At 47.7% G+C, this 106,882-nt stretch overlaps 1 protein-coding gene and 1 long non-coding RNA gene across 2 annotated transcripts; one reads left to right on the top strand and one right to left on the bottom strand.

Moving 5' to 3' along the window:
* Positions 1-19,336: 19,336 nt before the first annotated feature.
* LOC146181656 (uncharacterized) lies at positions 19,337-46,926 on the bottom strand. The gene is made up of 10 exons (XM_084576653.1): positions 46,747-46,926; positions 41,293-41,504; positions 40,242-40,340; positions 38,765-38,915; positions 37,292-37,514; positions 35,414-35,468; positions 33,794-33,900; positions 33,128-33,545; positions 30,877-31,111; positions 19,337-22,558 (listed from the first exon to the last, which is right to left on the bottom strand). The coding sequence occupies exons 1-10, from the start codon at positions 46,754-46,756 to the stop codon at positions 21,843-21,845; spliced, it is 2,226 nt and encodes a 741-aa protein (XP_084432779.1). The 5' UTR covers positions 46,757-46,926; the 3' UTR covers positions 19,337-21,842.
* On the top strand, positions 45,384-103,566 carry LOC146181655 (uncharacterized). Its single transcript, XR_014700250.1, has 3 exons — positions 45,384-45,613; positions 84,106-84,242; positions 103,451-103,566. It is a non-coding gene; the product is annotated as an uncharacterized LOC146181655 (long non-coding RNA).
* Positions 103,567-106,882: the final 3,316 nt, after the last annotated feature.

The raw sequence follows: 106,882 nt of genomic DNA, 5'->3' as shown, positions 1-106,882 counted from the left end.
CGACCTACGTGGTCTGAAGCGTTTCAAGCTACAGCGGTGAATAATTAAGTGCCTAAAGTGTGGCTCCATCGAAGGGGGGTCTCTACTAATTCGAGCACAGGTGGAAAGGGAGTTGAATATGGAGAGAGAGAAAGTGACTGGAGACCTGCTTCGCACATCGTTTTGTGCAAAGGGGACAAATTAAATTTATTCGCCCATGGGTTTTAGAAAATATATTAATTGTTATTTATACTCACTGCTATGTTCTGACAACCACTGACGAGGATAAAAGATGGCAGCCTGCTCTGTAATCATGAAATCCTTCAACATTCTTAAATACTGGCGGGGGTTTGAGACCCCCCGAGACCGGTTAGACTTTAGGCCCTGGTGCCGATATATAACCACACTCGATGAGCCTGCGACCTAACGGCGATTTTCACAGGTCGACTGGAACTGGCTGGCAGAACCGCAATAGGCAACCTGCAATGGAGTTTGTTGAGACATGTGGTGACACCTGGCGGCCGACGGGAGCTAATACTGAGGCGGCGCAGAAGCTGACGCCATGTATGTTGTGGCCGCTGTGTTCCTTCTGCGTTCGCGTTTTGTTATCCCAGTGAGTATGATTTACTCATTTAGTGACTTCAGGGGTCTCGTGCGGTGCGAGACTTCGACTGCTACGGATGTGAACAAGAATAAAAATAAGCGCAGGGGCGGCGAGAAAGACTGCCACAATCGCGAAGGAAACCCAAGCGTACCGCTTGCTGGGAGAACCTGGAGAGAATGATGAGAGAAGGGGATTGTGGCTGTGAGACAGTAATGTAACTGAAATTCGAAATGGCGTACAGACGCCAAGCAGCTAAAATAAGACGATTGTCCTTTGAGCGAAAGAAACGCTATAAACTTCTGACTTGGGAGTCGCACGCTGGTTGGGGCACTCTCCTCAGTACGCGCTCCGCGCTGTAAAATCTGTCGTGTACTAGTATATGCTGTGCAGGATCGAGTGGCATGGTCATTTTAAAGGACGTAACGTCCAGAAAAGCAACAAAGTCGTGCAGCTGCAGCATCGAATTCCAGCCGCGTTTCATCGGAGGCGGAATTAAAAAAAAAAAAATGCTCGTGAATCTGCGAACCGGATTTCTAATGCGGTGTCTATTAGGAACCTCAAAGCCAAAATATGTTCAAAACTTCCAATTACAGATTTGGATAAGCATATTTATCTGTAAAATAGTTCTTAAGGTGCTGAAAAAGTCGAAGTGGCGGAGTGTGGAGGCCCGTTATACTGTGTACGCGGAGCATGGAACTTCATTCTATCGTTCCGCGCCAAGCATTTCTTGCACCGACTGCTCAAGCTGCTGAAGAGTTTCTTGTCCCAGACGATAGACCGTTCCATCGATCATTAGAAGCAACAGTAAAAAATCCTAACTCTAACGACCTCACTTACGGAAGCTTTGCCGTTGAGTACCAGCATTTCCCGCCGGCTTTCCCCAAGGTTGTGGTACGGAGGTATAAAATGCATGCCAGTTCTAGTTGTTGTTAAGAACTTTATTTTTCCACTGAAGTAAGAGGCCCCCTACTCCCCGCCCCCGACACGCAGGCCTATGGGACGGAGGCCGGGACCTCCGTGACCAAATGCCAGTTTTCGTTGATGACGCACGCTACAACCGCACAGTGCTTGCAATCGCCACGACATCCGTAGCGAGTACAGGCCCCAATATAGTCCGACGTAACGAACGCGCGCGCGCACGTCGGCCTCCGCGACGTTACGTCAGCGAAAAAGCGAAAAACCGAGATCTATAGTCCAACGTCACGGCGTATGGACGTAGCGAGCGCGAGTCGACGCGGCGCAACGTCGCCGACGCGCAAATAGAATCTCGCCTATTTCTCGCCGACCGCGTCAGCAGCGTCGACCACGCATTCCAGCATTCCTCACGCGCAGTGAAGATGGCGGCTTGCAGTAGACAGCGACCGCGCGCGCGTGTTTCTGGCACTGTTGCGGAAAAGCTGCTAGAAGGCATTCGAGGGCAGCCCTGCGTCTATGATGCCTAGCGGATTAACTACAGAGACGTTCAGAGGAAAGAAAAATGCCTGGGATGCAAACTGTCAGTAGTGCGGCTGTGCACAGCTGTGAGTTGTTCGTTGCGGCGCGTGTGCCATACACGTTTTAATGCATTGCTCTAGGAGGTGTAACGATGGCGTTGTTTCACTTATCTGCAGTACATTCAGTTCAAGAATACCAAAATCTGCGGAAGCGGCTTCGCATAGATATGGTGGCTAGAAGGAGAGGTGTCAGCATCGGTGCGCCGGAGAGGGAGCGAGAATTCATCCCGATGCGGCGGCGCTGCCGTCGGCTCCGAGACGCCCGCCGCGCGCGCGCGCGCGCGCGTAGCTGCCGTAGCAGCCGCTTTCCGTGGCAGCTATTTCACGATACCGTGCGGATTACAACAAAGGCTAGTTGGCACACTTTTCTCACGGCTCGCAGCAAAGCATGTACTGGCACTGAAAACTATGTTTGAACTTGCTTTCCTGCATGTTAGCTACGTGCGCCGCTGGCACCCCGAAGCGCTGGAAGATGGTGAATCAAATGAAATGACTTGCCGTGAGCTTGTCACCAAAACAACGTCCGTGCAGTTTTTGCTTTGATGCCGCAGTGTTCTCCATGACGTCTCAATTCAGGTAAAAGCATCAGCAACCATACCTGAATGTTTTGTTTTAATGACTTGCACATCAAAAAGCTAGGTTTATATCGTACAAGCTTTAATATGAAAGACATTTTTTTTATTTGACGCACTCTTACAACTGAACATCAAAAACACCATCAAAAGAAAATGAACAGAAAATATGCATCAATGTAGGGTAGAACTGCAAGTTATACAAAAACTGTGCTCAAGGAAGTAAATAAGGCAAGTAAAAAGAAGTTAATATGCAATGCTAAAATGGGCATACACACATGACATTGAGGTTTGATTGGCAAACACAGATGCATTCATAAACCAATTTACGAAACACAGCCAGATAATGGGACCTTTGTAACAATGTGAAGAAGACATTACAAAAAATTCACAAGAGACGACACGATGTGGGTAGTGCACAATAACATGAAAAAAAAAACAAAAACAACTTGTTGGCTGTGTTAACATTATGAATTTAAGTGGTACGTCTCAACTTCAAGAACTTCATCTTTTCTCTCTTTTTTTGATTGGATGCATTTTCTCCAGGAAATGCATCTTTGTCAGTGTGAAGGTGGTGGTGGTGGTGACAAACGTTTATTGAATCAAAAAGGGGTAGATGTATGCATCGGCCGGATCTATGAACATCCAGCCCTTACAGATACTGGGCGGGGTCCCTAGCAGGCTATGTTTCGGCCCGCAAACAAGGGAAGAAGGCGTCTCTCTTGTCTCTCTTACCTATTGGTTCAGTTTCAATAAGTTGAAAACGGATAGCTTCATGGACCTCATCTCTTTCCTGTCTGTGAAAAGATTAAATATGGTCGGCTGTGAGCAGCACAAAGTGGAAGTGAAATCAAATCATTCGCTTCTTGTAAGAAGCGAATGATTTGATTTCACTTCCACTTTGTGCTGCTCACAGCCGACCATATTTAAGAAGCGAATGATTTGATTTCACTTCCACTTTGTGCTGCTCACAGCCGACCATATTTAATCTTTTCACAGACAAGCAAGAGATGGGGTCCATGATGCTATCCGTTTTCAACTTATTGAAACTGAACCAATAGGTAAGAGAGCCAAGAGTGACGCCTTCTTCCCTTGTTTGCGGGCCGAAACATAGCCTGCTTTGCATCCAGGTGCAAAACAGTGTCTTTGCTATTTAGACATCACTGTGGCATGGCCACGTCGGTACGTAGCGATCCCAAATTTAAGCCAGCACGCCGCAGACGTTACGGAAATACGTGCCAGTACCTGTCTGTAGGGGGCGGTCGGCGGGTGCTCTCGACGGATCTGGATGGATGGATGGATGGATGGATGGATGGATGGATGGATGGATGGATGGATGGATGGATGGATGGATGGATGGATGGATGGATGGATGGATGGATGGATGGATGGATGGATGGATGGATGGATGGATGGATGGATGGATGGATGGATGGATGGATGGATGGATGGATGGATGGATGGATGGATGGATGGATGGATGGATGGATGGATGGATGGATGGATGGATGGATGGATGGATGGATGGATGGATGGATGGATGGATGGATGGATGGATGGATGGATGGATGGATGGATGGATGGATGGATGGATGGATGGATGGATGGATGGATGGATGGATGGATGGATGGATGGATGGATGGATGGATGGATGGATGGATGGATGGATGGATGGATGGATGGATGGATGGATGGATGGATGGATGGATGGATGGATGGATGGATGGATGGATGGATGGATGGATGGATGGATGGATGGATGGATGGATGGATGGATGGATGGATGGATGGATGGATGGATGGATGGATGGATGGATGGATGGATGGATGGATGGATGGATGGATGGATGGATGGATGGATGGATGGATGGATGGATGGATGGATGGATGGATGGATGGATGGATGGATGGATGGATGGATGGATGGATGGATGGATGGATGGATGGATGGATGGATGGATGGATGGATGGATGGATGGAATATAGGAGCGTCCCCTTTGAAACGGGGTGGTAGCAGTAGCTATCATGCTCATTTTTCTCCATATATCCTAATTATTGATTTAGAATGGTTAACTAAACCATCATTCTATTTATTAAATTTTGCTCCTACATTACGAACATTATGTAACTTCTCTGCTTTTAAGCCACCAATCTTCCAGCCGTTTTTTGCTAGTTTCCACCGCCGGTTTATTCACCTGGCCACTGTTATCTCTAAACCCCAGAGCTTCAGGAACAGTGATTGCGCCTGCATCAACTTCCGGATGGATACCATTGCATTCGTGTATAATATGGTCAATTGTTTCACTGGAGTTTCCACATACAGCACATGCGTCATCTCCATTGTTAAACTTCTTTTTGTAGCTGCCTGTTCTAAGGCACCCTGATCTAGCTTCAAAAAGTAGGGCACTGCCTCTTGAGTTATCAAAGAAATCTTCCTTCCTGATCTGCATTTTCCACTTTCGGTATAGATCCACACTTTGTTTTTTTTTTCCATAAAATTTATCCAATTTTTACCTTCTGTGTTTTTCACCTGTTGCTTAATGCTCTTTATTTCTCCGTCCTTGTTACTAGCATACTTACTAGTTAGTTTCCTAGTTCTTTTCCTCCATTGTGAGTCAACGCTTTTTAGGTACAGGTATTTAAATACCTCAGCTGCCCATCTGTTACTGTCCAATTTCCTCAGGCGTTCCTCATATAATATTTTACTCTGAGCTTCCCGTACTTCGAAAGATGCCCAGCCCATATCTCCCTGTACCGCCTCATTTGTAGTTTTGCCGTGGGCACCTAGTGCTAATCGTCCAACGGATCTCTGATTTGTTTCTAATGTCGACTGTACCTCTGATTTTAGGCACAAAACCGCATTTCCGAAAGTAAGTCCGGGCACCATAATTCCTTTCCAAATACCCCTCAATACCTCATACCTATTGTATCCCCACAATGCCTTATGCTTCATTATCCCGGCATTCCTTCGCCCTTTGGCCTTAAGTGATTGCTCATGCTTTCCAATGTATGCCAATCCTTCGTTTACCCATACCCCCAAATATTTATATTCTGCTACTCTAGGTATTTCAAGGCCTTGTATTTTAAGACCCTGATCAGTTGAGCCGTTGAAAATCATCAGACCCGACTTAACTGCGCTGAAACTGAAGCCTAGAGCATCCCCTTCGTCTCCGCAATACTTAACTAGAGTTTGCAATTCTTCCAGACTCTCAGCTAGCAGCACAATATCGTCTGCATACATCAAACCGGGGAGGCGCTGCTCTACCGCCTTTCCACCTAATCTATATGACAGGTTAAAACCTAGGTTACTGTCTTGTATCCTCCGTTCCAGGTTTATCATATAAAGCATGAACAGCACCGGTGATAGAGGACAGCCTTGCCTCAATCCTTTGCATACTTTGACATCCTCCGTACTTCTTATCCCTTCCCACGTAATTTCTACTTTGTTATCCCGGTATATTTCCTGTAGGAACTCTATTATCTCATAACCGATACCTTCTTCTTTTAATATGTTCCACAGGAGTTCCCTGCTTACGTTGTCGTACGCCCCGTTTATGTCCAGGAAGGCCAAATGCAAAGGTCTATTTTCCACTCTAGATATTTCGATGCATTGGGTAAGCACGAACAGGCTATCATCTAAGCGCCTACCATTCCTATAGCCGTTCTGAAGTTCTCCGAGTATCTTGTCACTTTCAACCCATGCTTGCACCTTTAATTCACCGCCTGCATGGCTAACCTGTACATTACAGTTGTTATGGTAATCGGCCTGTAGGATTTTATGTGCATCCTTTCTCCTTTCCCTTTATAAATCAAATTCATTTTAGCGACGTGCGCGCCGCCCCGCGGCGCCATGAAACACCAGCACGCTTCCGAACACGGCGCGCCCGCGACGATGCTCACACCTCCCCTTCTAGCCACCATAGCATAGAGTTGTGACCTGTACACGCCGGAATCGAAGGCCGTACTCGATTTGGCCACACGAAACGTCAGCGGCTCAACAACCAGGGAATTCGCGGAATTTATGGAATTCTACAGGAACTGCGGCCGGCCGAGAAAGTGATCCTCATTACTGTGTAATCGATAACTCATCTGTAATCGTGCAGATACTTAAATTATGATTAGTTTTCAGTAAAACACGCACGTACACAATCATCGTTCCGTCTGTAGCCGTCGTCGACGCGGGCTCAGACCGTTGCTGGGCTGGACGTCTCCACGGCTGGCTGTACATGCTTTGTGCCATTTGAACATTCGCAGTAAACACATAGCATCATTGCCTTGATCACAACAGTAATTAGCGCCTTGATAGGCAGCCAGTTCCTCCCTGCAGGTGCCCTGTCGTCTGCTCGAAAATGCACACCAAAAACGTACCAGACCTCGAGACATGCGCGCCGCGGCGCCCTGCACGCCAGCCGCACCGGACTGTAGAAGCGGCAGTTTTTTGACGCGCCCGTCGTAACCGACGTACCGTAGCCGACGTCGCCGGCTCTGCCAGTCGCGTCAAAAACGTCGGACTATATTGGGGCCTAGCACCATGCCTCCTGTAACCTCCGCGGCACTGTCTAAAGGTGCACCACGAACAAACGTGTTCATCATGGTATTAAACTGTAAAGCGCAACCGCGAGAAAATTATGCTGCTGTAATCAAACATCAAGAACAAAAAAAAAGTAAAGAAAAAGACGAAACGGCGATCAATCTCTTCTCAGGTTCTCTCTGCACTTTCAAGGTTTTCATTCATTTATTCATTTCTTAATTCATCATCACATATCCGACTGAACCCTTAAGGCAATGAATTTTATTACAAAAACAAAAAAAAAATATATCTCCGTCTACTCACGCGAAATTCAAAGTTGTGCACGCGGGTGTTCCGTCGCGAGCGGCGCACACTTCGCGGTGACGTCGACACAATTCACGTTCTAAACAGGACCATTCTCGAACAGGCGGTGTCATTTTGCCAGTAGTGGTTTTCGGAAGTAGCTCTGAAGGCATTCGATTGCCTTAAAACCGCAGAAAATGAGAGCCGAGATGCTTCCCGCCGTACAAACGGCGAACGCAACCCGACCGCGCCGGCCGCCTCAGATTAGTCAGCGCCGCCGTTGGCGGCGCTGAACGCTGCATTCCATTCCACTAGCTCCGCCTGGCCACTGCAGGTTGCCTATAGCGCAATCTAGAAGAAAAGAGAGCGATTAATTCAATTAAGAAAAGGAGGTCGGCCGGTGGTAGACTGCTGCTCCACTCTGGAGAAGGGGAAAAGCGGAAATAAAGGAAAGTTAGGGAGCGAATTGAGGGTGATGATGTCATCGCATTAGCCCCGCCGTCATAGTACAGTGGTTACAATTGCGCTCGACTACTGTGTCCAAGGATGCGCGAGATGGAATCCCGGCCGCGGCGGCCGCATTTCGACGGAGGCGAAAAGCAAGGAGCCAGTGTGCTGTGGGATGTCTACACGTAAAATAACCTCAGATGGTCGAAATATCTGGAGCCCTCCACCACAGTGTCTCCCATAGCTTGAGTCGCTTCGTGACTATAAACCAAACCAAACCATGTCATAGCATAATGAAATTATATTTAATGGTTCAAATGAGTGAGGAGACCTCATACACTCTTGGCGACACTCGTCTTGCTCACACAACTATATGCTGCAAATGTCTTGCGTGCACTTGGCGTCTTCTTTCTTTGTGACTGTTTTTGACAACGTTTATATGGTTCTTGACAATGTTTATAGATCGTTCTTGAAGTAGGAGGGGGAGTGCACTGGCCGGTTGACTACCAACGGAGTCTACACCGCCACTGCCAACGTGCATATACTAGGAGTAGGCGGAGGGGAGGAAAGATTAGAGAAAGGATCGCATGCGCTACGCCGCGGCCGTTGTCAAGGTATAAATACGGGCACATTTGCAAAAAGTCCTTTGCGCCTTCGCTGTAGGCACAAACGTGTACGCCAAGTCTTTTGGTCCCAGTTGATGGTGAAATGGGACGAACTGGTCCTATTTAGCTCCCAGTTAGCTCCGAGCTGGGAGTTAGCTGTTCGAACATGTGAAGTGAATTTTGAGCTTGTTCTGGTGCGTTTACGACTTCGTGTCTGCCGGTAGGTGTACAGTGATGACTCGTGTGTGCGGACGGTATGGGCTGCATATGCGTTCAGCTTTTTCTGGCGCAGCTTTTACGACTTTGTGTCTGCCGGTAGGTGTACAGTGATGACTCGTGTGTGCGGACGGTATGGGCTGCATATGCGTTCAGCTTTTTCTGGCGCAGCTTTTACGACTTTGTGTCTGCCGGTAGGTGTACAGTGATGACTCGTGTGTGCGGACGGTATGGGCTGCATATGCGTTCAGCTTTTTCTGGCGCAGGTATGGGCTGCATATGCGTTCAGCTTTTTCTGGCGCAGCTGCGCCAGAAAAAGCTGAACGCATATGCAGCCCATACCTGCGCCAGAAAAAGCTGAACGCATATGCAGCTGCGCCAGAAAAAGCTGAACGCATATGCAGCCCATACCTGCGCCAGAAAAAGCTGAACGCATATGCAGCCCATACCGTCCGCACACACGAGTCATCACTGTACACCTACCGGTGCGCCAGAAAAAGCTGAACGCATATGCAGCCCATACCTGCGCCAGAAAAAGCTGAACGCATATGCAGCCCATACCGTCCGCACACACGAGTCATCACTGTACACCTACCGGCAGACACAAAGTCGTAAACGCACCAGAACAAGCTCAAAATTCACTTCACATGTTCGAACAGCTAACTCCCAGCTCGGAGCTAACTGGGAGCTAAATAGGACTAGTTCGTCCCATTTCACCACCAACTGGGACCAAAAGACTTCCAGCTGGAAGCCAAATGGAACCAGCTAAGGCCAGTTGCTTACCAGCTGGTACCATTTAAAACCATCTGAAACGAACTAAAACCAGCTAAAACCAACTCGATTTTTTTCCATGCGGGATAGCTATCTTCGTTCTCTCGGTCTACCATCCATACTTGACGTATATATAGTTATCCAATGATACACCTGCGTTGCAACTATTCTCGACGTAAGTTACACAAATGTATAAAAATTATGTTTCTAAAGCTTGACTCGAATTTTCTATAGCCATAACTGCAGGCGACGCTCACGAACAAAGCTCAAATTTGGGAAAATTTGAAATAAACTACGTTTTCGTGAAACAGTCAAAGGAGGCTGTTTGCTAAAAAGCAATGTGCAAAATCAACCCGGAAACAAGTGCAGCGCCGAGGGCGTGTTTGTCTCTTTTCTGCCCTCGCATCCATTACGCTATAATTATGATATTAATTTAATTTTTCAAGACTTTTGCTTGTTAAGCTTTAAGGTCGCCACATCTTATTTAGTTCAAGAATCAGCATTGAAATGCACGGCAGTGGCTTTTTTAGAAGTATAGCAACCGCCCCCTCTCAGCAAAAAGAAAAAAAATAACGTTGGAAAACTACGAAAACCATTAAATAAGTACTAATTTCATTCTGGAACAAACCAATAAACTCACTCATAAATCCGCTCCTGATTCGCAAATATGAGGGATGTATACCACACGAGTACATAGGACACCAGCGCACCTCAACGCCGCAGCCCGAGCGCTTCTACCCCGGGCACCTTAACACACGGACGAGCACAACTACTTAAACATGCTGACTATCTACTCGGAATTCCTACTACCCTGTTGGCTAGGCAGAGGGGAATACGCGTCACCTGAGAAACACCAGACAAATAAAGAACAAGAAATAACAAGGACAAGAATTCAAGCAAACACCTACTCAAGCCCAAAAAGACTTCACGCAATCTATGCCCACACAACGAGCTACAATGTGCACACTGTGCATCCCACATGGTATGGACCTGTCAGTACAACACCGGATTATAAAAGATAAAAGGCCCGACGATTGAGCTATGGGAGGAAATGCTGTCCAGCTCGGACCCAAACGTTCAGCACCACCTCACTGTGAGGGCAAGAGCGACAGCAAAATCCAACGGAATCCTGAAATAGGGCGGCCGATACCAAACTTTTATTTCAATAAAGAATGTTTTCATCGTCGTTATCATTATCGGCGGCAGTGGCTCTACTGGCAGAGGCTGCATTAAAATAATGTACGGTAGTGCTATTTTGTCGAGACGGCTGTCAATGTACTCATACGCGTGCACTTAGAGTGCGGTAGAAACAACCCGACGCAGGGGTGACTGGTCTGGTGTGCGCAAAGCACTCGACTATAGTGAACTAGATATTCTGGTTCACTATACACTCGACTGAGGGCGTGGAGCGGCAAATACGACTTGCACTGGGGCGGCAAAAAAGGCGGTAGAGAAACGTGCGCCGAGATCTACAGGAATACCGAGAAAATTTCTAGCTCATATCAAGCTATTAGAGGTACTGGTGGGCGCCCTCATTTCACGCATTTCGACATGAAGTGCACGTTCACGCCATTGCAGGTGTACTGCGACCTTGTATTCAGTGGGGGACACTGAGTACAAGGTCGCAGTACACCTGCACCTTTACACCCGACTCAGCATATACGTCGTCGAGCCTTGCTGCCTATACAAGTAAATACTCGCGGTCTGGAAGGTGACAGCGATGGTTTACAGGGCTCATTTTAGCCCATGCTAATTACTTTTGGAGCACAACTGGTAGGCATCGATTTTGAATGACGCACATTGTGATCAAGCCCTGACTAATGTATTTTTCAGCAGTGATCCCTTGATAATCGGAGTAATTTCGCCTTTATTACGAGAATAGTAGCAACTTCCTGGGTACCCCAAAGGCTCGGCTACTACCGCCAGAAAAAAAATCAATGGGTCCAATTACAATTTTCCAACTGATATGAACTGGTCAAGACCATTTGTGTTTTCGCCTCCCATTAGGCCCGAATATTTGATATGGGTGTTTCCAGTTGGAAATAATTCGTCACCTTTCAATTGGTTCACCAATTAAACTCAAATAGCATACCCATCGAACCCGAATGGTTTGAACTCACATAGCTGAAAAAAAGAACGAAAATTCATTGCCGATCTTTTCTGGGAGATGCAAAAGTGCTAACCTTTATACAAGTGGATTGAATTAACAAGTTTTTACAGAAATCATGACAAGCTTGCTTCAAACACACGGAACCAACACAGGTTCAATATGTATACCCACCCGACACTTTGCAGCGAATTGTACTATACTCCATTGGTTGGACAGTCCTGCTGGGGTCAGTAACACGTCTCCATTTTCAGAGTTAACTTACATAATTATGCCTGCACCAACGGTGGAAACGATAAAATCAATAAAAAAAAATTATGCGGCAAATACATATATAAGACCTTAATATATATATATATATATATATATATATATATATATATATATATATATATATATATATATATATATATATATATATATATATATATATATCAGTCAAGGATATCACTGATTTATGCTTGGACTTTCTCAATTGGGAATGCTCTTTTTGGACCGGTTAGAACCAGTGGGAAGTCCAGTGAAACCCAATTGGTTTCATCGCTCCCAATTGGGAGTGAAGAAGCAGCTAGGATAGACAGGATTCATTTGACAAACCATTTGGGATTGGCAGAACCAATTCGTCTGACTGGTCACTCCAATTGGATCCACTCATCGTTTTTGACTGGGCTGGCTGCGGATGTCTCCCCAAGTCGCCGTAAAACTAAAAGAAAAGTTAGGCAAAGGTTTAACCCTGCTAAACTTAAGTAACCAAAGAAAAAGCGGTGGTACGTTTTGCTCGGCCCGCCTCTCTTCGTCTCTGTGCGTCAGCCTCTCGGCGAGCTACGTCCACTAAATGATCGGATTCAGCCTGTCGTCCTCACAACCTCTGGAACAAGGTATATCTGGAACACAGACTATTCACGAGGTGTCGCTCATGGATCATCTAAGACGACTTCTGTTGTTAAATTGTCCAGAGCTGTTGCGATCCGTTGGCAGGGGCTAAGAGGCAGAGGAGGCTATCGAGACAACGAGCGCCATGGCCCCAGTGTTGATTCACGTCATGTTGGTCACGGGAATATAGCAGCGGTGAGCGCGCGGTTACTTCGATTTCGGCGGCTGAGTGACGTTATAGCAGCAACGTGGTTTCTCCTCGGTTCAAAGACAAACACGCGACCACGCCGTACACGGCGAAGAAGCTACGGAGGAGTGTATAGCAAAAGCTTTCGTTTTTAAAACATATACTACTAATTTATTGCGCATGCGTTGACACAGACTACAAGCATTGCAACCAAGGAATCGAGCGGGAAACATCCATTTGATTTCTTACAAAGTATATGTAAGGACTTGGAAGCAGCTCTTGCCGACAAAAAAAAAAGAAAAAAGATGCCCTTAAGCGTAGCTCAGAATTTACGTTAGTCAAGGTCACTGCTCCCTGGAGACGCACCATATAAAGAAATGGAGCCGAAATTCGTATACTAAAGCCGTCACAGCCTCCAAAGTTTTTCGATGCTAACCTTAATTACGCATGGAATCTAAAGCTGCATAGGTTAACAGTGACTATTAAAGGAATAAAAAAAAAACAGCGTTACCTATATGGTTTACTTTTTATCCTTCGTGGCCGTTATTTGCACGCTATACTTTAAATGTTCAGTATGTCTACAACAAACTTGCGCGTTGCTGCTTTTCCGATTTTTCTTTTTAACTTTTTTCGGCTTGTGTCGTTGGGCGCCGCCAGGTGCGCACAGCCGATGATACTTCGACAAACCACTCAGTGACGCTGATTAAACTCGGTCTACAAACGAGCTCTCTCTCATTCGGCGTCAGCGAAAGTACTAGAAGTGATTAATCCACTAACCACTGGACCAAATTTAGCGGTTGGATTACTTCATTTCGTAAGAAAACCATACGTAGCTAGCCCTAGCCCGGACTGGGCCCGCCACTTCAAGTCCGGGCCCGGACTAGGCCCGCAACGTTAAGGCCGAGGCCGGGCCAGGCCCGTGCAGTGTTCTGAGAGCATCACCGACTGGGACTTGCGGCAAAATTCCAGTCTAGTCTCATCGAAATCGTGTTAGAGCGCCTCGACTTGCTCCAAACGACCAGCAGAATACGCGCAACAATCTTGGTAGACCAATGGAATCCCAAATCATCATCCTGGAGCAAGAAAGTCTGCTCAGGAGCAACGAGTGGAGATCACCACACGTTGTCTTTAAGAAGGCCTCGATACTGCACAAAACTTTATCGAGGCGATCAATATGCGTGTGACACAAGGAAAAACGGAGTACTCCGTCATCTCTTAGCATCTGCGTCCCAAAATGACATACCACTGAACCGGTATCCTAGACGCCGTTTTCCAAGCCAACACTAGAAATACGAAATGCGGCCCATGTCTTCACAAGAGATATCCTCAGGCCCACGCATACCATCTCAGGGGATAATATTCTGGCCATTACTACAGTCCTTGTCCCACTCAAAATCACTACTGCGTTCCCCAACTGCTTATCACTACCCAACATTCTTTAACGCCTTGGATATTTGGCCGAGGACTGATCACAGGCGTTCCCTTTTTTACTCAAATCCGAACAGTATGTGAATTGTACTTGCTCTCTGAATTATACCCATGCTGGTTGAGCAACACGACCAAATTCTCGAAAAAGACAGGGACAAGGAGTTAGTGCCCCTAGTCAAGGGATCCTCTGAGAGCAGCTGATGTGCGGACTAGCTGGATGATTCAGGCTTGCCAAAATCTAAAAATGTTGAGACTTGCTGGTGAAAGTAATCAAGGCATCAATCTTCCTTCGCTTGGCATGATATTCTAGAATGTATTGAACTGCATATCCCAATGTAATCATTGTGGCATTCCCACTGCCACCATATTAGGCCCCTGTACACGATCGCTCATGCCCTAAACGCATGCCCATCGCCGTTCAGCCATCGCTACAGGTAACCTCGCCGCCCTGGCCTCACCGAGACAGGATGACTCAGTGTATTACGCAGACGCACTGATCAACGACATTGAGGATAAACTTTATTGTTGTCGGCAAAAGTACTGTACATGTGGTGGTTATAGCCCTAACAAGTGGCAATGAGCCCTTGGAACTCGGTGACTTCGAAGGCATATATTCCTTGTCCCAGCCTGGACCTATGTGTCCGGGTCGGAGCTGAGCAGTGCGACCTGCTACTGGTTTGGATTGGACAGTTGAAACCGTTGTTTGAGGGCAAGCCCAGAGTATGTGGAATAGAGGGGCACATTGGCCACATTATTTACAGGAAGTGGAGTAGTCCCAAGAGTATATGCGAGCACATATCAGGGGGTTGGAGAGGTGTTAATTTAGAGTTGCCTCCACGCAACCTCTTGGGATTTGGTGAAGAAAATAGGTGCGAAGGGACAAAGAAGTCGACCTAGGCGATAGTACATGGTGATGTAATGAAATATAACATACGATCCGTCGCCATCCGCGGAACAGTGACACTACAGCCCGGTCCACGAATCCTCAGGCATGCAAGTTTGTAGGTCGCCTCGTTCACTGCATAGGATAAGTTTGCAGGAACTCATAACAATAGAATTTGGCAAAATGGGAGACCGGTAGAATGCAGGCGGGATAGGGTGGCAAGGGAGACCCGGCCGGAGTTTGGCGAAATTATGAATCGCAGATTTAAAGTGGTTCAAATAGTTTTTGCAGACATGGAGACCATCACGAATGATATGGCTGGTTCCTGGGCCTCTTCAGGCGATCTGTGAAGAGAATAGAGTATGTAAGCTATGCATATTAAAAGTGGTTTAGAACCGCGAGCGAAAGTCATCGCGATCGGGGTACTCGGCGGCGTCAACTTAGACCGCTGTCCGATCCGTCAAATACATTTTGTGCAGGCATTAACACTGACGTCCTTGTGGTCAGCGACATATTATACGGTTATTGGATATGGGACAGAAGTGGGGCTTGTCGGTGAGGGTCGGTTCGATGCTTATTCGGAGTCTGTTGAATACACGATGTTCATACGGACGTGGGCGTGATGCTCGTACTGAGAGGTTAGATGCGCTTCCATGGACTCCGTTATAATGTAGACCCCTAATGCGAGGAATCTATTGGTGGGTGTAGGTGGGAGCCCGGCGGTGGAGGTGAAAGAAATGCTTTTCATGCCTGCCTGATAAGGCATGCAGTCAACGCGCTGATGTTCCTGGCAGCTATGGCAGATATAAGGGAGGGTATAGGTGAGGCGACCGTTAAAAACGTTTAGACCTGACGTCAGAAGTCAGCCTTCTGCATATGCTCGTCAGAATTGAGTACAGCGGAAATTTGGGCGAGTTGGGACATATTCATTTCACTCACAGCGCGCTAAGACAGGACTAAATGGACATAACAGACAGGACTCGTCAGCAATGCGCCGAATATGTGAATGGTCTGCGATAGAGACACTGTAAATTTTGCCACAGTTTTTCCGATTGCTCTGGATGGGAAGTCGCACTACCCCAATGGTATACTCTCTAACTGCGTTGGTCACTAGCAGTAATACAGGTGGGACAATGTCCGCGGAAGCCGGAGCGGCCTCACATGAGGATCATCTCGGACTTCTGAGGGGAGCATCAGAGCTCTGGCCGCGTGGCGTTCGTGAAACCTCTCTTGTTTAAGTGCGGATTCAGAGTTGGCATCATTGCCTAAGAGTGATGTCCGCTTATAGGATGTGGGTTCAATGAACGTGCTGCGAATGCTTTTCACTCTCAACTCCTCGGACACGAAAGCATGTCTTCTGGCGCAGAGGCCCCACTGCGGTGACGATCTATGGTTAGGTTGCTCGACCACTGAACCCGAAGCTGCGGGATCAAATCCCGGCCGCGACATTCCCGGCCACGGCTGCCAGGATTTGGCAGCAAGGTGCGAGGACGTATTTGACCTGACACACATGGACGGTGGGCGGGGAGTGCAATAGGTTCTAGCAAGCATGCTCTTTAAGCTAACTACATTGTGATTCTGGCTGGCTCAGAGTTAGACCTCCAAAATGTGCTAAATTTTTGCGCAGCGCATGCAGACCTGAGCAGTTGGGCCTACGTTTATGCGCGAGGAAGAGGGTAGTACTACGCTGGTCCCATGTCAGACCACCTTGGAACCGAAACTACTGCTAGAATGGCATGAAATCCATTAACCTACAGATATCTCGAGATAGACCTCACAGCCCTGCGTAGCTACCTGGCAGTTTATGCGACCTCCGTGAGAAGGCAATGCGTAACCGCAGTGTCCTCAGAGCCAAGACGCTGTGGTCATTTAATAGGATGGAGATACTGCGTGTCAAGTGGAAGGCCATGATGGTGCCTGGACTGACAGGCGCAAACGCACTGGTATGCACCTTGTAAGGGACACGAGAATTTATGGAACTAAGATAGAGATGGGGCGACTATCGCTGGGAGCCCAGCGTTCGTCTACCAACGAAAAAGTATAAGGGGACGTCGGGTGGTCCTGCTTCGAGGCACGGGAGGCAGTGGCTAAGATTATAGTTTCGAGATAAGGTCGTCGACTTCTAGAGGAGAACATTGGCTATATCGAGTGCAACGTTATCTTTTCCTGATGTGGTGCTGCGCACTAAGTAATGACACGTGCGTATGAACGGCAAGGACAACGTGGATATTATATACGTGTTGTACAGATGGGAGACGGATATGATTTAACACTTTATTATGATTTGTCAACTCCTCCTGCATACTACCCTAGTGGGACTACCTTGCCGAAGGCGCTAGGTTTCGCTTTCAGAAAACCGCATCGAGGCGATGCGGCTGAGAGTGCAACGTCACAGAGGGACGAAGGGACTTCATCAACATCAAAAGGTCGCCTTGATAACTGGAAAATTTCAGGATAGATGGTGTAGGTGACATTGATGCCACGGCGGACAGACTATGCCCAATGAGAACTTGGAAATTTTTATTGTCCACCCCATATAAAAAAGGACGCCTCAAAAGCCCTCTCCCATATTCCTCCAATTCACCCGGTCCTGCGCTTGGTGTATCCACTTGTAGTAAATTATCAGTGATTTGATGGCGGATTAAAAGTGGATAAATTTGGATTGCGTTGGACTGAGCTAGAATAATGCGGATTAAAATACTGCGGTAGACTGACGGTAGATTAGGGCTCTTTGCGGTCATAAAGAAAGAATTATGCTGGGTTAGTTGCATTAGAGTGTATTAATGTGATTAAGGTTGCATTAGGTTGGCACACTGTGGAATAAGGATGGATCGCGTTGGATTAGAGGCTAGGGTGCATTGTGGTGGATTAAGGATGTTTTAGAATGGATTAGTGGGTAAGTTGAAGAATACTCGGTGTTTTCGCAGGACGGAGGCACTAGCACGGAGGCAGTCCTAGTGTCCTTTGGTAATTTGTGCCCGCATCGCCATCTCACTGCTATCGTTGTGTAACAGTGAGATGGCGCCAACTCCTAGGTGAAAGGCTACAGCTCACACTCCGAGGCGTCGAAGGCACGCCTTGAGAATTAGGATTGGGAACGGCTCCGGGGGGGGGGGGGGGGGGGGGGGAATGAGACCTAGTTGTACAAGCCCAGGAGCCGGTCCACACCCTATAGCACTCATATGTCACTGTAAATATGCAACATTTGGTTCACAACCAGGTCCGAACATGTAGAAGGATTTTCCGCCCTTAAAATTCTTTTTAGTGCACCTTTAAGAAGAATTTTCCAATCATATTAGTTTAGTGACAACACTCCTTTCCACCTGTATGTAAGCGAGTACTTACACGATCGCTACTGAGGTCACACCACGCGGGTAAGAAGCGAGTCATTACTGCAGAAACCTTTGATCACGGCTGTTCTATGGGGAAAATATAGTCACTGAGCGAAGATGACGTAATTGAACAGAAGGTGGAGAGAGAGAGAAGTGGACGTTGAGGCGGCTGAACGGTATCAGAAGCTGACAGTTTCCTGTGTGGAAATGCGCCATCTGTTTTTAGGTAAGCAAGTGGCTGTGTACGCCTTGTGCGAACCAGCCTTCAGCAAATATTTTGCTCTCCCATAAACTTGGTGAAGGTGCTGGGTGTGGATCCCTATACCTCTCGGCCAGCACAATATATACGGAGCCTACAGGCTTTCGTTCCACGTCGTAAGTTCTGCAGCGCTTGTATGAGTCCATGTTAGGAGCAGTGAAAGAAGGCGCTCGACGACTCTCCTTTTGGATTCAAGGTTCGGAATGTTGGCCGAGTCGGCTCAAAAACAGACACGATGAGCTGTGCCCATCCTCCTCTCTCTCTGCTCTCAAACTCGATCGAGTGTACAACACCTACTGTGAAACTGAGCCCACTAGCCGAGGAAACGTTGCAACAATCTGCACCCACCAACCAGCAGCCACAACGCTTCCACTGCAATACTGTGATTGCTTATAAAATCAATTTATCAAGATCCTGTGTTGTTTACCATGTCATATTTATGCAAACTTCACCACTCTTTTTTCTGTGACGTCGGAGCAAATAGCGCTATTACTCTGCATGGAAGACGTGAATTTTTCTCACAGTCGGTGCTTCAGAACGTACGAAAAAGTGGTACAAGTCTCGGATCTGCGCTACGGAATTCATATCCAATTCAAAAGGCCACTCCACACAGCAGAAAAAGGTAGGTTTAAGAGAAGTAGTGTCATAAATACCTTCAAAAATGGTACAAGTCACAGAGCGCCCTTCTAAGTAACCCAGTAGGAAGAAGTTCCTGGTGTTCCCACACAATAAATCTCCAAGAAAACGAAAACATTTGGTACTCCGCTAAAACTTTATTGACGAATACAAATAAGAATAATGCACATGGCGCCGTAAAAACGGTATAAATTAGCGAAAATTTAGGTAGAAAGCCTCATGCACGACGAGGGTTATATATATCAACAAAACTTCACTGTAAAAAAGATATTTGGTCTAAAAGTGGTCAGCTAGTTTTTTTAAAGACAGTCACGTACTCGGATGTCGACATGACATCATACAACGGCGCACATCATACAACTAGAAACAAATACGTGAGACTTACACCGAGTTCTGAAAATCACTGCACACTAATGATTTGTATGCAAGAACTATTGCATCTTGTACGGCTGATTTTCGTTTTCTCTGTCAACTATAGCACAACAAGCATATCAAAATTCCTCAAACAACACTATGCAGAGTGAATTGAAGCACATGAAATGGGGGTTATGATAAAGCACTTAGATATTGCTAAGCATGGTAAACAAAAAAACACCAAAACTGCAGCATTAGTGCTAACATTGGAAACAATAAATCATCTAAAAGCCGCTCCTGTTTTGTCTTTATAATGCCGTTTTTAACACTTTAAAACTGGACCCGGCACCCACACGCTATCACCTAAACTTATCGGCGCTTTCGTAATCGGCGGAACAAATAGGCAGGTTGTCAGCCTTACATGCCATAGTTAGGCGTAACTCTGTTCTCCTCAGGACTGCCGACAAGATTTGAGCTAAGAATGACAATCTGATATGTTAAGCGAAAGGTGAAAAAAGCCACAGAAGATCGTATTTTTTAAACCACTTAATGTCAAACTTAGATAAGGAATTGCGTTCGGATAGCGGAATTGATGCCCCTGCACAATAAGAAAGGCCCACAAGAACACTTTTCAAGCCAAAGATATGCGCTGAGCTCGGCTCTGGACCATCTTGACAGCCGTCCTTTCACAGAGGAGAAAATTCTCGGCCCATGGCCACAGAAGGCGTCTAACGGCAAAGCCTTCAAAGCACTTATGTGTTTTATGAGAGACACAAACTTGATTGAGAAACTGTGACTGTGCTCCTCGACGCGTTACCTTTCCTATCATTCTCTTCTTTCTCCTTTAAACTCCTCATTCCCCTTCCCCAGTGCAGGGTAGCAAACCGGAAGCTTTCCTGGTTAATCTCTCTGCCTTCTCTCTCTTTCTCTCTCTTTCTCCCACAAGAACACATTTTCTCTGCCATGACCACAAGGAAGAGGCAATGATTATTTTGCTGACAGGCTCTAGTGGTCATACCGTGGCAATAATCCTAAGAAATCTGTGCCATAGTGGAAGAACTGGTAGGGACAGTCATCGGCACTTCGAATACTTCCTGTCTACTGCCACTGATTTGCCACCATCTCTGCTGCACTGCCCCAACGAAAAAGCATATGCAGCCCATATGTGAGGTGCAGCTTCTGCAGTGCCCTTTCAACTGAATATCCGGAGCTGTGAAAAGGGCGTTCGACGCTCCTTTCAGAATGGATAGAGAATGTTGGCTGCCGAGAAATAACCACTCCATGGTGCTCGAAAATAGACGCAATGCGCTACAGCCGCGCAAACAGGGAAACATAGCTATTGGAAAGTATGCTCACATATGCAGTGAAACTTTGTCTTCCCCAACCTCACAGGAGCCGCCACGCTGTCAAAAAAAAAAAAGAGCAGGGTTCGACTGTGCGCATTTTATCAGTTTATCACGATCCCTGTCGTGTCTGCCTTGCCGCGTCTATGCGAAGCTCACGCCTCTGACGCCAACGATGTCCGGACGAAACCTCTACTATTCTCCATGTGAGATGCCGCAGATATTTATCACGGTGAGCGCTGAAGTAAGTACAAAAAGTGATGCAAATCTAAGATCTCTGCTGCAGAATCCATATCGAAGTCGAAAAGCCACTGCGATAAGCATAAAGAAGGTGGTATAACAGAAGTAGCGTTATCATTAGCGTTAAAAACGGTACAAGTCACAAAATGCCCTTATGAGTGGCACACTGGCCGGAACTAGAGTCCCCACACAATAAAACGCCGAGAAAATGAAAACATTTAGCATTATGCTAAAACCTTTATTGATCAACAGCCACAAGCGCTTCGCTTAGCGAATACAAATACGAGTAATGCACGTGGCGCAGAAAATGCGATGGACAACACGTGCGGAAAATTAGAAAATTGCCTCGGGTATGATTAGTGTTATAAATATTAGCAAAACGAGAGCTACGGATTGGGACACGAGAATAGGCAAGACTAACAATCACCATTATTTGGAGGAAGTTACAAGACGCAGAAGAGCGTATTTTTTACCGCAGCAGAACGTAAAACTTGGAGAAAATTTCACTGCGCTCCGATAGTAAAGCTGACGTCCCTGCACAGTAAATGAATTCGACAAGCTGACTTGGTTTATTTGTTATGCCGCTGGTGGCCGTACTAAGGTAATAATCCTAAGAAATATATACACAGTGAAGGAAGACAGATACACGGCAGTCATCGACACTTAGCCCACTTCCTGTCTGCTGCCACTGGTTTACCATCACTCCCAGGTGCATCTTGCGTGTTCGGCACATGACTGAAGATCAATAACAGACGGCCACGACAAGATGTACATCGTACCATCTCTCATGCGTACTACGTCCACCGGGTTCGCTACTGCTGAGTAAACAGGCTCAAATACGGATGCCGCAATTGGCAAATTACGCGGCTCGTACCGCGTATCATACCACGGCTGCGATGGCGGGCCCGGAACCCACCGTCCCTTCAGTACCAAATCTTGTTGAGCAGGCGAATCCTGTCCTTGTGGCCTCGTGGGTTCCTTCGGCGAGAAGGGTTGCCATGGAGACTGCGGTGGCTCCCTTTTTGGAGGTGTACTCTCCCGAGAGCAGCGTGGCGAGGGTCGAGAAGGGAACGGGGGTGGTGGCATCATGGGTGCTTGTTCTTGCGAGAATCGCTCTGGCGAAAGAAACGACTTCGGTCGCAAGCGCAGTTCGTGTCCAGGGACCAACTGCGATGCTTGCTGGGGCGAAGGAAGTTCGAAGCTCCCTTGGAAGGGCGATGACGGAGCGTCCTGCGTCGAGCGTGATGAGGAAAGGGAACGATGTGGCGCCAGTGATTGTCGCGTGTCAAAATCACCGCCTGCTTCAGGACATTTCTTGGCGTATGGATGATCAATAGATACTTGCAACTCAGGGCCCCTGCTGAGCTCGTCGGGATTCCAGGGGCTCCAAGCTTCGTTGAACTCATCAGCGGACACTGCGATCCGAAATTAGAGAGGAGGAAGAAGAAAACGGTCGGTATCGAGCATGATAACCGTAACAAAAAGTACAAATATGCACTAGGCATCTGCGATTTGAACCATTCAAGCTTTCAAGCACCGCACCTCGTTCGTGTTAGAATAGCCTCGGGAACGAATTTGCCGGCCAAAGATCGTACAATGCATTTTACCTTAATACATTATTGTCAAAAAAGAGTATATATTCTTAAGTCGAGTCCTTTTTAGGCCAGTATTACTGCGTTGTATAAGGGAAATTTTGCTATGCACCATCGGGCCCCCATGGAGAACGTTCATCATGTTTAGACTTCATCATGTTCAGAGAACGGCCAGACTTCCCAGTTTACGTTGGTATTCATTAAGTTTGGTATTCATTAGATGCAAGATTTATGTGATCTTCATGCAATGAGTACTGTGGCCAGCATGAAAATAGCATCTCAGAGCAATGAAGCTACTCCTTTCACTGTCGTTTTAATGCATGGCACTGAATAACTTATAAATTTAAATTTTCCCATTCATGTGCGCTGCTTCTCGTTCGATGATTCCACCCTTTTGTACCTTCATCCGCCCGCCTCTTGCCAACACCGATGCGCGAACGAGAATGTAAAAGAAAGGCGCCCTTGTGCTGTGCGATGTCAGTGCACGTTAAATAACCCCAGGTGGTCGAAATTTTCGGAGTCCTCCACTATACGGCGTCTCTCATCGCCAATTGCTTTGGGACGTTAAACTCTACAAACCAAACCAAATCTTACCCTTCATTGTTCTTCAGGTCAACACTGGGCCCAACTAGCACAGCTGTGCACCTGTGCGGTCACGCTAGGTTGAGACACTGGAGACTACACCAATTCATGACTGCGCTGTCTTGTACGACAGGGACAGCAGCGTACTCACGAGTCTATAGATAGCCTAGACGAATGCATGAATATATGCGACAGCTGCTTGTCCAAAATGTGACAGATATATTTTTGGTACAGTCATTAATATGCTTGAAAATACCGCAGTACACTCACTGGTTTGCAGTTTCATTTCCAATAAACCATTGCCCTAGACATTTAGAAGCCAGAAGTACAGCGACCGGAAAGAGTGCTTTATGTTGCAGTTTCTGTGTGCCTTCCGTCACCACATACTTGTTTGTGATACCAGAACCCTTAGTCACGAACCTGAAGCAGAAACCGATGCTGTACGGCCGAATAAAATGGTAAAAACATTTTATATCCACCGAATTAGGCAACTAGCATGAACCTGCCTGTTTACGTGGCTTAGGGGTAGCTTGTGCGACGTAGCATCCAAGAGCCCTGGAAGATTGATGCTTATCTCCTCCACCTGTCTCGAATGAGCAAGCCGAATTGACAGCTCTTTTGAACTTTGTGATATCTGGTCTCGTTGATCACGAAGCCCGTCGACACGAATCAGTGCTCTACCTAGTGGTGAAAAAACTCTAGGGTGCATTTTGAACCATTGTAGTACGATGAAGCAAAACCTTTGCTTGAAACGCTGCCGATTCTTGCTTTACTGCATCTGCTTCGGTATGCTGAGTGGTGCGGCGTTCAAGGAAGTGCCAAATGAAAGGTGCAGCACGCGTTCCCGGATCGGATGTCATCGGCCATGACCAAATGTGACGTCATGATGGCGTCACTTTCGGTTATTATACGTGACCGGATTTGACGTCATCTTGACGTAACATCCGGTCATGGCCGATTATGTCACCAGGTGATGTCTTAATCTCATGGTATTCTGCGGAATTTCGCGAAGAAGTGGCACACTTCTCGCGGTAACATGCATGGACGGACACCTGGCAAGTCATGAGCCATTAAAAACGTTCGCCTTAAAACTATCGGTACACTGACTACTGATAGTACTACTATCGAGAGTAATGGTATTGATAATTCCGCTGCCGATAGTAAGACAATCAATAATTATGCAATTTTACGCCACATGTTGCGAAAACGTTTGCGATAACTGATTGGTGTCATGGTTCCAAAGCGACTAAGACTACGAGATTCCTGGCTGATTTTGTAGCATATGGATCATCATCATAATCATCAGCCTGACTATACCTACTGCAGGGCGAAAGCCTCTCCAATATTCGTCCAATTAACCTGGTCCTGTGCTAGCTGCATCCCCTTCACCCCTGCGAAATTCTTAACCTCATCCGCTCACCTAAATTTCAGCCGCCCCCTGCTACGCTTTCCTTCCCTTGGAACCAATTTTGATACCATAAGCTACCATCGGTTATCCTCTCTTCGCACTACATGTCCTGCCCATGCCCAGTTCTTTCTCTTGATTTCCACTAGAATGTCAGTGACGAGTTATTTTTCTTACCCATTCTGGTAGGTTTCCTATCTCTTAATGCTACCCCTACCATTTTTTCTCCTTAGCCCTCTGCGTTGCCCTCAACGTAAGTAGAGCCCTCTTTGTTAGCCTCTACGTTTCAGCTCCATAGGTTAGTACAGGCAAGGTGCAACTGTTGTATACTTTTCTTTTGAGCGATACTGGTAATCTGCCAGTCATATTCTGCGAGTGATTGCCACCACATGCGCTCCACCCCAATCTTATTCTCTTTATTATTTCCCTTTCATGGTCCGGATCTGCGGTTACTACTGTCCTAAGTAGACATATTCGCCTACTACTTCCAATACTTCCCTACCTAACGTAAACTGCTCTTCCTTACAGAGGCTGTTGAACATTACCTTAGCCTTCTGTACATTGATTTCTAAGTCTACTGAATTTCTGCTTTTCCTGTATAGGCCATTAATGATTCTTTGCACTTCATCCCCAGAGTTATTTAGCAAGGCATATAGTCATCATCAAATCGCAGAACATTGAGGTAATCTCCATCTACACTAGTCCCGAATTGCTCCAATACAAAGTGTCTGAATACTTCTTCTAAGCAAGCTGTGAATAGTATTTGGGCGATCGTGTCTCCATGCCATAACCCGCTTCTTTATAGGAATTCTTTTATTTTCTTTATGTAGAATTATGGTTGCTGTGCAGCTGCTATATATCTCTTCCAGCACTTTCACATGCAGCTCGTATGATCGATAGCAGAGCACCATTTCTGAAAACCTGCTCGATCTTTCACTTGATTGCAGTCTAAGTTTGTCCAGATAATATTAGCGATTACCTTAGTAAACACTTTGTACGTAACAGACAGTAAGCCGATGGGTCTATAACTTTTCAGGTCCTTTGCGTCCCCTTTCTTATGAATTATGATAATGTTTGCGTTCTTCCATAGTTCCAGTATCGTCGATGACACCAGACAATCGATAGTACATTTTAAAATCGATAGTACTGCACTAATTATCTATTGTGCTTTTGATAGTTTCTGTTACCATCGATAGTTCGACAGTGACTTAAGTGCTGTAGTTGGTTTTGCATCACTAGCTCGACCACATCGATTTCCAGTTACCACCTGACGGAGGCACGTCCGTGATTTTTTCGCCATAACGTTTGCAACGCCGACACCGATAACGCCGGATTTTGTGCAAATCGAGGTTGGCAGCACTATCGTAATAATACTTAGCCTGATCATGCAAGACCTGTGCCACCAGTTAGCGGCGAGCTTCGCGAAACATGTGCAGCTGGCGGTCGGGTCGGCGTGGTCACTGGCCTCCTTTCCACTCTACCCTTCTGGATTCGTTTTTTCCACTGGCCCTTCTTCGTGGCGTCTTAACCGACGCGCAGGTAACGTGTTGCAAGTAATTGAGAACAAAACATTGAATTGCCTGAAATAAATTGTAGTTTACTGTAATTTCCTTAACATTTGATAGCGTTTTGATAACGTTTATCTAGCTCTAACGTTTTAGACTATTCAAACATGTTTCCTGCAACCATTTAGTGGTAATCAGATATAATTTTTTGACTAGAAAGTTGTAACAAAAAATGCAGCTTTAGGAATCGCCATTTATTTCCCAACACTAGCACCAGGGAGATGAATGCATCGTAGCGTAGCGACAGACGACTGGCTCTTGGGATGCATCGTGGCCGATCATGTTTCGCGGTAAAGAGCGAATCACCAACTCCTCTCGTACCAACTTTAACAAGCCGCAAGAAATACGAGTAAAATGTGCCTGCTCTATACCACCCCCGCCCGGTCTGATGACGTGACAAATTGCCTCACACTATACCGGTAATGAAGAGGACATAGTGGTCTTAATTACAAGACAGGAGAGCGTTGATAGGCCCCGGTTTTATGAAAGCCGGCGAGCTCGGCGTTGTGAGCTAAATAACATGAGAACGCCACAGGCCTGTGGCCGTGGGCAGATGATATAAGCGGGAAGCGATGGGTCGGTGGGCTATGTGACATTGTGTGGCAGGTTGTGTGGCAGGAGCTGTCATGCTTCCCCTGCCAAATGCAAGGGTCAGGTAGGAATTGAACTGTCCGGCGCCAGTTGGTCCTGAATCGAACCATGTGCCTATGATGGCCGGGGTACTGGGACACCTTGTAATGCTTAAGCGCCGAGAAAGGTGTAGTGTATAAAGTACAGTTACGCTGATATTGATGCGAAATGTGTAAACATCCGATGAGCTACAAAAACTTCCCTTTGAAGTTTATGCCGTGCGCAGTTAAAATTACGCCATAAAATCAATAGCGTGCGTTTCGGAAAAACAAAAAGATGCTCACGGGGGGTAATTAAGACGCTCTTTAGAAAAGGAATGCAAATGGAGGAGACTGTGCATGTGGTAACATAATTTTATGAGAACATTGGTTGAATTTTCTTTCGGCTAGAAATGCGCACGAAACGTTTGCTTTCGAAGCTTCACTTCCGTTTACAGTTTTTAGAAAATATTATATAATGAAGCGTTTCAAATATGACAGTGAGAAGTTGAAAAAAATTGGCGAGGGAAGATGTCGGACGTAATGATTGTTGCGGTGATATTAAATGCCATGTATATAATTAAATTCAATGACTTTCTCAGAAAAAAATACGATTGTCTGGCTTTTCCGCACAACGAGCAAGGCAGCATTGAGGGGTTCCTCAGGGTACCACCTCTTCCGTTGGAGCTGGACTGCTTCTGTGCGCAGTACAGCCTCTTAAACGGTGCGGATCTCGCGACTCTTTGAGGTGGCACCATTTGTACCATCCGATATTCTGTCCACCAAACACTTCCGAGTCCGAAATGTCAAGTGTCATCGTTCGGACTTCATACACTGTGTCCCTGCCGATTCTGGAGTCTGGAGCAACGAGATAGCAGACAGAGCCGCATTTCTGGCGTCTACGCGCGGCCTCCCTGCAGCCTTCGCAGCTATCGCCCTTGTCTGTGCGCACCTGCAGCTAGCAAACAACTGGGCTTGCGGGGCCCGTGACAAGTACATGCCACGGGCGCCATGCGAGGAATAAAATCTACTTTGTTTTCACGTCCGGCCGCGGCCTGTCTGTGCCTCTCGTGAGCACAGGAATCGCCCAGTCTGCAGACTCTGGACATCAATCTAGACCACGGATGACTTGATACCTATACTGTCAGTTTTTGTCCCCTCCATTTTCCATTTTCTCTCTCTCTCTTCCCCCTTTCTCTCTTTAGGTCTGCCGTGTAACTTTGTTCCTCTCCCGAGAGGCCACGTTCGCTTTGCCTAGTACTTCCATCGTTTTGCCTTTCGCTCTTTCGCCTTCCTTTCCATGGGGTGAAGTTATGGGGGATGCTATACATTATCTAAGTGCCTGTCCAGTCACTGCAGGCATAGCAGAGCGACTTCCCCTTTTCCAAACTTTGTTTACCAGCAGGACTTCCTTTCCTTTTCATTTTCTCATTCTCGTGCGCTGCTTAGGAACATTGCTGTTCGCGTTTCATTTTTACTTCAACCTGTTAACAGCGTCCAATCTCGCACCAATAATCTGACTGGCATTACTTAGTCTCCTAAATCTCTTTTATGTTCGAGGGTACCATATGGGCGATCTGGGTAGGCGGCGGCCCTACTCTACATGTGGGCATGGGGCCTTATATGCTTGCTCACCACCTCGTCTATATAATTTTTTCTTTTCTGTTTCCTTTAATAGTAACTAAAATTTCAGGGGGCACTTGGGATCACTAAACTGCTATGAGGCGAAAGATTATCGCGCGGTGGTCCGAAGATCTCCACTATGGCACCGCTTTCTTCCTGTTTTCACTCCCACCTTCGAGATGACACGATATGATAAACTACCAGGAAACATATTGTTACGAATAAGATCGGCAGTGGGGCGAGAGGAGACTTCGCGCTAGCCAGCCATTACAATCATCGTCCATCCTGTTGTCGTGTTGTGCCGTCTCTTTGCTTGTCACCACGTACAATTTGGTTGGAGGCGCGGGGTACATCATTCTCATCCTCGCTTTGGAGCATGGACGCCATCTGTACGCCGGGATTATCGACCGAGAGCCCTGGAATATCTCCGCGCAGCTTCGCCCAGCCCTTCCTTCCCAGAACCGACCAGCCGCCGCTATACCGCCGCCCAGTCCCCAGCCCGGACCTGAAGACAAGGTGCACACATGAGCTGACCAGAAACCAGATCAAAGCAAAGACCCGACGGACCCGAAGAACCGAAAGACACGACACACAATCTCTGCCCCGCCCAGCCGCACGACGCGACCTCGAGCCATCGGCCCCACATATGCTTTGATGGTGGAAGGCTGAAGAGCTCCAGGGGAGGCGGATCATCGAAGCATAATCGTGGTCCTCGTCACCGTGGTGGCAAGCCCATCATTCTCTTCTATCTTTTCTTGAACATCGTCACTGTCACGTCCCCATCAACTTCAAGGGAACCGATCGGGACCATCGCTCGGTGGCCCCGGGAAGTATTACGAAGAAGGTCGGCAGTAGCGCGAGAAGAGCCCTCGCGCTAGGCCAGCCATTAAAATCATTGTTCATCCTGTTGCCATGTTGTGCCGTCTTCTTGCTTGTCACCACGTAACAATATAAAGCTCGGCTTTAACTGAGCTGTATGAACGTGTCTGCGTTGCCTAGGAATAATGTGAACGCAAAGTCTTAGCAGGCTGTTTCTGATATCACCCTCCCAGCTACAAGAAAAGGCCCGAATTGGCAGCTCCTGTCCGACGTAATGTCAGGAAACTCTGCTCCCAGTTAGTGTACAGTTAGTGTACGCCTTCTGGTGCGGTGGGATTACAGCGAATTTTTGAAGGGTAATTCTCGACAGCATTAATTGCACGTGTTTGCCGCCTCTCATTGCGAATCTTCTTTACGAACCAGCCACGTTCCCACCCGCATAATTTCTAACCTTTTAATCTGTGCCGGTGGTAACCCACACATATGCAATAGTACACAGACGTTAAGTTAGAACATTATATAATACTGCGCGGCACAGGCAGAGTCCGAAGTCCTGATAGGCTAAATTGTGATCTCCCTATGCTATCTTAAAGGCGAAGCCTTCGTGGTCAGCGCGTGAAAGCTACAACTCCGCCACTGGACTACCAGTGTGTGCACGGCCATGGCACTTGCCGTACTCCCCCTGCAAGCCAAGACTGTGATAGCACACAATGCCTACAAAAGTCAGCAACGCACCCTCGCAGGTGTTCGGGCAGAATGAAACCTCTAACGCCGCTGCGTTAAGAACTCACGCAGCACGCTGTTTTCTCTTTACACTTTGCACTTGCCCTACATCGCAAAGCAGGCGCTGCGGCGGAGATAAAGCATGAGACGGAGCAGTGGTGCGCAGCAATGTGCGCGAAGTCAGCACTGCTTTTCTACCGCACACACAAGACCGCCCCGGCCCCGGAGAAGCTGTATGACAACGGCAGTGGGAGCGTTCTCCTCGAGTCGCGTGCTGGCATGCTGCGCGCACTCTGTTGTACCGGCAGAGGTTCGAGAAGTATCCGGTGGTTCAGGCGGGACGCTGCCAAACGCGCGGTGGGGAGCAGGAGAGCACAGAGCATCTGGTTCTCCACTGCCGGCAACTGGCGCCGCGCCACCCAGAGGGCACCACCCTACTGCAGGGACTGGCCTCTGCCACCTCTGACGGCGACACTCCGCACGCGGCGTTGGCGATAACAAAAAGCCGACTTCGCCAGTCGTAGGGGTCGACTCGGCAGCGCACGCCGAAGGCGAACTCGGTGACTCCAGCGAAGGCGCCCCCCGACTGTGTTTAAGTGGTCTGTATGTTGCTGTGTGTGTGTGTATGCTATGCCTTATGACATGTAAACGGCTAAGGCGCACATCAAGCTCCCCCTCCCGATGCAAAGGGATAGCCACATCATCATCATCATCATCATCAACCTGCGACTTTCTGAACGCCAAAGGTACTCAGGCATCGCGATCAGTTATGTCGATGATAGGCACATTTGAGTGACATACATCGAGGGCACTCACCTGCGTTTTCCAAAAGCCACAGGTCGCGCTCCTGCTTCATTGGAAGGGAGATGGAAGGGTGAGGCGGGGCAGCGACTTGTTCCGTGTTGGCTCCGTAGTGTCCTTGAGGACTAAGCTCTTGTTCCATGTGACTTCGCTGCCTTCCCGGGCTTCCCAGGCATGATTGCAGAGAAGGTTGCGACGACATAGACTGGCTGCAGCATGAATGCTTGCTGCTAGGCCTACCCTTCGATGCCTGCGTGTAAGGAACAATCATTGATTCCTTGTGGCGTACATTCGAAACTAATCCGCAATAGTGCCAAAATCCGCGTGACTGTCGGACGATGTGACTGCTCTGATCGGAAAGGCAGCGAAATGGGGATGCGATCCCAATGTTGCATAAAAACTGCCTCAACAACCTCCGTGTCTCCACAAAACCTTCTCACTTGTGATGAATCCTCTCATTAAAACCAGCTTGTCTTGCGCATAAGAAGCAATATCCCGCGTAAATCTCTGACATCTAGTCTAGAATGCTGTTCGATCAGTTATGAACTATGGCAGTTTTGGTGATAGGTTCACTGAAAGGAGCGCTTTCCGCTGAACATTTGGCACACCTTGTATGCTTTAAAAAGGTATTCCGTTTATAGAACGTGCCTTTATTAATATGTGAAATATGCTTTCCCAAGCTTGTGGCGCAGGTATACGAAGCGCCTGGAATCGACGTAGCCGAAAATTGGGCTTTAAACTAAACAGGGAGACAAGCCACCGCATGCCTTGCCCAGTATTGGAGACTGCGAACAATACTCAAGTCCGATGCTTTTTCCACACTGCGAAGAGCGATGCACCTCTCGATTCCAAGCCTTCTGTACTGTTCAGCTCTCACATGAAAATGCTGAGCTTTGACAACACTGGGACGTGCTCGAATGAAGAGAGATAGCAGGCACGGGTCTCCAAGGTTTTTCATCAACATGCAACTGTACATATCCGGTATTTAAGGGCAAAAGATTATTTTCGCGTTAAGCTGCGGCAAGTGACATAAATATTGGCGCATAGAAAAGCGTGAAGAGTGCATAAAGTAATGTACTGTCAAATCCACAATACGGATAGAAAGCTTGCGTCTTTAGCGGGGCGCAGTAGGTGACAACGCACAAAGCAGAGCATCAGAAGTACTGAATTTGAGTATAAATATACTCTGCTTTCTATTTTTAAATACCTTATGCTTTTGGTATATAAATACGCAGGTCTCTGCGAAGAGATATGAGCCTGACGCTGTTTGCGCGCAAAACTGCCATCCTTGAAACAGTGCCTATAGAGTCGGCAGTAACGCTCTTCCATGTATCGCTCGGGATCAGTCCGGAATCTCAAGAACGAATCATTTTATGGGTTTAGAACAGAGACATTGCACTCAACAACGGTTACGAAGAGTGAAGCGCCAGCAACGTCTTTGTGCACCACCACATGTTCTTTTTTGGTACACTGATCTGCACGAGCATGGCATGGATTAAGGCGGATGCCTTCAGTACTGCCAAGACGTAGCCTTGTCGTTCCAGTCTATATTATAGGGCACTGCAGATATTTGTGATTTATGTAATGTCTCATTTATATTAACGCTATAATGTGGCACAAAACGATGAACGACATAAAGCGAATTCAGCTACGCAGGATGCTCTAATTGCGACCTTCGAAGCTTTGACTCCTGTATGTTCCCAGTCGTCTACATAAGACGTCTTGCATTTCACCTTTTTGAAAAATGCGCGCCCAGTGTGAAAAGGTATGAGGCAATAACCTTACATTTTCTCACACAATCTCGGTCAAATCACACAAAAAATCATATACAAATCGCATAAAATGCTATTAGATATCATAGAATCTCGCACATTGTCATAAACAATGGTAGACATTTAACGAAAATAATGGCATCGAACGAGATTCTATGCTATTTGTTTGATACTATGTCAGGTTATTGCCTTGTAGAACGTTTGGGTTTTCTGCCGATTCTTGGATCGAACTCGCGTCCCCGGGATCGCCATTAGAGCGCCATAGACGTAACCTACACGGCAGCAAAAGCAGTCTATAACAGTAATCATCAGTCAAGTTATGCTAAGTGCAGACAAATCCCATTCCATCGTTTATTCAACAATCAACATTGCTCCCCCAGGTACTGCCTACCCTATTCATGAAAACTTCTTGTTCGCTCGATCTGTCGACAGGACAAGGTATAATCTGCACGTACTTGTGTTGCAAGCTGGTCAAAACGGATACTAGTAGCTACCTCGTCAAGGCTGTCGCTCCCTGCAGGCGGTGAGGGCTGTCTCCAGGCGGTAGATTTCACAATCGCAGAGCCGGCGCCCCATGCCTGCTGTGTCAGCGGCGGTGGTAAGGTAGAGATTGGGTCATTTGTAGGCGATTTCTGTAGCTCCTCCCGTTTGTGCTGTTGCTGATACTGCATCGCTGCCTGTGAAAAGAGCAACGTTTGGCATTCCTGGGGTTGTTGTGGCGGAGGCGGGCTAATAGGCGACAGCAGGCCAAACTTCACGTCCGGCTGTTGCGACCTCACGAACGGCGTCGCAGTTGAGGGTGCCGACAGCTGGGACGACGGGGACCTGCAGGAATTCTGGAGCGCGGCTTGTGGCTCCCCGTTCTTGGTCTGCTTGAAGTTTGGCGCTTCGAACATGGCCCACCCACGTGGTCTGCATGTGCACGGGCAGGCAGAAAATACAATTGAGAAGTGAGACAGGAACGAGTGCAGCAGTTTGTGCTGGTGCGTTGCGTTTTCCTGGAATGCCCGATATCTATGGCACGGCCTCTTTGATAGCGGGTGCAATAGAACCACCGAGGTGGCACTGCCCCTGGTCGCTCCTCTATGCCGCCACCTCCCACCTCCCTCCCCACCCCAGCCGGCTCGCATCTGCAACAGCGCTCAAGCGGAAATGCGTACCTGTTTTCGTAGTCGACTCTCCGGAACTGGCTCTTGGCAGAAGATTCCCCAGTACTAAACACCACCTTCTTGAAACCTTTTCGGTACAGTGCGTGACGGATGGTGCTCTGCGACAGTGGAGACGGTAGCGGGAAGGGGGCACGCACTTGAACCTCTTTCACATTCAATGACAGGCACACACTTCTCCACAACACTTGTCCGAGCGTCGAAATTTATACCTCTTTTACTGACGCAGCCTCACCTCTTTGTATCTTTGCAAAACAGGGCATATAAACAATGATCTGTGAAGGTGCTTATACCTGGCGTCATACGGTAATGTTTGAATGCGTACGCAGCTCATAAGTGTTGTAAGTGCACTCCATGGTACGCCGGTGAAGCATACTGAAAAGTTGTTACAGGGTTGTTTCGCTTTTGGTAGGGTTAGGGGCCATACGAAAGCGCTTGGTACGTGCATACCATGAACCGAATCTGATGGTGTCGCACCGAATATTATAGGGCCATTTGTTTAACCTACACCAGTGTAGAAAATTTTCTGTACCTGCAATGTATTTTTGCTGCACTGGTGTAGCTGGTGTAGGTTAAACAAATGGCCCTGATATAGACAAACACGGCTCAGGGACACAATTCGGTGGCGCAGCGGCTTCCGGTTTGGCGTAGTGGGAGTGTAAAGAGGCTAGAGCGTGTGAGATTACATTTAAACAATATTATTTTCATCGTAGCCCATACTAGGGAAACTTACCGAATATACGAATAGTTATTACAGAGGCGTCATATTTATAAACGCAGCACCTACCCAGGTACTCAGTTGATTTTCATGAAAGGTGTAGAGGCGACCTCGCAATAGGCTAGTAGTTTTAACCGACGTTCAACGGGCGCATCCTCTTGCCAGCAAAGTATACACATGTTAAGCGTTGCGTTGATTACTTTACGTTAGCATTAGAGTTATGTACTTCCATTATCACATCTACTGACTTCCTGCATTGGGCACAGGTCGGCGGGTGAAAACTAGATTGTTCGCGGCAAGCAATGCTTTCGGAGTAGAGCCGGCGGAGGAGGGAGACGCGACACGTACTACCCCAGCTCAGGCATTCTCACGGTGTCTTCGTTTCATACTCAGTGAACATGTAGTCCCTAAATCTGCAACTCTGAACTGCTCGTGTGAGCCGACAGTGATTGTGCACTAACTGGAAACCGATCTCCGTACCCGGCACAGCACGAACCTGACGGGCAGAACACTGGTTGATATGTGATAATCCGTAACAACTGTTGTGCTCTCTCTTATCTGCTGGAAAATAGTACAGAGAATATGTTCATCATTTAAAATTTCGCGTTTTAATTCACAGTCGTCAAAAAAGGCACGGTGAATCTATGTGTGACGTCTACCCTGTTATACCTTGTCCATGACTCAGCGGTTTTCTAATGTTGTTAGGGGAAAAAATATGTGCTCCTAGCTCACATTTTTGTGTTCTCCTGATGGTTCGTGCCGCGCTCAATCGTCGTCAGCAATGCCAGATGCGGCGCGTGCTTAACAAGATATAAGACAGCTCGCATTAAAGAAGTACCTTGGCGATGTTAAAGGGAAAAAGAAAATGTACAACTAATTATCCAAGTTTCGTTCACCTTCCACGTCATCACTTCTTTCTTGCTCATAAACTTGAAGTACGGGTACCGGTTCCTGAAAAGTAGGAAGAACACAAAACGGGAAGTAAAATGTACCGTCTTTGCCAAAAGTAACTAGGCTGCATGTTTCGCTTCTCGCTTGTATTCTAAAGCCGGCATGACATTCCAGAGGATCACAACTTGTTAATAAGTGAGAACAGGAGCTCGCCTTTACTTTGCACATACAGCTTCAGAAATGGTACGAATTCTCTACTACACAACTGAGAAGCGAAACCCGCAGCCTGGTTACTTTTGGTAAAAACGGTACATGCGAGGACAATAGAAACGGACTTCGGTCTCTAAATTTGGACATGGGCACAAAGACAGCCTCTCTTTACTGTCAAATTCCCCTTATAAAAGCATCAACAGCGTGCTCTACCTTATATTGAGATCGTGGCATTTTGTGTGTGAGGACTTGGAACTGACCAGCGTATTCCATGCAGTGGACAAGTTCTGCTTCCTCAAGAACTAAGAAGCACCGCATCGGTTGATGTCGCTGCCCCGGTGCACAACACTGAACCATACATAGCCCTCTCTTCGTTGGTAAGAACTTCCTGATTATTGCGCCCTTATTATTTGTGCTGCATGTTTTCCGACATTCCGTTTTAAATTGCAGTTATTGTATGTTAAGTGCAGTTCCTGCTGATAAAGCTGAAACAAAAAATGATGAAATATTTCTGCGGTAGCTGCCTACTCTGCACTTGGGGCTGAAAGAATTGGTTCAGGTCTGACAACACAGCTTTCCATAGCGGACAGTTCGAGGATACGGGCATGGGTGCCCTTTTCGAACTTTTGACCCGTGGGAAAGCCGCTGCCGTTTGAAGGCGATTTGAACCTTTCACTCGGTACTGGCGTTTGAACGATGTCCCAAAAGCAACCAGTCTACATCGTTTGCTTTACATTGTACGGTGCACCCATTGCGGCATTAATAATGATAAAACAAGGCCTTAATGATTCCCTTGACTTTACGCACACTTACTGATCGAATCGAGGGACAAATTCTTCACAATAAAACTCGCAAGCAAAAGAGCAGCCTTATCAATTTATCAAAGGCGGTCAATCCCGCGCACTGTGGGGATGTTCTGCAGTCACATGGTCACGAATCTATGCAGTTGTGCTCCATAATATGACGAACGGCAATTTGGATAAAGTAATTGGTAATTTTTGTTTTCATGAAACGGTTCGGCTATCCTGCAATGACTCGAATTTAGGATTTAATGCAGATTGTTGAAATTTGTCAAGCAAGAAGGACTGTTTTTACAGCATGGTAGCTTGCAACTCAAATGCATAGAGATGTCTGACGCATACTGAAGGCTAAAGTAGCGCCAACTAAAAGCTGTATAAATTGACCATCCGCGGGTGGCACCCGATTTTATTTTGCCAATAAAAGAATGCCAGTTCCCTTCTACTATCATGCCTTTTCTTCACCAAAGGTACCTTCGTCAATGCTTGAGCTAACTCCAGCAACGTATCCGAAAGAAGCCCTTTGCGCAAAATAACTTCAACGACATGCTACACACAAGCGCCTGAAGGTCCTGGGTCGCGTACCTTTGCACCAAATATGTTAACAACAATCCCTGAACAATACTTGGTTTCCCTTCCATTAATGAGCGTGGTGAATAAACACTTTCATAGAAACAGGGGTTGAACGCGAACAGGCCTGGGCACTGGCATGCATCGTTGAAAAAACCAGAGGTTAAGACGACGCTCAGTGTCCTTTGTACACAGCCTGCAGTTACTTGATTACAAGTAGCGTTGCCACATACGATGGCCGAAACATCAACTTTGCTCCAATCGGATATCCCCCCCTCCCCAGAAGAAAGCGACACAGGGACTCACTGCAGCGCAGCGTACACGTGATGCAGGCGCAGTGCCTTGCACGGGCTTTCGTGGATGACTTGCGCCAACAGCTGTACAAGCATTCCCGGCGGCCTCCGGACGCGTGTGCCAGGAGGGAGGAGCTCGGCCAGGGGACCCGGAGGAACTTCGGTGACGATGTGCGTGTCGTCAGAGCTGGACTTGTGCCCGGACGAGCCGAAATGCCGGCGGGGTGCTGAAGAAGCTGTCCGGCGACACCAGTCACGCATCGGTTAAAGTTCACCTCAAGGCTCTCACATGTTTCTCGGACGCGAATAGCGAGCAAGGTACTTTCGCTGCGCGCCTTTCGCCAGGCAAGTAAGCCCAGCATAATTCGAATAATCTCCTCCTTTCCGTGCCAATACACAAGTGGGGCGACAGGAATTGCGTTCTTATAGTGTGCTCAGTAATGCAGTTTTTCAGCACTGGAATAAAGGGGACAGCGCAGAAAGAGAAACAGAACTGTTGAGTATGTGACATGTGCTATTGTAGCAAGCATGCATCCTACCAGAAACGATGATTTTCGTATGTAATAATACATTTTATGACTTTTAATAATCTGTAACATTCGAGAGCTTACGTCCTTGGAAGCAACATAGGATCCACGAGGGAGGGGTATAATGGATATATTCCAACTGAAGAAGGCCACACTGGGCCCTTGAGTGTATTTCTGATTACATTGCATAGTCTTATTTTGTGTTCCCTTTGTTCGGCCTTCATCGGAGAAGCAGCTGCCGGATTCCTAATTAAACTTGATCCTGCAGCTGTGTGGTAGAGTGCTTTAACCGCTTAGTCATTGCTGCGGGTGACTGATATCTATGCAGGAGAGGAACTTATTTCTCTCCAGCATTATTAAGTGCTTTTTCTCAACGTGTTTAGAGAGCTTGCTCTCCTCAAGGGTAAAGTGAAACGGGCCGCTGTTATTGTGTTCATAGAAATTCGTTCGGAGACCCTGTTCAGAATCAGAAATAGGTGATACTGAATGTGTACCGATAGAAACTTGAGACCTTAACTTCTTTAACGAAGAATTATGTGCCAGTCGGTTACGAAATAAATAGCGGTTGGAAACAAGAGAAGGGAAGTTGTGAAGTGACGTTGTGAACTGAACCAAGCTGCTAGACTTTTTACACGTCATTGCCCTGTAGAAAGCCTGTACGAGAGAACGAAGGCGAGGCTGGGTTTCGAGTCTATGAGATCACCAAAAAAATCAAAATACCCCCTATACGCGTACATGAGTCGATCCGCTTTGCCAAATGTGGGCACGGTGATGAATACTAGGGGATATGCCTGTGTGAAGAAATCTGTTGTAAATTGGGAGCATCTTTACATTTCTGTCAGTTTTTTATGCCTTTTCGAATGGCGCGGCACGTACTGATTTATTTGACACCGACAGAAGGTGCTAGTTAAAGAGACTAAGAAAAGTAAGCTCTAAAGTGGCAAAAGTTAATTTCTCACTGTGATTCCTTTTGGTCGATTCATTGTTGCAGATCCGGCAAATGCTTGGCAGGGAAGAATCCCGGTCTCTCGTATCGACCACCGTGCTTAGGTCGGGTTCGATGCTCTCCACATACTGCTCTGCCAGCCGATCCATCTCTTCTTCCGGGAGCTGCATGAGCGACAGGGATGAGTTCCCGCTGTACAGCCTAGCTTACTTCTCTAGCAAGCACGGAAGAAATAAAGTGCCTTATTAGTCTAAGATCAAGACACTAAAGAGTTGGGTAAAAGAGATTGGCCAGCCGGGGACGTGTGAATGAACCACACTCACTGCAATCGCACACTAATTGCGGAAAGAGTTGCCATCAGTTCTGAGAGTGGCATGCCTTTGTTCAGAGTCCAACCCTCAGAAGGTCAGCCAGGCTAGGAAAAGTATACGAGTGCAGATTCATGTTTTTGTCCCGCCATGTGGAGCACATCTCGGCGCGTCTTGCAGGATCCTTGCGCTTTAACTTGGCTATGGTACTTTTTGTTGTTTGAAGAATTTGTATATTGAACAAGACAAGGTGAAGGTATGAGTGGGTGTTCTCCAGTTGTTAGTATATTAATTACCCGGAAGGAAGCAGTTGAAGTCGCGTCTTAAGGAATAAGCAGCCAGTTCTCACATGCATCGCAGGAACGATTCGCTTGGAGCATAGTAAATGTCACCACAGTAGGGGCGCCTTATCTGTTCTGGTTTAGAGCAAGTTTTATGAGGAACACTGCAGTGCCCTACTGAAAAAATTGTATGAGGCAATAACCTCACAGTTTCTCACACAATCTCACTCAATTCACATAAGAAATCACATCAAGTCGCATATAATTGCATAAGGTCTCACAGTTTCTTGTACATTATCATAAATTATGTACGATATTTTATGATATTGATGTGCACCGTATGAGAGTCTATGCGATTAAATTAGATTTTATGAGGTTATTGCCCCGTGGAACATTTGGTTTTTCAGTAGGGTGGTAAGCTGCGGATGATTTTGACCCCCTAGAACTTTCGATGTGCACTGCCATTGCACAGTTACATGGGCAACTTCCTATGTGCTCCGCGAAAACACGGACATCTTGGGCGGGTTTGAATCCGGATGATCCCCCTCTCGGTATTGGTGTGCGTTAACCGCTGGATCCAGTGGAGTAAACAGAAGGACATTTGCGATATTTGCTGACGCTCAGAAGGGCATCGACCCCGCATCCTTTTCTAAGCATCGGCAAATACTGAGTATTCTCCTCTTGAGCACAGATTTGTTTTGCAGTGCGGATGATTGGAGCGCACACAGCGTCGTGTCATTATCCACGCCTGTTATTCCTTTTTCTTTTTTGACGCGCTGCGAGAACTACAGAATATGGCAGCTATAACTTCTCTGAAAGAATAGCGCTAGAGTTGCCACTTCTGGCATCGAAGCACAAAGGACGAAAAACAATCACTCTGACGTAGTTTCTGCGCACTTACACTTGGTTCCGAATGGAGAGTGCTGCACTGGCACTGCTTATTTTTCGCTACGCTCCTTTCAGCAGACGGAATTGAAGGCTCTCGCTCCGTGTCTCGGGCCTGGAAGGAAGTGTTGATGTGTATTATACATAGTCGCTGCAGTCGTGCTACGAGTGGGGAATATTTTCTCTTTCCCACGTTTTATGCTTAATGGGGTGTTTCGCACTTGTCAAATCACAATGCGGTGACTGTGGTAGACACCGTAATAGCCAAAGTTTAAGCGAGAGAACACCTTGCTGTTTTGAAGCAACAGTTTCCAGCGTATAGTAAAAGGAGACTGATTAAAATTCTTTTGGGTCTCGTCAAGTGATCATGAACTAGCTCTACAAAAAAACTGAGAGGGACTACTTTAGGTTTTTTTTTGTACTGCTCAGAGCACTGCACATGGTAGCAATACAAACGAGCCAACCAGCCATGTCTTGATCAATCGTTAACAATATTCGCGGGGTCCATCTACACGCAGGTCAATAAAAATGTCTTTGTGGGGCCTTATTGAGAACAGGGAGCACAGAGTGAAATGCTTCGATCGATGACATACGCAGGCAGGACTCGGGAGTGGGCATTCCGAAAGTGTAGAATTATTTTGATTAATACTGATTAACTAATTGGACTGTTCTTTATTGATTCTACTGGAACTCTGGTTGGATTGATTGACTCAGTGAACTTGACTGATAGGTTGAAATTGATTGATTATTCATAACTGACTTCATTCAGTTTTTTTTTGTGAATTTACTTCTGTACTCTTTGCAATAGTGATAATAGAGTAGTTTGGATTACAGTTCCACACAAACAGAGGACCAACAGCGTTGGCTGTTACGCGAGAAGCATGCAGCTCACCGGGTCTGCTTCACATAGCGCGCAGTGCTTCATTCTGTATGGACAGCATGCAAAATGACTCGAAGTTAGCAGGAGCACTCTCGTATTAGAGATTCCCACGGCAAGTAACTGCTCTGACTGTGTATGCCGACAAATGCTACGCACGCAATGAATCCAGAAGACACGACACGCTCACCGAGTTCAGCAGATCGCAATCCTGGGAGACGTCGTCGTACTCCGTGCCTGCGCGAGGTGGCAGGGTTCTGGCCGAGGAGCCAGTTGGGCCAATCTTTGACCTCTTGTTCCCGCGCTCTCGACCGCGTATTTGATCCCGGGATTCATGTGGAATGGATTTCGCTTTTGTCTTGATTGCCTTCCCTGAACGCTTTGTGTTTGTCACCTTTTCGACTGAAAAAAAAAAAAAGCAGGATCGTTGATGAAGCATGTTGATTGCTCTTTGTAATCACGAATAGCTATAATGAGAAATGGAATTTTAGAGACACGAACCAATTTTAGTCATGTGTGAAATGCGAGTTGGATATACTAACTTAATAAAGCATCAATGTATTGTGCTTGAAAAAAATTGCTTTATTGTGATGACCGACGATGATCGAATGGGGGGGGGGGGGGGGGGCAGCACATCTTATGTGGTTTAAATTGAAATCTTGGAATTAGTTGTGAGTTACTGGTTAGAGATTTCTTAAATTCATCAAATGAGACTTCAGCGGGACTTAAATTTTATCCAATACTGGTGCTCAAGATGGCAAATGTCTTTGAACATTTCAAAATGCAAACTGTTTCGTTCACTCGTAAGCGTTCCCCTCTACAGACCCGTTACTCATTAAATACTGTTCTCCTTCAAAAAGCTTCTGAATATAAGTATCTCGGCATATATTTCACATCTAACCTTACGTGGACGAGACAAGCTGAGCACACTACATCGAAAGCCTGCAGAATATTAAATTTTTTTTAAAGCGTAATTTAAACAACGCGCAGTCAAATGTCAAGCAGCTCATGCATTTCGCTTACATAAGGCCAATTCTTGAATATGCATGCTCTGTATGGGATCCGCAGTTTATTTACTTATCTGACATGCTCAAACGCGTCCAAAATGATGCTGCCAGATTTGTGTCTAACAATTACAACTTTTCATCTAGTGTCACGTCTATTAGACATCATCTTGGTTGGGAATCTTTAGCTCACCGCAGAAAACATTTCAGATTGCAGATCATGCATGACATTTATTTTGGAAAGACTGGTACCTGCTTCAACCTCATTTTTTATCTAGATGACTTATCAGAGGAAGATCCGAGAAATAAAATGCCGGACAGATGTATATAAATCCTCGTTTTTTCCACTGACGATCAATGAGTGGAACAGACTGCCAGCTGGCTTCACTGAGTGCTGTACGGAAAATTTATTTCGGGCTTTTTTTTATCAGATGTGTGACGTGGCACCCAGTTCTCTTGTGTTTTTTTCTTCATCACTTTGTTTTTTTTTTTAATGTTTTCATCAATTTATTCGTCGCGCAGTTGCCCCCTTTAGATGAATGTTTCTCATTCTGCATTATCACTTGTGTCGTCTTATTATCTTCATTTTTATGTATCCTTATTGTACTACTGGCGTTTCTAGCAATGTTATTTGTCATCTTCCCCCCTGCAATAATGCCTTCGGGTGCTGCAGGACTCTGTAATAAATAAATAAGTAAACATTTAGAGTTTCAATTAAGTAGGTCTTATATAACTGTACATTGCATTTTACATTTGTTTTTTCCTATGTTGTTGGTCGGTCTGCTCATGGCGCTGCCACGTTCCTTTTGTGAAGGTACTGACGGATATCAGGTATGATAAAAGAGCCTTCAGCCAAAAAAAAAATGGCAGGGGTTGGGGGTCATCTCTGTTAAACCTATTACAGTGCGAAAGCTCAGAGTTCTTTCGCTTTACTTGTTTTTTGCTTGCTTCGTTTTAACTAGGTTTAAATGATTTTTTTCCACGACACATATCTGATAAAAGCTTCTTGCTGCTATGGGCCTGCAATTAAACATGGGTAGCCATCTATGAACCAGCGCTTGAAATGGCGGAGGTTTATCCGTGGCCTCCGCGATGAACTCCAGTGCAACAGAGCATTTGACCTCGGAGGGCAAGTCTTCAATCCTACCTGTGGCGCCCTCTGTGAGCCGCCGAATCAAATGAAGGATGTTTAACCCTACTTAATCTTGGTTATATGGTGCGAAAGCCTCGGCTGCGACGTTTCAGAGGCCAATATGCCCAGCTACTGAACCGGCGTACCCGTGTTTGACGCTGAGTGGTTCTAATGCGCTTTAATTTTTAATTGAGTGTGAACGCGGTACAAGAGGTCATGGTGAGTCAGTGAGTCAGAGGGTTCTCTCTTCGTTTGGTTGACGAACATCAAAAAGTCGTCGGGAATTGGCTTATTGTAACCGCTTTATTGGACATTTTGAATTACCGGAACGAGACATTAGTCAACCAAACCCACGGCTGAAAGAAGCCTACAAGACAGGGCAAGTCTCTTGATCGGTGATGGTGAGCATATATTTCTGAAACCTCCCTGCAAAAAAAAAAAAAATGCGACCAAGTCCGACGTTTTACTCTAAAGGTTGGCTCGAAAACAAAATAGATATTTTTCAACATGTCTGAAGATTACATGTACAGTCCTAGCCTTTAGAATGGCTCTACGATCTGACCTTGAAAGCCAATCCCAAGATATCACCCGTGGTTACGAGGGAGTTTAGCATCAGTTACAAACTATGAGATAACAAATGTCAACTTGGAGACATGGAACCATCCAGTCCCTTAGTACACCTACCACGCGTCGGCGGTGCGCATCATTCAGAAGCGAGAGATATGCTTCCGCTCAAGAAGAGTCAAAATTATGTGAAGCCAGCTCTCAAGAACTTGATCAGCGTTGATTGTGACGCTGCGCGTCGGACCGTTAAAAGCAATAAGCCTCTTCATTTGAATCTGAGTCACATACAAAAAGGAAAGACAAGTGCTGAATGATGCAGCGTTAAAAGAAGAGAAAAGCTTCATTCACATGTAATCTTCGCCGTTGTTGCAAACATAACTGCAGTAGAACACTAAAATAAGCTAAGGATAAATTACCTTATCGATAATCCCGTAACTTGAACGTAAACACAAATTTGATTAGTGTAATGTAGATATGGCTGCTTATAAAAATCAGATGAATAATTTAAATATGGAGATTAGCATCTCTCAGGGAATTTGTATTTGGTGGAGGCCCCAGCGTAGGCCTTCGCAGCGAATTTCGACCGCCAGGGATCACCACCCAACACAGCGGCCTTGTATTCGCCTCCAAGAAAAGCCATGCCGGATTTCCATTTCCGGTGCAGTCCATCAACAGAATGCAATCTATGGAGTATTTTGCACTCACGTCAATGTTTCTCTCAATACCAAAGGTGGACCATAATATTTTAAATCTGAATAATAAGGGAGCATTTTGTATGAAATATGCAGCACAGTATGACAATTTGCTTCGCTTATCAATATTATATGTGTTCTTGAGGCAGTAGCATAAAGTTCCAGCACTTTAAATTTGTTTTACTACTGTCCACTGAGTTCATTAGAGAGACATGCTGTGTGCTAAAGGCAGAGTACAAAATAACGCAAGAAACTTAAGTAGGGCGCAAAACTTATTACACAGAATATGCGGGTCGTCTTTAATGCGAAATCCTCTCTGGCTCATCACTGGCGTGCGTAGAAGGCGTCCGTCCGCGAAATGCGTAACAAAAAGACAGATCCAAAGCCAATCCAACACAATCCACATATCTGGGCAAAAAAAGACGCAATACCAAATCCAGTCATGATTATCTGGCTATAACGCCTTAATGACATTACATATTAACTAGCCACATTATTCATAGCTTGAATTCAAGTCATAGCCAAAATGCAATCCAGAATTAACATAACAAGGCAATTATTAAATTCATTCATGTTAAATTGGCTGCAATGCCTAAATTAGATTGCATAATGAAAAGCCACACTAGTCACCGCTAGAATCGAAGTCGTTGCCAAGAATCCAATAAAGAATCCACATAGGGTAATACGGAATCCAGTCATGGTTAATTGGTTATAATGCCGCAATGATAATGCATAATGATTTGCAACATTACTCATAATGCGAATCTGTCATAGCCAAGAATCCAGTCCAGAAACCACATTACAAACTGATACGAAATCGTCATGATTAATTGGCTACATTGTCTTAATGACATTGCTTAATGACTAGCTATATTAGTCATATAGCCTAAACCAAAGATATAGCCAGGAATCGCATCGAAAATCCTCATAACAAGCGAATTCCGAAAGCAGTCATGACTATTTAGCTATAATGCCTTCAGGACAAGGCATAATGACTTGCGACATTATTCATAGCACTAAGCCAAGGAATCAACAGTGCAATTCAAAATTCACGTAACAAGCAAACGACAGCGAACGGAAGACGCCCCTGTATGGTTTGTTATTACTGAACGTAAAGAGGCAAGTACACATTTTCTCTCTGGTGAACAAATAGCAAGGTGCTGAATCTTGGCCATAGCCAACGGAAGTATAGCTCACGACCTTTTATGCTGATGGATAAGTTTCTTTTTCCTGACGGCGTGTTCATGTTGTTACAGGTCCACACGAGAGTAATTACGTGGTTTCCAGCAAAAAAAAAAAAATCAATTGGCGATCGCATATTGCCATCGAAAATAATTAGAACCAACATCACAACCATCGCTGAATAGCCTTTTCTCAACTGTCGAAGGCCAGAGGTTCGGCATCGAAGAAAACTTGTCGGGCAACGAAACGATAGCAGGCGCCTACAGTAACACTGAAATTTCTAAGATACTGATTAAGCCAAATAGAAATAGGCATTTAAGACAAAGGCTATGGTAGCGTAAATGTAGCCGCTTAACTAGCATAAAAACTAATTGGTAGTAAATGATTGCTTTTGAAAAGCCACAGTGGGTGTTCATTTATCGTGGAGTCAGCAAAACGTAATTAGTAGAATGAATTCCTTTAATAACGGGTGCTTTGAATTTATCTTAACATGCCCTACACTAACAATGATCTACCAGAAAAATTTTATAACATCGCAATACTGCACAATATATAACTGCACAATTTGGGGTGCATTATGCAGTAGAATATGTTAATGTGCTATAGGGGACAAAGTTTCCAGGACACGAGAAAAGCAGATTTGGCGTACAAGTCCCACGTTTTATGGCGATCTCATAATTCTGCTAGATGATATCAGATTCGAGTCCGACTTTTGAGGTCTAAGTCTGATCTCCAGACACCGGCTAACAACAGAGCTATTGGCTGAGATTCCTGATGACACGACCTGGAAAATTTTGTGTTCGATAATATTTCCCTGATCCATACTATACATGTTCGCGATATAGCCGATACGCAGTTCCGACACTTTAAACTTGTTTTGTTAAGGCGAGTGATATCGTGATCAGGGTAACAGGTAATTTGGAAATGCCAAATTACCAAATAATGTATAACGGCTTTAGTAGGCCGCATGACTGAATGTCCAGAATATGCGTATCGGATCTTTTCCATCTCAGTAGCATAAGAATTGAATGTACTGAAATAGGGCCCAAACCAACGGTAGTCCAACTCACAATATTTCATGCTGACCGACAAGCCTCTACACGACGTCGTATAATTATTAAGGCGGAATCCTTTAATGGCTCATACTGTCGTGGACAAAAAGTGTCCCGCTTTTGCGGCGGCTCTGATTGGCAGAGGCGGTATGACGTTATAGAGGTCTCGACCAATCACAGCACCACCACAGTAGGCACGAATGCGTGCCCTATATGGCCATATGCCAATCAATGATCAAATTCTAATTAATTGCCATTAAATTCATCAACTAATTATTAACTGCCTGATTAATTCATTCGATAAGTAATTCAGGAATAATTATTTCATTAGTTATTTGCTTATTAGTAACAGTTGCGTAGCAAAATGAGGCACTCGGACTTTCTCCTTTCACTACTTTAGCCACTAAAGTCCCTCGTATGTTTTGTAACTTCATATAAATGTACTTACATGCTTCCCTGCTAAAAAAAAGTACTGATTCTCTCCGAAAACAATTGCAACCAGCATTAAAACTGCCGATATTTCTTTAACAATGGTAGCTATACACAAGTCCAACATTGAAGGAGTCGAAGTCGGCAAACGTCCTCAGAAATACTACCAAATCAGATGCTGATGGGATGAAATGGGGATGAAAGATTTAAAATCATAATGACGCTAGCGTACATGTAACAAATAAGCTAGCAAAAGTGACTTGTAAGAATTATACTGATAAAATTGAAAAAGCAGCAAGAAATAATGACTACACTATTCAAATAGTGCTAAGGAATTAACCTGCTTTTTTTTTCGGTTCCCTGATTGCTGATGACGTGAAGAGCTGTCAGGTTTGGGACTTTTAAATATGGAATGTAGTCAGTATACGGATATGTATTAGTTAATGCTTCATATGCGGCTAAATGCATATTATTAACCTTTTGAAAATTCTTCACTTGCCATAATACCTGCGTAATATATCTTCAGTAAAGCCACATAGATAGCAGCGAGATAGAAAAACAGACGCGAAAAAGCAAAAACTCTCGATAAGCTTTGTATATCTATTCATTGATACAGTAAAGTGGCGAAAATAAATTCGTAAATCACATGGCCAAGGTGCTATTCGCTTTGGAATAATATTGACAAAAAAAAAATAAATGCAGAACATTTCTGTCATAATAATGATAATATTCCGCAAAACAATAACATTCCGATAAATGTTCTCATTTTATTATTTTCTCAGCAGACTACACGATATGAGCCGAGCGAAAAAATTGTCGCGTAGAAAATGTGCGAAAATAAATATACGGTGAGGTGATGATTCGCACAAATTTCCCCACAAGAATGTCGCAGCAGAAAACTTAATTCCACAACTATTGCGGCCGCATTGGACAGAAAAAGAAAACAAAAATAATTAGACCAAGGAAGACAAACAAGTATGAAAGTAGAAATTTACACAAAAGGGGAAAAACTCAAATAGAATGGCCGGTGGTAGGTGGGCATACATTGGAAATGCTTTGAACATGGAAAGATATATTAGGGCGAAAGCCTTTAATGGCTCATCATTGTCGCGAGCGAAAGTGCTACACTACTGCGGCGGCTTTTATACCTGAAAAACAAATTAAAAAACCTTCCCACAGGGGTATCGAACCTCCATAAGTGCTACGCTATTGCGGCGGCTTTTATACCTGAAAAACAAATTAAAAAACATTGTCTCCAACTCCATAAGTGCTACGCTACTGCGGCGGCTTTTATACCTGAAAAACAAATTACAAAACCTTGTCTCCCACAGGGGTATCGAACCTCCATAAGTGCTACGCTATTGCGGCGGCTTTTATACCTGAAAAACTAATTAAAAAAACCTTGTCTCCCACAGGGGTATCGAACCTCCATCCCTTTGATATCCAGCTCAGCGCTTTACCACAGCGCCGCACCCCGCACTCTTTTTATTTATTGCCTGGCTTTGGCACACGACATAACACGAAACTCAGATCCATAAAAAAAGACACAAGGCAATTTAGAGAAATGAATGTCATGATCAGCCAGTATTAGGCTAGACAAGGGGAATAATGATGAGCGTTACACGATCCGGGCGTACAGCGTTTCACGATCCGGGGCGTGGGTATTTTGCGCCATGATCCGGATCTTGAAACGCTTTTAATAAATTCCCCTTGTCTACAGCGATAATGATAGCGAGATTCCGCGAGTGACAGGTACTGCGCCTTTCCTTTCCTGCAGTCGAATTATAGAACGCCGGTGAACTTTAATGCGTTCAACGAAATGCTGGTTGTGTTCGACAAAGGGCACGCGATATATCGTCACGACAGGTCATGGTGTCACAAGGCGAAGCTGACCCCCCAGGGCGTCCGATCCAGGCGTTCGTGCGCCCTTCCATTAGCCGCTTCCTCGAACGCCGTACCACAGAGCAAACGGAAGCAGACCCAGATGTCTAGGAGGCGTTAGTACAGCAGGCATCAGTGGCGTTTGAAATTGATTTACAGGATAAAAAAGACGCAGTATCTGTCACAATTCTCCGCGTATACATGTACCGTGCCATAAAGGAAGGGTGGAAAGTCACCCTCTTTACTCGAACCATCATTCACCGCCACATTCACCACAAATGCGTAGTAGAATGCGGCATTTGGGGTTTCGCCTTGCATTACTTTAATCGCCAAAGTGTCTCATAGTGTTTCGAAACAACATAAAAAGACTTGTGTGAGTAAGCATTCCCAATGAGAAAATGAAGAAAATATTCATTCACTTCTAAGTGTACTCAAGTATCTTTGAAAATATGCATATAAATGTCGAAGGTGGCCAATCTCACCGAAAATATAGAAAGAGCAATTTATCAACCTGACGCACCAGTGATGGCACTGTTAAAGGCACACATCATCCTTTAAAAAATGGCTTCCATACATCCTCGCACCGCTCGTGCGTCTTCGCTGGAACAGCCGATGTCTCGTGCCAAACAACGTTCACGAACCTCACGCAGATGATAGTGCGCGAGCGATAATGCCGCGCCTAAAAACAGCACCCAAAACTAACCGCTAGCAACGTACGCACAACAGAGGCTTAGCGCGCTAGATGTTTCGGTACCTTGACGGACCACGGAGGACGAGAAAGTAGGTCAACATGGCGGAGTGCGGTCCACCGTCATTTACCTCGAGGTTTGGCCTGCCGTTTTCCTCCTTTCTTGTCTTTGGACGTCTTGGGCGACCTGTGCTTGGGTTTTTTTCGAGGTTTCTCGTCATCGGGGTTCCAGGACTTGTCATCGTCCATCTTCGTGAAGCTGCGAAGTCCCGGGTCAACCCCGATCCTAATTGGGGCCTCAAATTGGACGCATACCTGCGCCCGCTCGTCTGTCAGCAAGATGCGTAGCAGATTGGATGGTCTCTTTTCAGAAAGCATACGGTGACGAGAGTAGCTGCCACCCTCTCCCTCTTTCGAGAGGTTTTGTTTTTGAATTTAAAGCGTCTCAGAAGTACGCCTTTGCACCACCGCAATTTCCCTCCTTCTCTTTTTTCTCGTGCGCACAGCTCTCATGCAGTAGCGACCCTCCACCGCTTCGGTGGTGGACGACGGCTGTTGCGACGCGCGTCCTTTTCTCCCTCTTCCTTTTCTTTACTTCCTCTTCCCGCACGAGGCAGCGGAGGTGGCTCAGCTACAGAGCCAATAGCAGGCCCTTGCATTTTCTTTTGCTTCTTCCTAGAGTCGCAAGCAGTAGCGTTCGATCTCAATCTGGTACGATTAAAGCAGTAATAATAATAAAAAACGGATGCTTGCACAAAAAAAGAGTAGTACGTGGCATCATCAAAATCAGACGCCCGCGTTCCAGTGTCGGAACCCCGCCCGAACGCTGCTCCGCCTTCATGGCTATTGGTTGGGACAGCGCTCGCGGTTGACGCCAGGAGTGCGAAAGAGCTCTGCCTTTTTTTGGAGTTGGTCATGAACGCTGATTTTTCCTGCACACCGCGCCGAAAGGTCATTTATCACCGTCTTGAAGCCATATGCTTGACGAAAATGTGTGATGAAGCTTAACGAGGCGAAAGAAAATGTTTTATTACACCCGAAGGTGACATGTGAAGTACAGCAGTACAAAAAACGCATGGAAAAAACTGTTTTTATTTTGACGAGTGAATTTTGGAGAAAAAAATGGCTAATATCTTCTTAAAACACTAGAAAGACGGCGCAGGAATGGGCAGTGTTCTTCGCCTTATGTAATATAAACAGCCGTGGAGTAGCTATGGGCGATGGTTCCGAAAAAGCCTTTCTTCGCTTGCCATTTCTGAATATCGTAAAATGAGCTGCGCCTCATTAAGGGGAAAATAGATGGTGCAGTAATTATGAATGCCTGCAGCACTCAATAAATGTGGCAATTATTCTAGAAACATTGCCTGCTGTCCTCTTTTTCGTGGTTTTCTGCGACTGAGTGATTGATAAACTGTATTGCGGAAAATAGGGGTTAGGGTAGGGGGTTAGGAAAGAGCAGGACCCGTATTCCAAGTTTCGAAGTGTTGCTATCTCACGTGACCTCGAGTGATTCGATAGGTCCAAAAGCCGGTACCACTACGAAACCGGAAGAGGTGGCAAAATCATGTTCCGGCGTTTTCACCAATGAGATGACTCGAGGTCGGGGAGATAACGACACTTTTGATAACGACGCAAACTCGGAATACGGGCCCAGTAGTCGGCAGTCCTCTGTCCAGGAGTCCGTTGGCCTCATTAGCGGCTCTGGCCTGCTGCACCAGCATGAGCTGATGCTGCGCGTCCGAGTCGGCTAGAAGGTCCTCCTACTGTTCAGGACTAGGGCTAACTATTTTAGGCATATATGGGGCTTGCCCTAAATTTTCATGTTGTGTGGTATAGTGTATCAGTGTCTCCGCAACAGACACATTCACTTTTGTATTGTGTTGGCCATATCTTGTGGTACAGAGTTTTGTTTGGATATGTGTTTGTAGGCGCTAAGTGTAGGGCCTTGTTCTCGGCTTAGTGTGTCATGTGGAAGTGCGTACTTTCTGCCTCTCCCTACACGCTCGTATGGTTTCCCTGTGTTTCTGGTGTTGTGAAAGGCTCTACCGATGGCTCCGCCGCCCGGCTAGTGAAACCTCGGACGACGGCATTAACTGTTACCCTCCACGCCAGCGTCGGGGACTCAAACAATCGTGTGTTGCCTACTTGGGTCTGTTCTTTCTGGCCGACCGGCTAGGAACTTGGTTGCTATGCGATGAATCCTGTTGTGTTGGAAGGCTCGACAGGCGGCTTTCCAGTCCGAGGCTATCCAGTAATTGTGTTGTCTTCGGTTTGCTTCCGAGATTGCTAAGGCTATTGGCACCACTTCTGCTGTGCGGATGCATTTGGTTCGTACACTTGTTCCATTCTTGAGCTTGCCGCGTGAGTCAGTGACCGCGGCTGCGGTCACTTATTTGCCTTTGTACCTCGCTGCGTCGACGTACATGACAAAATGTTTTGTATTCATTTCTTTGTCAAAAGTTTTGGCTCTGTCATTCCTTCTGCCGTTATAATTGACAGGGTTCATGTTTCTGGCCAGTGGTCTGACCGTGAACCCTGATGTATGGTGCGATATTTGTGGTTTATGCGCTATTGTCTTCTTTAAGGGTATATCCGAGTTTTGTAAGGAGAGCACGACCCGTCTTGGTCAGTCTCCTGATCTGGGAAGGCACCCGAATACGAACGATGAATTGCTTGGAATTTAGACATGACCACATATCAGTACGGGATAATATAAGTAAGGATATTAATAGAGGGCTTTTCTGAGCCGTTGACTACGGCTTTTTGGTTTAGTTATTGGATACAGACGACGTCGTGTGCACCAAATCGGAGCTTGTACGCACGGCGAGTGTCATTTGACACGTTGCGTCCAATTCGGTAGGTAGGCCGGAGTTGTGCGGTCATGGTTTTTTTGCGGGCGAAGATTGGCAGCTTCACCGAATTCGAGCACGCGATCGCTTTTGTTGGTCGGAAGGAGCGATGGTGCGTAGGCGCTGTGGTCGGGCTCGAACCCGGGAACTCCGGCACAGTAGTCGGGTGTCTTACCACTGCACCCCACACAGCCGTCGATGTAGCTGATTTGAAAGACCACTGGACGGGACATCGCTTTGTTTTCAGAATTCTGTCCGCAGGCCACGTCCGCAGGCCACGTCCGCAGGCCATGTCCGCAGCAGTTGTGGATAATTGAGAAGCGGTAGAGGTTAATGAGCGGCATCAATCGATAGAGGGTGCCGTAATGTTGTTATAAGATAGGTAAATAATTGGAATAACTGGCTCACAGGAAAGGAAAGGCGTATCTGCCACACGTTCTGAGGACACCTGATCACGCGTAAGGGATGTGAGGAAGGTATGAGTGAAAGCGGAAAGAGAAAAAGGGGTGCCGTAGTGGATATGACGTAATGGATGTGACGTCACGCAACCGGAATTAGAGCCGAAAAAGGGCATAGGAAGAGATTGGCGCGCAATTTGAAGTACCACACTTAAATGGGTAAACAAGAAGTGATGGTGTTTTTCCTATTCTGCTGTAGGAAATACCCCAGGATCCTAATGGCGCTGACTTTCGGTACCTTGCTCTTTCCCACATATACCTCCACTGGTATGTGTAGGTGTGGTAGGTGGGATTCTCTGGTTAATTGTGAATTGCTGTGCATTGAGAAAGGTTGCACAAAAGGCGAAGCCATGCCAAACCACCAGCAGAGCCAAGCACAGCCAGGGAGGTATTGCTTTCGCAATCACTCAGGCTTAACCAGAGCTAAGCCAGAGTTTATTTTTCTCTTCCCTTACGGCTGAGTTAAATTGTCCACAGAAACAAGTGCGACAGGTACTGCGCCTTTCGCTTCCTGCGAACCAATTATTATTTATTATTAGCCATACGTTAAAGTAGAACCTCGGCATGAAGGGAAAGTAGTAGTAGTAATTGGTTCACAGGAAGGGAAAGGCGCAGTACCTGTCACACTTGTTTGTGGACACCTGACCCGCGCCGTAAAGGAAGGGAGGAAGATGTGCGTTAAAGTGGAAAGAGAGAAAGAGGGGTCGTAGTGGAGGGCTACGGAGTAATTTCGACCACCTGGGATCTTTAACGTGCGCTGACATCGTACAGCACACGGACACCTCTTCGTTTCGCCTCAATCGAAACGCAGCCGCCGAGGTCGGGTTCGAACCCGGGAGCTCCGGCGCAGTAGTCGGGCGTCTTACCACTGCACCCCACAAAGCCGTCGATGTAGCTGAGTTGAAAGACCACTGGACGCGACATTGCTTTGTTTTCAGAATTCTGTCCGCAGGCCATGTCCGCAAAATCGTGTCCGCAGCAGTTGTGGATAATTGAGAAGCGGTAGGGGTTAATGAGCGGTATCAATCGATAGAGGGTGACATAATGTTGTTATAAGATAGTTAGGTAAATAATTAGGATAACTAGTTCACAGGAAAGGAAAGGCGTATCTGCCACACGTTTTGAAGACCTGATCACGAGTAAGGGATGGGAGGAAGGTACGAGCGAAAGCGGAAGGAGAGAAAGGGGTGCCATAGTGGATATGACTTAATGGATATGACGTCGTGGATATGACGTAATGGATGTGACGTCACGCAACCGGGAGTACAGCCGAAAAAGGGCATAGGAAGAGATTGGCGCGCAATTTGAAAGTACCAGACTAAAATGGGTGAACAAGAAGTGATGGTGTTTTTCCTATTCTGCTGTAGGAAATACCCCAGGATCCTAATGGTGCTGACTCTCGGTACCTTGCTCCCTCCCACATATACCTCTACTGGTTTGCGTAGGAGTGGTAGGTGGGATTCTCTGGTTAGTTGTGATTTGCTGTACATTGATTTGGTTTGGTTTCGTTTGTGGGGTTTAACGTCCCAAAGCATCTCAGGCTATGAGAGACGCCGTAGTGGAGGACTCCGGAAATTTCGACCACCTGGGGTTGAGAAAAGTTGCACAAAAGGCGAAGCCATGCCAAACCACCAGCAGAGCCAAGCGCAGCTCGGGAGGTATTGCTTTCGCAATCACTCAGGCTTAACCAGAGCTAAGCCACAGCTAATTTTTCTCTTCCCTCACGGCTTAGTTAAATTGCCCACAGAAACAAGTGCGACAGATACTGCGCCTTTCCCTTCCTGTGAACCAATTATTATTTATTATTAGCCATACTTTAAAGTATAGGTTTGTTGCACAATTAGCGGCGCGATGTAGAATGCTTCTCCCAGCTAAACCGCGGAATCCTCGCAGTTCAAATTTTGCACAGGAATGGTATTTTGTTGCTAGTATTTTTTGATACCAAATTTGTTTGGGGTACTTGCCTGATTCGATCAAAAGAAGTCAGATTTAAGCGGCGGCGACACCGCCAGACGAGCCACTGCCCCACGATGGTACTGGTGGCTCCACCTCATGCTGCTTACAACAACTCAAACCTTCTGCCAAAACATTCGCCCGCTCTCTTTCTGCTACAGAGTTGTTGTAAGCAGCGTGAGGTGGCGCCGCCAGTACCATCGCTGGGGCAGCGGCTCGTCTGGCGTCGTCGCCGCCGCATAAGATGGAAACATCTGACTTCTTTTGATCGAATCAGGCAAGTTCCCCGAACAAACTGGGTATTAAAAAATACTAGCGACAAAATGCCCTTTCTGTGTAAAATTTGAACGGCGAGGATTCCACGGTTTAGCTGGGAGAAGCATTCTACATCGCGCCTCTAATTGTGCAACGCGCTGTAGAACCTCGGCATGAAGGGAAAGTAGTAGTAGTAGTAATTGGTTCACAGGAAGGGAAAGGCGTAAAGAAAATGGTTTTAGTACAAGGCGAGATTGGAATTTTACGATTCACCACGATTCACCTCAAATAAAAGTCCTTCTGTGTAATATGTTTTCCTTTGTTTCTTTTGCCGTATCATTTGACATTCTGTTTTACGTCCACTGTATTTGCTTGCATTTTTGTGTTGGACTTTTGTAGTTGTTGAAATGTACTCATTTTTTGTTATTTTTGTTTATTTCCACTCCTGTAATAGCCTGCATAGGCTGACGGTATTAATAGATGAATGAAATGAATGATTTAGAGTAGAGGGAACGGTATAAAGAAGCCGGGAACAGCATAGATATCAATTTGTGCAAATTTCATGAAACGCACGTCATTGCTCTCCTTTTCTGCCGTCAGCATGACTGTAGCGATGAAAATGACACTTAAAGTATATATAATGACAATGATAATAACGGGTAATCGTAATTGTCGGCGTCGCTGTTGTCTCTATTGAACAGCTCCGCAACCAAAAAAGAATGGTGCTATAGAGTTCAAGGCGCCCGTGTGCTGTGCGATGTCAGTGCACGTTAAAGAAGCAGCTGGTCGAATTTCCGGAGTCCTCCACTGCGGCATCTCTCATAGCCTGAGTCGCTTAGGGACGTTAAAACCCCACAAACCACAAACCAACATTCACATTACGCCATTGCTGCTTTACTGGCAACATAATAATAATTATTATTGGTTTACAGGAAGGGAAAGGTGCAGTATCTGTCAAACTTGCTTCTGTGGGCACCTGAACCGCGCGGTAAGGAAACGGAGGAAGGTGGAAGTGAAAGTGGAAGGAGAGAAAGAGGAGCCGTAGTGGAGGGATACGGAGTAATTTCGACCACCTGGGGATCTTCAACGTGCGCTGACATCCGGACTGAGGACTCCAACCACCGCTACAACCTCCGGAACATTTTCAATAAAAATGTTTACCACTATCGCACAGCACACGGACACCTCTTCATTTCGCCTCCATCGAAACGCAGCCGCCGAGGTCGGTATCGAACCCGAGTGCTCAAGCACAGAAGTCGGGCGTCTTACCACTGCACCACCCCGGCGTGGCACTGATTCAACTGATTTATTTATAGGAAGGGAAAGGCGCGGTAACTGTCTTACTTTGTTTTCTGCGGACACCGCAAATGCGCCGTAAGGGAAAGGAGGAAGGTGGGAGAGAAAGTGGAAAGAGAGAAAGAGGAGCCGTAGTGGAGGGCTACGGAGTAATTTCGACCTCCTGGGGATCTTTAACGTGCGCTGACATCGCACAGCACACGGACGCCACTTCGTTTCGCCTCCATCGAAACGCAGCCGCCGAGGTCGGGTTCAAACCCGGGGACTCCGGCACAGTAGTCGGGCGTCTTACCACTGCACCACCCCGGCGGGGCAATGGCGCACACAACGCAACGTGAGAGAAGGAGAAAAAGAGAGAGGGTCCACGGCGAATCATGAAAATCCGAGCTCTGGTTTGACGGCGTTCCAAACGGCGTCTCAAGTATCCGACAAATGAGCGACGCGCAACAGGGAGGACGCTAGCTGGTAGACGCTTTTTAGTTTCGAACCGCCCAACGTTATGGGGTCTCCGCAAAACATGGTTAAAACCTGATTGTGAATAGGGTCTATACATGCATGTATGAATTATATATTAGGAAGACGTCTGATGCCGCCACTGGATACTGGCTTAAATAATAAAGAGGCAATAGCCTGGCGGCGTTTCCAAGCTGTTAATTTCCCAAACCCTGTCTGGTTGTTTCACACCCAGATAGATGAGAGAAAAAATGAAAAATGTAAAGCCTGCGAAGAGAGGGCACCCTCGACCATATACTTTGGGAATGCCCCAAGTCTCCGGGCGCAAGGGACAACATTAAATGTAGAGAAGCCAAGGAGACCCTATTGGCATTTTTCTGATTTTAGTGAGAGGTCGGCCAAGCGGATGGAATTTAGTACGGGAGTCAAAGCTTGAAATGCCTCTCGTAGGTCGCAGAGAAAATGGCAACGTCGGCAAGGTAGACGAAGCACGTCTGCCATTTCAGGCCGGCTAGAACAGTGTCAATCATTCTTTGAAAGGTTGCAGGAGCAGAACACAAGCCGAAGGGAAGCACATTAGATTCGTACACTCCGTCAGGAGTAATGAACGCGGTCTTCACTCCATCACGTTTATCGACTTCGATCTGCCTCGTGTCGGGCATGGCGGAGTCGGTCGAACGAATCGTCTATTCGAGGCAATGGATAGACGTCCTTTTTAGTAATTTTGTGGAGCTTCCTTTAGTCGACAGAAAATCTGACTGTCGCGCCCTTTTTAGCGATCAGCACAACTGGTGAGGCCCATGGGCTTGTGGACGGCTGGATCACATGGCGAAGCGTGTAATCAACCTGCGCCCGAATAGCCTCTCGCTCCTTCGCCGACATTAGGTAGGGGTGCTGGCGGATAGGGCGTTCGGAGGGGTCGACTATAATTTTATGTTTGGCTACTGACACATGTTTCACTTTGGAAGTGACGGCAAGGCAGTCATGGTAAGTGTCCAAAGTTACTTGAAGGCGGCGTTTCAGAGTTTCTGTTTAAGATACAAAGCAGGATTCACGTCAGTTTTAACAGAATGTTCAGTGCTCTCTGGAGAGTTCTCGTTGGCCAGCGAAAGGGCGCAGATGGCGGAGGGCACACTGACTTCGTCAATATAAGCGATGGCTGCACCTTGGGGCAAATGGCGATTGTCGGCGCTAAAGTTCGTTAAAAGCTGTTCAGTTTGATTGTTATACTCAAGGCAACCCCCCCCCCCCTCCCCCTCCCCGAGCGAGGCAGGCTTGTAGGCTCAGCAAAAAATCGGCGTTCGTTTCCACGGGGCCTTGAAGGGCGGGAAGGTCGTCGCACTGCGCTGTAACAAACAAGCTGGTGCGTGGAGGTAGAGTGACGTCATCATCGCACACTCGGAAGACTGGCCTGCCTGGGTAGTCGTCGCTGTGCTTCGTGTAGTCGGAAATTGCGCGGTGAATGGAACAAATCACCCTGAAGTCTCGGAGGTCGATAATGGTGCCATGTCGAAAGAAAATAAAGGCCGAGAACCAGGTCCTTGGAGCACTCTGCCAGCACAGTGAAGCAACACGAGAAAGTCACGTGGCGAATCTCGACGCGAGCGGCGCACACTCCAAGCAGCGTTACCATATGTCCCCCGGCTGTCCTTGTCGGGGCTCCGTGCCAAGGCGTCAGGAATTTTAGTAGGACGGTAGCAAGGCCGCGACTCATAACGCAAAAATCACCGCCGGTATCCAGAAATGCAGTCGTGTTGTAGTTATCAATGATGATCGGTATCTCTGTCATCATCACTGTCGCGGTGATGATGACCTGGACAGGCGTCACAGGAGGGACACAGTTGGGATGTTTTCGCTGAGGTACTGGTCGATGTCCCGAGGTCATTCGCCATAGCGCGGCCGAGGGCATTCGGTGAAAATCCGCGCAAGCCCATCCGACGGTACGGGCAGTATCGCAGTGTGTGACCGGCTTCGCTGCAGTGAAAGCACAAAGGTAGAGTGCTCGGCGTGCGCCACACGTGTGCTTTGCGAATGGGTGGTCGAGCATCAGGCACACCCGTCGAAATATCGTGGTGCAGGACGAGCGGGAGGTGCAGTGTTGCAGGGTGCTGATGATTTTGGCATGGGGGTACGCAACAGGTCACTGTAAGTACCTCATAACGTACGGCGCAGGCGGCTTGGTGATAGCATTGATGGCACTGCTTGGCGGAGCTCTTCATGCAAAATATGAGATTCCCTCTACACGCGGGTGTTGCTCGAGAGAGGGCAGCTTTTGGAGCTATTCGCGCACGATGCGCGAAAATTTTCATGAAGGGCTTTATCCTCCCTTCCAGCCATCGGCGAGCAGAAGTCCACGGCAGCGATGTTCGCATTGCGATCGAAATGCACAAATCGCTTGTGCAGGACACGCTCCATCCTTGTCGCTTCCTTTGTAAATTCAGACACAGAATATGGAGGGTGATGTACAAGGCCGACGAACAGCTTCTCCTTGATGCTTCGCATAAGGTGGTGCACCTTCTTTGCCTCCGACATGCATGAATCCGCCCTATGGAAAGGCCGAGCCATTTCCTCTACAAACACGACGACGTTCTCATTAGGCCGCTGTGCTTGGGAAGTCGAGCCAGTTAGCCATCTCTTTTCTTGCAATGTTCCGAGCAGCTGCCACCGGAAACCTTGCCAGGTGGTAATAGTAGCCTCGTGGTTTTCGAACTACATCTTGGCGGTATCTTGAAGTGCGAAATAAACATTCCGCAACTTCCGCTCCTCGTCTCCCGGTCGTAGCTGGTCAGCCAGTTCTCAAAGGCCTCAAACTTGCAGTCATGGAACGGCGTGGGCATACGCGGAGCATGGAAGAGCAGCGGCTGGGCCCTCAAGAGAAGCTGAATGGTCTGGCTTGCCGCTGTTGTCATCATGGTTCACGGTGGGGAAACAAGGGGACCACACTCGGGTGCTAAAGGCCAACTCCGGAGGTTTTTTGACATTCGAATATTCTAGTAAAAATTTCACTGTAGGTTCTCCTGTTCATCTTGACGCATTCTACAAAATTTGGGCACCACGCGATAATCAGTTCGCGCGCAACACGACTTTAAAATATGCCGTTTTCATGGCTTGAGGTGAGACTATTTCGGCGGGCAACACTGAGTTTCTGACGTCACAAGCAGTATACGGGCTTTAATGTCCACTTCCCGCGTGATTATGAAATCGGGAGGATTATATTGAGCTACCTCAGACATTTTATGCAGTACGTCATGATTTCCATACTTGATTTTCACCGTCCACCGCACGTACGTGTGTTTTTGTAATACTGAGTGTGACGTCACCATTTCATCAACTGAGACGCCGTTTCTGGCCGGGAAAACAGTTTCGGTTTCGATTTGCGGTTTTTCCCTTTTAAAAATACTCCTAATTGGAATTTCCAGAAACGGCACGAGGAATGTAATTAATCCAAAAACACAAAATGATGAAAAACCCACCGGAGTTGCCCTCAAGCGGCGGCTGGCCTTGAGCACAGGTGTCGTGTCCACGGTGTGTAGCTGGATGTTGGAGGCTCCCAGAGGTATTTTGTACATGTGATGTACCCGCACGCTCCAATAAAAATGTCACAGAAGCAAGTAGACCTGAGTAGGCAGGTTTACTTTCACTTAAGCACAGCCCTGGCAGAAGGGACGGCTGGCTAACCGACTATAGCGAGCGAGCACCGCGAACGTAGTCGACGAGCGCGTGCCAGTCTCCCGAGCTCGCCACATGGCGGCACCGGTTATAACATTGCAAGTTGTATAAAGGCGAAAGCCTTTAATGGCTCATCGTTGTCGTCAGCAAACGTGTCACGCTTTTGCGACAGCTCTGATACTCAAAAATATTTTAATAAACCTTTTCCCCCACCGGGGAATCTCATCCCTTGGATTCCCAGCCCAGCGCTTTACCACTGCGCTACACCCCGGATCGTGAAACACTCTTCATAATTCCCCTTGCCTACAATAAGAGTGATCGCGAGATTCCACGAGTGACAGATACTGCGCCTTGCCTTTCCTGTATACGAATTACAGAATGCTGCTGAACTTTAATGCATTCAATTAAACGCTGGTTGTGTTTGACAAGGGGCACGCGATGTACCATCATCATCAAAAACTTTTGCCCTCCTGACCCGCTCCCCGGCCTGCGCGCCGAGGGCGGGAGATGAGGGGCTCCTTTTCGGTGGAAATAAAGTTTTCATTCATTCATTCCACTGAAATGAAACTCCATTTTGGACTCCCCGGCACGCAGGCCTAAGGTGTGGTGGTAAAAGGTTTAGTTAGTGAAGGCGAAAGAAATAAATAGTTATGTTGTCGTCGTTCCATGGGTGGCCTTCCGGCTTCTGGTCGTGGCCTCCAGATCATTCCTGGCGGCGACGTCTTCTGCCCAGGTCATAAGCCGCTGTTGAATATGCGGCTCCGAGCTGGCCAAAGCAGCCTCCCACAGTTGCGGGCAGTTTATTTGCCAGGAGACAGGGGGAATGTACGCCGGACAAGAGCACAGAATGTGAGCAGTCTGCTCTGGAAGGGCTGCAAGGCATGCATTTGGGCGAGAAGGCACCGGGGTAAATAAGGGCAAGGCGTGCAGGGGAGAGAAACGTGGGCCTGTAAATGGCGCCACATATTCTGTTAGATTTTAGAAAATGACTTTTGAGGGGGCGGAAGGGATAAGCGGGAGTTGCGGTAGTGGATGGTAATGTCATGGAAGGTGAGGAAGGAGTACCGCATGTCCAATCCGGGGTGGAGCGCGCCAGCTCGGTCGGTCATCTCGCGGGCGATGGAATTTACCGCTTCATTTCCAGGGTGGCCTGCGTGAGCCGGAACCTAGAAGAGTTGGATAGGACGGGAAAGGGGGGAGGAGTGCTCAAGAATGTTGAGCGCAGAGGAAGAGATTCTACCCTTTGCAAAGTTGCGGACTGGGATCTTACAGTAGCTGAATTGGAAAAGGCCGGCGTGTTGGCAATGGCGAGGGCAATGGCTGCTTACTCTGCGGCAGTGGAAGTGAGAGCAGGAGTAGTGGCGACGGAGAGGGGACTTCGTGTATTGGAAGCAGTGGCCAGGGCATAGGCGGGGTGCGAGAGGTAGGGTACCGCATCAACATGCACAGCGTCAGACCATATACGGTACTGGCACCAGAGGGTGTAGGCGCGGGCAGATTGGCGAGCGGCATGATAGGGTACAGGGGTTTTCCCTCCACAGCAAGGTCTCCCAGGCTTCTCCATCTTATCTTTTGCTCGGCGCCCGGGCTGCCAGCGCATTCCCAAATTACGTGATCAAGAGTGCCCCTCTTCCCGCACGTTATGCAATACTGGTCTTTCTCCTATTTAGAGATTGTCATGTATACCCAGAAGGGGCTTATTGATTTCCCCCTTATAATCTTCTCCACGCAATTGCCTTCTCGTTGCCGAGAGAACGGTCGGGGGGCGGATAGACCCTCCTGCTCAGCTTATAATGTTCCGTGATCTCGTTGTATGAAATCAAGCTATTTTTCCTGTCTATGCGAGAGGGCTTCTCTACGGCCGCCCGGTGATAGAGAGCTCGGACAAGTTCGTTTGCAGCCTCATTTCCTGCAATAGACGCGTGCGCTGGAATCCATATTATCTCTATATTACGTTCTATCGGCCTCTCCTCGAGGGCGCGTTTCGCCTCTTCCGGGAAGGGGCTCGACAGTGAGCATGGAGAAGAGAGAGCTGGGCAAGGGATGGGTGACACAGACGTTGGAGACAGGGGTCAAGTGAAGGAAAGTAAGAAGGGCTTTGCCAGGGGTGGTACGAGATAAACGATCGAGTTGTGCCACGCGATGGGTCTCCACAAGTTCTGAAAGAGTATTGTGGACGCCCATCGCCAGCAAACGAGAAGTGGGGATGGAAGTGGGAAGCCCGAGAGCCGACCTAACAGTTTGGCGGATGAGACGGATGACCTTGTCTTCCTTGGCACGAGACACAAAGAGATAGTAGACAAGGCGGCTTAGCCCAAAGGCCTGCACAAGTCGATGGAGGTCGTGCTCGCGCATGCCGTAGTGTCGGTTAGCGACCAGTTGAATCAGCCGTACCTTCTGCTGGACTGTGGTAGTAAGGCGGGAAAGGACAGTAGTGTGTTTGCCATTAGATTGGAGAGAGACCGAGAATACGGATGTAATAGACAGCAGGGATGGGATGTCCGTCGATAGGGAGTCCTACTCAGGAGCCTCACAAACTAAGGTCTGGTGAAGACATATTGTCGCTTCACGGCCTCAGCCTCCAGGTGGATGGCTCGTTGCTGTTCAGCGGGGTTTTCCCTCCACAGCAAGGTCTCCCAGGCTTCTCCATCTTATCTTTTGCTCGGCGCCCGGGCTGCCAGCGCATTCCCAAATTACGTGATCAAGAGTGCCCCTCTTCCCGCACGTTATGCAATACTGGTCTTTCTCCTATTTAGAGATTGTCATGTATACCCAGAAGGGGCTTATTGATTTCCCCCTTATAATCTTCTCCACGCAATTGCCTTCTCGTTGCCGAGAGAACGGTCGGGGGGCGGATAGACCCTCCTGCTCAGCTTATAATGTTCCGTGATCTCGTTGTATGAAATCAAGCTATTTTTCCTGTCTATGCGAGAGGGCTTCTCTACGGCCGCCCGGTGATAGAGAGCTCGGACAAGTTCGTTTGCAGCCTCATTTCCTGCAATAGACGCGTGCGCTGGAATCCATATTATCTCTATATTACGTTCTATCGGCCTCTCCTCGAGGGCGCGTTTCGCCTCTTCCGGGAAGGGGCTCGACAGTGAGCATGGAGAAGAGAGAGCTGGGCAAGGGATGGGTGACACAGACGTTGGAGACAGGGGTCAAGTGAAGGAAAGTAAGAAGGGCTTTGCCAGGGGTGGTACGAGATAAACGATCGAGTTGTGCCACGCGATGGGTCTCCACAAGTTCTGAAAGAGTATTGTGGACGCCCATCGCCAGCAAACGAGAAGTGGGGATGGAAGTGGGAAGCCCGAGAGCCGACCTAACAGTTTGGCGGATGAGACGGATGACCTTGTCTTCCTTGGCACGAGACACAAAGAGATAGTAGACAAGGCGGCTTAGCCCAAAGGCCTGCACAAGTCGATGGAGGTCGTGCTCGCGCATGCCGTAGTGTCGGTTAGCGACCAGTTGAATCAGCCGTACCTTCTGCTGGACTGTGGTAGTAAGGCGGGAAAGGACAGTAGTGTGTTTGCCATTAGATTGGAGAGAGACCGAGAATACGGATGTAATAGACAGCAGGGATGGGATGTCCGTCGATAGGGAGTCCTACTCAGGAGCCTCACAAACTAAGGTCTGGTGAAGACATATTGTCGCTTCACGGCCTCAGCCTCCAGGTGGATGGCTCGTTGCTGTTCAGCGGGGTTTTCCCTCCACAGCAAGGTCTCCCAGGCTTCTCCATCTTATCTTTTGCTCGGCGCCCGGGCTGCCAGCGCATTCCCAAATTACGTGATCAAGAGTGCCCCTCTTCCCGCACGTTATGCAATACTGGTCTTTCTCCTATTTAGAGATTGTCATGTATACCCAAAAGGGGCTTATTGATTTCCCCCTTATAATCTTCTCCACGCAATTGCCTTCTCGTTGCCGAGAGAACGGTCGGGGGGCGGATAGACCCTCCTGCTCAGCTTATAATGTTCCGTGATCTCGTTGTATGAAATCAAGCTATTTTTCCTGTCTATGCGAGAGGGCTTCTCTACGGCCGCCCGGTGATAGAGAGCTCGGACAAGTTCGTTTGCAGCCTCATTTCCTGCAATAGACGCGTGCGCTGGAATCCATATTATCTCTATATTACGTTCTATCGGCCTTTCCTCGAGGGCGCGTTTCGCCTCTTCCGAGAACCACACAGCAAACAGAAGCAGAACCAGATGTTTAGGAGTAAGTACAGCAGGCATCAGTGGCATTTGAAATTGATTTACAGGATAGAATACAAAGATGGTTGGTTTGTGGGGTTTAACGTTTCAAAGCGACTAATGCTATGAGAGACGCCGTAGTGGAGGACTCCGGAAATTTCGACCACCTGGGGTTCTTTAACGTGCACTGACATCGCACAGCACACGGACGCCACTTCGTTTCGCCTCCATCGAAACGCAGCCACTGAGGTCGGGTTCGAACCCGGGTACTCCGGCACAGTAGTCGGGCGTCTCACCCCTGCACCACCCCGCCGGGGTAGAATAGAAAGAGTATCTGTCACAATTCTTCGCCTACACATGTATCTTGCCATAAAGGAAGGGAAGGGATGTGAAACAGTCACACTCTTTACTCGAAGCATCGTTCACCGCCATATTCGCAGCAAATGCATAGCAGAATGCGGCACTCAGGCTTTCGCCTTTCACCCTTTGAGTCGCCAAAGTTTCTCGTAATATTTGACCTTACTTTTCGCTTTCAGGGCGCAGCTCTTTGGCGCCCGTTGCTGCGTTTCGCGTCGTCGTCGCCGTTGGAATCACCGTGGCCTCGTAACAAGGTGACGTCATCGGTCGTGACGTCATCATGATGTCACATCTGGTCATGACTGGTATTGACGTCACCAGGAGAATCACGCAGATGAAGGGCTCAAACTTTTCATTCATTCAATAATTCATACGAAGCTGACACCGGACGTTCGAACCATGCGTCCGTGTGGCGCGTTTCATTTGGCGCCTCCTCGAACGCCGCACTACAGAGCATATATAGAAATAGACGTAGTACAGCGGGCATCTGCGCCGTGTAAAATTGGTTGACATCAAAGAAAAGGCGCAGTATCTGCCCCAAGGTTCCGCGGACACCTTAACCGAGCTGTAAAGAAAAAAAGGTGGCAGTGAAATATACTCCAAAGCTTCCTTCATGACAGTCAAGGCTGTTAGTGGAGCATTTCTTGAAGGAATAAGTGTGAAAAATTAAACAAAGAGTAAAATTGTACACACGTCTTGCTCGAAATATTTGCCTCAATCTATCAAGCGCGGAGGGTGGCTGGTCCTGGCCCTGATGGGGCTGAGATAGATAGGTCACCGCCGCTTGCGGTGGGGGCTAGCCAGCCACCGAATTTTTTCATCTTTTGTAGGCCGTCATTGCACCCGCCACCGCTTGATGATGATGATGATGATGATGATTAAACTTTAATTTCCACCGATTTAGGAGGCCCCCTACTCCTTGCTCCTGGCACGCAGGCCTGTGGAACGGGGGCTGGAACCTCCGCGACTAAGGATTCGCGGCCTCAGCCGCCAAGCGGACGGCTTTTTGCTTGTCAGCGGGGACGTCGCTTCGCAGCAGGGTTACCCAGGCTTCTCTACTTTGAATGTGGTCCCTAGAGCCCGGAGACTTAGGGCATTCCCAAAGTATATGGTCGAGGGTCCCCTTCGCTTCGCAGGCTTTACATTTATGATTTTTTTTCTCATCTATCTGGGTGTGAGACAACAAGAAAGGGTTTGGGAAATTTCCGGCTTGTAATCGCCGCCAGGCTATGGCCTCTTTATTATTTAAGCTAGGATCCGGTGGCGGCTTCAGACGTCTTCCTAATCTATAGTTTTCGGTTATATTTTTATAGGTTTGCAAAAGTTCGTCCATCGCCGGGCAGTCGGGCGGCTCCACGTTTGCCCGGAAGTAGAGATCTCGGGCTAAATCATGGGCCGCCTCGTTGCCAGGGGCGGACGTGTGTGCTGGGACCCAATTTAGGGTGATTTTGCGATCGATTTTAGCTGCAGCTGTTAGAATTCGGGCGGCTTCTTGCGAGACCCCGCCTTTTCTGATATTCCAGAGAGCAGTTTTACTGTCGCTAAAGATCAATCTAGCTTTCGTTCCGACACAAGCGAGCTCTATAGGGAAGCGCACCTGAAGTTTGCTCCCACTACACCAGCGCTGCCTCCTCCTCTGGCGGTCATTTCTGAACGACTGGTCGGGGACGTCGCCGGGGGAGCGCATTGAGCCATCCACGTCCCGACTGGTACGCGCGCTGCTCGCGCCGTTGGCACCCTCTCCTTCATTGTATGCACGCGCCGTCTCACTCGCAGGTGCACAAAAGAGATGTTGCTGGTCACTGCGAGTCTGGCCAGCATTCCAAGGCGTTCAGAGAGGGAAAAAAAGGTTATTGTGTCCAGGGGTGCGGAATGGCCCCTCTTGGTTCTTTTTATTAAAATCACACAACAGCACCATACTTGCAGTGCCACAGAATGCTAGCCGTGCAAGTGCATTTTCCACTGCTTGTAAACTGCTGCTTTGGAGAGCATAGCCATGAATGCTCAAAAAATGTTCGCGATGAAACTTCCTTGTCGCACAGTTTAGGAGTACAAAGAAAGAGGAGACGCGCCCATAATTTTTTGCCATGAACGGCCTCCAACTAGACCAGACTTATATCCAATTGAAAAAGTATGGCATTATTTATTGCAGAAACATTTACCACACTTTTGCACGGAATCGTAGCATTTAGTTAAGCATTTCTCCATTATTGTTATTTACTTACGAATGTTCATGCGGCCGAATGCAGTTTCGAAAAAAGAATTTTGAAGTCAAAACATTTGTCATCCACATCAGTGAGCATTCGCTTATGACCGATGGCTCTGCAGATAGGTTGTCTTGAGGGTACGCGTGCGCTGTGATAGCTTGAAATAAATAAGCAACCGCTTTTCTCTGTGGCGCTTATTAATCAAGCTTACCACATTTTCCTTTTAACCATAAGCGAGCAGTTGGTAGACATATTCGGTGAATGGTCTCGTCTTTCTCTTCAGCCTCGCATATCGCCTTCAGGACTCTTAATTTGCGTTAAAATAACGGTAATTTTCATTACTATTAGCACAAAAAATATCAAAATCCAATCTATTAAGTCAGCGAAGTTCCGTGCACCACACTGAGCCATCGAATAAAATTTTGCATTGTGAAGGTAACTATGTAAAAAATAGATTTACTTTCTACGTTGTAAACTGTTTTGCCACTTAATTACTTGTGGCACTAAAAGCGCCGTTAACACAATGGCTTGCCTCACGGAAAGGACATTATCCACAAGTTTTTTCTTTCGCGTTTGCGCTGAAAGATTTTCCTAATTCTCTGAAGAATTCGCATGCGTAAGCGCGCACGAAACCATGAGCAAGCACGCGACTGCATAAACAGATCTGCAACAGCCCAGCACGTGCAGAACTGACCCCTTTCAAGAGCCACTCACGCAGCTGTTCAATGGGAGGGGGAACCGGCCTGCCCGGTCAATTATCGGGACGCCGCCGAAGAGGGTGCTTTTCACTGGCGCTTGCAGCGCCCCCCTGCGAAGCTGCGGTCCCCTATTGCGACCTCTTCAGCCGTGTCTATGTTTCTGCTGCGGATGGTGGCGGAGACGACTGGAGCGCCGCTACCATCGACTACCGCAGCGACTGCCGCGCCTGATCGGCCGCTTGCAGCATCTACGTAGGCCACCGCTTCGATGGTGGATGACGGCTGATGCTCGCCCCTACTTTTATGCGAAGCATACTAGCCGCACAACCGAGCTCTTCCTTGCTGCGCCGCGCGCGGCCGCCTAGCTACCACTTGACCTACATCGGCGCACCACGTGATAAGACGTCACAACAGCTGTGAAAGCTGGGGTTCAACTCGAGCGCTCGCTTGCGGACGCGCAGATTCCGCCGGCGGCCTAACTCCCGCTCCTACCGCTAGGAGATACTGACGTCACGCAATTGTATTAAAGGCGACGCACTCGTTGAGACAGTTGAGCAGGGAGATGTCGGCCAGGGAGAGGGCAGCTCATCAGACCGCAAAGCGCAAGTTACAAACAGCCACGGAAACTGGCGAAGAACGAGAAGCACGGCTTGCCAAGCGACGTGCACAGTATGCAGCTAGACGACAGCGTTCGACAACAGATGCCGAGGTGAAGGATGAAGCTTCGAGTACTTCTACTCGGTTCGAGCGGCGAAATGCTACCAAACGGAAAATGCGTGTTGAAGACTGATCATCATAGTGTATTTATTGGTTTGAGAAAAATAAAGGAAGAAGCAGAGTAACACACGAGTTGTTCTTGTCTATGAAATGGATAACCAGGCATAGCCAGGTAATGGTATAACCAGGTAATGTTTAATTTTTTAGGCTAGTATGCTTCGCATCCTAGGCTTAACCATAAGCTAAGCCAGACCAACTTTTTCTTTCTTCTCTATTTTCTCTTCTGTCTGCACGAGGCAGCGGAGGTGGTTCAGCTACAGAGCCAGTAGCAGGCCCGTGCATTTTATTTTCCTTCTTCCTACAGCCACAACAGCTTAATCTACCGACAGGGTGAAACAGCTGATGAGCTAGGCACAACTTTTGCGACAGGAAGTAACATAATCGTCGACAAATGTTTTCGCCTGCTAAATGTTGTTTGTATCTTTAACAGCTTTTCATCAGTGGCTTATTCATATTTCATCTTTACAGCTTTATATTTGACGATTTCTGTCCAGCGTTAGATTGTATTTGTATTGTATTTCCCTACATTTCTAGCTTGCGTTTTAGGTACCACAAATTTGTTCCTGGTATATTTTTTTGTATATTTCTACATTTCTACGAATACTATTGTTTGTTCTTTTTTTAGTTACCGTTTTTTTTGTGAAGCGATTTACAAGACATGCTACTCACCGACCCCATTCTCTCCGTGACGTGTTTTGTCTAAACTTTATTGCATGAGTTATTAACGCGAATGCGTTACTTCGCTATGTTCGCAGATTTCTGTCCGCTGACCCTGTCCGCAGGCTCTGTCCGCAAATCATGTCCGCATACCGCGTCCGCAAAATTGTGTCCGCAGCAGTTGTGAGTAATTGAGAAGTGGTAGATGTTAATGACTGGTGTCAATCGATAGAGGCTAATGTAATGTTGTTGTTGTTGTGGCTGTAGGAAGAAGGAAAAAGAAAGGCTCGGGCCTGCTACTGGCTCTGTAGCTGAGCACCCCAATTTTTGAAGCGGAGTTTCTGGAGGTGGTACTCGCTTTACGGAAATTAGACTCCTCTTTTTCTAAAGTGACTGTAATTTCCGACTCTATCCTTGTGTTCATCCCTCTCTTCGTCACTGGATTCTGCAATAGTAAAAACGTTTCTCTCCCTGATCCCTACACATTTGAAAATTGTACATATGGTATGGGTACAAGGCCACAGCAATGTGACTTTAAATGAATATGCTGATATTTTGGCAAAGGAGTCCCTCAATAGCCCTGTATTATCTATCCTTCCGGCGACAGCGTACATCACCGCAGCGAGGTTTCGGAGAAACGTTCTATTAAATATGAAAAATGGACATCTTTTAGGATCAGATGACTACCTGCATCTAAATTATTCTTGGAATAGAAAATTATGTCATTCACGGCAGCTTGAGATTTCTCTAACAAGGCTGCGATGCCGTATCCCATCTTTAAATTTCTATTTCTATTTTTACGGGCCTGGTTTGGCGCTGTATCCAGTCTGCGCATTTTGCGGTGAACAGGAATCATTAGATCACTTTTTATTGTTTTGCCACCGCTTCGCTACGTTGAGAACACAGTTGATGGAAAGCCATTGCAACAGCTTGGCCTTAGTTTAAGCAGCCCGACATTGTTATCATTTGGCGCCACTATCCTTGGGCTGTTTTCACCGCCATGCAAAATTTCACAGCTCTGTTTTCACCGCCATGCAAATTTTTTTACTGGAATCAAATCGTTTGCCTTGCTAAATATTTGAACATCACTTGTTCTACAATTGCAGTGCCAATCTCATGTGTGTGTTACCACTTTTCATTATATATTTCACTTATTTCCCGTTTTCTTTCCTTTCCGCTACTCCTCAAATCAATTTTTTATAAAGCAAGTATACTTCAAAAAGTTTCTTTGCTACCCAATTCTTGGCCGATCCCCCTCTGTGGGTATGTGCCATAAGTTATATAGACAACAACACCACCACCTCCGCTGCCCCGTGCAGACAGAAGAGAGAAAGTAGAGAAAAAATAAAAAGAAGAGAGAAAGACACGCGCCCGGACGTAATGTTGCTGCAGAAATATTAATAAAGCCAATCCCTCGATGAGGCGTAAATAAATGCAGTAGTAATTAAGCTTGATGAAAATGTAACAACACTGATATTTCAGCAGTAGATTCCAGATGGCTTCATACACTTCAAGCGCCTTAGACGGAACCCGGTATGAAAACGGCCGGGTATATTGGTAATTAATTAGAATAACTGGTTCACAGGAAAGGAAAGGCGCAGTATCTGCCACACGTTCTGCGGACACCTGAACCGCGCCGTTAGGAGAGGAAGGTGAGAGTGAAAGCGGAGGAGGAGGAGGAAGAACATTTATTTCCGCCGAATATGGCGCGGCAGCCACCTCCGGGTCCGCACGCAGGCGTCCAGGGAGGCAGCCTGTCGATCGCACCGCTGCCAGAGGACACCCGGCCCCGTCTAGGAGAAGAGGTCTTCAGCCTCGGCCGCCAGGCGGACGGCGAATCGCTGAGTTTTTTCGTCGGAGCTTCTTAGCGTGGTCTCCCATTCATCGCTAGTTTTAATCGCGTTGCGCCCTGGGGCACGAACGCATCTCCATATTATGTGGTCTAATGTTGCCACGTGGCCGCAAAATTTACAAATTTCGGTTTCTGCACCGTCCCTCTTCCGCCCTCTGGCACCCGCCCAACTCCTCCACAGGGGCGAAAAGAAATTTCGAGCTTGGAGTCTTCTCCAGTCGTACGATTCCTTTTTACTCAGGGATCTATCCAGTGGCAGATATATCCTCCGGTCTTTCTTCAGATTGTCGGTCACATCCCTAAACGTACCAATACATTCTTTGCTCTTAGATGTGGAGGCGTCCGCAGCACCCCGAGGTAGCGAGGAGCGGGCGAGCATGTAGTCAGCCTCGTTGCGGGCGAGACCGGCGTGTGCTGGGGTCCAGATTATGGTCACGCTTTCGGCAAGAGACGACCCGTTGAGAATGTTTGCAGCACGATTGCTGACTCTACCCTTGCTAAAATTCCTAACCGCCGCTTTGCAATCGCTGATGACGTGTTTCACGCCTGGTCATGCAATGGCAATGGCTATTGCAATCTCCTCCGCCTCTACCGGCGGTAGATCTCGGTTTCTTTCGATTTCTATGGCGATCCCGGTGTCTAATAGGGCGACCGAGGTTAGTCGCCTTCTTTCCCGATCGCTGCATCGGTGTAGGCGACCGATCCCGGTGGGAGTTTGTCCAATTTGTTAGCGAGGTGCTTAGCTCTGCTTTTCCTCCTCCGCTCGTCGTGTACGGGGTGCATGTTCTTCGGTATGGGCGAGACGTATAGATACTTTCTGATTTTTCGATCTATGCTTTCTCTGACACTTTCGCCTTCCCCGGGCGTTAGTAGGTTTACCCAGTCGAGGATTTGCCTACCCGCCGCCGTTCCTGCGAGTCGCTCTCCCTGGGACAGCCTGACCGCCGCAGCTAGCTCCTTCCACTCATTATGCAACCCCATTTTCTCTAGAATGTCATTAGAAGTAGTTATGGGGAGTCCTAGAGCGCACTTCGTGCATCTCTTATATATGGTGTTTAATTCGCGTTCTGCGGTCTTGTTGATATTTAGGAATGGAGTCGCGTAGCAGATTCTGCTCGTGACAAAAGCTTGTACAAGTCTGAGTCTACTAGCCTCCGTGAGACCACTCCTTCCATTGGACGTCTTCTTAAATACTCTGACTACGAGCTCCGCCTAATCTTTTAATTTCTTAATCAGGCTTTTGTTACTACCTCTGCGGTTGATAATCATACCTAATATTCTAATTTCATCTACTTTCGGGACTTCGTTCCCGTTGACTTTAATTTTGATATCTGGAGTTAGCTTCCCACTACTGCTGGTCATTACCAGGAGCTCCGATTTTTCTGGCGAACAGCATACACCTACGTCCTCTGCGTGTTTGCTGATTATATCTGCTGCCTCTTGGAGCCTGGATGTGATGTACGAGTCGTTCCCTTCGCACATCCAGACGGTCACATCGTTCATCCGCGTAGATGCTTAGTTTTAAGTCATCGAGATGGGCAAGCTTACGGGGGAGCTTCCTCATTCAGTTCAGTTCAGTCGTTCAGTCGTGTCCGACTCTTCGTGACCCTATGGACCATGTCACGCCACGCTTTCCGGTCTCTCATTATCTTCCTAACATCACGTAACTTCATCTGCAGTGCCTCGAGGATGCCATCTAACCATCGCGTTCGCTGCCTACCCCTTTTCCGAACATCAAATCATTCTCCAGCTACTCCTCTCTTCTCATCAGATGACCAAAGTAGCTGAGCTTTAACTTTAGAATTTGACCCTTCAATGAGCAGTCAGGGTTTATGGTCGACAATATCGACTGATTTGATCTTCTGGCAGTACAAGGAACTCTCAAGAGTCTTCGCCAGCACCACAATTCAAAGGCGTCAATTCTTCGGCGGTCAGCCTTTTTCACAGTCCAACTCTCGCATCCATACATCACAACTGGAAAGACCATAGCACGAGTTATACGGATCTTGGTTGGCAGATTAATGTCTCTGCTCTTTACTAGCGGTCAAGGCTAACCATTGCTCTCTTTCTCAGAAGCAGGCGTCTCCTAATTTCATGGCTGCAGTCTCCTTCCGAAGTAATCTTGGAGCCCAAGAAGAGAAAATCTCTCACAGGTTCCACGTCTTGTCCATTGATGCTCCAGGACTTGATAAGGCAAGACGCCATGATCTTTGTCTTTTTAATGTTCAGTTTAAGCCCAAACTTCTCACTCTCTTCTTGTACGCGCATCAGAAGTATGTTAAGTTCCACTTCACTTTCTGCCATTAAAGTGGTATCATCCGCATATCTAAGGTTGTTTATATAGTTGAGGATTCGACAGAAACCCGTCCGGCAAGGGAAATTCAGCATATTGATGAAAACAGCACTCGCCGAAGTCACAGACGAAAAAGAAAAAGAAAAAAAGACATAAACACATTGACGTTTCGGCACCGCTGCGGGTGCCTTGTTCACAATGGAAATTAAACGAGATGGGCCGTTGCTTATCCCATCTTATCCCGTTGCTTATCCAGCAACGGCCCATCTCGTTTCATTTCCATTGTGAACAAGGCACCCGTAGCAGTGCCGAAACGTCAATGTGTTTATGTTTTGTTTTTGTTTTCTTTTTCGTCTGTGACTTCAGCGAGTGCTGTTTTCATCAATATATCTTAGGTTGTTGATACATTTTCCAGCAACCTTCACTCCAGCTGAAGACTCGTCCAGACCGGCCATCCTCATGATGCACTCTGCATATAGGTTAAATAGGCAGGGCGACAGTAATGAGGGCGAGCTTCCTCATTACGATGTTAAAAAGGAAAGGTGAGAGTACAGCCCCGTGCGGAGTGCCTCTGTTGCCCAGCGGGAACTCCTCCGAATTTAAGCCCTGAAAGCTGATGATCGCCGTCCTGTCTCGCAAGAATGATCTAATGTAGTTGTAGGTTCTTTCGCCTACTTTTAGTTCAGCGAGCCCGTCGAGAATGGCGTCGTGACTAACGTTGTCGAAAGCTTTCTTAAGATCTAAGCCTAGAATAGCTTTCGTATTTTTTTTTCCTGAGGTCTCTGACTACATCGTTATGTAGTCTGAGCATGGTATCTTGCGTACAGAGGCCGGGCCTGAATCCGACCAATTCAGCCGGCCACGCATCATTCTCTTCGGTGTATTTAGTTAGCCTCCTCTGAATGACTTTCTCAAGTAGTTTGCCTACGCAGGAAGTTAGTGATAATGGGCGGAGATTCTCCAAGCGCGGTGGTTTTCCCTGCTTGTGGATTAGGGTGATCTTAGCCCTCTTCCACTCTTGGGGTACTTGACCACTCTCCCACACCTGATTTAAATATCTGGTTAGGGCATTGATCGATTCGTCGTCCAGATTTGCGAGCATCTTGTTATTAACGAGGTCCGGCCCGGGGGCCGAGCGTCTTTTTAGGCCGTGCAGCTCCGCTCTGACTTCTGCCACTGTTATGTATGCGTCAAGCTCGCTGTTCGCCGGCCCTTTGTAATCTCTGTAATGCGCTGTGGCGGGGGGAGCTACGTACATGGACTTTAGCTTGTCAATGAGCTGTTCGTCCGTACCCTCAAAGTTATACCTCGCCTTGACCTGTTCTATGCTGGCGGCCGTTTTGGACTTACTGGGGTTTATGAGGAACCTGAGCAGTTGCCAGGCCTTGGCCCCATTCATGGTGCCCTCCATCTCGTCGCATTTGTTATACCACCGATGCGACTCTAGTTTCCGGGCGTATTTTTCTATTTCGACGTTGTGTCTGGCTATCTCTCTCCTGAGATTTCGGTTCCACTTTTGCTTTTTGAGCTTCTTTGTTAGCTCTTGTTTCTTTTTGAACATGCCGAATAGCCTGTTATCCATCGCCTCAGGCAGAGCTTCGCCTTTAATTTCTTCAGTGGCCTCGTTTACATGGGTAATTAATTGGGTGGCCCAATTTTGAATGCACTCTATATCTCCAATTTCTTCCCGTTCTCTTATCTGTCTGAATTTATCCCAATCCACTTGGGTTTCCGCCCAATACACAGCGGGCTTAACGCTCACTTTCCTGCTTACTTCTATCTCTAGCACGTAGTGGTCGCTACCTAGATCCTGATGCTTGTTCGTCCAGTTGACTATGCCAGTTCTATGGCAGAGAGTCAAGTCTGGGTTTGTGTCCGCTGACACACTGTTGCCCACCCGAGCGATGTAGAGGTTTGACGCATTGATATCTTCCAACAGCGTTTGACCCTTCGGGCTGCTGGTCGTGTAACCCCATTCTCGATGTCTGGCCTTAAAATCGCCGGCTATTATTAATGGGTTCTTACCTGCCAGGCTAATCGCTCTCTTAAATATCGGGCCAAACATCGCCTTCGTGCACTTCGGGGAGCTGTACACATTGAGTAGAAATATGCTGCCTTTGTTCTTTTTACCGGTCAGGATTTCCACAAAGATCGTTTCGGTCTCCCTGTTGCCTACTTCGTGCTTGACGACGGCGACGTGTGTTTTTGACGTACGTCACGACCTGGGTTTTACTTCCCTTCCCGCTTTCGTAGCTTTTGTACCCCGAAAGCTTCCATACACTTCGCGTTTCCTGAAGAGCCATTGCCAAAGGCTGTGTGTTCTGGCTAGCTACGTACTGTTGCAACAGCCATCGCTTCATTGACAACGACCGGCAATTTCATTGCCAAATTTTAGACGTTTTGGGATCCATTATGATTGTGATATTGTATACCCGATGTGTTGCAAAGGGCTTGAAGCATCGTTTCTAGCACTCCAAATCTCGCCTCGAGTTTCTTGTTCAGGTTCAATTCGAAGTCTATGATTTCGTCCTTGACTAATTTTCTAAATGCCACGTGCTTTCTGGCTTCTCCAATTACACTAGTGTCGTCTGATTTACGTTTCGCGGGTCTAGCCTGATAATCATTTCATCTGAGTCGTCACTGTCCCCGCCACAATTGCTCTCGCTTGCCCCACCGGGGCCCCGTATGACGGGCGGCCTGAGCATCGGAGGTGCCGGTGCAAGTATAGCTTTTGCCTCTTTTAACTCTTTAATTACCTCGACTAGAGACTTGAGGGTTTCTTTAACCTCTTTGATGTCTTCTTTAATGATTCTGATTTCTTTGCTATGCTCGGCTTGAGTCTGTTGTAATTCCGAAAGTTCCGAGTTTTTTTCTTTGGAGACTCCGCTAGCGAAGCTGACCGACTTACCGCCTGCGTTAACTTCTACATTCGTCTTTGCTTGTCTGGCCGTCGTCTCCCCGGGCTTCGGCCAGTGTTTCTCGTCGTCCTTGGGTGGCGGTGGTTGTGGCGGCCCCCTGTTTTTGCTCTTGGATCTGGGCTCATTTCTGGTGACGGATGCGCTAAAGTCTCTCGCACGGCCCGTTGTGCCCGCACTGTCGTCTCTTCCTCTCGATCTGCCCCGGGTTTGCGTTGGCTCTTGCTGTTTGTTTTGAGCCTGGATGGCTTCTTTCTCTGCTTGTCGGACTTTGAGAATGTGCGGGGTCCGGTACATGCTTCTGCAGCGATTGTGCCCCAGGAGGTGGCAGCCGCCGCACAGTAGGCATTGCGGTTCGCAATCTTGTTCGTGCCCCTCCGGTGGATTAAGCATTCTGCACCCTCGGCATCGAGGGCTGGTGGGGTACGGGCAGATGTCCGACCGATGTCCTAGGTTGCCGCATGCGTAGCACACATCGATTTGTTTTTTTTTATAGCGGCTGCACCGGTATAGCAATCCGTTGAACCACACCTCTCGCGGGACTTCTTGGTCTTCGAAAATGATGAGCACGGTTTGGACTTTTTCCCGAGCGTCCTCGCTACAACGTAGCCAGGGTTATCTCTGAGTCCCTGCCGATTTTCCTGCTCCGTGACGTCCAGCGGAACGTCGTATATGACGCCCTTGCCGCCCTCCGGCAAGGCCGCGTGAGCAGTTGCGTCTATCTCAACTGGCCCGATTTTTATGGTCGTAATTTGCTCGTACTGCTTTGCCCTGCCGAGCTCAGGGGTAATAATTAGTAGGGACTGATTCTTCGGGTTGGCGATGAATCTGTCATCCCCGTTCAGGTTGAGGCCTGCAGCCGTAACCAGGACCGGGCGCAGCTTCGGTCCCGCTTTCCTCGTCAGCTGATCGGCGCCGCCGTGCGGTCGCAGCACTACGCGGAACATCTCCTTCGCTATTTTCGATCTGACCGTCCCTACGGATCTCTCGGCGAGTGACCTTCCTATCGCTCTTTACCGCAATTTGGTGGCCTCGGTCCCTTCGCTCCCCTTCATGGGTGCCTCCTCCTTCGCTTGGGACGCTGCGTCGCATTCCTTCACATATCTGCCTCCTTGCCGGCGCAACCATGAATTTTCTTCTAAGGCCTCAATCGCCTCCATATTTCCATCCTTACTAGTGTCAGAGTTAGGCTGGCAGCTCTGATTTTCCTCGTACTGCCAGTCTATGCCGTCCACGCTCCGAGGGTCTTCCCTCGAGGGCGGCTAGGCCGGACGCTAGGCTCGGACGCTAGGCTTAACTTGGCGGCGTTGTTGCACCGAACTTGTGGTCCCACCTTCTAGAGAGTTGGTTCCAGTTGATCCTCGGGACTTCCGAAAATCGGTCCGAAGTGAGATGTTGCTGGGTGCACCCAAAAGCCGCCGAAAAAGGCCATTAACCGCAGAGCTCCACGTAGCAGCGTCCTCACTCCTCGGTGCCACCTGGCGCTTTTTCAGTGAAAGCGGAAATAGAAAAACGGGTGCTTGGTTGGCTGGTTGTACAACGTTTAATTCTATCGAATATGGGCGTCCTCTTTCCCGCCCCCGGCACGCGTGCCGGGGAAGACGGGGAGTTGTGCGCCCGCGGATTAGAGGCTGGCAGGTAGCCCTTGGCTTGTTGCGGCCTTTTCCGCCAGATGGACGGTGCGGTGCTGGATCGCAGAGTCCGCGCTTCGCAGCATGGTATCCCAGGCTTCTCTACTTGTCATATTCTGTCCTATACCTGGAGATTGTAGGCACTCCCAAATTATGTGATCGAGGGTCCCTCTCGCCTCACAGTGTTTGCACAGATCGTTGTCCCTAAGGTCTGGTAGCGCATGAAATGCCCAGACCGGGATCATGAACGTATTAGTTTGTAGCCGCCTCCACGCGACAGCTCCTCTATTATTTAGGCTAACATCTGGCGGGGATAGCAGTCTACGTCCCAATTTATAATGGTCGATGATTTCCCCATAATTTTGCAGACGCTCGTCGTATGCCCAGTGTTCGGGGGCTCGACGGCTACCCGGAAGTAGAGAGCTCGGAATAGTTCGTGAGCCGCCTCGTTACCAGGGACGGCAGCGTGAGCGGGTGTTCAAATTAACTGAATTTTCCTATTCAGGGTCCTTTGGGTGAGGATTTTGGTCGCCTCCGGAGATATCCTCCCCTTCCCAAAATTTTGAATGCCAGTTTTGCTGTCGCTAATTATGAACTTGGCCTCCGTTCCTACGCAAGCTAGCGCTATCGCAACTTTTTCCGCAGTCTCTGTGTTGCGGCCTCTGATGGCTGCCGCGGATACCGGCGCCCCTCGGCCATCGACTACCGAAGCTACCGCCGCACCTGTTCTGCCACTTGCCGCATCAACATAGACTACTTCCTTTGCTCCCATGTTCTTAAACCGTCGCTCTAGAGCTTCGGCTCGTTTGGCCCTTCTTTCGACATTAAATTCTGGATGCATATATCTATTGAAGGGGCATTCCTGATTTCACTATTAATTGTGACGTTTTTTGAACTCCTCTCTCTGGGGTGAGGCCTACGTTTGCAATGATTACCCTGCCCGTCGCGGTCGTGCTTAGTCTCTCTAATTGGGAGACTCGCACTGCCTCCGCCAATTTTACCCACGTGTTATACACCCCGAGTTTGAGCAGTCGTTAGCTCGAGGTACCCATCGGCAGTCCTAGCGCCTTTTTAACGCAGCTTCGAAACAGGCAGTTAACTTCTCTTTTTTGCCGGCCTTGATGTCCAGGTAGGCCATGTAACTGATTCTGCTTATTACGTACGCCTGGATTAGTTTTAATAAATTTCTCTCCTTGAGGCCCCTTCCTTTAGTGGCGACCCTCCTCAAGAGCCCGAGGGTTCGCATCGCGTAACGTTCTAATTTTTCAGGACCTCTCTGTTATGGCCGTGGGATTGCATGACCATCCCCAAAATCCTCATCTGATCTACTTTTGGCCCCGGTTTGCCCTCCACCTGAATATGAAACTCCCCGCTATTCTTGTAGCGGAGGTACTTTGGATTATAAACGAACAACTCAGACTTATGCGGGGAGCACGAAAGTCCCCTTTTAGCCGCGTAATCGACAATGATGTCGATCGCTGCCTGCAGGCGTTCCTCCGTACTCGCATCGCTCCCATGGTTCATCGAGAGGTTAATATCGTCCGCATACATGCTAAAGTTTAGCCCCATTGATTTGGTTAAGTTTACCCGGGAGGCCTATCATTGCCACGTTGAATAGGAAAGGCGATAGATAGCACTGAGCCCTGCGGTGTACCTTTGCTTCCTAATTCTATCGTAGGAGATTCTAAATTTTGAAATATCATTCAGGCTTTTCTGCCCGATAAGAAGTCTTTTATGTAATTGTACGTTTTCTCCCCTACTCCGAGAACTTCGAGCACTTCGAGGATAGCCTCGTGCCTAACATTGTCGAAGGCCTTGGTGAGGTCTAGGCCCAGGATCACTTTGGCGTCTCTCGATCGCGAGTCTATGATATCATGCTTTAGTCGGAGCATTACGTCCTGCGTGCACAAGTATGGTCGGAAACCGACCATTTCGTGCGGCCACAGGTTGTTTTGTTTGACGCCCCCATAACGGAGGCAGAGGTAAGGGCGGAAATTGTAAGACTAAAAAATAAATCAGCCCCGGGCCCCGATATGATCACCAATAAAATGCTAAGGAATCTGGATGATGACTCTATTAGTCTTCTAACGGAATTCATTGGAAACGTTTGGGAAACGAGGATGTTGCCAGATCAATGGAAAACGGCAAATATAATACTTGTACCCAAACCGGGAATACCCCCGCAATTGGAAATTTTGAGACCGATTTCCCTAACCTCATGCGTAGGGAAGTTGCTGGAGCACGTAATACAGACGAGAAAAACTGGCATAGAGTTCCTTACACTAACTAGAGGGAAAGCTGAGGGCGCTGCACTTCAGCCACCATGGGCGCGCTAAGAATCATGGGCCGGTGTGCTACTTGTTGCGGGACAGTCGGTTTTTGTCGGGTACGTGGAGTGGCGTTACTGCGATGTTTCTTTTTCGTTGTCATCTTCATCTGTGCGTACATAGATCGCGAAAGCCATAGTAGCGAAGGCGCAAAAGCAGACGTCGCCAATAAATGGTTTCTGTTTCCCGAAATGCCACTAAAAACTTCCTTGAGTGATTGCACAACCATAAATATTTTCAAAACGTTTTTTTTTATTTCAAAGTTTGGCTATTAATTGCGAAATATTGGTATTTGTGCTGCTCAAAACTAAGCCAATAGGAGATAGAGCCATCTCTTATATTGGATAAATATCTCACTTACATGCTGTTTCTCTCTCTTTTTGCAGTTTATAGTCACAAAATTGAATGTTAGCACATTATTTACGGTAGAACAACATTTATCTTTGCATTAGCTTTGGCCAAAAGTTGTAGTTAGGGCACTCGGTAGCTCTCCGGCCCATGATGCTTTGAGCGCCCATGGGGGCTGAACTGGCCGTCTGAAAACTCCATGTAAACTCCCATAGACGGCAGCACAGCTTTCCCTCTAGGTAAGAGTAAGAAACTCTATGAAAACTGGTGCTATAGTGGATATGACGTCAAGGATGTGACGTCACGCAACATGAAGTAGAGCAGAAAAAAGGGCATAGGAAGGGGTTGGCACGCAATTTCAAAGCACCAAAGACTAAAATAGGCAAACAAGAAGTCAATTAAGCTATTACAAGCAACTAAGAGCAAACAACAGCAGTATCCATGGTTTCGCATCACTCCAATGTAGATTATGCAGTGCTCTTAAATTTTTTTTCTTTTGTGTTCTATCTCTTTATGAAAACTTGCGTGTGCATTCTATTCTTACTTGGGCCGCAGCATAAAGAAAACATAGTTTTTCAGCGCATATTAAATAAAGAGTGATTAAATGATTCATAGATAGATCTATTAATTACGTTCTGCATTTTGTCGTCTCCGCTTTGCAAAGCGTTCTTCACTTTGTTCGAGCGTCTCTGCTGCTCTACATCTTGGCGTCTCCGGCGTCTCCGGAGCGGCGTCTGGTCCGCGGTTGGCGCAGCGCATGTTTTCAAGATTGATTTGTAGGAAGGGAAAGGCGTGGTAACTGCCTCACCTGTTTTCTGTGAACACCTCAACCGCGCCGTATGGGAAGATAGGAAGGTGGGAGTGAAAGTGGAAAGAGAGAAAAGGGAGCCGTAGTGGAGGGCTGCGGGCTAATTTCGACCACCTGGGGATCTTTAACGTGCGCTGACATCGCACAGCACACGGACGTCTCTTCGTCTTGCCTCCACCGAAACGCAGCCGCCGAGGCCGGGTTCGAACACCAAGGCTTAAATTAAGTTAAATTGGTTCACAGGAAGGGGAAGGCGCAGTAACTGTCACACTTGCTCTGTGGACACCCGAGCCGCGCCGTTGGGGGAGGGAGGGAGGTGGGAATGAAAGTGGAAAGAGAGAAAGAGGAGCCGTAGTGGAGGGCTACGGGTAATTTCGACCACCTGGGGATCTTTAACGTGCGCTGACATTGCACAGCACACGGACGCCACTTTGTTTCGCCTCCATCGAAACGCAGCCGCCGCGGTCGGGTTCGAACCCGGGAACTCCGGCACAGTAGTCGGGCGTCTTACCCTACTGTGTTCTGTGCTGTTGTGGCTGTGGGAAGAAGGAAAAGAAAATGCACAGGCCTGCTACTGGCTTTGTAGCTGAGCCACCTCCGCTGTCTTGTGCAAACAGGAGAGAAAATACAGAAGAAAGAAAAGGAAGAGGGAGAGAAAGACGCGCGCCGCTACAGACGCCGTCGTCCACCACCGAAGTGGTGGCGGGCGCAATGACGGCCTACAGGCCTATCCTGCGCGGCTCTGACGTCACTCTGTTACTCCCGCATGCGCAGAACTGACGAAGGGAGAGCCACAGCTAAACGGCGAGACTGAAGTTAATCTAGCTCTCGCTATGAAACAAGAAGCTTCTGTGGCGACGGAATTAGTGGGAGGAAGGAAGCTCCTCGGTCATCGTCCGCTTTTCGGAAAGTGCCCATTCAATCGTCCACGGGCCTCAATAGTAGACGACATGTGCAGGTACGTCACTGGTTTAGTGTCACAATTATGGTTGCGTTTTAAGGAACAGCTTTACCGCTGGTTCCACTGAGACGCCGTTGACGTCATAGTTGTAGGAGTTGCCGACACCGCGTGTCGGAATTAATCGTGGGCTGTGTAAAAACCCAACCATGGTAATTTCTCGTAGTAGTGAATGATGTGCGTGTGACAGGCTGTAGCTATTCAGTAAAATCATTGCAATTGATTACTTGAATTTAAACAAACGAAAAGTTTTGAAATAGGTGGTTCTAAGGTGTCAAAAGTTTTGAAATGAAATGCCAATTACTGCTTAATGATGTAGTTTAAAAGTTAGAAGCATGTAAATATAGAATAATTTTTAAATATATAAATATCGAAGGAGAGAATTCAAATGTGTCGAGTCTCGGAAAGAAAGCCAGAGCTTGGTGTCAAACTAAGGAAGTTTAAATGCCAAATTGAGGAATGGCATTATTGAAAAACGAAACAGTGAAAATGTATGGTAAAAAGATGTAAGAGTGCTCAGAATGGAGTGCTTGCTGATGATATCGTGTATAAAGAATTTAAAGCATAAAAAGTAAAATAAAAACGTAATCGTGTGCAATGCTATTGCCTAACGGTTAATGCAATTCTAGATGGCACTGATGATGCCAGCTGTGATCAGCGTTGGTTAAGACGGCCGTTTATTATTGCGATAGCAATACGCGCCACGTTTCGAGCCTTCGCGTATTCCCGGCTTACGCCACGATTGATCTTGAACAGCCGAGTAGGAGTAGGAGGAGCATAAGAAGAAGAGGAAGAAGGGCGGTAACTTACGCTCTCGCGTCGTACTCTTAAAGGATGAGCTTAAGTGTCCCCAAGAATGTAGCACCTTACACTGAGAGGGCGTGATAGGGGAATAATGTGGCAGGCAAAAGAAGCTTCCGCCGTTGCTATCGCAATTCAACTAGGGATAATCAGAGTTAAACCACAACTAATTTTTGAGCCGCATGTATAATCCGAGTTCGAATCAAACCACCATCGACAGCATTTCGATGGAGGCGAAACGTAGTTGCGTTCCTGTACTGTGTAATGTCAATGCAGGTGAAAGAACCCGAGGGCGTCGAAATTTTCTAGAGTACTCCCCTATGGCGTCTCTCATAGCCTGACTCGCTTTCGGACGCTAAACTATACAAATTAAACCAATCCTAACGGTGGGGTTTCGCTTGAGTGGAACGCGCTGTTTGCGCGTTCCGCTCAACGCGCACTGGGACGCATCCTTTCAAGAAGCGGCGTTCGAGCATACTGGTGATCGCATCGTTCCGCCGGCTATAAGCGACAAAATAAAAAAGAAATAAAAACAAAAAAAAAACGAAAAAAACGAAAGAGCATTGTCGATGAGCGTTTGCTGCGCGCTTTGCCCTAACGTTGAAGCTTGTGTCGTTTGCGGGAACTTTGCAGTACGAACATGGAAGACGATAACTCGTGGCACCCCGATGACGAAAGGCCTTCGAAAAAGCTGAAGAAGGGAGGCAGTGCGACCTCATCCAAACGTTCCAAGGCAAACAGGAAAGGTGGCAGACAAGCCAAGCCTAATGGTAAGTTGTGCTTGAGCACCCGCTGCCATGTTGATCTACTTTTTCTCGTCTTCCGTGGCCCATCAAGGTCACCAAGACCGGGCCGAGCTAAGCGGGTGTGTATGATGACCGCGGTTCTATTTGTAGAGCTTAGAATTGCTTTCATGCGCGCCATTATCGCTCCTACAGCTGATATCCAAGTACGGAGTTATGTACCTAATTCTGTTATCAAAGCGCCGGAGAGGGACAGGATAGACATCCTCATACACAGAAAGCCCTATGGCACGGCCGCTCGATGGAAGCGCTTCCATCCAGCGGCCGTGCCTATGGATACCCATGTGTAGCTCAACGGAGCGACTCCTTGTATTGGGAGTACATAATAAGTAGAGCGAACTAATGAGGGTGGTTAAAATCTCTCAAATAGACTCAGCACGACGAATACGGGCAGGGTAGTGCTTGACAAAAATTGGTCTGGCTTAGCTTATGGGTAAGCCTAGGATGCGAAGCATACTAGCCTAAAAAACATTACCTGGCTATACCTCGTTAGCCATTCATAGACAAGACATTACCTGGCCATACCTGGTTAGCCATTTCATAGACAAGAGCAAATCATGTGTTACTCTGCTTCTTCTTTTATTTTTCTCAAACCAATAAATACACTATGATGATCAGTCTTCAGCACGCATTTTCCGTTTGGTAGCATTTCGCCGCTCGAGCCGAGTAGAAGTACTCGAAGCTTCATCCTTCACCTCGGCATCGGAATTGTCGAACGCTGCCGTCTAGCTGCATACTGTGCACGTCGCTTGGCAAGCCGTACTTCTCGTTCTTCTCCCGTTTCCGTGGCTGTTTGTAACTTGCGCTTAGCGGTCTGGCGAGCCGCCCTCTCCCTGGCCGACATCTCGCTGCTCAACGCGTCGCCTTTTATACAATTGCGTGACGCCAGTATCTCCTAGCGGTAGGAGCGGGAGTTTGGCCGCCGGCGGAGGCTGCGCGTCCGCAAGCGAGCGCACGAGTTGAGCCCCAGCTTTCACAACTGTTGTGACGTCATATCACGTGGTGCGCCGATGTAGGTCAAGTGGTAGCTACGCGGCCGCGCGCAGCGCAGCAACGAAGAGCTCGGTTGTGCGGCTAGTATGCTTCGCATAAAAGTAGGAATAAACCCGGAGAAAGAGTTGAGAATGAAAGTGGAAGTACAGAGGGAGATAAGCAAGCTGCTTGTAGTCCCCTCACTTTCAAAGAATATGCACCCGGGGTTCAACATAAGTTCCGAGTGCACTGCTGAATCTGCAGGGGAGATTGCGAAAGCTTGAGCGCTGCTCTTGCTTGGTTGGTTGGTTGGTTGGTTCATAGGAAGGGAAGGGCGCAGTATCTGTCACACTTGCTCTGTGGACACCTGAACCGCGCCGTAAGGGAAGGGATGAAGGTGGGAGTGAAAGTGGATAGAGAGAAAGGAGGGCCGTAGTGGAGGGCTACGGAGTAATTTCGACCACCTGGGGATCTTTAACGTGCGCTGACATCGCACAGCACACGGACGCCACGCCCACTGTACATCAGGCGCCCCTTGTCGAACAAAACCCGCGTTCCATTGAACGCATCAACCGTTACCGACCTTTTTTTAATGGCTTCAGAGGAAAGGGAGAGCGTATTATCTGTCATTCGCGGAATCTCGCTGACACATCTCGCGGTCAAATGTCACTGACGAGATTTTTACCATGAGCCGAGAAGGGCTTTCACAATAATAATAATAATAATAATAATAATAATAATAATAATAATAATAATAATAATAATAATAATAATAATAATAATAATAATAATAATAATTAAAACATTACGAGGGACTTTAGCGACTAAAGTAGTGAAAGGCGAAAACCTGAGGTGTCATCTTGTCCAGCGTTCCTGCCATCTGCAATCCCACACTTGAACGCGCGCCAATGAACGCCACGCAACAGGAGTGATGGCGTGCCATCCAAACGCACACTTTTCGGACAAAGTGGCAGATACTGCGCCTTCCCTACAGAAGTCTCTTGTCCAGCGTTTCTCCCATCTGCAATCCCACAATTGAACCCGTGCCAATGAACGCCACGCGACAGCCGCCGCAAAAGCGGGACACACTTTCCACGACAGTATGAGCCATTAAAGGCTTTCGCCATTAATAATAATAATAATAATAATAATAATAATAATAATAATAATAATAATAATAATAATAATAATAATAATAATAATAATAATAATAATCAACCTTTATTTAATGTGCGCAGGAACAACCATGTGGTCTTCGTGCGGCAGCACAAATAAAAAAAAGAAAAAAAAATGAAAATGCACAAATTTACACACACACAGAGAACACAAAATAATAACACATAAAATTAAACAAATTAATAATAATAATAATCAACCAATCTTTATTTAATGTGCGCAGGAACAACCATGTGGTCTTCGTGCGGCAGCACAAAAAAAAAAATGAAAATGCACACACGTTTTACACACACAGATAGAAAACGAAGAAAAAAGTAACACATGAAATGAAACTGAGACGAAAAGCGGCACGGAAAAAAAGAAATCGATGAGTAGCATGTCTTATATGCACAGTCAGAGAATTGTAGCGCACATCACGAAAAAAAAAAATAGAGAAAAAACAAACAAATAACTTACATTGATTATAGTATTAGAAATATGCATAAACAACCATTCCAGGCGCAACAAGTGCGTGGTACGTAAAATACAGGCTAGAAATATAGGGATATACAATAAAAAAATAGAATTGAGCACGGGACAGTAAAATTCGAAAATAAAGTTTAAAGTTAAAATATAAATAAAAAACGGATAAAAAGCTGTACAAGATATTTTAAACAGCACTGAACAGGAGAAAAAGCAAAACGTGAAGTAAATTAAGCACAATACTTAGGCTAGAAAGTCGAAGTTATATGTGATAAATACAGTTTAGAAAACAAATAGTAATTGGTTCACAGGAAAGGAAAGGTGCAGTGTCTGTCACACGTGTTTCTATGGACTGATTTATTTATAGGAAGGGAAAGGCGCGGTAACTGTCTCGCTTGTCTTCTGTGGACACCGCAACCGCGCCGTAAGGGAGGGGAGGAAAGTGGGAGTGAAAGTGGAAAGAGAGAAAGAGAGAGCCGTAGTGGAGGCCTACGGAGTATTTCGAACATCTAGGAATCTTTAACGTGCGCTTATATCGCACAGCACACGGGCGCCTCTTCGTTTCGCCTCCATCTAACCGCAGCCACCACGGTCGGGTTCCAACCCGGGTACTCCGGCTCAGTAGTCGGGCGTCTTACCACTGTACCACCCCGACGGGGCTGTTTCTATGGACACCTTAACCGCGCCGTAGGAGAAGAGAGGGAGGGTGGGAGTTAAACTGGAAAGAGAAAGATTAGCCGTAGTGGAGGGCTACGGAGTAATTTCGAACATCTAGGAATCTTTAACGTGCGCTTATATCGCACAGCACACGGACACCTCTTCGTTTCGCCTCCATCTAACCGCAGCCACCACAGTCGGGTTCGAACCCGGGTACTCCGGCACAGTAGTCGGGCGTCTTACCACTGCACCACCCCGGCGGGCCTTATTAATTGGTTAACTAGAAAAGAAAGGCGCAGTGACTCTCTTCTTTCTGTGGACACCTGAAAAATTTGGCCTCGATAATTGCTTCAGAGGGAAGAGAAAGGCGCAATATATGTTGCTGTTGTTTCTGTAAACACCTGTTTTTAAGGCAAAAGTTTTACTGAGCTGATGTAACAAAATCCCGGGCACGAGAGCTGTGCGTGAGGTTTGTGCGCGAGATCTAGCATATTCCTCGAGTTTCCAAGATGTTTTTGTCTAGCGTTCCTACCACCTGCAAAGGTCCCACTAGAACGCCCGCAAAGGTACGCCACGCGACAGGAGCGATCGTGTACCGTCCAAACTCACTCGCCAAAGATAGTGTGACAGGCATTGACTTTCCGTTCCCTTAAAACAAATTTATTTAGCACTGCAATAAAAGCCGATTAGAGGCATAAGATGAGAGTCAAATGATAGGATAGGAAGGGTAGACTTTCAGCATTTTTCTTCGGAATCAAGCGCGCGTCCAAACTTCCCCATAGATGATCGCGCTTCCCAGACGAAGGTAAACCTTTGTCTAAATGTTGGCCTGGCTTGCGAACTGAGGTTGCTCCTCGGCCCTTATTCAGTGTTCCTGCATACTGTGCAGCCATCATCGTTCGCTTATGTCCTGAAAACCTAATTATGTGATTCCTAGAATGATCTGAAGAAAAAGCATTGGATACCAAAGCGATGGCAAGCGCCATATAGATTATGGACCTGGCGACCCAAGTAGTGCATCTCTTTGCTCAAGAAAACACGTGAGCAGTACGCTGTGTGCTATTTTGGTGGTGCCATCGAGTCGACTCTCCGGCGACAGAAATATTACTTTATGGGGCTTTTAAAGCATTCTCTTTAATTAAGAGCGGAGAGAGGAGCGAACTGAGGCCTTAGAGCTAAGGTTTGGAAACGTGAAAGACAATTAGGTTGCCTATGAAAATACGGATTTTCACTGAATCGGAGAGAGCACTCCGAAACTTTACAAAGGGCCGTATCTCCGAACTCGTGTTCCGGAGCATGAGCCGGTCTCCCGTCCCAGCCCGACTTATTCAGCTTCTTTAGCTACATGCTCACGCCGGCCATCAAGGTTACGAGGCGGCTCATGAGTCTATTTTGGCAGGTACACCACACAAGAAAATCTCACAATGAGGCTAGAGCTAAAGCGCGCTATCTACGTCGTAATGCTGAAAAGGCTTCATGGCTGCATTACATCTCAACTATAAACAGTCATATAACATCCAAGGATATGTAAGCACAAGAAAATGGCAAGTGCTCTCCGTTTACAGTTCCCTTTCGTACAGACCCAAATAATCAGACAAGCATGCAAGTGCAAGCGGACATTTTAGGTGAACATTTTTTCATGGTATCTAGCTCATCACATTGCTAAAGACAGAAATTACCTACTACTGGCAGCGTTCACGAATCATACAACAGTTCCCTTACACTACAAGAAATAAACACAGTTCTTCCGGCAAACGTGCAGCACAAGACCCAGACGAAATACACCGTCTAATGCTAGCTCATCTTTTTGAATCTGCAGTTGAAGCACTCTTGAAACTTTTTAACAAAGTATGGACGTCAAGAGAAATACCACAGGCCTGGAAAAAAGCAATGATTGTCCCTTCATTGAAACATGCAAAGCCACCAACATCCCCAAGCAGTTATAAGCCCATAGCACTAACGAGTTGTCTCGCTAAATCGTTCGGAAATGTTCTAAATATCAGGCTCATGTTTACACTTGACTCTCGCAAACCTCTTGACATTCGCCCATGTGGATTTAGAAAAGGATGTTCGACGACTGATAACTTGTGCGCTGTACAATACGGTACAAGAAGCATTTATACGCAGACAACACTGCCTTGCTGTATTTTTTTATTTAGAAAAAGCTTATGACACGACGTGTAGGTATGGAATCCTACGGGACCTGGGGGACCTCGGTATCCGCGGCAGAATGTTAAAATGTCTGAAAGAGTTTTTGTACAACCGTTCATTCAAAGTTCGTCTCTGTGCTACTCTGTCAAAACATTTCACTCAGGAGAATGGTGTCCCTCAGGGGTGCATCTTGAGTACAATGCTGTTTATAGTAAAAATTAATCCATAGTAAAAATAATCCCAACGACCATCATGCATTATGTCGATGACCTACAAATAGCGTGTACATCCTCTAATGTATCGACATGTCAGAGGCAAATTCAATTAACAGTAAATAAACTAGCAACACGGGCAGATAGATATGGTTTCAGGTTCTCTGCACAGAAACCGGTAGCCGTTTTATTCTCACTTAGACGATGTTTGCAAGTGGACCCTACAGTTTACCCCAATGACATTGATCTACTTGTAAAACATGAACATAATTTTCTAGGAATTACTTGCGACAGAAAGGTGACTTTCTCCCCCACATAAACACTCCTAAAAAGAAAGCCTCCCAATCTTTGAATATACAAGTGCTGTCACGTAAACACTGGGGATCCACAGGACATGCCTTCTGCAGATTTATCGTTAAGTTGCATGATCAAGCTTGGACTATGGTTGCATAGTTTACGGGTCTGCAAGGCCCTCATGCCTAAAACGACTAGACCCAGTCCACAACCTAGGTTTGCGTCTTTCGACCGCGGCATACAGGACGTCTCCTGTGAGAAGTCTGTATGTAGAAACCAATGAAACATTTCTTGAGGACAGAAGAACCATGCTCACTTGTTCATACGTTCTTAAGATCCGCTCGCTATCAACACATCTTTGCTACCCCATAGTTACGAAGTGCCCATCTAGAACCCTGTTTAACAACAAACCGCAAGCAGTCAGACCACTCCTCCTCCGCTTTGAACAGATGCGCCAAAAAATAAAAATACTCGATACACTTCCCGATATTGCACAATGCCCTGATACATTACAACTTTGGTATCAATGTCCCTGTGTATGCGACCTTACTTTAACATAGTTTGACAAACAGCGAACTAAACACGAACACATATTACAAGAATTCCTGACCTTAGAGGAAAAATATAAAGACCACAAAACATTTTATACTGATGGTTCCAAAACCACCTCATATGTTGGTAGTGGTATTGTAGAAAGCAATCGCCAGAAAACAGGTTGCCCAATTGTGCTTCAGTGTTCACTGCAGAAAGTTATGTCATATATATAGCTTTAGAAAAGATAATAAAGTGTAATATTGAAAAGAGTATAATCTACACTGACTCTCTCAGCTTAATCACTGCATTACATTCTAAAAATGCAACAAAATCCTTAGTGGGAAACTAATACATTGCATAGCAACCAGCCCAAACACGAGGTTACAAAATTACATTCTGCTGGGTACCTAGCCATGTCGGAATCGTAGGTAACGAGACAGCTGATGAATGTGCAGCAGCTACCCAAAAAGCAAAAATAGGAAAATAAATGTACCACGCAAAGATGTTTTGAAATTCATACAAAGAAAACTCGGAGAAAAAATTGGCAGTGGCTTAGTTTGGTTAAGCCTGGTAATTGCGAAAGCAATAGGTATGGCTACGCCTAGGTTCAGCTGGTGGTGTAGCTGGTTATGGTGCATGTGGTTATGCTTATGGCTATGCAGTGATTCACTCTGGCCACGGCATATGATTCAACTGTTGTTTATTGTGGGGTGCTACCTGGTTATTCTATGTATAACTAGTAGTGGAAGCAAGGAGTGCCATGGCTGCAACGATATACTTGGTTGTGGGTGAGGTTAAGGCAGAATGTACAACTGCCGCTCCGGCACCGGCTGCAACAGCATTCTTTACGCCAGTAGAAATGAAAGCATCCCTAGAGACTGCGTTGGTTCCACCTGCCGCTAGGCCACCTCCTATAGTATCCAACGTTGCACCCCCGGCGGTAGCTGCGGCTGCAGCCCCATAATTCTTCTTAGCTTTAGCAGCATGTGGCACAACTGACGGCGCGAGTTGGGACCCCTGTTTTTGCCGCAGATGGGACGACGTCACGCCGGCTGTAGCGCTCTCACGGAGGGAGCGGGAGTTAGGACAGGGTTGGTAGCTACCGCCTCGCGAGTTGACGGTGCGAGTTGGGGCCCCTGTTTTTGCCGCAGATGGGATGACGTCACGCCGGCTGTAGCGCTCTCACGGAGGGAGCGGGAGTTAGGACAGGGTTGGTAGCTACCGCCTCGCGAGTTGACGGTGCGAGTTGGGGCCCCTGTTTTTGCGCAGCTGTGCTTGCTGGCACGCCAGAGGTCAAGCTAAAGGTCAATGGTAGCTACGGTCTCGCTACGCGAAGGGCTGAAAAGTGAAAGTAGTACTGCTTTCGCAATAAAATGGCAAGCTTCATGGAAAAATGAAATAAGCAACAAATTACACGTCGTGAAGCCAGTTGTTGAATAATAGAAGTAGTGCAGTCACCAGAAACGCTTCATGGAGGTAATATTATGTCGCCTTCGAATTGGACACACGCATCTTACTTATAGTTTCATTCTCAAGGAAGAGATGAACCAATATTTGAAGACTGCGGACATCGACTAACGATAAACCACATATTAATTTCATGTAAAAAACGCGAAAAGCTACGGAAAAAGCATTTTACTCAATTTTGCACCCAACAGATACCATTCCATACATCACTTCTCCTAGGAGAGAATACAATTCAGACATTTCATGTTTTTAGTTTTTAAGAAGAAACATTTTTCCTGAACAAGCTGTGATATCTTAACACTTCATTACTTCTACAAAAACATACCTTTTGCGTGGCGCATGATAGCCTGAGTTGCTTATGCGCCATAAAACCCAACACACAACAACACACAACAATCTTTAGCCTGAGGTTTCGTCAGACGAGTAGGAGCCGCCGACGCCTGGGGAGACGCTAGAGATCGTATGGTCGCTTATCACGGGACCACTATGCATACCGTGAACATCTTGCCTATCCTCCTCGACAGAAATTTCTCACTAAATTTCAGCAGGTGACGTGATTCCAGTTACAATCCCATAGTTTCCTCCCCACTGCCTACATAGCCCTTGTTCACCTGGGACTTCTCACGCCGGAATGCATCTTCTGTGGCGCTCCCAAAGCGGATTTTGCGCTCATTATTTATTTTTGCTGGAGCGTCTTCCACCAGCCTAATGGGAGAGAGAGAGAGAGAATAAACATATAAGTAATTACGCGGGCGGTTCACCCCGTTCCGGGAAACCATGGGCAAATACGGCCCTCCAGGCCTGACCGATCAGCTGGCGCTGAATGGGGAGCTCGTGTGAGCCAGCTTCGCCTCCCACTGCCAATGGGTAATTTTCTGTAAACCGTATGATTTAAGTTGTTTAGGGCAGTTCCGAACCTTGTGGATGATGTTGGGCATCTCTCCGCAGGTCGGACAGGCATTTGTGAGGTATTGCGCGGGCAAAAGCTTATTGAGTCGGGTTGGGTTTGGTAGTATGCGGGCTTGCATGTTTCGCCATATAGCGCCTTCCTGACGAGTGAGGTCTTTGTGGTGATCTGCGCATGCTCTGCGATAAAGTGGATGGTAGTTTATTATTTCACTGTATGTTTGTCGAGATGAAGGATCGGAGGTGGACGGCGACGGGGCTCGGAATGTATGACCTCGAGCTACCCTGTCAGCCCTCTATGCCTTGCCCTCTATGCCTTCGTGTGCAAGGATCCACAGAATACTGTGGCGGGTGTGTGTACCAGGATTGTGATTTCTCATGATGTGAGCGGCCGCTTGGCAGAGTTCCCATTGAGGTACGCCTTGCAGGCTTGCTACGAGCCGCTCAAGATTGTATTTATTTGCTCGGTGGTGTGAGCGAATGGCAACTCACAGACTTCGATCGATGTGAGGCCGCGGTGTCCAGTTCTGATCTGGCTGCTCGATGGCAGCTGGTGGACTGGGCTTTGGAGGAGGAGGAGGAGGGAAAACATTTTGTTATATAAACTTCCTTCCTTTTCTTCCTGCTTTGGAAGTTACCGAGAAACGTCACCTTCCGGCCAGCAAATGCCTCCAAGATCCATCCTATCACTAGGGTGTTACAGTTAAGGCTCACCTTAATAACGTTTCCAACACCCCCACCAGTTGCGGCCAAATCAGGGCGGCGTTGGTTTTGGTCGCAAACGGCCAAGGACTGCCTGTCTCTGCTGCGGTTCTCCGGGGATGTAATACAGAGACAGGATTTGGAAGAAGTGGCGATTTCTTTAGCTTTCGCAGGAACGAAAGCGAAATTGATCATAACCGACATTGAGACTGCTACTCAAATTTTTAGAAAAGGTAGGATCTCGCTGGAGGAGGAAAGGAACCTCAGCCCAAACCGATGAACAGAAAAAATAAGGTAATCTGGGCACTCGCGGACGCTTTCGTCCCTGGAAACCACGCCGCCTATGAGCTATCTCTAGCAATCTGCTTGTGCGTAGCCATGGGACCACCTGACTTGTGGGGTCACGAGGAGCGGTTACTAAGTTTTACTGAAATCGCCAACCATATCCAATCTGCACGTTGGCTGGTATCCTTCCAGACCCAAAATTGAATAACAAAAAGCTGCTGCATGGAGGCGTTTGCAAACTAAAACGTGTACGAATTCGGCCTTGGTGTGCCATATATATCCCAGATGAGATAGCATGATAGGTGAGGTCATTGTGCTAGGCTACGGTGAAAGTTTGACCACCTGGGGATCTTTAACGTGAGCTGATATCGCCCAGCACACGGACGCTTCTTCGTTTCGCCTCCATCGAAACGGTTGCTGAGGTGGTACCAAGCAGCTGGAAGGCGAGAGGAAGAGGGAACCGGGTCAGCTCGCACTGCTTGCTGTAAATGTTCTCGCAGTGACTTCAACCGTATTTCACCACCGGATCCTTGAAGTCGAGAGGCATCGACAGATACCCAGTTTTGAGGTAGGCCAGCATTTTTCGGATATACTGAATTTTCTGCGCTCAGACCACACCGTAGCCTCGCTGGGCCTAGGCGTGTGCGTCAGACGCTAGGTATAGCCGGCGTAACAGCTGCGCGCCGCTGACGGACGCGGTGACACGTCTACGGACTGTTTCGAACGAAGCGGCACAAGCCGACGAATGTGACTCAAGAATGAAAGTGCAAGTGACGGGGAAAACATTTCCGCCGACGAAATTACCGAAGAAGCCAGAGAGAAAACCACCGGAGCGGGGTGTTCGAAACCCTGCCCTGATTGATACCACGGTGCGAATCCGACGCAAGACATCGATGCAAGAACGAACGCGTCAGACATCGCCAAGCAAGGTATGAAACCGAAGCATGTCAATGGAAAGGTTTTCAAAGGTGTTCATCTTCCCGTTCACCCCGTGATGTCCGTAGATTTATAGGACTATGCTCAAATTTTCGCCGGTTCATCCCAAACTATGCCGCCGTTGCTCGTCCTCTCACCAATCTGCTGAAGAAAGGCTTTCGTTTTTCTTGAGGACCAGAGCAGGTTAACCCATTCTCCACACTCATCGCTGTTCTCACCAATCCTCCTGTGCTGGCCCATTTCAACCCGTGTGCCCCTACGAAACTCGCAACGACGCCAGTGGCCACGGGATTGGTGCCATTCTTGCACAGCGACAACGCGGCCAACAGTGCGCGATTGCTTACGCCAGTCGACTCCTGTCATAAGCGGAACAGAACTATTCTATTACGGAACTGGAGTGCCTGGCTCTCGTTTGGGCCATTGGAAAATTCCGACCCTACGTGTTTGGCCGACCCTTCACTGTTATTACCGATCACCACGCTTTATGTTGGCTCTCTTCCCTCAAGGATCCTGCTGGCCGCCTCGGCCACTGTGCATTGCGCTTGCAGGAGTATATATTTTCCGTAGTATACAAATCCGGTCGGCTCTACCAGGATGCACCCTGCCTGTCCTGTTATCCTGTCGATTCCCCTTCTGCTACTGACCATGCGTCGGATCCCTGTGACCTCCCTATATCCGAATTTTCTCACATAGCCGACGAGCAGCGCTTGGACCCAACACTCAGTACTCTTGTCGACCGCCTCCGCACAGACAGCTGTGAGTCTACCATCGCCCTGTTCTTCCTTCATGGGAATACGCTGTACCACCGCAACATGCGACCTGATTGTGCTGAGCACTTGCTAGTCGCTCCCCAAAACCTACGCTCTGCCGTTCTCGAACAAATGCATGACGCCCCTACAGCTGGTCATCTTGGCCTCTCACGCTCATACGACCGCGTGCGCCGACGTTTCGTCTGGCCTGGACTCTACCACTCCGTCCAACGCTATGTAGCAGGTTGCGACCTCTCTCAACGCCGGAAGAAACCCCGTGTACTACCACCTGGACACCTGCAACCGATTGCTATCCCGACAGAGCCGTTTTCTCGTGTTGGCCGTGACCTCCTAGGGCCCTTCCCCGAGTCTTTGTCAGGAAACAAATGGATCGCTGTGGCCACTGATGATGCCATGCGGTACGTAATCACTCGCACCATCCCAACTAACTGCGCAAAGACGTTGCTGACTTCCTTTTGTACGATGTCATACCTGACCATGGTGCTCCCCGTCAACTGCTTACCGACCGTGGCCGCTGTTTCCTTTCCCGAGTTGTTGAGAAAATAATTCGCTCTTGCTTCGTTCGGCCCAAGTTCACCACTGCGTATCAACCTCAAACGAATGGCCTCACAGAACGTCTTAACCACACATTCACCGACATGCTCGCCATGTATGTATCCGACAGTCATCGCGAATGGGACATTAGACTGCGATTTGTCACCTTTGCATATAACTCTTCGTGTCAAGTCACTGCTGGGTACTCTCCATTCTATCTTCTCTTTGAAAGAGACCCCTTACTGCCCTTCGACACTTTGCTTCATGCCGCTGGCCCTGTCACAAACTATGCCCGCGGTACCATCGCATGAGCCGACGCTGCTTGCCAGATTTCACGCCACTATCTTACCATCTCTCAAGAAACCCAAGACGACGCTGCAAAGACGACGCTACGACGCTGCAATGTTCACTATCCTCCCGGATCTCTGGTGTTGCTCTGGCTTCCGTGCCGTCGTGTGGGGTTGTGTGAAAAACTTCTGCCCCACTACACAGGGCCTTACCGTGTACTACGCCCCGTGACCGACGTGACCTATGAGATGGCACCGCTCCGCTCAAAGTCACCGACTGCTACAGCCACTTCTGAAATCGTACATGTCGCCCGCCTCAAGCCATATTACTCCCCCTCTACACCGCACGCCTAATACGCAACGGGAGGTTGCCTTTTGCAGAGGGGGATAGTGTTACTGGGAAACGCTTGACCAAAGTGATATGCTCATAGACGAAGACGACGACCGTAAAACGCGTGCACGACGAAGCGTTCAGGAAGACGACGACGATGACAGAGTGGATGCTGCACGCTTACTGAAGCCTTTGCGTCGAGTTCAGCCCATTGCAGCGCTAGTTACATTAAGTACATCCCCATAACAGCATGGTCATAACATACGGCCACCTACCAGCGACCAATGCGTTGGACAGATTTCACATTTCCTTTTATTTGGTGCTCTGTTTTTTCTTGGTTTTATTTAGTTTTGTAATCATTTTATCTCCGCAATGCTGCCAATAGTTGTGTTACTTTTTATTTCGTCAGCAATATTTTGCAAGGAAACCTCGTGAAAATTTTGCAGATCCTTTATTTTGTTTTCGTGTGCTTCCAAAGCGGTGATTTTTTGCTCGACTCATGCTGTGTAGTCTCCGCAGGACAAAATTAGGATAAATATTTCCGAAACTATTTGTCCGCGGAATATTCTAAATATGCAAGAAATCTGTTACGTTCATTTTCAAAAATTTAAATGCAAAGCCAATTTCACGTTAGCCGAATATGAGGTGCACTAAGGTTGGCCAATACTTTTTTTTTCTCGCAGGTTATTCTATTTCGCGACTTTCTCTTGGGCGTCCAGAGAGAGAGAAAACCTTTATGACACGCAGGAATTCAGGGCGCGCTGGCCCCTGGGTATACCACACGACCCCACTGAAATTCAAGTGTTTATGTCCCTTAGGATCATAACACAGGCAGCCCAGCCGGAAGCGATGGTCTGCACGGCCGGGTCCTCCGAAGACAGCAGGATTTCCTAGTCCTCTCATGTCTTCAAGTGCTCTAGGCCCCGTGGGGGAAGGTCTGCCGGGCAGAGGGAGACGATGTGGAGGGAAGAGGCAGAGTTGTGGGCAAAGGGTACAAGCAGGAGTGTGGAAGGAGGGCTGATAGTGGGAAAGGGTAAGGAGAGAAGAAAGAGTGTGTTTGCAGCCTGCGCCATAGTGTTGCGTGTTTATTGTCTAGGAAGGGGTGGGGGGGGGGGGGGGGTTACAGCTGGCGCGCGGCTCTGTAGGCCTGCGTCAGCGCACTGAACGAGTGCATGCGCTTCTTCGTAAATTCCGGATTAGAGGCCACCTGAGCTCGGTTTAAAGAGCCTGGAACTAAAAGGTTGGTGGCCTCGTTTCCGGGTTTTCCGGAGTGCGCAGGCACAATATCAGTTCCACATGGCGGGGCGGGCATGCATCGGGCGAGTCCAGTATGCTAAAAGCAGGGACATGGACTCGGACTGGTGCAAAATTTAAAATTGCTGTTTTTGAATTTGATAAAATGTACTGGGCTTCTTTGCAGGTTATGGCGAATGTAATGGCAGCTTCCTTTGCTGCTTCTGGAGAGGTGTTTGGGGGGAGAGGTGATGTGATGAGAGGGGAGGAGGAGGAATCCACCACAGCTGCGGTGGCTTCATCGGATCTATTTATATATAGTAACGGAGAACAAGCAGAGACACGGCGGTTCTCGAACGCTCTGCTTTGTTGTATCTTCCTCGGCTTCTTCGGCTCCGCTTCACCGATTTCCACTTAATCTTTGTTGTCTCAGCCTCACACTCAGCCACGACTGCGGACCTGAAAGGAAGAGACACCACAGTCCTTTCCACATAATGCGCTTCATGATGGGGAACATTTTAAGAATGTCCGTGGAAGCCCTAAGACGACAGAGGTCAATCATGAAACTAACGCGCAGGGATCATATAGGCACTGCAAACGACTCTGACAGTAATCATAGTTGCGCTGAACACCTGCGCTTCAAACGAACCATGCGAACACTTTCCCTTCAACTCTGGCGGTCATGATAGTAAGAGGCACCGCACTTTATTCCGTCCATAACCTAATTAGTCTTGCAGACGAACGACCCTTTTCAAACGCGATACGTGCACTGCGAAATTGTTTCTCCTCCGCCCGTCCGAACCTGCCTGAAACACCGCAGTACACACACGCCACGTATTGTCACCTAAGCGCTCAGTGACTGTGTATTCATATGTCGTGGTCAGCTGACGCCCTGCTGATTGTAGGCTGCATCGCACCCAGACTTCGTCTTCAACTTAGTAGCGAGGAGCTGGTCAATGTCGGCGGTCTAAGTTGCGTTTTTGCGCCTGCTGCGCAGGGGACGCTCTTTTCCGGGCGTCCGACCTGAGACGCTGACAAGCTGCCTGTCATAGTATAGGGATCCCGATACTGACAGGAGTTTCCAAGTTGCACTTTCCTGCAAGTTGAGGCTGTTGCCCGATTGTTCTCCCTGATCTGGAACTGCACTCGTGATGCATCCACAGTGCTGGAGGAAATTGAAAAAGCTGCACCGAAATGCTTATTTCTGCTGCCACTGCTTCCACCGGAAGCACCGTGCCGTGCACAGCTTGGATGGGTACGCCGGTATGTGTGGGCTCGTTCCTTCCCGACGCCTTTCTGCGCGGGCTTCACGTCTATCATACTGACATTGGCAGCAGTGAGGCTTTTTGCTCCTGGTATCACGTAATATTCAACTTCCTACCCTTTTGGATGCGGCTAAGTTTACGGGAGTGTTGTGTCGCGGTGCAGTGAACAAAAATGTCCTCACCTGTGTCTGCGGTTGATGAAGCCCTAGTCGCCGATCACGTTAAAACACTCCACTGTTCCACTCATCCGCCCTCGGGAAAGAGAGGCGTGCTTAGTTTGCTGCACCACTTCCTGTTATTGTTGCATGCGATTCGCCTTACCTTCAGGATGCTTGTCCGTGGGTGGGCTATGGGCTATACGGCATGTGCGGAGCTGCACTTTGCCGTTTTGGATGGATAGATCCATGCATGGGCGGGCAGCATGCTGAGGTGCTGCTGATGTCCCGGCGGCAGTAGGAACCCCGCGACGACTGGCGGTGTCATGCAAGGCGGCCGACCGGTGGACTAGAATGGACAGGCTGTATTTTATTCTCTTTTTGGTTGCCTCAACATATTATACATGTAGTCATAGTGGATCTGTGGGTGGCATCGTGAAGGCCGTGTACGATATACTGTTTAGCAGCGGGCTCGAGCCACTCGATATTGCAGGTCTGAAGAAGACGGGCCTTGTGGTAAATGTATAGGACGACGTCTTCACCCGGAGCATGGCACCGCGATCTCATCGCTGTGAATTTGACGTCGTACGCAGTAGCCAAGGGTGTAAAGGCGGCAAGTAGAGCAGGAGTTCAGGCCGACGAAGTGGTGTAGCGGCGGCCTTCGTACAGGTGCCAGGCTCGTGCGGCACTACGGAGATGAAATTCCGCGACGGCGAGCATGGTGGCTGGAGACCAGGCGGAACACCGGGCAGCAGCATCGACAACTTGAATTCATGCTGCGGCGTCGTCAAAAAAAAAAAAAACACGGAATTTCGGAAGCGCTAGCAGCGGTACAGGGCACCCAGAGGACAACGAGGCGCAGCCAGGCGCTGCAGTTAAAAAAAGAGACGACTAACTCCCACAGGGTGGAGAGGGCTTCGGGAAGGAGGGCCACCAGAGATGAATCCGCCGAGGAGGCATGGACGCCGTTCCCGGTCAGAATAGAAGTTCCGGGCGCCGAGAGATTCGGTCGTAGGACTACCCGGTCGCTTCGAAGGAGGACTGGGTCGGGGAGGTCCAGGTCGGGCCCGAAGTTGGTCGAATGCGCCATTGTAACGGAGAACAAGCTGAGACACGGCCGTCCTGTAGAACGCCCTGCTTTATTCTATCGTCCTCGTCTTCTTCCGCTCCGCGTCTCTGATTTGTACTTCAGCTTTGTTGTCTCGGCATCACACACACACACACACACACACACACACACACACACACACACACACACACACACACACACACACACACACACACACACACACACACACACACACACACACACACACACACACACACACACACACACACACACACACACACACACACACACACACACACACACACACACACACACACACACACACACACACACACACACACACACACACACACACACACACACACACACACACACACACACACACACACACACACACACACACACACACACACACACACACACACACACACACACACACACACACACACACACACACACACACACACACACACACACACACACACACACACACACACACACACACACACACACACACACACACACACACACACACACACACACACACACACACACACACACACACACACACACACACACACACACACACACACACACACACACACACACACACACACACACACACACACACACACACACACACACACACACACACACACACACACACACACACACACACACACACACACACACACACACACACACACACACACACACACACACACACACACACACACACACACACACACACACACACACACACACACACACACACACACACACACACACACACACACACACACACACACACACACACACACACACACACACACACACACACACACACACACACACACACACACACACACACACACACACACACACACACACACACACACACACACACACACACACACACACACACACACACACACACACACACACACACACACACACACACACACACACACACACACACACACACACACACAATGCTGCTCCAGCGCATGCGTAGAAAGTCCCTCTTTCCTTCTTCTCCTCAAAATGGCCAAGCATTCAGATGATTCCGCCAGTTGGTACTTCACCCCGGGAGACGCAGTCTAGTGCGCAACCACGGCGTAGGAGAAAAGTGGACACCAGGCAAAGTGAAATCGACGAGTGGTGCCCGTCTAGCCACTGTGGCTACTGAGGACGGAGTCGTTCGACGTCATGTCGACCAGATCCGAAAACGCTCATCAGACACCGACGGAAGCAGAGAAGTATCAAGTCCTGCAGAATCGCCTCCTGCTACCTTAGGGGCCCCGACAGACGAGGCTCACGACCTTCCCGAAGGGCCTGTTCCTGAGCTACGCCGGTCCACAAGAACTAGAAAGCCAGTGGAGCGCTATGGCTATTAGGGGAAGGAAATGCTGCTGACAATGCTGCAGATAACCAGCGCATGCGTAGATAGTCCCTATTTCCTTCTTCCCCTCCTCTCTTTCCTTCGCTATATATTTCCGAGCCGTGAATAAAGCGTCGTCTTTTCGCTCTGCGAAAATCTGCCTGGTTTTCATCGCGTAAAGGTAGATCGCAACACACACACACACACACACACACACACACACACACACACACACACACACACACACACACACACACACACACGCACACGCACACGCACACGCACACGCACACGCACACGCACACACGCACGCGCACGCGCACGCGCACGCGCACGCGCACACGCACACGCACACACACACACACACACACACACATGGCTTCAACTGCACTGACAGGCGAGGACATTTTTGTTCACTGCACCGCGATAGAACACTCACGTAAACTTAGCCGCATCAGGAAAGGGCAGGGAGCTGAATATGAAGTGATACCAGGAGCAAAAAACCTGACTGCTGCCAATGTCAGTGTGACAGATGCGAAGCCCGCGCAGAAAGGTCACCAGTGTTCGTCGGGAAGGAACGAGCCCACACATAACGGCGTACCCAGCGAAGCTGTGCGCGGCAGGGTGCTTCCGGTGGAAGCGGTGACAGCAGAAATGAGCATTTCGGTGCAGCTTTTTCAATTTCCGTCAGCACTGTGGATGCATCACGAGTGCAGTTCCAGATCAGGGAGAACAATCGGACAACAGCCCAAATTTGCAGGAAAGTGCAACTTGGAAACGCCTATAAGCATCGGGACCCCTGTACCACGACAGGCAGCTTGTCAGCGCCTCAGGTCGGAAGCTCGGAAAAGAGCGTCCCATGCGCAACAGGCGCGAAAACGCAACAATGACCGCCGACATCGACCAGCTCCTCGCTCAGAGTTGGACGAAGTCTGGGTGCGACGCGGCTTACAATCAACAGGGCGTCAGCTGACCACAAAATATTACTACGTAAGCACCGAGCCCTTAGTTGGCAATACGTGGCGTGTGTGTACTGCGGTGTTTCAGGCAGGTTCGGACGGGCGGAGGAGAAACAATTTCGCAGTGCACGTGTCGCGTTTGAAAAGGGTTGTTCGCCTGCAAGACTGATTAGGACATAGACGGAATAAATTTTGGTGCCTCTTCTTACTACAATGACAGCCAGAGCTGAAGAGAAAGTGTTCGCATGGTTCGCTTGAAGCGTTGGTGTTCAGTGAAACTCTGATTACGGTCACAGTCGTTTGCAGTGCCTATATGATCGCTGTTCGTTGGTTCATAATTGACCTGTGTCGTCTTCGGGCTTCCACATACATTCTCAGAATCCTCCCCGTCATGAAGCGCATTGCGTGTAAAGGACTGTGGTGTCTCTTCCTTTCAGGTCCGTAGTCGTGGCCTAGTGTGATGCCGAGACAACGAAGATGAAGTAGAAATCGGAGAAGCGGAGGGGAAGAAGACGAGGAAGACAGAATAAAGCAGAGCGTTCGAGAGAACCACCGTGTCTCTGTTCTCCGTTACAGCTAGTATATAATATATATATATATATATATATATATATATATATATATATATATATATATATATATATATATATATATATATATATATATATATAGTTGTAGAAGATTTTGACCTGGGCGATACGTCGTCAACAGTCAACAGAACGTTCTGCGATCAGTCGTGAGACATGTCAGCACATGCACGAGCGTCGAAGCGAGCTTCGTTTTCGTTTTCCTTCCTGCACGTCACGCGCGTTGAACATGCTTGTCGTCGTTCTCTTCAGCAATAGGCGCTGAACATATCAGAGCCCAATGCCTGTTTTACAACTTCCCCCGGGAGAAAAGACGCCATCCTGGCGGCTCATGGCGATGTGACGATGGCCGGATCGTAGTAAGGTTTCAGGCGGTTACTGTGTAGTATTTCACGATTTCGGCGACGGTGGTCAGTGGATGGCGTAAGGGGTTGGATGAGTGAGTTGACGGAGGATGTTTGCTTGACAATACGGTAGGGGCTCTGATACTTGCTGAGAAGTTTGGATGAAAGGCCGGGACTGGAGGAAGGCACCCATAGCCAGACCAAAGAGTCTGTACGGTAAGTAGGAAGAAGTGCAGATTGATCTCGGGTGGTTTTCTGCTGTTGCTGGGCGTGAGAAGTGAAGGACCGGGCAAGCTGGCGGCATTCTTCGGCATAAGTTGCAGCTTGTGAAACAGTCGTGAATTCGGAAGAATCCGGTCGGTAAGGGAGAATGGTGTCCATAGTACAAGAGGGCTCACGACCGTACAGGATGAAGTATGGTGAGAAACCGGTGGTTGCTTGTGGGGCAGAGTTATAAGCGAATGTGACGAATGGAAGAACGCGGTCCCAGTTGGAGTGGTCGGAAGCGACATACATTGCTAGCATGTCGCCCATGGTGCGGTTAAAACGCTCAACCATTCCATTTGTTTGCGGATGGTACGCGGAGGTGGCGCGGTGAACGATTTTGCATTCTCTTAGAACAGCTTCGACAACTTTAGAAAGGAAAGCGGGACCTCTGTCACTCAGCAATTCGTTGGGAGCCCCGTGGCGAAGAATTATGTGATGGAGGATGAAGGAGGCAATGTCTTGGGCTGTAGCAGATGTCACAGGCGCCGTTTCGGCGTAGCGTGTGAGATGATCGATTGCAACGATGATCCAGCGATTGCCTGTTGATGTGCTAGGAAGCGGGCCGTATAGGTCTATTCCAACACGCTCAAAGGGCTGAGCTGGGCAGGTCAGCGGCTGCAGAGGAGCGGTGGGTTGGCGAGGTGGGTGTTTTCGGCGCTGACACTCTTGGCAGGACTGGACGAACCGACGAACATAACGGTACATCCCACGCCAGTAGTACCGCTGTCGCAGGCGAGTGAAGGTTTTCAATAAGCCGGCGTGGGCACATTGCGGATCGTCGTGGTATTGGGAGCAAATCACGGAGCGTAGATGGGTCGGGATTACAAGTAGCCACTTTCTACCATCTGGAAGGTAATTCCTACGGTAGAGGAGCTCGTCTCTGATGGCGAAATGGTGAGACTGGCGACGGAGAGTGCGGCAAGGAGGTCGTGAAGCGCGGCCAGATAAAAAATCAAGGAGTGAGGCGATCCATGCGTCTTTGCGTTGCTCGGAAGTCATATCGGGGGGCATGTCGGTGGGATGTAGAACGGATATAGCAGGAGTGGCTTCAGACGGCAAGGAAGAACGTGAGAGAGCATCAGCATCAGCATGTTTACGGCCAGAGCGATAGATGACGTTAATGTCGTATTCTTGGAGCCTCAGAGCCCAACGGGCCAGTCGACCAGAAGGATATTTCAAAGAAGACAGCCAGCAGAGGGAGTGATGATCGGTGACGACATCAAAAGAACGGCCATACAAGTAACTCGCTCGGCCTCTGGACCAGATAAGATATCAAATGTCATGCTTAGAAATCTAGATGAAGGATCGATGGAAGCAATCACACGATACATAAACAAAGTATGGAAAAAAAGTAAATTACTGGACGAATGGAAAAAGGCAGAAGTGATTCTTATTCCTAAGCCGGGGAAAGAACCAAAGTTAGAAAACCTAAGACCAATCTCTCTGACATCGTGTGTGGGGAAGCTCATGGAACAAGTAGTGCAAGCGAGATTAACAAAATACATGGAGGATGAAAACCTATGGCCGCATGAGATGGTAGGGTTCAGACCTAAGCTCAGCACGCAGGACATAATGCTCAGACTAAGACATGATATCATAGACAAGAAAGGGCTAGACACTAAGATGATCCTAGGCCTAGACCTCACGAAGGCCTTCGATAATATCAGACATGACGCGGTACTAAAAGGTCTTGAGGAGGTAAACGCAGGGAAAAGAACATACAATTACATTAAGAACTTTCTTCAGAGAAAAAGGGCGGTGATTAAATTTCAGGACGCAGTCTCTCCCAGCATAAGGCTAGGAAGCAAAGGAACCCCTCAAGGTGCCGCGTTATCTCCATTTCTATTCAACATAGCAATGAGAGGCCTCCCAGCTAAGCTGAATGAGATCTCTGGAATAAAGTTCAGTATGTATGCTGACGATATTAACATCTGGATGAACAATGGAAGTGATGCAGAAATTGAGTGGAGCCTGCAGAGAGCTGCAGATGCCGTGGTGAAGTATGCAGCCGACAGAGGACTAACATGCTCACCGCAGAAGTCGGAGCTCTTTAGGTACAACACCAACAGCAGAGACAAAAAGCCAATAAACATCAAAGTGGTAATAGAGGGCCTAGAGGTGCCGCAGGTCGAAGAGATGAGTGTCCTGGGTATGGTTATCAATCATAAAGGCAACAATACCAATACCATAAAGAAATTAGCAACATATGCGGATCAAGTGCAAGGCATATTCAGAAGGATAGCAGTAAAAGGGAGAGGCCTAAAAGAGAGAAGCCTCCTAAGAATATCACAGGCGTACATAAGCAGAATCTGCTATGCAATGCCGTACTTAAATATGAACAAAGAGAACATAGATAAACTAGACAGGATACTGGGGAAATATGCCAAGAAAGCTCTGGGACTTCCCATATCCACATCAACGGAACGTCTTGAGAAAATGGGTATCCACAACAAATGGGCCGAGCTAGCTGAGGGAGTTAGAATAGCTCAGCTGGAGCGACTTAGCCAATCTGAAACAGGAAGAAAAATACTAGAATGGATAGACATCAAACCGGGATACACTGCCCATAAGACAGTGGATATCCCGGAAGAGATAAGAGCCAGGATACACGTCCCGCCTATGCCAAAAAATATGCACCCCGAATATAACAAAGAGAGGCGCGGGCATAGAG

The sequence above is a fragment of the Amblyomma maculatum genome, chromosome 8 (genome assembly GCF_055883805.1).
Source record: "Amblyomma maculatum isolate TAMU_Amacu chromosome 8, ASM5588380v1, whole genome shotgun sequence".
Taxonomy (NCBI): domain Eukaryota; kingdom Metazoa; phylum Arthropoda; class Arachnida; order Ixodida; family Ixodidae; genus Amblyomma; species Amblyomma maculatum.
This window is presented reverse-complemented; position numbering and strand designations above follow the sequence as displayed.

Excerpts from the sequence above, each read along its gene's own strand:
- LOC146181656 (XM_084576653.1), bottom strand. Across the intron at positions 40,341-41,292 it reads ATTGCGATCTGCTGAACTCG|GCCCGAGACACGGAGCGAGA; the intron begins GTGAGCGTGTCG and ends ACTTCCTTCCAG. Across the intron at positions 37,515-38,764 it reads ATCGACCAAAAGGAATCACA|CTTCTTCAGCACCCCGCCGG; the intron begins GTGAGAAATTAA and ends GTCGCCGGACAG.